Here is a 139,852-nt window from a genome sequence, read left to right as displayed (position 1 = left end):
AGCATCGATTCCAATTTTCTTTTTCATCCCTACATTCACACCACGAATAAGAAAACCATCTTCAACTCATAGTTTCACTCGTAGTCTTCAATGCAGTGTATTTAAACGTTACGCAAATGGTACAATCAGGGTTCGTACGGTTTTTTCAAGTATTCCAGCCTGAACGTAAGATTTTTTCATTAACCTTTCGGGAATATGACACCGCGATTGATGTAATTATTTTTACACGTTAATGCCAATACCTCCAACATTATCTAGTGTGTATCTTTCTGCCTGATTATCAATTTATAAACAACAGCCTGCGATTTTCCGTAAGAAAAAAACGAAAGAAAGTGTTATTATTATTATTATTATTATTATTATTATTATTATCAAGTAATATACACAGTACTTTGTCCAAGAACGAGTTTATATCATCGACAGAATAAAAATATCAGTTTTGTTTTCGAAATTCCCTGAGTTTTCCACTTTTTTCCTACGCGTACGAGCAAAAATAGCAAAAAAAAAAAAAAAAAGAATACGACCAGCAAGTAGGCGAAAACACAAAGTTCCGCTCTTCTTTTCAACAGTTAACAGTTTTCCTTTACCGTAGGTATAATTTCTCTGATATTCACACAGATAGACCGTTAATTCAACGTATATCAAAACGCTCGGCGCCTAGTTTGCAGGGTATTATAACGCGAACGCATTAGACAGCGAAACTAGGAGGGAACAGGAGGATAACTAGACGTAGGAGAACAATGCAGGAGTTCGCCGGAACACGAGGGTGGAGGTGGTGGTGGTGGTGGTGTTGGTGGTGAGTGAGTGACCGACCGGGCGTCGTAGGATCGGGAGCAATAGAGAAGGCGGTGTGGAGAACAGGCAGGAGGAGGAGGCAGGTTGTAACCGGAGTCGCGCAGCAGCACCGGCAGAAGCAGAGATCAATACGCATAATAGGGCCTATCTATATCGCGCACACACAACCTGTGCTCATTTACTTAATTGTGTTCCATATACCGGTGTGTGCATATATATATGTATTATACATATATATATATATATATATATATTAATGCATTATTCGACGTCGACGTGGAGGGTGGGTGTCGATGCGCAGGCGTTCGGCCACCGCTGCAGGGGTCAGGCCTCGAGGAATCGAATGCATGCTCGCATTTGGTGTCCTTCGACTGATAATCAGCGTGCCGGCAGGATGTCGAGGAAATCCGGAAGAACGGGAATTTGCACGGGTGTGAAAAAAGCGGGAGATGTTTGGGGTTTTTTTTTCATTCTCTTCCTCACTGCCCTCACAGAAAAAACCCTCAAATTGAGGGTGAATTCGTACCCTCAATTTTTTTCCTATCGGAATTTAGCATTAGATCTTCAATTAGTTTCTCAAAATTGGAGTGTTTGCTGGTTGTGTTCGGTAATTGAATTTTTCAGCAATATTGAACTGAAGGAAAAATTGGACTACTTTAACTTACGACGGAGACAACTGATGTCTAATTTTTAACTAATTTGTGTGAAACAAGTAAGTTTGTTAGTAACGTTAGGTTTAACTGAGTCGTGGAGAGTGTCTACTTTTGTCTGACAAATCGAAAAATGTCAGGAAATTTTATATGTCTTTGACGCTAGACACTCTAATGAATTACTATTCTTGCGAGTAAAGTGTCACTTTTTCTACAGTTGTGGCGAGCTGTAATTCGTTGTAAATTCGATTGCTGATGACAATAGAAACGCGGACGTCAAGAGAGGAAGTAGGCTGGACTGTGAGGGGAGATGTAATTACGCTGTTTAATTACAGTATATTTCCATCTTTGGTCAATATCGTACCACCATCACTACCACCACCGTCGGGACTCTCAACATCGATAGGCATGGAAAGAAGAATAAAGAAAGATAGATTAGGAGAAGACATCTACTGAATTCCAAAATCGAGATCTATCCACATATCTTTGAAAGAGAAATATAACCGAACGATACTCGAATTCTGGCCACTCGATGACACAAGTCGAGGAAAAAAAAAAAAAATTCGAGTTTCTGTTGAGATAAATAAATTTAGATTCTATACATCGAATAATAAGTAAGACCTTTATTTGTTACTTGTAAAGTTTGTCGAGACGAGTTTCTGGTTGATAGCTAATATGGGTGCCTGTACGGAAAAAAAGCGTTTTCACAAAGATGTAATGTGGACTTTATCGTTATTAAAGTTATCAAGGACGGTACGATGAGAAAATGATGGGAGGATTACGTTTGAGGTTTGATACGAGAAGTACGAAAAATATTCATTTTTATACTTTGTTTATCAACTTTTTTACGTTTCTAATTTATTATTAATTATTATTTTTGAGTGAACGTGATTTAAGTACGAAACTGAAGTTTGCTCAGTCGTTATTTACAATAAATGTTTGTGAAAATATGTAATTCTTCTTAAGATCCTAAACATCGTTCTGGTTTCTACAAAAACAAACTTCATCTAATAAAACTGTTTCTTCATTTGTTATTTACCTACGTAGATGTAATCGAAATTTTCACATCTCGAACCGAAACTGAAAATTCGTGTTGACCGATGTAATTTTCCACAACACGTTGAGAGTATGAAACCAGAATTAAAACAATACGACAAATTGTATTTACAAAAATCTACCGATCACGAATTCCGATCGGAGAATGTCAGTGCCGATGATTGTGGTTTCGGTTTGTACCGCGGTATAACAAGGCTCGCGTAAAAGATCGAAAGAATTCGTACGTGTAGATGGAAAGCGCGTAGGACAGGCACAGAGAGAAATGGCTTTCGGCCGCGAAACGGCAAAATGTCGACCGCAATTATGCCGTAATTAACTTGGGGGAACACACGTCGTTCCCGGAGCGCGTACAGGTGGTTGGGGATTTTTGTATTTAGCGGTCGACACCGCGGTGCTGTTGCTGCCGAAGCTGCTGCTGCTGATGCTGGTGTTGCCGGTGTTGCTGCGTGTCGATACAGCTGAGTTCACACGCGCGGCTCGGCTGCATTATGCATGTTTGCGGTGACAGAAGAGAATTTAAACCAAACTGGACCCCTCGCGTAGGTGTATACCGCCACCCGCAGGACGAAACTCGCACTTTCCCACTTTCCCTATCACCGCAGAGGGAGCGATGCATGCACGCCTAGGATCGGAAACGAGACGGAAATCCGTTGATGTGTGCGTATGTTATATAATTGATTGAATTAACGGAAGCCAACTGTGCGAAAGTTACCGCCACTGTTTAGGTTCCTTCTGCGGGGCGGGGTTGAAATTGCGATTTTCTTTGTGGCGAAACCTAAAGTAGAGTTATCGAACTTTGACAAAACACCAAAGATTCGAATGGTCCGAAATCCAACGTTCAAACTTCCGAAAAGACAAAATGCCGAAACGGCGCGACTCCGACGAGTTAAAGTTCCGAAAGTGTGAAGGTGAGAAAATTCAAAGATCCGAATGTTCGGTGATTTTCAGTTCCGTGAATTTTGGGTTCGGTGAAATTTCACCGCTTTGATCTTTCTTTGTTTTGGATTATCGATATTTTTACGTTCGGGTTTTCGGTGTTTCTGATTTTTTACACCCACTCGCCCAGTAAACTACGCGGCCTGATTATATTTTAACTTTCGAAATTTCACTCCATCGAAACCTTACTTTTCGAAACTTTGCTCTATCGTAACTTGAATTTTCGGAATCTTGCATTTCGAAACTTTGAGCCGTCGGCTTTCCGACCATTCGGAACTTTGTCGTTTCTTCAAAGTTTGATTTCCCTATTTCAAGTTTCGCCACCAAATAATTTGGAACTTTAACGGCGTCCCACTCCTTCACTCACACCAAGGGTGACAAGTCACTTTAATTCAAATCTGAGAAGTGATTTACGATCCACGACGACTATCCGCTCTGCCGGTGATGCATACAAAGAATGACCAGTTACTGAGGCTACTCGGTTACACTTTGAGTTGCGTTTCACGTAGACATTGATTGTGGAACGTGTGGAATAGAGCGATGCTCGACAACGCAGAAGGTAATCTAGTATCGAATCAAAATGCACAATCCTGTCGAATGATTTCGAATATTTGATAACGGGAGTGGAAAACGTCGTTAGCTCGGGCCGATGTTTGAAGGGTGCGGAGGTAGGTAGGTAGGTAGGTAGGTAGGTAGGTATACTACATAGCAGACGGCAAAACGACCGCATATTATATGCGTGTCCAGGACCATAACCTGAACGTGTATGCATAATACATCCATACACATTATACCCTACAGATTACAGAGACACGCATGTATCCCATTCCATTTCATCCCATCCCCGTGTACATACACAGGTATGTATAAACACACAACGTGCACAGTTACAGATGGCTGCTCACCGTCCACACCGGCAGAGTAGGCGTCCAGGGTACCGAATTATGATCATCGTCAGCGTAACGCGTTTACTACCGAATCACCACCGCGGCGCGGACGGAACCACCAACGGTTTTCAAATAAAATCGACCAATTTTCGAACGATATATATGAATACGCTTCCACCGGATGCCGATGCTCACCCAGTGCCAACCACCCACGGAAATCACGACGAACGCGCGTCACGGATAGTAGTTGACTTGGTCTCTTCAAGGTCCTCGCATGGTTCCCATTTTTGTTTTCTTTTTCAAATTTGCGTATGGTGTATAGTTTTTATACTACAGTCCGACAATGCAATCGCCATTTTTGTTCCTACGACAAATTCCTCATGCACAGACCTCGTCCCTTATCCGTTCGACTATCTACGAACCTTGGGATAGACCAGATAGCCGAATGGTCACGACTCCGGTTAATTTGGTCTCTTATACGTGGTCTCCAGAAAAGTTTCAGCATCGGGACGATGAAATAAGGAGGATCAGAATCCGTGCAGAGCGAACCGGCAACCCCTGCATTAATTTCCCGCGCGCGACTGGAAGTCAATGATATGGAAACAGTGGTTGGATTATTGTAGTGTGGTAGTCGAGAGTTAATGATTAGCGTATACCGCAACGTGGGTGCCATGCGAGCTGTGTGCAGGTACATCGTACACCTATCGGACCTTTGCACTCTGTTTTGCCCCCTGCCCCTCTTTGGCTTTCCTCCCTCCCTCTCTTTCTCCGCCTCTGTAAAGCTCTCTCTGGTTCTCTGTCGTGGCAGCCAATTGTGCATAGACCTACATACATCATCAGCAGCACCAGCAGCAGCAGCACCGCGAGATCAGGCGAGCGGAAATGAAAAAATACCGACATTAGCATATCAAACGATACGCTTGAATTCTTGAAAATAACGCAGACCTGCTGTACAAGGTACTATATCGTTATGTGTATAGTGATGCCTGTTTCTCCTCGCATATTATAGGTACCTTACACATAACCTATCCTCAAACATACGTATCCCCACGTATATTATAATATGTAACACACGTGCGTCGATAGTACAATATAGAGGTATAACTAGGATACGTAGGTAGGTTGGTATATGTAATATGTATAAACGACATTATACCTACCTACCTACCTACCTATCCTACCTACGTGATATTAGTTGAATTTTCCATTGTTAGTTGGGGTAATATAAACAATTGGCCTTGTCCATCTACCGGCTTCCGCCCGTCGCTCAAAACCTCCGACATTTTTATGGATCGCGGAGCACAGGCTTGCACCTACTCTCTCCTCTCCTCTTCTATACTCTCCGCTCCTCTCCTCCCCGACCAACTCGATTTAATTATTGTTTGTGGTCCGACTGGTTTAGCCGCGATTCCAGTTCTGCTACACAAGACTGTAATAAAAACCACCAGTTTTGCCTTCCTTTTCTGATTTTATTTGGTCTGGTCACTCGCACATCGCCGGCTGGGAGAAAAAAGATGACGTTTCACGACCGACATTATTTTCATAATTTTTAGTTGCCAACAAGCGCGAGAAACATGAATAACTACTTCAATTGTATGAAAAATGACTATTTAATTTTATTTTCTGTATCAATTAAATTCTTATTCTACTAATAATTCACACAATGGAATCGTTGGGATGCTGGTGTCATACGACATACGATTTGGGTCCTAAATTCGGTCCAGGATATCGTAGCAAATTAATTGACTCGATTTCTTTATATTATTATTCTTCATAACATTAGTCATACAACATTGTCTTTTTACCTACGTCGACATACATCAGGAATGACAAATATCTATACTTGGAAAATTATTATCCAAGCATGTGGCTGTAGGGGAGGTTGTAGGACGCAAGGCGCGTCTAACTAAAATATCATTCGTTAAATTTTCAGGAAATCGAACGGCCAAGAGAGAGTAGGTATAGGTACATATACATATACATATATACATATATATATATATATATGTATGTATGTATGTATGTATGTATGTATGTATATATATATGTATGTATATATAGGTTGGTTGCCAAGCCTCCCCCTCCCCTCCTCTTGCTTCTCCTCCTACACCTCATCCTCTGCCGTGCATCGCAAAGTAAAGCCTATACTATTACATGAACTATACTGTATGTACACATAAATGCACACGTATAAATATATATGTATACATATATATTATATATATATATATAATACATGTATAGGTATACGGTCGAGCAGCTACAAAGCAGCATCCATTAGATATTTATTAACTTTACGAATTTATGACCGCCCCCTGGGCGCGGGAAGCTCGCGAACAGAACGAACGCGCGCGCGTTGCGCACACCGAGTAGAAACGCTAGTATTAAAATGAATTATTTAATATTAAACTTTGTAATTTTTAACCATATTATACGTGAAATAATTCACAAACCACTCTGCCTCGTTCTCCTTCTTCTTTTCCTTCTCTCTATCTCTCTCTCTCCTTTTCTTTCCCACCTGGTTATATTTCTGCTCTGTTATGTTCTATATATATCTGTACTAGGGTGGTTCTTTTAATAGGGTTGTTTCTGAATTTTTTTACTCCCAGGGGCTTAAATGCGTACAAATTGATGGAAAAAAAAATCCCTAAAAATTTGAGCTCTCTATAAGAGATATAATTGTAGGATAGTCCGCTTTGTCATCGAAGTATCTTGTGGAAATAAAATGGGAAAAACTTGAGTCATTACGACGAATATACCGACTTTAATGGAAAATACATATTTCTGTAGACAATTGAACGCTCTGCAAAGAAGCTCGGATGCATTGAATTCGTAGATGAAAGAGTTCATACGTTAATTGACGTTCAAAGTTTAATTTATATAAAATTATCATTCTGTCAAGTATAGCTACGAAATGAACAATCGTGTTATAAAATATGTTGCATATTTCTTGTTGGTTACCAAATGCAATTACATTATTCCAAAACCTGATTGTACAATAAACAAAAATCAAAACTTATTTTCTACTAGTACTGATCGATAAGTAGATCTAAAAAAACATCTGAAAATTTGAATCTTGGTTGATATCCTGACCTGATTACAATTCTCTAAAAAAAAATATAATTTCCATTGTGAACGACGGATGAAAATTTCGAAGAACAAAAAAACGTTTGTCCCGTGTCATTTGATCACAAAGCGGACTGGACTATATCATTGTCAGAGTTGATATACATAGAGAGGTCAAATTTTCGGGGATTTTTTGTAATGCTTGTTATTTTATCAATTTGACAGCGTTTAATCCCCTGGGAGCATAAAAATTTCAAAACAACCCTATTAAGGACCACCCTAATCTCTCCATACGTATAATACATGTACCTATAGGTATAGTATAGGTATACTACATGCCACTGCCTCGAGTTACATCTTTTTCACACCGTGCCGTTACATACTATACAGGTTGTACAAGGGAGGCACAATGCTGACGAACGAGCATCAAGCCAGCATTAGCAAAAGAGCTCTGAGCGTGGAGAGTTCGCCTCACAGACATACGATACACGTGCATAGGCACCCTGACACACACGCGCGCGCACAATGACGCATATAAATATACTATCGACGCAAAAATTCGTGGGTGCCACCCCCCAACGTTTCGCGAATAACAAAAACGTTGACCGAGAGGGTTGAGGCTGATAATTCGTTCGGCAATGGGGGAAAATTTTGAAATGCACGGTTCGGTTAGGGGGAAAAAGGGGACCGAGGAACGAAGAGAGCGGACAAATCAATCGCAAACATACTCGTGTGGCGCGGGCCGTGACCCACCTGCGTAGGGTAGGATAGGGTAGGGTAGGGTAGGGTAGTCGGACAGACACACATCTCCGACGATTATAGGCGGGTTATACGAATCGACGTGCGTGTACAGTGGGTCACTATCTGCTGTAAGGGTGTGCAGGTTGGTTGGTTGGTTGGTTGGTTGGTTGGTTGGTTGGTCGGTTGTTTTCGGAGGATGCCAAATAATTCCCAACGTGCGTTAACACAACGGGGCGGAGGTTACGGGCACCGATATACCTACGTACGTGGACGCCTATAGGAACGAGGAGGCGGTGTGTCCCAGTGTTGTAAATCCGATGATACAGGCATATATGCTGACATTACAACGCTTTTAATTACGCCGACGTAAACCGCGTGTGGGCATCGGATCGGTATGTGCAGGCAAACGGGGTGAGGGAAAGGGAATCGAAAAGCCCGCCTACACAAGCAAAAAATCGAAGTATGATCGATGAATACCGAGTTTCCGCGATAGTCGACCATCATTTTTACCTGGGATGTTATCACTGGCAACAATTCATCCCGTTGCACGATACGGTACAAGAGAATATTGCCCACCTACCTGGAGGTATAAAGAGAGAGTGGAATCCTCGGCAACCTAGCGGCCTGAAACACTTTCCGGATGTATAATAACCGGGCAACAAAATTTTCATCTGTAATTTGAAGCGAGATAATAACAACGCCAATCGTACGCGGATAGGAGGAAGGAGAGCAGCGACGGCGTGGTTGTAGATAGACATGCAGACGCTATGTTCGAGTGATTAACCATTCAACGCAGCAATTCAAGTTGCAAATGTATTTATGAGATACATTTCGCGCGGTCTTTGTGTGCGTGGATTGCAACGCAACGTGGCGACGTTTGCTTGTGTGTAAAGGGTACCCGATAGTATAATGCGACAGCCAGTCACAATCGACTCGGAACAAGAGTTAGGTACACACCTACCATATCTGCGCAACACCCCGCATCGCATCTCAAAAACCATGAACCTGATTTCGATACCGCACTTCGTCAACTCCAGCGCACATCGTATCGATGATGAAATTTTCACACACCGTGATCGTTTGGAAATTTACACATGACCTTACAAGGCCAAAGAATGATTTACAAACGATCACGATCCTGGTTCGTAAATTTTGAAATTTTAAACCATGCCTAAAAGCGTTTTCTTTCTCTCAGATACACCGCTGCATGGTGGACAATTACTCCGTCACGAGATTTTCCGAACGAAGAGGAAAATTCGTCTGCGGGAAAGAGAGGAGTCGCCTGCGCGACGAGAATAAAATTCCGATCAAGTGGAACGAGGATTCCAAGTGGTATGTCCACGCGCACAAGCTTCAACTATGACGCTTCTTCTTCCGCTTGCCGAGTTAATGAAAACTACGTCAGAACACCGACCCGAGTCGATCCTGTGCAGCAATAACGTCCCACGATCACAATCGGAATACATATCCAACGTGACGTCATATGGGCGCCAAATTCAAACGTAAATAACAACTCACTCTTTGAAAATAGTTCTTTCTTTTTCATAAATCTCTGTTCAGGTTTGCACATAAGCTCGATCTAAAAGAGAACTGTACTAAAATAGTATTGAACGATTTTGACAACTTTTGACTAAACAAACTGGCATTTTCAGCGAACAGAATATACGAAACTAAATAAGTAACCTAAAGTAACCTATTCACGCGGTGTCAGCTGTCAGATACATGAGCGCCATGTTACATTTCCGTGACGTCACTTTGGACACGCGCTGCAGACTGAGCGATAATCGGTTTTCAGTTCAATTTTCTTACATCATGCTTGTATTAAGCAAAATTCGTCTAAATCTATATACGAATAGATAGTTGTACATAAGTGTATATCTAGGGTATCGATGACCCGTTATAGACTTTCTGTCATCCGGGACCTGCAAGCCACCCTCGGCATTGAGGTCGTCCAGTTTTGGCGTAACGGAAACACATATAACTCGTCGGTAGGTAGGTATATTTGCGAAAAGGGCCCCCCCTCGGCGTAGCAGCCCCGGACTATCTGGACGCGGGGGTTGCTGCAGGTTATATTGGTTGGCACCCCTGCGTCACCCGTGTGTCACCCCTCTAGTATTTTAATCCCACACGCGCGTCGGCGGTGGCCATGTTTTTTTATGCTCACCGAGCGTGTTTGCAGCCCGTCCCGATCGGTGCTCGAGCCGCTTTTGTCAAATGACAAATGGAATTGATTTTTTCGTTTTAGGTTCGCGTGTGTTTCATTTTTTCTTTTTTTTTTTTTTTTTGTTTTCTCTTTCAAATATGGTTGTTTTTTTTTTTCTTCTTTCCATTCATTTTTTTCCCTCCCCATACTCATCTGCATCTGCCCTTCAGATAACCGGACAACGTATCTCTGTACCCCTTGCGTTGATATGTGCATATATAATTGTGCACATTCAGTTTATTACGGTTTGATCAAAATATCATTTCACATTTTTCAGCGAAATAACTCTTCCCGTTGTTATTCTTCTTACTTTGATCGGGTCATAAAATTGATTTCAAGGTAAATTTGCGTATACCGTCATTTCGCATTGTGTAAAATACATATTAGACGACACTGACATTTGTTGTGGTTGTTGGTGGTGGTCGCTCATGAATGCGAAACCGTAATTTTTCCTGCATTATACCCAAACGCATAAATACCTACACATGTAAATGTATACATATCTATAACGCGGATTGTATACCAACAGCGAATTATGATGAAAATTATACAATACACGTATTATTATTAACCTCATCCCGCACGGTTGACTCCACCTTATCGTGAACCTGCACTTGCAGCAGTGACGCGATTCCGTATACGTTATACCATACGTTGAATAACCATTGCGTAGGTGTACGTTTGCCTGAAAAAAAAAAGACAAAAAGAACAAAGTCCACTGGACATGAATATCTTGCGATCCGGTTAAAAATCGGCACGGAATTGTTCGTCTATCGGAATATATAATATTCGTACACTAACGATTTACATTCTTAGAAAACCGTAACAAACTGTTGTTGAAGACCATGAAGAGTAGATATAAAGTTAACGATAATGTCTGGAAGAAAAACAGGAAACGCGAGTGAACAATGTACGTATACGTGGTGCGGCCTGCATAACATAGACGAACGAATGAATATGAAAGTATCTTTTAGCACAGAGCTAGAAAGAATTCATTGAATCAATAAAGCATACGGATTTCATAACTTCAGCAGAATCATTTGTATAATCAAGTATTCCGAAAGTCTAAATAATAAATTCTCTTCCTCTTCCATAATACAATACCGAGTTTCTCCTCTGTACTCTTATAGGAATATGGAAATATAACCTCAATTACTCTTTCACGAATTCGAGTTTTACTTATATCAGAATTCAGAGAATGTTTTTCACCGTTTCGGTTTCCAACTGGGGATAAAAAATATGTCCTAAAAGCCGCGGGTATAATTCGGATTTACATTGCAAGCGGAAATTCTACGTAAGAAATAAAGAAAAACAAAAAAAAAAAAAAACTGACAAAAAGAATCAGAAAACAAAGAAATTCGTTGAAATTGTCCGAACATTAAACCAGCGCAAGAGATTCTACTTTTCCATATACGTGATATAATATTTTGGTAAACACAGGATTTCCCGGCGACGAAACCAGACGATACATGCGATATAGAGTCGCAGTAGCGTAGAACTATAGTTCGTCCTTAGCAATAAAATGTACAATAAGTATATATTTTTATTGCATACAGGAACGAGAATGACATGGTATATTTTCCCGTAGACAATATCACAACGACATCTTACCGGGGTTATATTATGTGCATATATAAGGTATAAGGTATAAGGTATATGGTATACTACGATTCTCCGTCGGAATGAAATGAAATCGGCGAAGGATCTTTATCCATCACTGCATACGTATATACGTATGTATAAAGTAGGTATAGTTACATTATACGCATAGATTTGAATTGACACAACCCTCGTATATACATACATATATAAATGCATATATATTTATTTATACGTACGACCGACTCGCAATCGCGGTCTGCTTCTCCTCCTCCTCCACCTCCGTTTATTCTTTCCCCTCTTCGCCTCTTCCCCTATTCGTAGTCGCTGTGCAGTCGCAGCGTACGCTGTTATTATTTCCAACTTACATATTATATGCGCCCGACGACTGCATCAGCAAGTAATGCATTGGAATCATTCTAATGACGCGATCGTATACTATGCACAACGTCGAGTCCAAGGTTGGAATATAGTTCCTCATCGTCATCATCATCATCATCATCATCATCATCATCATCATCATCATCATCATCATCATCATCATCATCATCGTCATCATCACCACCGTTATTACATAAAGTTATGACTATCAAAATATGGTCCAAAGTTTACAGAAATTATGTTTTTTAGCCAATACCAAAAAAGTGACGAATACAATACCTATGCGTATTATACTTTGTTCTCGTACCTAGCGTTGACTTTCCATCAAAAGCTCTGCTATATTGTATACATATTTTCAATCGTCACATGTCCACGGGCTCAAATGATTACCACGGCATCGTTGTATGTACACACACAAGTTTATATATACGACATATATGAGGCATTCCGCGCCAACTCGGTAAACGGTTGACAATGTATTTTTTTAATTTCACCAAGGATTTTTCCTACGTTGGTACGATCCCTGAAAAACTTTGTGAAACCCTGAAAATTTATAATAGAATTTTGTAGAAAAAATCACGAGTGTATTTTAGAACCAGTGAACCAATAAAAAAAAAACATCAGTAATCAACTTGGAGATGCGGTATGTATTATAATAAATTTTTAACAGGTACGAAGATAGAAAAAACGATCAAAGTAGTAGAAAAAATTATTGAAAAAAAAAGATATAAAAAACGACGTCCCGCTCTGAATTTTACGTGAAATTTTTTTACTCAGGGAACCAAATGTTTTTTTCTCTTGTTTCACAAAAATCAGTTTGGATGTTTTGGAGACTGGTTTAAGAGATCATAGGGTAAAGAGTAGTGATTAATAAAAATTGAAAACTTTTTCGATAAGCTTTTCAGGAGTTATACTAACGTAGGAAAAATTCTTGGTGAAATAAAAAAATGTGATTGTCGACCGTTTACCGAATTTGCGCGGAATGCCCCATGTATAAAATCGTTAGTACTGTAGCGTGATATATTACACATAGATAGAGTGAATCGACGTACATCTAAATGCATACATATGTGCACGTATATACAGTATGGACAATGTATGATAGATAGGAAATATCAATAGGCAACGGTCGAGGTCGCGACCCCGTGGGAAAGACTGCCGTTGTATACGTTGTACACATGTTTTAAAAGGGAATGAAAGAGAAACAAAAAAAAAATAAAAAAAAAATAAAAGAAAAACTAACGTACATGTATAAATAATTATATATATGCAACATTAATATAATGTGTCGGTTTGTTTTGAACGCCAAGTAATTTCCATTCGTTTCCTTTCCTTTCCATTCCTTTCATTTCACTTCATTCCTCGTTTGGAATATTATTATACACGTAAGGTATATCGTGTGTTTGTACATACATATGTTCAGGGTAATATACCTAAATACCTAGACTACAAATGTAAAGAACGGCAGGTCCCTGCGTCTTCATTAATTAATAGCTATACCTGTACTGTAACCTGCACCTGCCCCCTATACGTATACCCTGTAAAGCTTCGCTGCTAACACCGCGTTACGCAAGACACAAGCGCTATACGGTGCACTGCTGCTGCTGCTACAACAAAGTATAATCGACAAAACGATTGAACGTTAAAAAAGTAACGTTATTATGATACTACCGAAGCCAATACCGTTCGACGAGCTATTGCGACGCGTTACTTTACAACTCGATATGTACTGTTAATAATCCACGTGAACCTGATCGAGAGTGCAGGTACAGGTTATACCATTGACGACGAATTCCTAAGTGTATCCGGTAATAGAAATTTTGCCCTAGTTGAAAATCGTTTCGGAAGTTTGCAACATACTGTACTTTGCTGGTAGATTGAGAACCACGGTGAAACTGTATAACTTGATCATTCTTTTTAAAGTACCTTACGGGGTATGGTATGGCTGTTAGACCTTGTGGCTTCTGTCTCCAACTGCATGTCGTCGACATCGCAACCTATTCATGAAGCGTTGATGTAATAAAAATCTGAAAGAATCAGCAGCAGGACTCGGATCGTATGTACCTACCATCCTCTCGGGGAAAAGAGAACGCGAGAAGACGGATAGTCATAGGAGGACCGTCGAGGACCACCCGCGCGGAGAACGTGATCGTCTGCACCGTTAACCCTTACTTCCAATTCTACCTTGCGATGTATAGACAGGGAAGGAGAGAGTGAGAAAGAGAGATGCGCGGATTCAGCTTCAACATCATCACCGTCGTCATGATCATTGGTCCCAGCAATGCACCTGCGACGTGGTAGTGGACGATCTTCTTCGTGTAACTCAAGTTGAAACGAACTCGTTCCAGGTAGATAGATGTAAGGTAGGTACAGTCTTACAACCGATCTCGTTCGAAAAATCAACAGTACAAGTGGTTTTGGAGAATGGAGAAGTCGGTGTCAAGTCATGGCCATAACTCGCAACTAATGGTAACATGCAGACTGGGTAGACGTTTCTGCAGGACGCAAGTGTAAGTATGTAAGGAGGAAAAAAACCACATACCTACGGTTAATGGTAACCAGAGCTGCGTAACTTTTCCGCTGGTGTGATTGTAGAACGGACTGTACCACCGTCGGGCGTACGAGCGAATCACGCATTATTATGATGGCCATTCGCTAAATGATTTTTTCAATTTCTCACCGCCCACCCACCCCGCACTCACCCCACGATGCAGAGATGCGTTATTCCTTCGTATTCCTTGGAGTCCGCACGTTGCGGATGAGAGTCGACAAGCGAACAATCTCCGTCTCTTTCTTATTCCCGTCTCCTGCACCTCCTCGTACCCCGCATTATTATTTCATTATACACATAAGGACGTAATGGGAATAATAAGGAGGAAGTTATCAGAGGCATAATTCAAGACTTGCGACGCTCGACGAAGAGAAGCCTTCTGCACTGCGGCGCAATGGGCAGTCTTTCTTTGCGTGCGGGTTACACAGGCCTGATGTTTCACTTTTACGATCTTCCGACGCAATTGGTTCTCGAGTCGAAATTTAGCGCCAACTTTAAAGGAGCTCCTACGTAGGACTTGAAGATAGTAAGGTAGGTTCTACTTCAATGCAATATCAGACCTTAATTTGACGATAAATATGTTCGAAATTTACTGATTTGCCAAGTTTAGGCTCAAAGTGGGGTATGTTTGGAACGTCCTTTCACCCTCCAGAGGTAGGATTAAACTTGCTCGTTTGAAACCCTCCTCCAACGCTCAAAATCCTAGCCCGATGATAAAGGTCCATCGATTCTGATTGATTATGATTGAAATACAAAAAATACGATTGAACCGTATGAAATCAAATTAAAATCCCAATAAATACGAATTGGTTTACACTTGCGTTTAATCGTATTTTCTGTATATTCAATCAGTTTAAAAGGTTTCTGTATTCGTAAGAACGTTGAATAAATACAGTTGAAATGCGATACTTAATTTCCAAATGTTATTGAAACTCGTCAAAATAATGTCGAAATAGCCCTTGGATTATTCATTGTTTACACTCGAATTTCGCTGTAATAATCTATGCATAGGGGAGGAGTTACAGCTCCAATGGAGGAGCCGTAGATTGAATAACGTCAAAATATCATTCAATCGTCTATTCAAAGCGTAAAATTAGGGTTTGATACTTTAATTTTAAGGAGTGAGAGATTCGATGTACGGTTTGTTCTTAATTTTTTTTGGATTTCAAGGGTCAACGTAGGATTTATAGGCCCAGTTTCCTTCAGATTAGGTTCATACGAGTCTTGGTATGGAGAAACGTAGGCGCTAAATTTCGATTCGGGTTGTATCGTGGATATGAATGGAATCACAGATCGAGTTGCACAGTTTCAAGATCAATTTCTAACCATGCAGTTAAAAACGTTAAGAGTACTTATCACACGATTCTAGTAGAAAATCCACGGTGACAAGATCCACACAAAAAAGGCCTAAGAATGCATCGGACTTCGAACGATGAAATCAGTGGTTAGAATAAATCGTAACGAGGTGTCAAAACGACCAACGATAAAAAGGACATGCGGCACAAACACGGAACAGCGAACTTCTCCACCTGTAAACACGAGAGCACGTCCATCGAGGGATAAAATGGGATAAAGGGGATAAAGGGGATGAAGAAGGAGATAAGAGGGGAGGCGCGGGGCGACCCGGACCCTGCTCAACCCGACCCGCCGGCACCTCGAGCCCCGAACCGAACGAACTCGTTGACTCGACCCTGAATTCTAGACACGCCGCATCAGCAGCACCAGCACCACCAGGAAAATCCGTGAAAACTGCCACTTGTTGCTGGTACTGGTTGTGCTATACGTGCAGAGTATGTCCGGAGGGTGAGATGGGAGGTCGGAGGAGCGCCACGCGACGTGGCAAACGCCTTCTTATTTCTTTTTCACTCTTTCACTTTTCTCTCTCATTCAGTCTCTACTTCCGTAACGGTACCGTAACGCTAAGAATGGTTGTTCGCAGGTTGTAACTCACATACCTATTCCTTCGAGCACGTTGATGACTTCTTAAGGGGTTCAAACGGATGTGTCTCGTCCAGATGGTGACGTGCGTGCAACGGAAACTGCAATTGCCTCCGATCTCTGTTTCTTTTTTTTTTTTTTTCTCTCTTTATTTCCCCTTTTCGTCCTGCAACAGTAATGATTAAAAATAATTTACATTAGAAGTGTAAGGTAGGTATGTTAAAATTGAAAATGACATTTTTCTCCATTGTTTGTTCTATTTTGTTTAGGCGATATGTGCAGAGTTAATGTTAATCTGACTTTCAAAATGAAAATTGTTCGCTCTGCATTCATGATGCGGGTAATGAATATCATGAAAAATAATTGCCCGGAAGGTAATCGAGACGAATCACCCTGTGTATAAAACATGTGATGAAGAGAACGAGAGAACGTTCGTTAAGATGGAATAAAAATATGGATTCCAGCTCTTCTCGCTGTGGAATTGAGCCGATCACTGCGACATCGTCACGTCAGTTCTGCGTCGGCTGTGAAAATAGTGAAAAAGAGTAACATTTTACTCGGTCGGTAAAGACTGACTACAGCATCCTATTAATGGACGTGAAAAAAGAGAAAGTATGTATAAGAATATATAATTGGAGATTTTCAATGCGTACATGAAATCATCGACGAGTATAGCCGGCGACGACGACGCGGGACAGACGCGATTTGCATGATCTGAATAAGGTGATAGCATACAATTTGGTATAAGATTTGGTCGAGTTCATCTTTTTTTTATTAACGTATATATACCTGTAAAAGAGTGAATTAAGACGATACGAGAGGGGAGAACGAAGAATTTTTGTAAAAATTCAAATCGCTGCTGCGTTCGAAGTACCCTGCACTTATGCGTCGGCTAGACTTGATAAATTCCCGATGCTTCGGAACGGAAGAGGCCCGCGGGCCCCTCGCGACGGCAGCAATCAACGAGTGGGTAATTCTCGTGCCTTCCGGGCCCTGATCCAACTGTCTGAAAGGACCGCCGAACCGCTCGCTCGGCTACCGGGTACCAGGCACACTGAAATTAGGAGGTAGCCCGGTGCCCCGGGTCCCCCAGGAACGGGTGCTCTCCACCCAATGGACACACACACCTCTACATCGTGCAAGCAAGATGCACTGAAGTGCGTGCGATTGAGCCGCGTCGGACGTTAATTGAACGGCAACACAAGTCAAGGAACATTAGGGGTGTCATGTCGTCAGAGTAGAAGTGAAATGTCAATGAGACACGTCTTCGTTTTGATCTCTGTACTAACGGGATGGCTGACTACCAGAGTCGAAATTTAGAGCCTACGTTTCACCGTACCAAGGTGCATATGAACCTACTTTGAAGGAAACTGAACATAGAAATCCTACATTGACCCTTGAACTCCAAGAAATTTGAGAACAAACCGTACATCGAACCTCCAATTCCTAAAAGTTAAAGTACCAAACCCTAACTTTTACGCTCTCAATAGACGATTGAACCTATTTTAACGCTGTTCAATTCACAACTCTCTCATTGGCACCTGCAACTTCTCTTCTGTAGATATGTTATTACAGCGAAATTCAAACATTCACAATGAATAATCCAAGGGCTATTTGGGCATAATTTTGACAAGATTTGATAACATTTTAAAATTAAGTATCGCATTTCAAATGTATTCATTCAACATTTTAACGAATAGAAAAATCCTTTCAACTGATTGAATATACGGAAAATACGAGTAAGCGCATGTGTACACCAATTCCATTTATTAGTATTTTAATTTGATTTCATACGTTTTAATCGTATTTTTTGTATTTCAATCATAATCAATCAGAATCGATGGATCTTTATCATCGGGCTAGGATTTTGAGCGTTGGAGGAGGGTTTCAAACGAGCAAGTTTAATCCTACCTCTGGAGGGTGAAAGGAGGTTCCAAACATACCCTACTTTGAGCCTAATCTCGGTAAATCGGTAAATTTTGTACATTTTTATCGTCAAAGTAGGATCTGATATTGGATTGAAATAGAACCTACTTTCCTATTTTTAAGCCCTACGTAGGAGCTCGTTTAAAGTAGGCGCTATACATATTTCGACTCGGGTAGCGTCCTCAGCCTGAGTCGATTCGAAGCAGACGAAATCGACACCAGCGCTTCAAAAGCCTCAATGTATATGTCGTTGGTTGAAGTGACAGAATCTGTTTCTGATAAGCTATCACTCACGTGACCCGTTAGTTCAACTTCATTGCAGCGTTAGTATCGGTCTTTGGGGGTTCTAATCGACACAAGCTGCCCCGTGTGCTGTAAACATCAGCGCGTCTTCGTGATCCAGTAGCCGCGGTTTTCGGTCACTTTATCGTGTTCATCGTCGATTTTCCCACGGTCGGTAAGGAGGATGAAGATGAGGAACATCCCACCACGCATTCCACATTAACACCCCATCGTCTTGGTTCGGTTTCGCAAGGAGGCGAATCGGAGAGACTCGATACTGGCGTACATAGCGCATATGGTTCGGGGATGATTGATCTTTTTGAGGTTAGGGTTGGGTGCGGGATTGATGTATGCAGCATGCGAGGTAAAGCACCGCAGCGCAATGCAGTGCAGTACACTGGGCGATCCCACCGGTTCGTTGGTTGGTTGGTTGGTTGGTTGGTTGGTTGAACCGTATGTTTATGCCATCTCGCGCGAACCACTTACACGTGATTTATTATAAGAAATTATCCGAATGCTAGAAATACCGTATGATTATCCTCCCGTGATCCCCGCCGCCGTTCGTTCCTCCGTTGCGCTGCAACGTGCGTCGAACGCAACATCCAGTATATCGAGAAACAAGAACCTGATATGCACTTCTTCGATTTCTCGAGTGAACGAGTATCACTTTTACACGTAGTTCAAGGAATCAATGAAGAGTACAAGAGTTGTCATGAAAAAGTTGAGAGTTTTCACCTTGATCCTCAAATCCAAATATCAGGTCCAAATTTCATCATTTACGATGTAGCCACTCCCGAGTCCAAGTCAGAAAACCATTTCAAAACCAACTACAACCCTGAACAATCCGTCAGTCCGGTCCTCCCAATTCCCGCTATATCCGGTAAAGTTTCGTCTCTTCTTTGATCAAAAGTCGAGTCAAACAAACTGTCAGCACTGGGTACACTCAATAAAGTTTGGCGTACTAACACACGATGTGCACAGCAGATTGCTTCATCCTCTTTCTTTTCTTCTGTCTAAAGGCCAAAGAATAGGAAAAATATAAAACGATTTTAAAAAGAGGCAATTTCGCGTCCGGAAGACGTTTGTCGGACCGACTAGATGTCCATGTACCTAACGATAAGAAACTGGTTACAGGTCCACAAGACAATCGAATATCTATTGTGATTCCTGTTTGTAGATTACTTCTACGAAGCAGCTGGACTTCAACATTTTACTCCATTTTTATTTTTCTTTTATTTGTCAATTTGAACAAGAAATTGGTGGGACTGTATAAAAATATTCTGGGTGCTTTGCTTTGAAGAAGAAAACTACGCGAGAGTAACCTTTCGTGAGGGAAAATGGATTTCCAGCTAACGTTTCCTGACAAGAAGATACCAAGGAGGCGTTCCTGTTTTCAACCCGGCATGCGACTTCATCTGACGACAAATCGAGACGAGCGCATTGGAGGTCCGAAGCATATTCGCGATGAGGATATAATATACTTACATACACAAACCTCGACGACGTGTTGTACGTACGTATACACACATACATATGTACATACGTACGTACAAAAACGTACATTATGCAGCGATAGCTTTCCGTGGCATTCAACTAATTCTAGGCTCGAAGCGTTCCATTAAAGATTCAGCATGTAATTGCAGATGACCGGCGTAAGCCCGTCTCCATCCGGACAGACGAACGAACCTGAAACAGACGACCGTCGGACGGACGGACGGAATCGCAAACCCTTGCACACTGACTCGCTCTCTCTCTCTGTCTCTCTCTCTCTCTCCCCCCCCTCACCCCGGCCGCTACGTGAGGCAATCAGACCACTGCGTACCGGAAAATCTATCTTAATCGCTCCTCTCATACCTTTGTGCACCGGTTGTGTACAAACCCATGTTCACGTACACTGGATAAAAGCTCCTCGAAGACAATTTCGCCGCTTGCCTGAATCCCACGATGATGGAGAACGAATGCCTACTATATGTATAGTCGACTCTCTCAACAAGACCGGTCAAAGGGATGTAGGGTAAGATATTTCTAAGAATTAGTAGAACCCCACCAACGAGCTCGACGTGCAATTATGGCACTTTGAACCAAGATTCTCGCAATAGGGCCGGCAAAAGTCCATAACAGCTACGCTTTTGTTTCCCAACATATCACTTTTGTTGCCGGCCATATTGCGAGGGTATTTGGAAAAATTGCTGCTACGCTTTGTTCAACCGAAGTTGCAGGGGAAGCTGCTGAGATCTTTTAAGGGGAAGCGACCCTGTTGAGAGAGTCGGCTGTATGAAAATTTGAACCTACGAAATAATCATGCTCGTTCCTTCTTCTTTCCACTTTTGATCACCTCTAGCGTCCAAAAGTCTTCAAGTCAACTTTAAATCGACTCTAATGGAATCAAGTTCAACGAACGTATGATCTACGGTGCGTCTGTCGTAGATCAAATCATTTTCGAGTATCGTATAGGTGTACTTTTCTTTCTTTCCTTTTCATCTATATACAGAGGAAACTTTACTTCCAACTTTGGAACACTACAGCGCACAGAAGACGACGTGATGATTAACCGTTGACGGCTGAAAAGTTTGAACGTGCCTTGAGATTTGAGAAGACCGTGTCATGTAGTCGCGAGCCGAGGAGAATCGTGATCAAGATATTGATCGGTGTTCGTGGATTCTTATGAACAAGAAGTTTAGTAACGGGGTATTGTGACGAACAATCGAAGAAGAGTAGGTAGAGAAAAAAGAAACAAGTTAATAAAAGAAGGAAAAACGTGTATCTAAATACATATCGCGCTGCTGCTGCTCATAACGTTCCGTCGTCGTTTTGTTCATTACATACCTATAATACCAATGGCAGCCTGCAGCGGCATGCGTGCGTGCAACCGGCGAAAGTAACCCGCACACGTATGGATATACATGTGTGTACATGCGTGTGTGTATAATCGTTACAATAGAATAGTTATTGTTTCGCGGGTGCGGGCATAAATACCCATTTGCTTCATACATGCGGCAGCATACCGTGTTGTACTTTATTCAAATGGCACCAATATGTGCGGGACGCGGTGTGTGTACGATATAAAGTTATGTACGCATGTACAATAGTCGCATTCCGATCCTCCGAATAATCAGCATTGAAGAATACCACATATAATAAAGAAAGAACGAATAAAGGAAAGGAGTATATACCTGAAAGGAATAAAGTGAAAAATGCACTGCACTGCAGGCACGACTGACGGAGTATCAGAGGTAGAGATTTTGGGGCGGAGTTGACGTTTCGAATTTGAAAGAGTTCCGGAAACGACTAATATTCCGAATTATTTGGTGGGGAAACTTGAAGTAAGGAAATCGATCGTTGGAGGACCGAGAAAGTTACGAATTGCCGGAAAGCCGACGAGTCAAAGTTCCGAAAATTCAAGTAACGATGGAGAAAAGTTCCGATGCACCAAAATTCCGATAAGTAAAGTTTCGATGGAGTAATATTTCAAAAAATAAAATATACTCAGACAGCGTAGTTTACTCGACGAGCAGATGTAAAAAATCAGAAGAACCGAAAATCAGAATGACCACGATTCCGAACGTAAAAATATCGAAAATCCAAAACAAAGTATAATCAAAGTCGTGAAATTTTACCAAGCCGGAAATTCACGGAACTAAAAATCTTCGTTCATTCGGATTTTAGATGTTTCAGATTTTTAATTTCTTCACTTTCGCACTTTCATAACTTTGTCTCATCGAGTCTCGGACCATTCAAAACTTTGCTGTTTCGTCAAAGTTTGATTTTTTCACTTCAAGTTTCGCTGCGAAAAAATTCCGAACTTGGCGCTCTCGGAACTTTTCAAATTCGGGCATTTCAACCTCAACCCGAGATTTTAGAGAAACTTTTTCCAAAAAAGAGAAGAACAAAACTCATGCCACAGAGTTTATTATGCTATGTACCATTTTAAACGCTACTACATGTATAATCTAGAACATTGAAGATATAATTTGTAACAACGTATATATTATAGGTAGATACCTATATATAGGACATGCAGCTGGTTGTTTTGTCTTTATTCGTCGCACGATCTTCCTTGGACCGCGCCTTTTCCTCTTCGTCTTGTTTCTGTTCCTCTTCTTCTTCTTCTGCTTCTCCTTGTTCTTCTCATGACATAAACAAAGTTATAACCACCAATTCCGAAGATGAAATATTATAAGTAATAACGTATAGTTCCTCTCCTCGGCCCGACTCGAGGAGCCAAGATAATAACACGATCGCTAAACTACAGCTGATATACAGGTATACGTATATATGTATATAATATAATACCTACGTGCGCGGGTATATATTGTACATACATATATATATATTATATACATACGTGCCTACATATAATTGTATAATTATTATTAATGATATCGGACCCTTGTGCCTGCCCTCCACTCCCCCCATCGAACAACTCGTCGCAAAGCGCAAAATCGTAGTTACAGACAGTAGATACATGTTCAGGGTGAGCACTAAATCTCCATCGCGAAATTCCCTGACTTTTCCAGGTTTTCCAAACAAAAAAATCTTATAATTTTCCCTGACAAATTCGAATAAATTAACAAAAATGTACGTATTTTCCGTATAATTTTCTTTTTTTTTATGAAAGTACGAACCGTAACTTAGGTCAGACTGTCCCATACAGCCGATGAGCATAATATTTAGGATCATTCAAAGTTTGAAGAGAACCTTCTGGCGATGGTATAAAAGTTTCTATCCTTAAGCTTGAAAAAATTGTGAGACGTACTTGTGTGAGAAAAAAAAATATAGCAAACGATTTCCCGACTTTCCGCGTAAACTCCTGACATTTCCCTGGCTATTAAAGAGTTTCGGAATTCCACGACATTTCCAGGTTTTCCAAAATTCCCGGATACTGTACGGGTATAAATTTACCATGTTGAAGTTAGTAACGTTATCGTAATTATTCGCGCCGAGGAAAAACCGTTATTTCGCAATTTTCGAACTGTTTGAAATTCATTGAATCATAATAAAGCAAAATATACATATATTTTTCAATCCTAGTTCCTTGGAAAAAATCATAGTAACAGTAAGAAAATAATGATTTTTTTCTATCAACGTTTCTTTACGACGACGTTACTAACTTCAACCTCGTATAAATTTTCTCTAAACATAAAACGCAAAACGTTCTCTCGTCGTCGCGCTTCTTATTCTCTATTCGTAATCCGAACAATATTCAAACAGTTTTTTTAACGATGCCTGTTTTACTAAATTTTGTTCAGTTACCGTAACAAATGAAATGTTTCTCGGTGTACGATTCGCAAACCTTCTTTCCGCGGTAATTCGTAGATTCGAGACCGCAGACAAACGCGTGCTTTTTACGTCCGATCGAGAGTGCGGGCGCAAAGTTATAACTTATAATGTTTCATACGCCGGCCTGCAGGCTGCAGTATACGCGGACCTGCACCGATTAAAAAATCAAATAACAATATTACATAAATCATAAATCCCCGCAGGTAGACAGGCAGGTGGGTCGATCACGCCTATCGTTATAACAACCACTAAACGGCGCAATGGATATAATTACGCACGTATGCAGAAGCGTACAACATGTATAATACATATGTCCATGTGTGTGCATGCATGAAACGTATGTAAACCGATGCCAAAACATTGGGCGGCGATAATACTGCTCTACGATGAAATAATAATAACCTTATCTTTGAAACTTCGCGAGCAAATTTATACACGTTGTTATACAGCGATTCAGTGCAGCTATATAAATGCAGATATAATTGTATACGAGTGATTTATGAGTGAAACATTAGAAGAGGGGAAGAAGGATAAGATTTTTGTATAGGAGAGATAATTGTTTGATTAAAATTCATACATTTTTGAAATCCAAGACAGCAAAAAGACTTAAACATACGTCTAATGTTTGAAAAAGCCGGACAAATGCGAGTAGGATTCACGTCCTGAGGGTTCCATACAAACTTGATCTTTTTTTTTTATTTGATATAGCTATAATTTAACTATTTTCGAACTTTTTCCTTCGCTTGTGCTGCGAGAACTTGCTCATCTCCAAATTTCATGCTTCTAGGTCAACGAGAAGTTCCCTACAGATTTCGACGAGCGAGTTTACGAGTGTAAAAATCGTGACACAAATGGGCGTATCTTTCGATCGCGTTGACTTATAAGCTTGAATTTTTTACACCTCCAAGGGACCGTGGACCTCGGTATTTGATATTAATTTCAACTCGATACATCTACTCGTTCCTGAGAAAAAGGGGACGGACAACGAAACGATCCTGATAAAGGTTCCGTTTTTTCCTTTCCAGGTAAGGAACCCTAAAAATTCCCGCAAACCTAAATCAGCAAAGTCTACGAACGAACATTCGTTGAATACGAATTGTTGTACGATGCGCAAAGTGAGAAATAGGAAGAATGACGGTGGAGGGTGGAAAATGGCGGGCACCCTTTACTTTCCATTTGCCAGCGCGTGTTGAATTTCCTGCATCTCATCAAATGTATCTCTGCAGCGTGATCAGATATCGAGGTTGAGCATATATAATAACGGTTCTACCGCGTGGTATTATATGCCCATACCATGCAGAGATAGAGAGAGAGATAGAGATAATACAAGGGGAGTAGTTATTCAGCGGGGCTGGCCAACCGATCAAAATGGTATAGGAACGAATAATAAAGTATAAAGGTAGTGTAAAGACTGGTAGCGATCGTCTCTCTTCGAATACGTCTCGCGGATCGTTCGAGGATCTCTGGGATCGCGGGAACGAAAACCCAGAATTATCCACCGATTTTACCATCACGAGCATCTCGCAAACAGCGCATTAGCACCGCGTTTCTTCGCTGCTGATGCCGATGCTGTTGCTGTTGTTGTTTTGAATTTGAAACGGTAAGGACGATGTGAAAAAAATCAAGTACCTAAAAGAGAGAAAAAAAATTTGCCAAGTTATAGAGTTAGGTATAATCTCTTCTCTTGCAAAAGCCAGACTCGATGGATAATTTCGTGTAATCGTTGCGGATCAATAAGACACCGCGATACAGGATTCAACGAATCTTACGGACCTCTGTGAACTTGACCTCTCATTTTCCAAAAATCCTCATTAAATGTTGCCCTCCGATCGAAATTGACAAAGTTACGAGAGGTTTTCGGCAATCATTCTCTGATTTTAGAAACTTTTTTTGTCAACTCGAGTTCCGGCAGTTCTGACGGAAGTTTTGGGTATACGTCCCTGAGTTCTGTCGACGATTCTAACAAAATTTCGTAACCCGATGAAAGTTGAGAAAGTTAGGAGTAGTATCTGGATTTCCAGATATTTTGTTTGTTCATTTTTTCGAATTTTCAAAACCTGCCAAAAATCGAAAAAAATTGCGTCGGTTTTCTAAAGTTGGCCCACGAGTGTTAGGTTCCATTTTCACTACCAAAATCGACAAAACTATTTTTCAAGCATCTAAAATAAGTCTAGAACTATTCGAATGGAACCTAGAATTCGAAAAAAGAATTCGATTTTCGAAAAATAAGGTAAGCCAAGTTCACGATACACATTCGCCTACAATCATTAAATCATCTTGAATATCTATTGACCGGTTAAAGTCATGGAAAATTCCGTCTCCGTACTTTTTTACATAGTGCGTGAAATTTCCTACAAGATTCTATATTGAGACAGTTTATAAATTACCCAATTTTTCTACACATGTCAATTAAATGAAAGATGGAAAAAAAAAATTAGGCACCTCTAAATATCAATATTGAGAGCTCATATGTGACTGAGATATTCTATTCGAGATGCTCCACCGAAATTTTGATGCGAGTTTGAGAAAAAAAAAAAATGAAATTTCTTTTGGCACGCCTAAATATACATATATACAAGACTGCGAAGGAAAAAGAAGTAGAATAATAATAATAATAAGAAGAAAAAGACGAAGAAACATCAGCATGAGCTCAAGATAGAAGCAGCAGCACGAATAGCTAATCAATAATTATTACCGTAATACACTCAATTCTTCCAACCGCCCCGCACTCTTTTCCTCCTCCTCCTCCACTGAAAACCCGCGTCGTCGGTTATTTGCATATTTATAAGCCAGTGCAGTGTGCGCGGTGTAATCGCAGGCTAGCCTTTCTGCTGTTTTCGAGCTTGCTTCGAATCCTGCTTCACCAGCACCACCACCACCAGCAGCAGAAGCAGAAGCAGAAGCAAAAGTAGTATGGTGCTTGCTTGCCCGCTTGCCGTGCACAAGTGGGCGGGTAAAAAATATCGATGAAGAATTATAAGGAAGAGGGGAAATAGAAAGAGAAGATATGAGAGAAAATAAGAAAAGAAAAAAAAAAAAAAAATTGGAAAGAAAAAACGGGCACGTAAGTACTAAAATGAGAAAAAGAAGAAGAAGAAGAAAATACACCAACCGAGCAAGCAAAAGAGAAAAGGAGGAATCACCGCAAAATGGCGTAAGATTCGCAACGGACACGCGATCTCGTTCGAAACGTAACGATCCCCTCCTTTCAACCCCAACCATCCCAACCAATGTTAGCCCGATTCTGCACAACGATATTATACCTCCGTATGATAAATATATATACACGTATTACATACATGCGTATATACGATGAGGGGCGTTTCTGATCGAATGCGGAAAGAACGAACCAACCTCCGAACCCAAGTTTTGCCGCTGCTGTAATGCAACGCGTTTCGTATTTTTCTTATCGAAAAAAAAAACCAAAATAAGCTTGTCAGTAAGTCGATAAGTGAAATATCGAGAAAATATTGTATGTTTTATACAGATGCGGTGTTGAAGTTCCGGGATCGGGTGGTAAAAAATGTGAAAAACCGTAAATCAGAATCACCGGAATTCCGAACGTAAAAATACCGAAAATCCAAAACAAAGAAAGATCAAAGTCGTGAAATTTCATTCAGAATTTCGATGTTTCGGATTTTTAAATTTTCTCATCGTCGAACCATTCGAAACTTTGCTGTTTCGTCAAAGTTCGATTTCTTAACTTCAAGTTCCGTCACAAAATAATTCGGAATTCACCGTTTTCGGAACTTTTCAAATTCCTATAATTTCAATCCCGCTCCAATCTCCCAACATTATATATTTCAAAATGAAAAAACCTCCCCAAAGCGACAGAGCGAGAGAGAGAGAGAGAGAGAGAGAGAAATACCTCCTACTTTCAATTAATAACAATTCTCTAAACGAGACTGAAGACCTCGCTAAACTCCGGAGGTTGTTTTACCGTATTCTAGATCAGGATGGAATTAGATGGCTCGGGTCACGAGGATCAGTGATACCATCACACCGCTCGCTCTTCTTCTCCCTACAGCATCTGATAGGTAAATCCTGCGATTATCCTTCCTACCCTCCGAACCTTACGCACGCACACACACAGATATATATAATACAATAATATATATATATATAATATACATATATACAACATGTATATAAATGTATAATGTACGGAAAGGGACGAATGTATTCGATATTCCGCGTTGTTAACAAGAAGGTGGGTACCTACAATTCCTACGGCACACGTGGATACTCGCCTGTATTGTATTACACGTATATTACACGCGTGTGTGTTACATACATACATATATATATATATGTTTGCAGGGGGCGAGGCAGGCAGCCGCTGCTGCTACTCGGCGGCCCCGATGCATGATTGCCGTTTAGATTTCCCCGGGCCCCGGGGCTACATACCCCTCCAATCAAACTTTTATTTCCGTTTCGCAAAAAGTGATTACAACCCGACGATTCTATACGGACAGCCGGGCTGCCGGGCGACTCTGCATAATGTAATACACGCATCGAAATCCTGCCAAAGAACGTCGCTGTTCGACCGTAATCGTTCTGCGGGTATAAAGTATACGAAGAGAAACAAAAAACAAAAAAAAAAACAGTTAAACATATATCAGACATAGAAGGCACGATTTGATTTTCAACTTCCCGTTTCGTTGCGTTCAGCGATAAAAAGAAGTTATCGAATTCACTCTGAAAGTGAAACGTTGAGTTTTCGCTAAATCTCAACGTTTTTAAGTTTAGAAAATCACTTACGATCATTTCAATGATTTTCGTCTCAATCGACGCGGCTTCTCCGGAATTGGAACTGATTAGATTTTGACTTTGGTCGGAACGGTGCTTTTCCAATGGTTTAAATAAAAAAATTCCAAAACATAAAATAGATTTGAATGAAAATTGATACGGTGAGGTTTTTTGGCTCGCTGATCGCGAATCTAAGGTCAGATTTACAAAAATTCAATTTCGCGTATTCGATAAAAACTGATGAAAAAAAAATTACAAAACATTTGGATTTTGATGAAAATTGGTACTCTTGGGTTTGTTGGGTGGCTGATGACGAATCTGAAATCGGATTGCGAAATCCGAAATGGTGATCCAATATGGTGGAAAAAGATCCAACAACGTTCCGATTTTGATAGAAATTGGTAGGAGGAAGTCTTCTGAATCACCGATAACGAACCCAAAATCAGACTCCCAAAATTTGTAACGACGGATCCATTATACTGGTTGAAAATAAAAACAACACGTCATATTTTCACGTAAAGTAGTATTAAAATCGTTAATCGCGAACCTGAATTTGTAGTTCAAAATTCGAATTGGATATCATTCTTTTTTTTTTCTCTCTCTCTGTAAACTTAGAATCTGCAGTGGGAGAACCGGAAGTTCGATGGCTGGCTCATGGCCAGTCTAAAACCGTTTGTTAATTTTACATTTAAAACGTAGAAAAATATCTCCGCTACTTTTACATACAATTGAAACACAAACAGTTGTACAAATATCATTAATTAATTTTCAAATGGATCCGAACTATCGAACACGTACCGATTGATTTTATAAAATTATTTCGAAAGAATATATACGACACGATCTACACCACGAGTTGCGTGAATTAATTTCATATTACGTATATAAATATCATGTACATAAATTAACTCTCTTCAATTCGACGTTGAATATACTTGGCAAGTGTTTATAATGAGCAATTTTTGGATTTTTTTTCTTTTTCTGCTCACGTCAAATATAAGACTAAATTATTGAGAAATACTTCTCTCGACGTTTAAATAGCTACCTACTTACATACGTATACATACATATATAAAAAGATGACATTAGATAATTAATACGGTGTATTTGTCAGTGTCAAATCAATGTCAAATATAGATACTTTTTTTTCAGCGAAATAACTATAAATTTTGATACATTTGTCTTGAACTCTCGAGTTTATAATATATACGTAAAGATTTTTGGTAAACCGTACGTGCGTGCATGTATGTAATATATGTACATGTAAGAACCTACGTATGTACGATGTAGAAAATTACCGTCATAAATCCTCGGGTATATGTATAAGATTAATTATTCTTTACGATTATAAAAAGACATCTGCAGCGATTTATTCCTAATTCTTGTATAAATTGCTATATATTTGTCTAAATGCCGAATGTGAACGTGCCGTTTATACACGATGTAACGCTATTTGATCGTAGAAATTTATTCTCGCGTAATAACAATAATGGCAATAATAAAATATAATTTACGCATCTGTTACACCAACGTCATTGGTGCCCGATGATGATTATGACGTATAATGAATTAAAATATGATTGAAAGAGAAATGATAATGAAAAAAATAACTGTCCGAACACGTCGTGTTGTTCAAAATCGGTGTAACGAAAAGAGAAAAAGAAAAAAGATACGTCGTGTATGTTCATTATGGGACCGTCCCTCGAAATATGACTTTTTTTTACTATCTAGAGGAATTCCAATTCGTATAGATTAGCTGGTACGATGATGTGTATTTTTTTCAGATAGTAGCACTGATGCCGACTAAAAAAACCACGCGGTTATAAATTTTTTTCAACATTATTACTCTTGCAATAAAATATATACTAAAAAAAAAGTTTCCCCCATGTTACTTCCACAAGCAACTTCGATCACAAAGCGGACTGATTAAGAGTTGAGGTAAAAATCTGATGATATCAGGCAATTGTTTTTGAAATATTGGCAGTTGATATTGGGGGTGGGACTTGAAAAATTCGTCAACACCCTAAATGAGGATGACTCTAGTGGCACTCTGTAGTATAGGAAAAGCCTCTGGACCTATTAATTATTACGATAAGTTCGCAATGCTTGATAATGACGGAAATGAAATGCATTATACGTGAGTATATATAATATATATATACATATATATATATAATTCGCGACGGGGTGCAGGAGACACGAATATAAGAGAAGAGAAGAGAAGAGAGGAGCGAGTGCATCAGAGATGAGATGATATAAAGGGAGCCGGTTAAAAACGTGATTACAATATCTATCCCCGATCTAATAACCAATAGGAAATTCAAATTTAAACATCGCGGGGGGGCTGCTTCAGGCACACCCGGGGATGATAGAAGAGCCCCCAATTTCCTCGAGGGCACTACTCGCCTCCCGTGCATCTGTCGAACAGCCATCGAAGAGAGAGAGAGAGAGAGAGAGGAGGGCGAGTCCCGCAGGGTTTGCCGAATCCCTATGGGGTCCCCTTTGCGGAGGGGTGAAAAATATTCCGTTTGATAAGGAGCGCGCGTTTCCAATAAATCGGCACACGCCTCGTTTCACATCGGCATCGTCACGTCTCGCGGTTTATGCTACGCGTACAACCGAGTGTGGATGCATTCACGGTATATAATATGCGGTTGGTTAGTTGGTTAGTTTCATCGAATTCAATTTATACGTCGGTTTTATGCCTTGTTGGGTCCCCGTGATCGTTCATCCGGCTGATGAGCGTACGGAGGATGAGGAGGCGGTTAAAGTCGGTAACCGTTAACGCAACGAATACCCGAGTCGGGAGATCAAATTTTTAAGGCATCGGGCAATTTTAAGATCACTTTTCACAATTAGTGTACGTGTTTTGTTTATGATGGTTTGCTAAATTTTGGAAAGTCGTAAAGATGCGAATTGGCAGTTTTTTTTTTTTTTTTTTCTAAACGTGCGTCGTTACGGTAACGTTACTAACTTCATCCTCGTCATAGAAGCTGATATTTCTGGATACGTATACGCACCTATATATATATATATATATATATATAAATTGCAAAATGCCAAAAATATATGAGATTATACCTTGGAAATTCGATAGTTCACTTAAATGTTCCTCTGTTTCTGCGCGCGTGTGTGTTTTTTTTCTTCTAAAGACCGACCCAAGTTTTAGTTTCGATTTCGGTTATGTTCGAAATTAATTTTGTACCTACATTGCATTCTACAAATAAATTTATTTCGTAACAAATAGAAGTCTTTTATTTAATGTAATCGAATAATCTGTTACAAATCTAGGAAAAACACTAGATTTCAGGGTATAATAAAGAATTTAGTTAAATTTTAACTCAACTAGACAAGTTTTGATTTCGTTTACGGTTTTGGCCGAAACTAAAAGAGAAGGAACCGAATATTCGATTATTGTTTTGATTTAGGTTTCAGTTAAAAATCGTGTATCGTTCGGATACTACTTTTTGTCAAATGTTCAGCGGTAGAAACTTTCCTAGGTTCCCGTTTTTTTTTATTTTTTTTTCTTTTAGTCGATGCTAACGAAGGTCCGTAAAAGTGACTTCGTCGGAATGCAACAAAGTGCGCATTTGCGAGAATAAGTGAGAGAGTGAGAGGGAACGAGACGAGAACTGAACGTGTTAAATTCTAATGTGTAAAGCTGACACAACCAGTTGGGCACAACTAATCGAAACTTGTAAAGGTATTCAGTGCTCGTTTGTAGCTAATCAGTCGCCGTAATCCCGATTTTGTTGCTCCACTCCGCTAGGCACAGATCGAGCTAGAATGAGCGCAAAAACGCGTGGACAAAATATTTTTACAAGCACGGTATATTTTGTCGCTTATCAATTGCCACTGACTAAATTTTCCGCTAATCAGGACTACCTAATATCATCGCAATCCCTATTTCCGAGGATCTGTACCAAGCGGGGTGGTGTTTTGTCGCAGAGGTTGGAGCAACAAATTCGGCGGACTCTTTTTTTCACAAGAATCAAAGTCGAAGCTTGATATTGAAATGGAATTTCGGCGTCATGCTCGGTACGATCATTCAAGGCACTCGGGGTGATTTTTTGCGATGACATCTCGCCGTCCTAATTAGCATAATTGAACAACAATTAATAAGCAGCAAAATACAGCATGCTTATCGGATATTTCCTCCAGCTTTATCCGTACCTATTCATCGTGACTGTTTGCTCGCGAACGGCTGGAGCAAAAAAATCGACGTTACGTCAACTAATTAGCAACAAAAAAAAAAAAAAGCGCTAAATACCTGCACAGGTATACTTCGACTGGTTGATACCCAAGTGGTTGTGTCAGCTTCATATGCGTCAAATTCCACCCACCTTTGTACATCGTAATACGGACGTTCAAGAGATATCCGATGCATATTCGCGTCATGCGCTACAGTATTATACGTGAAATACAGGCCGATACTCTACCACACTGTACAATACACCCTCATATTTGTACAATCAGGCGCAATCAGTGGCATTATATTAATATTTATACGTTCATCTGACACCACCGACGTGTTTCAGCCCTCGTGCGAAGCCTCACCTCCATCTCTATCTCTCTCTCTCTACATATATACATCTATCCATCTGTCTATCTCTCTTTCTCTATCTATCCATCTGCAGCAAGCCAATCAAAATCATTCGACTAGCATATCCCTTATGAGTAATGTCTGTAATACACCCGTTATACGCTGCAAGCATGGAATACGAAGGTCCTAAACTGTGTTAAAAATGATTGTTAATTTACTACACATTTGCCGTAGAATACGGTTTAAACTTACGAAATCAGGTTGCAAATTTACAAATTCGATGCAGCGATGTAAATTATTACGTATTTGTTTTAAATTTACGATAAAAATTTTTGACTTAGATAAAATTTGTAGGAAAAACAGAAAAAAAAAAAAAAACAAGTAATTTCAATTTGTTTAAAATTAAATAAACGGCAAATGTATGGTGAATTCACTGTTCCGTTTACGAATAAAACTTCCAATACAGTGTAGGAAATTTTATACAGAAATTTTTAACAGCGTACGTATACCCGTGTTGCCAACCGTAAAGATCCTTGTTCAGATCTAAAGAAATTAAATTCCGTTCAAAGAAAGAAAATTTGTTTTCTCATTAATAAATATTATCGTTTAGGTTTGAATCTAAAGAGAATCCGAATATCTCTGAACAAAATCTCAAAACCAGAAACGAAATCTCTACATATGGTCTGTGAAATCGAAACAATATAGACTATTAATAATCAACCAATTTTAAGATTCTTGAAAAAAGAAATGTGCACCAGTTACGTCGACGTCTGTTTTAAAATTATGTCACTGATACAACGGTTTTCAGATTACAATAAACCTCTCTTCCTACCTCTCTTATACATATAAAGAGCAGCTTAACTGTGCAAGTACGAAGGAAAAATATAATATAATAGGCATAAGATGCAATGTGTGCAGCTCCTACCTATAATAGAATTATAGGTATTATAAGAGAGAAGAATAAATAAATATAACACACAAAGCTCGCATTCGCATTCCAACCGAAATACCGCGCCGCTTTTTCTACATAATATAGGTTACAATATCTTTACCGCCGTTCTCCGTTTGTCAAAACAGTAAAAACTGTTTATCATCCCCCCCCTTCCCGCCTTTCTTCACCATCGGCGAATCGCCGATGAATTATCACCGGATTATAAGCTCGATGATGAAAACGGAGAGAGGCAGAAAAAAAAAAAACATAAAAAAAATTGTATAAATATCTACAGTTTACGTAACAACTACAACGTACAACCGAAGACGATCGAAACGCAAAATCACCCAACGAAGAAAAAAAATTGGATTACGTTTCGACACGATCGTTGAGCCAATCATCGCGTGATCGCAAAATTGTTAAGATACTGAAGTTAGCTACGTTAAAGTAACGAAACATCAGGGATAAATTCATTATTGCGCAATTTTTAATTCATTTCAGAATGACTCTCGATAAGTTGTCCTCGACAAAATACGAGTGCTTTTTGTTTATTAATTTTTTCACCAAATTTTAGACAGTCTAAAATTTGCGAAGTAAAGTACTAACTTTGACTTCGGAAATTATTTCACTTCTCAAACTTGGTCGCGATTTAACAAAAATCCTGAAATTTATTTCAGCTGTATACCGCTGGACTTTCAAAAGTTGTTTTAGATCTTTTGTTGACCTTAGACCTTAAATAACTTTTGAAAGAGTGGATTTATCGTAAAATCATAAAAGATCTTTTTTTTTAGAACGTTCGATTCTCTACAAAAGTACGTTACGGTTTTATCGGTAGACTAATAACGCTTTGACGAGTTATATAAAATTCCAAAGTTTAGAAAATAAAAACAAATTTTCCCGTGTTATTTGAATGGGAAATAGAAAACCGCGATTAGACACGTCTAAATATTAATATCAAGAGCTGAAACTTAGACACTATAAATTCGATTTCTCTTACACAGTCGAAGGTTTACCTACATATTATGCAACAGCAGGGATATAGCCAACGTGTTACAGTATAAGCTTCGTATTACATTTGTTGCTCGAGAGGGTCGCGTATCGATTATACCGCCCGGGTAATAACGGAACGTGACGTGAAAAAATAAGCAAGATTGAAAAAAAAAAAACCAAAAAAAAAAAAAAAAACTACAAAACATGAGTAATTTACTTAGTAAAATATAAAGCACGCCGGTGCAGAAGCGGGAGCAGAAGCGGCAGAAGCAAGCGAAAACGAAGAGAAGGCAAACACATTAAACATTCAAGGGGTATAATAACCTAACCTGCACCAAACGTGCGTTATGCACTATGCATGTGCGTCTACGCGTAAATTGCACGCACATAACTGTGTGACTGCATACTGTATACGTATACCAACTGAGCCCTGTTATTATACGTGTAAAAGTGTACATAAACTGAGCCTCCTCTGCTATAGAGGTTGGTTACTCCTTTTCTCTTTACCCGGCGCATCTCATCGTGCGTATGCAGGTACACCTCGTATATCTAGTCTGCGACAACGATTTGAGGACGATATTATTACGAGGATTGGTGCAGTCAACTCTGTTAGATGAATAATTATATAGAATGGCTTGGTATTAAATTGAAAGGCGAAAAATTGGCGAGGATGAAGTTTTCAAACATGCGAAAATCTAATTCGTAGAAGTAATCGAAATGCGAAGAGTCCTCGGGCTATGGAAAATTGAAGAGATGGAAAGTCGAAGTACAAATAGACGATGTATAGAAAGGTGAAGACACGGAACGTTAACTGATTAACTCAATTCCTCCGAAATGGTCTCTGAGAAGATACATAAGCCTGTAGGATGTCAAAATTTTATAGGTAATCGCTTTCTCATTATCCAATAAGTTTACCTTCGTTGTATTAATCTTTTATTAATTTTTCCAAATAACCGATGTAACATTGTTCATAACCTAAACATGTCGCGTAATCCAAAATAAATATTGTGATTAACATGATTCAATTAAAATTAAATTTTAAAAATTGTTTCTATCGTTCATCTAAATATATAGAAAATTGGGTAGCGAAAAATTTTTTTTCTCCAAAACGTTGTCACTAACAAAGGTAACAGTCAAAACTAACCTACCTCGACGAATTGGAAATTTTGTACATTATTTTATGATTCTATTCCTGTACTCCTCGATAATTTTGACACTTTACACATTTATTTCAACACAATGCAAATTTCTTCTATTCTTAAAAAATTTGATATTATAGCCTTTCTGTACTTCGATATCTTTAGTCTCTACTCTCTAGCCCGATTTGGAAGAAATCATCATGATATTTACAATACAACGCGATGTTATAGGATTTGGAGGAGCGTCGAGAACGACGACTTTGAACGATCAAGAGGCTAGAGAGCCACTCGTGGATCGGAACGGGAAAAGAGAGAGAGAGAGAGTTAAGGAGGCAAGAAGACAGGACTAAACAGGGGCGGTGTGGTGGATGTTGGGTGTGGAGGAGGACGCACACCGCCGCCCACGCCGTGAGGGGTGAACCGAACCAAGTAAAGCCAAGGAGAGGAGGGAGAGAGAGAGAAAAAGGGAAAAAAGAGAAAGAGAGAGAGAGGCAGGGTGCGCGTGAATAATATACGCGGCAGGAGGCATTAATTGACACGGAGTAAAAAGTATCGAGCGAAATTGTAATATCCGTGCCATGGGGCAGCGGCGGAGGCAGTTAGAGGAGGGTGTGTTGCATATACATGCCTGCAGAGCTGGGCGACTTGTATTGTACGTAGTGTCTGAATGTAGGTACAACAGCGAAAAGCCGCGGAGGAAATGTTTTACTAGCCTTAATTTCACTCCCTTCGTAGCCAATACGTCCGGGCAGTAAATTCAAAAGTTAGCCAGTCGAGGCGCCGCCACGCCCGCGGTCTGATGTTTCTGTTTTTAAACGCTCCGCGCGTCAACCACTCCGATCGCCTTGCTAATGTTTCGCGCCTACCGAGACGACCTTTGACCCCTGCCTTGCACCCTGCCAAGGAGCTCGATCTACAACCTTATCTGCACTTCTGTTAACCCTTTCGGTCGCAGAAGCCACTGCAGTGGCACTCTTTGTTTTTTGTGATTATTTTTATCATTTTCTTTGATATTCCACGCAAAATCCTGAATTTTTTTACATTTTCAGGTAACAAAAATACTCGAAATTTGGAATGATTGAGATTTTTTGTGAATCCATAATTGTTTATAATTGTTATAAGTAAACATACGGAAAAAAAAGGTATTTTCGTGAATTGTATGTATTCTAGTCGTTTTGGTGAATAGTATGAATCGCTTGGTCATCGGAAGTCGGATAATATCTGCATCAGGAATCAAAAACCAATCATCAGCTAAGAAAGGCGATCGATGTGATTACCGTCAAAATCGACTCACTTCAACCGGTCCCTTGATGTAAACAACAAAGTTTGAAAACTTCGTGAGTACGATGAAGAATTGCGATTTGAATGAATTGCATCTAATTTTTTAAACTTCTTCGACAAAGAAACTGAGAACTACACGGTTGATTCGACGTTTTATCTCTCACTTGACGAATTTCGCGTTCAAACGGCCTGTGGTTGTAGTTCGAAAGAAACCAGGAGATCGCGACATCTGTGAGGGACGACGAGAGTTAAGAATAGCCGGTAAGAAAGGGCGCGGATATGCGACAGGCTCGAACGATAAGTCGGCATCCTTAATTCGTTTGTTTATTTATATTGTTACAGAGATATCTAGAAGGGTTGCACGGTGACGGATAACGGCGTCGTTTTCAGTTGATAATAAACAAAAATTGGAAAAAAAACCGATCAGCTGAAACAGAGCGTGGACGAAGCCAGAACCGATAAATAAATAAACATACCTATAAACTGACATTGACAGACAAGAATATGAATAACGGTAGCGGGTAATATAATAGGTAGGGGGTTTTCAACTCACCAAAACGACGAAAGGGCCAAGCCGTGAAGAAACCGAATTCTTCCTAGATTTTTCTGGCGATAATTCTGCAATGAGAAATAAAGAAATGAACAAGCGTTCAAATAACGAAAGGACAAATAACAAACAAATAAAGAGGCGGAAAGAAATCTCAGCAGTGTCAATCGGCTCGACGCGGCGCGATAACATTACAAGGGGGGTCGGAGGGCGGGGGGCGAGAGGTTCGCACGCGACAACCACTTGTGGATTCGGATGGGGAGGGAGGCGTGATTTTACATCTAGTAGCGCCGGGTCAGAACAGAACGACGCCGAGGAGGCAGGCAGCATGTCGGAGGAGAGAAGAGAGAAAGCGAGAAAGAAAAAGAGAGAGAGCGAGAGAAAGAGAGACTGCCGTATAATAATGAAATAAACCGAGAAGCGGACGTGGGCGTGCTCGAGGACGGAAATTTCGCGTTTTCTTTTCTTTGCTTTTCACGGCGAAGAAGGGAGAGGGGCGAGAGAAAAATAAACAACATTGTCGCGGGCCGTGTCAACGCCATGTCAAATTTGTTTGGTCGTCGTCTCTGCGTGGGCGGGTTGGATGGATGCAGGTTGTATTGACCACCGCGAGATTATAGCGACACGGAGATTAGATCGCGACATCGAGTATACGTTATTTGAAAAATTATCCAGGATTTTTCAACTTACCGGCGAACTGCGCTCACCACGAAACGATCTTCGCACCCTTAGATCCTCCTGGACGTTTAACTCGCCGAATTAACTCACCACACGACACTCTCTCGTCATCTCACAAGTGAACGAAAACACCACGCAATCACAGATCGATATACAACAAATGCAATTTCACGCGAGAGAACAACCGCGAATCGCGATCAGTTTGCCCTTTGCGTCGCTGATGTAGACAACTGCATGTACAATTGTACACATACGAACCAGTGCTGCCGTCCCACCATCGCACGTTTCGTTAGCCAGCCTGACGATGCGGACGAATCCGGAACTAAACAGCGACGCGGCATTTTCAACAACCTCGCATCGATCTCTCGGACACGTGATCCCCATTGCGTACCGCTGGGATTTCAAATAGTCGGCTAGCCGAGACGACTTCAACGGTTGATTACACTCGGATCTTCTTCGTTCTCACGAGGAAACTCACGGAACTGATATGAAATGGCGGTAAACAGCCTTGAATAGCAGGAATCTCGTTACTTTACCGAAAACAAAGTCAAATGCTCAGCGACGAGTGCGCCGCGTTGTACGCGATGTCGGCACCCCCCATCCCCGAATTTCCACCTGGCCTTGGCTCGGTCTAGTGCCAGTCTGCAGTACGATTCGTTCGGCAGTCTTGCCTGGTTTGCTTCCCGCTGGTGCCCCGTAACAACGCGGTGTTGAAAGCCGGTGGTCCAGCATAGCTTGCACCTGTCGAAATGTCGGTTCGATCGGGAAAATCATCTACTATGTACTGAGTACGTCGACCGTTCTGCTTATACTCGTAGCACTGACCCTCCATTCACCAACTGCCCCAGTTACGAGTTATGTACTGCGGCTAGAACCAGACTCTAGGCACACCTCGGCCAATTTTCAAACGTATATTAATTACGTAACGAGCGTTCGACGTTAGTATCGCTGATAGTTAGCTTCTGTCTGACATAAGAGCGAGAGCTGTCCTTTCGAATAATGAACCTATAGCTTCGAGCGAAGCGGCGCGATTCTTTGGAGGTGGGACAGACAGCTAGCGATCAATACCGCGATGCAATTCGCGATCGCAGTACCTTCGAGGTGGTCGCCGCTACTCCGAGCGCTGAGAGAGTTGAACTCAATCTAATTCGGTTACCTACCTTACACGAGCCAATAATCTCTCCGCCCTCCTCTCCCCTCCTCCGTCCACCCGTCGTACGCTTGAATAACAGTGATTGCTAGTCGCGTGCGTATTTTCGGTGCGACACAGCGGTGATTGTCACGCATGTTTACGCATTCACGAATAAAAGTAAACAAAGCAGGATCACGCGTCCGTTGCGGCTCCGAGCCGATTAATTCATCCCCTAACAATAAGTGGCAACATCGGCGATCTTCTTTTGTCACTCAAACGTTAAAATACCCCTTTTATTGTTAGCCTGCAGCGTTCAGCTTCAGAGTTTCTTGCGAATGACGAGCCGGCGTCTGACTCACGGAAGGGGAAGCCACGAGTTACGACAGCTGTCATGGAAAACGTTAACCGGGATGCAGGTGCGTTTGACTGATTAGGTACACTGCTTTGGTTAACGTGTCGTGCTACAGTCACGGTTTCACGCTTCTTTTGTCCGTGTATATTCTTTTATTCCTATCTTGTATAATTGGTTTTATTCCAATCCCTGTACTTCCAGCGTTATCAAAGCTCCTCGCCTCCTTGGAAAAGAACAAGGCGGAACTGCCAAGCTGCACCGACGAAGAATTTGGCTTTCTGAGCGAACTGCTCAGATCAAAAGAGCTCAATGCGCTGGTCAATGTTCACAACAAGATAACCAGCAACTCAAAGGATGACAAATTTTTTCCTGTACTCTCTAATGCCATGGATGTCGACATCGATGTTTTGGATCTACTATCGACAAGGACACATGTATCCGAAGATTGCAAGGAACTCTTTCATCTATTGCAGAAGCCTCATATCCAGGTAGGATGTCATAACTACATTTGTAAGGTAGACAATTCGGAAATCAAATATCCATGTATACCCTTCCTTTCCAAATATCAAGGCTTCGTGCGCGAATAAATTCAAGATCGAGGGGTGCGAAATTGTTAAACCTGTCCACTTTCCTTCTCGGGATTTTTAGTTTCTTGGTATTTTCAAAAATATTCCATTTGCAGGGCTTGCTGTGCGCTCACGACTCCGTTGCTCAAAAGGACTACTACCCAAGGCCGCCAGAAATACACGCGGAAGTCGACGAAGATGAAGAGTACGTCAAACTTGTACAGCTTGTTAAATCCGACGAGCCTTTGGTACGTTCAATTACTTGATTTGCTGGGAATCGTTTAGTTTCAAAAGAATATAAAGAGGCGAGATTATAGTTAGGGTTCATTTATTGCGACTGCTTTTCTACTAAGAAGACGATGATACATTAGCTTTCTCTCTAAGAGAAACACAATTGTGATTGAAAAGCTAAATATATTAACAAATATCTTTTATCATTGACAAACTTGCGTTGAAGTGTGGTGCTGAAGTTGAACCATTTGTGGTAAGTTCTTCACTGTGCTTTGGAAATGTTATTCTCATTAATGAAAAAAAAAAAATATCTGAATCAAAATGTTTCAGAAATTTTGCTTTTCGTGTAGTTTTGTTTTACCAAAAATAAACTGGCCAATTTTTTTTTACCATTTGGCAACCTGATCGCATAAATATTTTACAGTACGTGCATTTTACAGTACGGTTTCAAAACCGTTGTGCTGCCAAGTTTATTACCCTTATAAACATAACATTTTACAGTCAATTTGAAAAATTCAAAGAATGCTTTGATAATATTGAACGATCGTTAAATTCTTGCGCTTCGAGAGACGAGTTGTGTTCTCTGATTTCACTCTAAGCTGCACAGTCAGCAGAAATAGTAACCGTCTGGTATGCCAGGCTCTTGTTCCAAGTGGAATGCTTGAATTTTAAAGCTGTTTCTCTTTTCGTTTATTCAATAGAATTCAATGCTTGGATGGAAAAATATAAAACAAATAACCATACTTGTGCAGCTTGATCAATCGCATATTATTTACTTGATTAAAGGCATCGCCTAACAAAATAACCCTATATATCAGATTCTATTTTTTTATAGGGGGCGACGATAAGAAACTGCGAAGAAACCGGCAAGATCATCTTTGTTCGGATAATGCTGGGAGGCGCAGCGGATAGATCCGGCGTTATTCACGCCGGCGACGAGATTTGCGAGGTGAATGGTATCAGCGTTGAAGGAAAGACACCGAGTTATGTGCTGGAAATTCTGGTGAGCACACTTTTTAAGATTTCGTGATATTTAATAAGTACACGTCTCTATTTTTGCAATGTTTTCTTTTTCTCTCATTTAGAAAAATACGAAAGGCACCATCTCGTTTGTGATTATTCCAGCGGATAGCAAGTCTGGCGTCAGGGAAAGCAAGGTAATGAGGTATATTCTCAAACGAAAGCTTGGAACGCCTTAAATTTCTGTTCTAATTTCAAACTATGTATATGTTGAGCCTAGAAGTAGTTCTTAAATACTCATTCGCAGGTTCGTGTTCGGGCACATTTCTCATACACCGCGGCTGATGATCCTTTCATACCTTGCAAGGAAGCAGGCTTGGATTTTGTCAAGGGAGATGTACTTCATATTGTTAGTCAGGACGATTCTCATTGGTTGGTATCGTCGTCAGGCGAGAAAGGCTGAAACAAAAAACTCTAATTTTAGGACATTACTTCAATTTCTAAGTCCTGAAAGCACGAATTAAAAAATGTCAGCAATTTCTCGAACTCCTCTATTCGCAAAATTGATAAAAACTCTACTGAATAATTATGATACAACATTGTATTTAAAGGTGGCAAGCACGACGTGAAGGCGATCGCAATATGCGAGCTGGTCTCATACCGAGCCGAGCCCTCCAGGAGCGAATCATCGTCTTACAGCGTCACATGAAGGAGCAGAATGACGAAACTGACAACATAAGTAAGTGGTACACGTTGCTGTCCTATTAATAGTTTGATTATTTAGATTTTGAAGATCTATAGGTATTTTTATTTATAGATGTATTTCAAAAAAAGACTCAGAACTTTGTAATAGTTTTATAAAACTGAGTGTATTCAAGTATGGATGTATATAATTTCATTGTCCCCTGGTTTATTCTAGTTCTAATAAAACTTCTTGTATGTATAAAATATCAGCTGCAGTAGGTTATTGATCGTTACCTTATTATAGTCGAATGTGAAGGACGTGCTGCTGAATTATTATAGTACCTTTGGTGTTGCTTAAAAAGTTTTACAATCAAAATAGTTTCACCCGAGTGTTATTTCATTCGATCATCACAATTTGGTAAAGTTAAAGATTTTGTATTTCATACATGTGTGTGCCCGAATTTGTTAGAGTTTGTTTGATCACTTTGACACGTTCGAAAAAGTCTTCCAAATATGTTTTGTTTCTATATAAGACATGAATTTTGGCTAACTAATATATTTTGCATTTCCCAGTTACAACGATGCTTGTTTGTGGATATAAATGCAGCAATCAATCCCCTGCTTCCTTGTTTCCTAACTCTATCGATGGAATTTATAATGAGAGGATAAAATAACGTTGAAGATATTTGAAAAAAAAAAAATAATTGGGAACTACTCTTAACAACAATTAATCACCTCAGATCCCTAACATTCGATTAGGTCTGTGTTCTGTTCCAGTGCCTTTGCCTGCCCTGTGCCCTCGTCCCCAGACCTCCTCGCACGTCGTGCCCACAAAGTGCAACTTGCAAGCTCTTAAGACTAAAAAGATCATGTATGACGTGGCAGAAAACGATGACTTTGACCGAGAGGAGATGCCAACTTACGAGGAAGTCGCCAAGCTCTATCCGAGGCCCGGGTCCTACAGGCCCATCGTTCTTGTTGGGCCTCCTGGAGTCGGCAGGAACGAACTGAAGCGCAGACTCATTGCTACTGATCCAGAAAAATACAGGACGCCAATCCCCTGTGAGTATATTGAAGAAAATAAATTTGATTACCATTCTGCAAGCATGCCTCTGCCAGAAAATCAATGAAATAAACAAGCCAGCTTCTGAAGGTCCTCGGATTTTCGAAATTACAGATAACCCTAATTACAATTTTATATCTCCCGTAAACAAACTGTCTCTACTGTGTAACAAGCACGTTTATCAGTTTGATCCTTGCAATAGCCCTCCCTGTATTGTATTTGTGAATTTTAAAATATAAACAAGTATTTTTTTTCCTTTTTCTGCTATCTTGTTGTGTTAATATTTTATTATTCTATCAAAACTTTTTTTTTCTTGTATCATTCGTGTATTAAGGGACTTCCCCTTTATTATGAATAAATAAGTAAATAAATAAATGACTCGAACAATTGTTTCCATCAAACAGACACTTCAAGACCACCCAGACTTGGCGAGGTGAACGGCAAAGAGTATTTCTTCGTGACGCGTGAAAGGATCACCGAAGACATAGCCTCTGGGAAGTTCGTAGAGTATGGAGAATATAAAGGAAATCTTTACGGCACAAGCAGGGAGAGTGTAGAATCCCTGGTGAATGCCGGATACGTTTGTGTGCTCAGCCCGCATTACCAGGCCGTCAAGATGCTGCGGAATCCGCAGCTCAAGCCGTTCGTTATCTTCATCAAACCACCTAAATTCGAGATCCTTAAAGAAACTAGGAACGAAGCAAGGGCAAGATCCACATTTGACGAGAAAAACTCACGGGGTTTTACGGTACGGAAATGAGTAATGACGGTCAACTCTACGATATTTTTCTCGCTTGTTTTAGCACATTATTCCTCTTAATCGACACTGTTTCAGGACGACGAGTTCCACGAAATGATTCACCGCAGTGAACGAATAGAATACCACTATTCTCATCATTTCGATGAAACTATCATCAATGCAGACCTGTCAATGGCTTTTGAGCAGCTCGTAAACGCAATTATAAGAGTAGAAACTGAACCCATGTGGGTTCCGGCCTCTTGGGTCCAGTGAGAAATTTTGGAACGAAGAAGCCCAAGTAGCAGAAGCAATCCGAAGAGTTTGATACTGAGACGCGAAATCGAGCCGTTGCCGCAGCCTAACTGAGGTATCGTTTGAAAACAGCAAAATTTGGTGGCAGTAGTGGTGGTGGTAGAGAATTAAGAATTACTAAAATTGAGGATGGAAACGGGTTGAGTCACATCTTGAGAATAGTTCAAAAGTTCGATCGTCAGTTTGGAAAATGATTCTTCTCTGTACAGAAATTGAATTCGCTTGAAAGATGAAAAAAGTGATATTTTCTGCGAAATTTCTAGGCTGCTGGCGTGCACGATTAATTGATCGGATTTATCATCGTATCCTGGATTTTTCTTACTATTTCGAGACATTTGCAAAAAGGGAAGAAAACGTAGTACACGTTTAACTAGACAAATACATATATATCGTATGGGAACATTCCATAACTTGAGGTTCGACAGAATCAGTGAAAGGGCGTTAAAATTAGAAACGTGCGAGATTAATTCTTTCAATTTACGAGATCGCCATTTGTTCGCGAGTTAACTAATTTTAAACGGATGCTGCGCTTAAAACATCGTTTTATAAATCAACGGTATGCTTAAAGTAATCCTAAGGTAACGTGTTGATATTACCAGCTGTGTTGAATCGTCTTGCAGTAAAAAGTTAACTAGTTGAGTAATTAACAAACTCATGCTAAACTCTTGTCGTTAGAATCCTCAATTATACCAATTGAATCATAACCCCATGAAAGAGTGTCAGGAAATTTTTGGGTACTTGATAATTTACCTATTTTCCCATCCAACTTTGCGTGTTAGAGCAGTTTGAACGGTAGCAAGACGTTCCCGCATTATACGTATAGGTATTGAAATACGGATTAGTTGAGTCCGATGATCGCTTGTAACACATTATAAGAGAGTAAGGGGAGAAATATGAAAAACATTTACGTCGCGGTGTGTTTAACCAAATGCGAGATAAATTCATATTGTATTACTATTACCATCAGTACTATTATTATAATATAAATAATAATTAACTGACTCCATTGTTGTTGACTGTTGCCAAATGGATAGACAAAGAATTAAAACAATAATAATGTTAATAATAATAATAATATCCTACATTGTATTTTCCACTTGAAGTATAATTAGCTAATCGATGTTCATACATGCATAATGTGTCGCAGTATCGCTATTTTCCATACCAAACAATTCAAGAGGAACAAAAACCGATATTGCACCTTAATTAACTTCAAGTTTCGTCGGTATGACGGAATTCGTTGACTGTGAAACTCATCAATATATGCACGTTATCAATTGAAATATACAATTACAATTTCAAATATCTGACGTGTCTCGATTTCTCACTCTTCGGTTCGTTCTTCTCTTTAACCCCCAATCCCAAGCAATCTGTTATCTTCAAAATGCGCTACCATTCTTATTGTTACTGCTGTTATAATTATTGTACTGATTGTGTTGTACCGCTCCACATTATAATTGAACCGATCGCATCTGTGACATATCGAGGGGGGGGGGGGGGGGGGATATAAGAAGGAGGCCTAATAATAGATGACCTAGACACAGTTGGCCCGTGGTTTACGGGCAAAGGCCTCCAACGACCCGTGACATGAAAAATTGAATAAACTTTCAAAATCGTTCAGCTGATACTCGTTGCATCTAAGCATGTGTCTCTTTGCACACATGTATCGACTATTCAAGCGCATAATTTGCATTACAAACACCGTAAGCTCTCAAGCTATTATAATTCATACTCGTGACACAATAGCGCGGCGGCCTTTCCCCTCGCGATCTTGAATAAAAATCAATAAAAAAAAAGCAAAGAAAATACCAACTTCGCAATGCACGCACTGGCCGCAAGTTAATCGATAATCGAGGCACGATACGGTCATTACAATGACAATTAGGTTTAAATTGAGCGCACGGCGAAAGAAGCGAAGTCCAATACGCGTTACGACTCTGATTGTGAGGCGTGTGTTTTCTTATCACCTCTATGTGAAGAATTTGAAAACTGTTACCCCTGGTAGCGATGGCCACTAAGCTAAAAGTGATCGATTAATCGGGTCCAAAAAAATATTCGTACGTGACTCGATTGAATCGGTAAAAATTAATCGATAATTTCGTATTTTTTTGAAATGGCGCGTACGATCCCAAAATTTTGTAAACAGCTTCTTTTATCGGCGGTAGCCATTTAACTCGAAATCCCATATAACACACAAAACCCCATTAGGATAAACGTCTTCAACAGTCTTCAGTCAACGTATTATACCATATCAATTCTTAAGTATAGATCAAGCATGCACGGAAGAGATTGTCGACTTGTGTAGAAAAGTGAATGATAAGTGTGTAAACGAGAGAAAAAAAATTTCACGGAGCAAAGGCTCGCGTTGTATAATTACGCACGATCACGAAATGCGGCTGCGGACTATTCATAAGTAACCCATAACAATAAACGTAAACACACCGATATAATATTTGTATAAATATGATAACGATACAGTAACGCAAACTAAAATTGTATTTACGTATGTTATTATTTTCGGCTCACAGTATAACGTACATAGGTACATACTTATACACGTATATTATATTAAGAAGAGAATGGGATGTACGGCAACATTATTTTTATCCAACATTCGTACTTGCATACGGTACGTGTAACGCGGATTGCGCAATTTGCGCATCTTAAAAGATGTTTATAAACTTGGAGCCGGGGGGCGGCGATTTGAACGCGCACCGTGATTCCCAGATGAAACCCACGTATGTACCTCAGTTCTCGATCCTAACCAATGCCAACTGTTGTGTATGGTTTACGAATCGAATAAGAACGTGTGCTTAACGTGCAGTTAAATTACACGCGCGTATGCTTACACGTACACATGGACGTGTAGGTATACTACTCGACTTTTGGCTGAAAATAAACCGAAACTAATTTTAAACCCGCATCCCGAGTTGTACGTAGGTACAACGTACGTGTATTTCCAACGTACGTCTGACGTACTTATGTGTGTACAGCTGTACACAGAAGAGGTTACGCATCGTCATCCGGAGAATCGAAACACTCAGGGATTGGCAGCAACAGTCTCGCATACTCGTGTACGCTTATTTTGGTTTCTCTTCTTTCTCCGATTTAGTAATAGGCCTCTGAGCGATCGCGTTAATCTACGCGATATAACCAGAGCTGCGTGAGAATTTATTATTATTATTATTATAAAAAAAAGACTAAACCCGGGAACTGTTGACTCTAAGATTATCTGTCTGAAGATATTCGATTAAGAATGATCAAGAATAATCGATTATTTTTCAAACTCGACTAATCGACGATTCGATTATTTTTTCTCACAATCGGTTTTTGTTTTCTTACTCCTATGAACGACGCTATGTGATTAGAGTCAATTATTATCATCGTTTTACATACTAATTGTAAGTACACTTATTTCATGTAACTAGTGAAAGATGAATGAATATTTTCACCTGAAATTGAATAATATTTCAAATGAAACTATAAATTATCAAAAGACTACGGGCTGAAGTTTGCGAAACTTTGGTACCATATGCACCGTTTGAAAATAAGAATACGAAATAATCGACTAATCGATTTCCTTTTACCGATTCAATCGAGTCGTGTTCGATTATTTCTTTGGACCCGATTAATCGAAGCATCGATTATTTTTAGCTTCTTATTAGTGGCGATCGCTATATTCGATAGAAGACAAAATAGACTAAAATATGATGAAAAAAAAAACGATGAAACAACCGTGAGAATACCTCTATTTTCTCACCAACGTGTATCACAAGCGTTATTTATGTACTCGCGATGCGATTTCTCCCTTTTTTTTCTCACCTCCTTTCTTCCTTCCAGCCTACGTATGTATAACTATACTAGCGTACAACACGCGGAGTTGTCACCGGTTATAAATTATTACGACTCCCTTCTGCATATATTTTGGCAAACAACACATCTAGGCGTGCGCGACTCCGGCCACGGTCGCGATTTGAATATAGGTACATGTATTCAGACACGAGACATACCTACGTAAACGCATGGACGGATAGGTTACAGGCATACCTAACGTATTATACCTACACCCCGGTATTTATCTGCCTAATTAATATTCCTTCGATACAACGCCTCTCCCCGTTTCGTCCCTGGAACTCCTTGGTCGCCCCCCAAGGTCGACCCCTGGAAAACTCTCGGGGTCACCGCGATCCTATAACTTCCGATCTAGCCTTGCGGATAGCCAGCGGGTGGCTAAAGCGGGAAGAAAACCAATGTCCCATGATTCGATCTGATTCAATGCAATTAATGTACGACAGGTGAAAAATCATCTCGATGATAATATAATCCTACGCACACGTGGCTTTGAATGATGACACAGGTCGATGAAAGAAAAATATTTTTTTGTGGAGTGTCTATTGAGATGATACATTTCTATTCTATACATCGAATAATAACCAAAATCATTACTTATTACTCGTAAAGTTTGATTCTGTCTTTTTTACGATGATAAATAAGTCTTGAAGAGTTTTTGGTTGATAGCTAATATGGGTGCCTGTTCGGAAGAAAAAGGAAAACGTTTTCACCAAGACGTGATGAACTTTGTCGTTATTAACGTTATCAGGAGCAGTATAATTAGAGCACGATGGAAGATTACGTTTGGGGTTTGATACGAAAATGTCCGCATGAAGAAGAATAGAAGAAGTACGAAAAACATTCATTTTTAAACTTTGTTTATCAATTCTTTTACATTCCTAGCTTATTATTAATTATTATTTTTGAATAAATGTGATTTAAACGCAAAATTGAAGTTAGCGCGGTTATTATTTACAATAAATATTTCAGAAAATAGGTAATTTTTCTTTAAGCAAACTTTTGTCTGATAAAACAATTTTTTCATTTATTATTTACGTAGAAGAAATTAAAATTTGACAACTAGAACCCAGACTCAAAATTCGTATTGAACGATGTAATTTTGATTTAGAATTGTTTTTTTTTTTTTCAAAAAATCATACAGCTACATGTATCACCGTAATTTCATGTTTTTCGCCATAGGTATACACATTTCCAAGTGATCAATATCGCGTCGTTGGCATTCTCTTGCGTAAACTCGACTCCACCTGCAGTTGCGGAAGAAGGAAAAGAAGAAGAAGAAAAAGATGAAGACGGGGGTGACGAAAGGAGAAGAAAAGAGGAAGGGGAGGAAGGAGAGGAAGGAAAATAACCATCCCAGATGTCTATTTCGGGAAAGGCGATATACGCACGTTGGAGTATAGGTACAATATACTTGCATACCTACGAACCCAGCGCATCACGCGTGTGCTTCGCGAGCTTTATTTTGCTACACGGGCTATCGTAAATACTTGATACGCAGATGTGCGCAGAGTGAACCTACAACGCGACGAGTGAAGATTTAAATTTAACACGGTCGGTACAATACTCCCGCATCCTCGTGATGGACACTCGCGTGACTCCGGGGTCGAAAAGTCTGCCTGAAAATAGAACCATTTAGTTCGGAAAATTATGTAACTCAAGCTGTTGATGAAAGGTTTTATACACGCGGTACCTGCAGGCGTTCCTCGAGTTTAAAGCGTTGTTACAACGTCTATATTGCAGCCGATCGGCGCTTCTTTTAATTCATGACTTACCTCGATTTCGAATGAAAATAACAAAAATATTTATCAAAACGCCGTCGTACATATTCGAACAATTTTCTCAGGTGCGGCGCGAGAATATCCGAGATTAATTAGAACCCGGCTTCGTGTTTTATCGATAATTTTACAATGGAGCGAATGTAGCTTGCCGCCTGGCTCGAGGCGAGGCACCTGTTCGCGGCAGGCACAATGGCAGCCCATTCAGGATTCTAATTATCCCAGCTAACGGTTGTTGGAAGTTAGAAATCGACTCTGGTTAAATGTGAGGACGTTAATTGTTGTAGAGAAACCGCGAAAGTGTGACGAAAGGAAGTCTACGAGGATGTAACACCTGTTATCTATGAAACGAATGTATAGACGAATTTTTTAAGCGTAAAGAATTCAAATTTCTGACTCTGTCCTTAACCCCTTAACAGTCAGGCGAAAATGAGATTTACGTGCCACTTTTGTGTTGCAAAAAAAAAAAAAAAAATGTGGATTTATCCTGTTATTCAGCGACCTAAAAAACTATGATTTACCAAATCGCAGTCAAATCGATGTAGTAAAAACATGTTTTTTGTTTCCAATGCCTACATATATGTCATGACACCAAAGTGGTACGACTTTTTTCTGCCCATATGTTTCTGACACTGACAGTCAAGGGCTTAAAAAGGATGCCTGTACTTATGCATATGCTTATGCCTGTAATTTTCAGATGAAATTAAAGAGCGTCATTGAAATATTGGTAAAACATTCGTCAAGGATTGAGCAACAAGTTTGACTACCCGAGAATTATTGTACAGAGATGTTATCACGAATCCCCGCGAATTAGGAACACATCCCTGGGTTGTCCGTTCTGTATTTTGTAATTAAGTGAAACATCATCCTTGAGGTTGGGATTTAGGACAAGCCGTGTAGCACACCGAGACCTACACGCGCCCGTAAAACGTGGGTAAAATGTAGCAACTAGTCGTGCATGGCGATTTAGTTATGCCGAGAATGGCAGGCGTGTGCCGGTAACAACCGTCTATAACAATCAGGCTCCTGTGTATATATGCAGTATGTATAAGCATGATTACCCAGCAGTCAGGGAGAAGTGGGTTGAGTGTAACTTTGCATATCTACACACCTATCCATCCATCCATCAATCTATCTATCTATCTATCGTGGCTTTATACCCTGCACGCCCATATTTACACGTGCTTGCGTGCCTACGTGCCTCGTGCGTGCGTGCGTGAGGAAACACGCGGCGGTGGTTGCGTAAAAAACGTCCGACACGCCATCGAAGAGGGTATATTACTCACGGTACGGAACGCCAAGCATCCCCCCCATGCACGGCACGCCATGTGTCAAAAGGTTCGAGGTATGCGACGGTTGGGTGTTGCACTGAAATCATAATTAAACGGGCCAAAATGAGGATAAACTTTCAAAGAACGAATAATAAATTGGACGTGATAAATTCATCCGCAGATGTCTGTACGACACCGAAACAAACTGGCGTTAACAGTCGGATGGTACGAGGAGCTAATCAGCTGTTACAATATTTTGGCACCGAGATCAAAAGAGGGCAGACGGCACAACTGTTCGTGATAAACCGCAGTTCGGACCCCGAGATGGGCGTGCGGTGCAACGTAGTTCGTGTTTAAACTTGGAGAAAGTCGATTGGGAAGTTTTATTCAGCAGGAACTAATGTGGATCCATCGGAGTCTCAAAAATCGGCACACCGTGTGCAGGAATTCTCGAATAGGAAACGTTTCATCAAGTTGTGACTAAAGTGCGAACCTTACGGATCATTTGGGTCACGGGGCTGATTAGAAATCACGAGTTCTTGACCTGTGAACCACGAGGGCCATGCTCCATAAGTCAAGGGCCTCGGGTCACCGGGTCGGGTTGAAGGACCATCGGGATCCTTGGAGAAATGCAAATCCTCGCAGGTTGAACAACGGTACAATAAACGTACATGCGGATAAATAAGAGTCATGGATTTTTTAACCCTGGATTGAAGTCGAATTCGAGGAAATTTGAACGCCATAGTTATTCGAGAGAATTGAATACTCGACTAAAATATGCCCCACACTCCTGAGTCATCTGCAGTTGTGTCACCGAACTTGGCAGCGGTTACAACGAAGTCACAGCTAATCAAGTGGATCCAGGTTTATCAAACTTGGAAACTCAAGGAAAGGAGAGTACATATCTGAGTCGAAATTTAGCGCCTACTTTAAACCCTACGTAGGGTTCATAAATTTTCATAAGAACGTTGAATGAATACAGTTGAAATGCGATACTTAATTTTCAAATGTTACTGAAACTTGTCAAAATGATGTCGGAATAGCCTTTGGATTATTCACTGTCAACACTTGAATGTCGCTGTAATAACATATCTATAAAGGAGGAGTGACTGGTTCATTGGAAGAGCTGTAGATTGAATGGCGTCAAAATATCATTCAATCGTTTACTGAGAGCGTTTAACTTTGAGGAGTTGGAGGTTCCATGTACGGTTCGTTCTCAAATTTCTAGAAAATAAAGGATCAATGTAGGATTTCTGGGTTCAGTTTCCTTCAAAGTAGATTTATATGACCCACGATAGAGTCAAATTTAGGCGCTAAATTTCGACTCTGTTATATTCAGTTTCCGGAAGGGTGCAGAAGAAATCGAGGAGCCTATTCCTTAACCGGGATTCGATGTTCTAACCCGATAGGTAATAATTCGTTTTCTCGAGAATCGATAATTTATGGTACTGGAAGTACAAGGCGGCGTCGTATCCGCACCCTTGTTGAAGGAAAGGCGATATGACGTGTGTGCGGAGAGAGGGTTGTTTAGAGAGAGGGTCTACATACAGGCGCAGCACCTTGGTGCTAATCGCGCGTGCGTGTCGCGTGCGGCGGGCGCGAATTCCACCCTCGTAGACCAAGGGTAGACACCTCCGTACTTCCAGAGCTGCGAACAACAATCCAAAGTATCGCCCCTCAGACGCGGAGTGCCGCAGAGTCGCTCACCCTCGTTGTCGGATTGAGGTTCCCTCGATTCCGTCTCTCGGAGTCTTCGGTTCTACGGTTACAGCACAGGTCTGCAAAATAATATTTTTTTTCAGCTGCATGGAATGTTTTCGGCAAATATTATGTTTTCGAATGTGGTGAATCCAAAAATTACTTACATTTCCCTCCGTCACGTGCAGTATTCTTGCTAAATACAAGGTGTTTGCATAAAAAAAAAAAGCGTAGCAATAATGAAAAACAAATTTAAACAAACAATTTCTTTACGAAATTTATTTAACAATCCGTGTTTATTCTTTTCGCCTATAACGAAACCTTTTCGTCTTCTCTTTTATACACCTCCGAACACGCTTACGCTTTCCATTTTTTCTTTCCCTGGTTGTATTTATTCTTTACATCTCACTCTAATACACATTAAATGGAAGTAAGATATCACTTTTGCACAGGACTTTTAGAACCAAGAATAAGACACTAGATTTCGAGTTAAACGAGAGCTTCACTCTAAATGAAACTATGAACGCGAGTTGAAGCAAAAACCTTACGCGATGTAACTTTTTGAATACTTTTCCCTGTTTCAGTGAGTGAAAATCAATAATAAACGGTATAAAAAAACCTGTGCACTTTTTTCGTTGCAGACCTGCGAGAGGGAAGACCTGAATCGTAACCGGCCTCCGTCGCGACTCTTCAACTCAATTACGCAATTGCCCTCGAAGCCTAACGCGATTACCATTCTCGTATTCAACGTCAACAATTTCGACGCGATGCGAAAGACAGTGGAAGGCTCCTTTCTCTACGATACCTCAAGTTTCGGATGTTCGTTCACGGGAATCACGGAGCTTTCCTGAGACAATCATACAACCAACGGAGTCGTTGAAAGTTTTCTCGTATAAAAATTGTCCGATCGAATTAAGCAGTGCGGAGCTTGATTTATCGTCTACTCGGGTTGATTCGCAGCGCGCAATAAAAGCCGTTCGCGATCCAACCTCTACGGATGTTTGCACCGCAACGGAAGAGTGTTTATTATTGCCTCGGAGGCGCGAGAACGGCTAATTAGAAACGGCCGAAGCCCCTCGGGCTCGAATTATCTCGAGGTATTTACTCGATCCAGACGCCGTGCGGGTCGACACCCATTGTACGCGCAGCTCTCAATCAATTGATCAAATTTGCTCAGCATTACGGTAAACCTGTTATAACGTAAACTTTTGGCGATTTCGATGCACGTGACGTAGGAGGTGAAACGCGTAATGTCACATCGACGCGCGCAGTGCGTCCTCCGAAGTATAACAGGTGCTGCATCGAGACGCGCTTCGCTTATTTAAAAGGTAGAGATGGTCGTCAGCGGAGGAAGAATGAAGGAGAGGAACAGGTTCCTGCCTCCCGAGGGCTTCAATGATCAATTGAAAAGGGTAAGTCGTTCAACAATCCTTGCGTAAAGATCCACGGAGAATCTAGTCGTCGTAAAACAAGCGTGACCATTCATTGCCATTGCCTGTCGTCTTGAAGGGTTTAACCTGGTCGCAGGAGGCCGAAATAAAGCGAGTTTTCGAGGATTTTTCAACACGTTGGGGTGACATTTAACTTCATTCTGATATTTTTTATTTGCGAAAATAATGATTTTTAAAGCTGATAGAGCCGATCTCCGGGAGCACATCTAAAAAGGCGTCTTGCGGTGATGAAGATATCTGTTGACCGGATCGTGTAAAATAAGAAAACAAAAACTATTTACTTAATGCGAGGTATTATCTGGTCTTTGATCGAAGGAATAAGAAAAATATTAATTTTTAACAAAACGGCGGGTTGGAAAAAAAAAATTTCGATTTTCCATAAAAATTTTCACCTCAATTTGCTTATAAAATGAAAAATATTTACCGGCTATAAAAAACCTTCGATCAAGGACTGAAAAATGTACCTATTCATAAAGCATGTGTAGAAATTTGTGACTGATCGGTTCAGCGGTTTCCGAAAAATCTTGCTCACCGACTTTGAAAACATAGTTTTGAGAAAAACGCGTTCTAAGTTTCAAAAACACTTTCAAGCACTCCCGGGTGTGTTTGCAAATGTGCGCGTAACTTTGAGAATATTTGTCGAATCGACATGAAATTTCCTGTGCATATACTCGAATGTATGTACATTAGGAAAATGAAAAAAAAAAAAACGTCGATTTGAAATCGACTGAAAACGGTAAAGATGCGTTGTTTCTCGAACTCGGACGTCATTCGCCCCACATTCAGGCTCTGGAATCAGTTTCCGTCACGTGAAGCTTAATAATTGGCGTGCGCACGAATATCGCCTGGTAGGTTCGTCCATAAAATAAGCTGTTTACACCCGATGTTGGTTCTCAAAAGAACCAGGGCTCGACCGAGAAGATGGTCCAGCGACGGAGCGCGACTGCGAGATTTCAGGAAAATTAAAATATCCAATTCCCAATAACAAACCTGGATCGATCCCGAGTCCAGGTCCCGAATCCTCTCCTATGATCGGCTGGAATCTTTCCTCAATCTTATCGGAAAGAAAACGGAGCCTGGACGCAGGTTCGAGTCCTTGAATCGTGACCTCTGACCCCGGTGGTTTAGTTCCCGCTGATCTTGGCACGGAAGAAATCCTCGTTTCTATTTCCAACTCCATCTACTTGGCACGAGAAGGATTTCCGATCGGAGCGTGCATGCTTTTGACTTTTTACTGCAGCCCGTCGCTCGTACGCTGAAAGTGAATTATCCCCGAAGCCGGGTCTCGGATTTTCCCCGGATGAACTTGGGGGAAAATTTATGGTGCAGGTTGCGGGTCGACGTGCGATTTTCGGGGAGGATGAACCCGGAGGAGGAATCGCTGGTGTCGCTTAGGCGCCGGGGAGAGGAGAAGAGAGGAGAGGAGAGACAGGCACGTGCTGAGCGTGACCACAGAAATAACGCGCACGTGTTCGCAGGCTTAATACTAAACCCGAACGTATTATACGAACAGAACTGGGCGCGACTCGCGATGCCAATGTGCAGCGTGGTAATTATAGGACATGTAGGCATGACGGTTTGTTTGCGAGGGATCCGGTGAAAAGGTGCGGTTTTGTTACTCGGATCGCTATCTTTCTCGGCAAGGGTATTTCAACCCGAAAATCCAATGGGGAATAGTAATTACATTTTTCTAATCAGTCGTGGACAAGCCCGTTAGGATGATTAATTTTTTAACTTTATGTTCCTTTTTTTCAAGATGCTACTTGAAAAATTTGTGACCAATATTGAGAAAAAAAAAATTGGCGTAAAACCTGGAGGAAGTAAGAAAATATCTAGAGGACCAATTATTGTAATATTTTGTATTTATTTTTACGTGCACACCTCACGGACTTGTGTATATATATATATATATATATATATATATATATATATATATATATATAGTTAATTTTTTCGTATCGTGTTCCAATTAATCATTATTCATAAAAATCATTACCGAAAACGAAACAAGGACATGATGGTGATGCGATAGTCCTATTTCGGTAACAAAAACTGTTATCCAAATTTCTACCAGACGATTAATCTTTCGGATGAAAGACGAGAACAGCCAACTGCGGAATTGTTAGACGTAGTTTGCCGTTGATTGGTGAACGATTAATTGGACCACGATGCAAAAAAAAATAAACTAACATATATATATAAGTCCGTAAAGTGAACACGTAAAAATAAATAAAAAATAGTACAGTAATTGGTAGCGACCTCTAAATATTTTCCTATCTCTTCCAGGTTTTACGACAATTTTTTTCTTTCAGTATTTGTTACAAATTTTTCGAGTGATTTTTGATTAAAAGAAAAGCTCAAAAATTAACCAATCTAATGCCCGTTCCAGATACTTTTGAAAATCTTTTCTTTCTTATATGCATCTATATCAGTTAAATCGGTGCCAAAGTTTTTTGTTTTCTTTCCACTTAACCGATAACTAATCTACCGTACTTCATACAGTCGGAAGTTTCCGTCGATTTGGTAAACTGATATGGAAGAACGAGAAAACCGTTTAAACACAGTTTTTATACGTAAATTTAGACCGATATCGATCAGAGAGACTGGGAGAAGACGCGAATTTCGAGATACCGATCCGATGCACGCTGATCTAGATAATAACAATCGTTTGCATCACGCGGTGCAAAAATGACGACGGTAGCGTATATTAACCGTCGTTTATTTTCGGATCCGTGTATGTAGTAGCATTAATCCGGCACGAGACCGCGGGGACGAAATCCGACAGGAAGAAAGGTGCCAAAAAATAAATGGGGGATCGGAAAACAAAACGAGAAGAGGAATAAAACAAAACAAAAAACAGACAATAAAAATAAAAATACAACACCAGAGAGCGTGATGTGAAAACGCTGCAAGACTAGGATATATTTAGTAACTAAAGGTAAACAAATAAAAATTAAAATCGCTCATAGCTACGGTATTAAACGCGTTCATGTTGCAGCGCAAATATTATACAATATCGGCACGTGTATGCATACGTGTGCGTTATATCCCGCGGTAATAACCTGTTGCAGATTGAAAAAATAAACGCCGCTACTCTTTGGCAATATAAAATCGCAGATTATAGCTGCGGATGTTGGAATTATACAAGATAGATATTTTGTTTGTATAAAATTCTTGTAAAAGCGGCGTAAGAATCAACTGACGTACGGATGCAGTTAAAGAATACAAGAAAAAAAATTTCCCCCAATACATCCACGATACCCAATATCACGTCGTATCCGAAACTGTTTTAGCGTATCAGGTCGAGCTGCGAGTTGACCGATTTTTTGACGCTGCTGGGGGGGACGCGACGGAGGTTGAAATTGCCAAGGTTTTCGCGGTCTTCACGGGGGTACGACTCCTTCTACCGCGGTCCCAAGAGCGGTGGAAAGGCCCTCGATTCTGGGACCAGATCGGGGTCCGACGGCACTGCTGAGCCAACAACGTACCAAGTAAGACGCCTCGATCCGTCTCGTTATAATTTACTTCCTCGCAAAAGTCATTGTTCGACGTTTGTAATATATACTTGGAGCGAGAAAACGACGCGTGCGCAAAAACCGAGGAGTTTCGAATTGCTTCTTTTTCATTCTTTGTTTTTTCTTTGCCGGCCCGCGATATTACACCGAGTTGCGCCTTGTGTAAATATAGCGCACGCTGAGAAGCGCTCGGCCAAAGAGAGAGAGAGAGAGAGAGAGAACCCACCACCGAAACTAACTACTACCTTCTCCACCTCTTCACCTCGTCTCGTCTCGAAGACGACGACGCGTGCAGAGTCGACCAGCACCCGGGGGACCGGAGTCAGATACTATCTGCAAAAGCGACGATACGCACGAAGTGCGCTCGCGTTTCGGTCCTGGTACCAATTTTTGTACCACTGTTCAAGTGCGTCCTGTGACACGGTACCAGTGCGATAACTTGCGGAGGCTGATTATTTTCTTCTCCTCCTAAGTCGTGTAGAAATTTGAGGAATTACGGGCGGCGCATCAAGCTCGAATATCCTAAACTTGCAGTTCGGTGTGTTGTAACTCTTCCGGTAAGTGTTCATTCGCTCAATGACACGAGTGCTCGTCGACTATTATTCGTTGGATGTGATTAACATCGTCCGAGTATTAAGTATGTTATAGACGGAATCTAAATGCGAGTGGGTGTAGAAATTGCGAATAATTCACAGTGCTAATCTCGTTGTAGGTACAGGAATTGTGGGTCGCACTGTTTGGTGATGAATTTAAGAGTGTTTTAAGGTATTTGACAGTGTCGCGAGTGTCAGCTGCGAGGAACAACACTGTTAATTAGCATTTTTCTCAATCTGTCACTTTCGCATTGACTAGCCGTTTTTTTTTTAATCGTCTTTGTTTTCAATCTAACGGATGCAGTAGGTACTTGTTCGAAAATGAGAATGCTGATGTTATGCTAATTCTTTTGTATTACAATGACATTAATAACGCGGTTTGAACTTGGGTCGTTAGTTCGTTGAGTGTAAAACTCGGTTTTGCCGCGTCTTATGACTGAGCGAGATTGATGAACGTAGGTGTTATACCTACGCGGTATTTAATTCCGACAATTTAGAGTCTCGACGTGAAGCTCATACGCGCACATATTCGCGGTAAGTACATTATACGGTGTCTCCGAACACGCCGGTGCTTTCTTCCGTCGTTCGGTATCTGCGAAAATTCGTGTCTTCGGCTCTGAATCACGGAAAACGCGTGAAATCGTAAAGAATTAAGTCGAGAAAAAAAATCAAATTTATCATAATAACCGCGTTTTTGGCACAGCCGCTGCTGGGAGTTTAATCGTCTAAGTTTGGCGGTAAACAGCTGGTGTTATTGTAGCGTAAACGTAATCACGGGTAAATTTTCATCGATCTTTGTACGTACACAGTTGCCTACGGATATCCGTCTACAGCTGCTCATAAATTCTGACATTTGCAATTCCCATCGAACAGGAATTCCAAATTCTAATTACTTACCGAATGCTTCCCAAGTTTCTATATCGGCTGAAATAAACCTACCGATGCCACGCCCGCGTGGGTTGCGGTGGTTATACATTACATACCCTATTCTTCGAATCGAGTCCCTCGAATTAACCGCGACACTCGTGTACGAGTCGGCGGTACAATTTTTTTTCCTGGTTTTATGATAAACTGTCTGGGATGGTCCTTTGAAAGGTCATTTTTTAATTTTGACACGCTCGTCCCTCAAATCGGCACCACATGATTCAAAAATAATTCCCTCTTTTCTTCAGATTTTTATCTCAACTCTAATCCGTGCCTCAAGAGGGTCGATTTCCCCTTCAAACTTTTTAGGGGCACGTCAAATCTACCGATTGGATTTAGATGAAATTTCGTGTAGCGGGGCTTTTTAGATCGCTGATTATGAATCTGAACTCATAATTTTTCAATTCAAAGTGGCGGATTCGATATGGTGGACCGACACCCCAAAAGTCACTAAATACTGTCATAATGGATCCACCATTTTGAATTTTTTAATTTCGAGTTCAGACTCGTAATCAGCCACTGCGAAAACCCCCGAGTACCGAGTTTTATCGAAATCAAATGACTTTGGATTTCGCTCTACCATATTGGATCTGTCATTTTGATTTCTCAAATTTTGAGCTCATAATCATCGTAATCAGCGACCCAAGAAACAAATATCCCGTGTCAAATTTCATCTAAATCCGTTCGGTATGTTTGCTGTACCCCTGAAAGGGTTGAATGGAATTAAAATAAAAATCTGAAAGAATCAGGGAATGATTTTTGAATTATGCGAAGCTGATTTGGGGGGCGAGCCGGTCAAAATTCAATGATGACCTTTTTAAGGTCCACCCTGAATTAAACAGAAGCCGTAATAGCCTATTTTCGATGATCCGAAGTGCCTCGGCCCATTTTCATCAGCTCACGATCCGCTCAATTTGCCAATTTTTTCGCCCAACTTTCACTTCGTCGTTTAAACGTTTGCAGAAGGTCCGCCGTATCATCGCCGAGCACAGCGAGCGGCAGAGTCGCTCATCCTCGCGACCTAAGGTTGGTCCTTCCTCGTCCTCGGGAGCGTCGAAGTCCAGGGAGTTGACCAACTACAGCATAGTTGCCTCGACTCGTTACGAAAACGCGCGGAACGGCCGCAACGGTTATACGGGCTTCTCCAGCTTCTCCGTCTGCGAAACAACAGCAGCGTCCTGCCAATCTCGTGCCGCTCTGAAAACCAGCGGCGGAACAGCCACCGGCCGAAGAAAGTCATCCAGGGTTAGAAATCACCAGGACATCGTTAACCTACCGAAAAAAAATTCCAACCTCCCTTTCGTCCCGGAACCGTCGAGAAGAACTCGTCAAGACAGCGTCAAGGTGACTCTGGTACGCGCCAAGGAGTCCAGGGACCTTCCCTGGGGACCGGTGTCCGTCGAGGACAGGAACGGTGAGTCTGAATTGATATCTGAAACGCAATTTTCATCTAGCCCTGGACTTTGGGAGGATATACGTTCCCTGTGCTGCTTCATAATTTTCAGGGTGTCCTATCGGGTACCAGAGAAGATTGCTCGACAAGGTTCCCCCGGGATACTTTCAGAGTAACGATATTAGGGAGCCGGCGGGAAGACCATCGTCTTCGAGAGGGAAAACGGCGCAGGTATTGCGGGAGAACGGAACCTCGACGGTTCTACCGGAGAGCTACAAAAATCGCGTGGAACTTCGCCGGTCGCCGAGCACAAGTCTGCCGAGTAGCTGGAAAAAGCCGACCCGTGTTGGCGTCAAGAAGTCCGTCTCCTTCAGCTCGGACACGAGCTTTCAGGAGAAGAAGTCCCTCTTCACTTCGAAGACTCACGCCCACGAGGCCAAAGTCTATCACAAAGGTGTTCTCCAAGGTAATCAACTTGGTCTACTCGAGTCGAAACTTAGCGCCTGCGTTTCACCCTACCAAGGTTCATGTAAACTTACTTTCAAAGAAACCGAACCTAGAAATCCTACATTGACCCTTGAACTCCAAGAAATTTAAGAACAAACCGTACATCGAACCTCCAACTTCTGAAAATTGAATTAAAGTACCAAACCCTACTCTGACGGTCTCGGTAGACGATTGAAACCTATTTCGACACTATTCGATCTACGGCTTCTTCATTGGATCTGCAACTCCTCCTTTACAGATGTGTTATTACAGCGACATTCAAGTGTTCACAGTGAATAATCCAAGGGCTATTTCGACATCACTTTGACAAGTTTCAATAACATTTGGAAATTAAGTGTCGCATTTCAACTGTATTTATTCAACGTTCGTACGAATACAAAAAGCCTTTAAACTGATTGAATATACAGAAAATGCGATTAAACGCGTGTGTAAACCAATTCTTATTTATTGCGATTTTAATTTGATTTCATACGTTTTAATCGTATTTTTTTTATTTCGATCATAATCAATCAGAATCGATTAGGATTTTGAACGTTGAAGGAGGGTTTCAAACGAACAGGTTTAACCCCACCTCTGGAGGGTGAAAGGAGGTTCCAAACATACCCTACTTTGAGCCTAAACTCGGTAAATCGGTAAATTTTGTACATTTTTGTCGTCAAAGTAGGATCTGATATTGGATTGAAATAGAACCTACTTTACTATCTTTAAGCCCTACGTAGGAGTTCGTTTAAAGTAAGCATTAAATTTCGACTCAGGTACTCTCCACTCGTTTAGTTTTTTGTTTCTACTCTTTATCTCTCATTTTTATTCCATCACTGATTCCCAATCTCGATCGGAGATCTATTCTCCTCGTGCACAAGTCAAACAGTCGATGAATTATTGCCCGTCGATAAACAAAGCCTCGAGGCTATTGACAGATCGTGTTAGAAAAAGACTGCCGGTCGAGACGTGTAATGATCAGTCTTGTCGAAGTCGACTCTTGATCGTTAAATTTCTTACGTCCGCAGATCGGGCATCGCCGATTTTCGAAAGCCTGCGAGACGCCGTGGCCACGTCGCCGTCGCCGACGGCCACGACGACGACGACGACGACCAGCACTACAACTGCAACAACGACGAACCTCGGAGGACCGTTGGCCCTTGTCAGGGCGGCCCGTGACGGTAGCAATTCGGCCCTCCGGCAGATGATGGCGAACGCAAGAACGCCGCAAGGCGGCCGGGAGATAAACATAAACGCGCTTGACGCCAGCGGCAGGGTGAGTGTGCGTTTTTTTTTTTAGCCCCCCGCCCCTCCTCCTCCTCCTCGTCATCCTCATCCCTTTGTTAAACGCGTCGCTATAAATACGGACCGATGAATAGCGGGTAAAACAGCGCTTTCGGAATCCCCAGCAATGCGAAACGCGGATTAATTCACATTAACCGAAGCCACGGGCCGTTTAAATATTCCGATCAAAGCGCTAAACGTGCTAAATGAACCGTGTAGCTAATTCGCGGGTGATCGTTGCAAAATCCCCACAGCATTAGTAGTCGTTGTAACGACTTTTGTCCAAGGATTACACGATTCGCAAACCGCATGCGGCCTCGTTAGGCGTATTATACCTATACACCATACGTGATTTTTCTATAATATGTACCTACTGTTGCTCATTTCTGCAGACCTTAATCGTCGTTCAATATATAAATACGCTCATTTCAATACCATGTTGGTCAAATTGTCGTACACCTTAATTATTATTCTGCAATTGCGCTCTGAGAGACCAAATTAATCTACTCATTGCTCTTTATACATACCTACCTTCTATTTACAATCTATGGTTCTTGACTCTGTGTAAAATTTTATCTTTTCAACTTATTCTGTTGCACACTTTGTATTCATTGTATTTTTGCCTTATGATCGTTAGAGGCCTTTGACAACTAAATAAACATTACATTGCATTAAATTTTTTTGCCCCGATTTTAGACTGCCCTGAGCTACATGGCTGGGGATGGAGCTGCGGCGATGCTTGAGGCTGCCCTCAGCTTTCCGGAAGTCGATGTCAACCTGCCGGACAACGAGGGTAACACACCACTGCATTTCGCCACTCAGGCCGGTGAGCGTCAGCGTTATTCAATAATCATTGAATTAGTAATCTACAGATTGGTTGTATAACTATTTTGCAAGACATTGCGAAGAAACGATGTAAATCTTGCTTGGTAGCTTGGCGCAGAAAATTTTTATTGTGAAAAAATCCAAGGATATGTGAAATAGAAATGGGCCATTAAGAAAAAAAAAAAGAAAAAAATCACAACAAAGAGAAAAGAAAAAAGAAGAAATCATGTCAACAAGAAAACTGTGCTAAATTCGTGATCTGTCAAATTATTCTTGGCCAGGTTTCAAAATATACCTACATAGATTGGCTGCCCCATTTACGAATGATTTTACACACCGATCGCGGTCGCCTTCTAATAATCAAAAAGCGGGTCCGCGAGTTAATTTGACATTTCGTGGACTCTCGGGGAGCCCTCCCTCCCAGGCTGCCAAATTTGATGAGGCCTTTTATCTCGACGATTTTATAGACAATTTTCTTTTTTTCTTCGATGAGACCTTATATTTTCTTCGCACATTTTGTTTCTGAAAAAATATTTATATTCTAATGCCCAGCTGGGAATCGTTGACGGTTCAAGAGTTCCGCGAAAGCTCGGTTATAAACCTCGGCGCGGAGCGTAAATCAATCAATTTAGAAGGTGTTATTAATGTTTCCATCCCTCCTGCCTCGAGCTCTCTCAACGCGGTTCCTGCATGTAGTCCAGGCTTTCACCTCCTCCAATCGAATTGCTTTGTCGGCTATTTTCAGCCCCCACCAATCACATCGCCACGCGACTATCACACTATGTCGAGCAAACATTTCCCTGCATCTGTGTGCGCCTGTACAATCTGCAGACGCTTACCAGCCTACCTTCATCCTTCGTTCTTTTTTCGGCGCCCCGATAGCTCTTCCAAAAACGAAACTATTCGGCCCTGAAAATGCTCCCACGCTTCCGTTTTTCCTAGGACGGAAGTCGTCGCCCTTATTACGCACATACTGAGAAAAAACCTATTTGCAACTACTCGGGTTTCAACGTTTCACCGATTATTCACAATGTTTAATCGATTTCAATTCTACCTGCGATTGCGCCAGCCTGTTTAACTTAACATGTAAATTGAGGACTAACGTCGACAGACAAATATCATTTTTACAATGTCAAGTCAAAGTGATGTAATAGGCGGTAAAAAACATTCTCGTAAACATAAACAATAGACATGCGTTCGAAACTTTCTTGGCTTGACCTGTCTACGATGATTCCTTTGTCTGAATTTTGTTTAAGCTGTTTTTAGATTGTGTACTAGCTAAAACAAAAAAAACTTTATTGAACACACTTTGCATGATTATTTCCCCAGGAAAGTAATTTTGGAGTGAAAATCCTGGTAATTTCCATAGTTTATTATGTAATCGCAGCCCTCCGACGGATTGTGCAGTTTCAATTTCTTGTCCCCTCCTCCGAGTACTTTCGAAGCATAACGGAACTTTACGATCTTATATTGTTCTCCAGGCCAATTAGAATGCGTGAGTATCCTTCTGCAAAGGTGTCCGGGGATAGAGGTTGACGCTCGAAACACTTTGGGATTCACGCCGTTGATGAAAGCCGCAATTCAGGGCAGAACAAAGTGCGCGAAGATCCTTTTATTCGCTGGTAAGTGGTACGGGTGCAATTAGATTATCTGAAAAAGAAAGAAGATCAAACGTACTCTTGCGCGCTGCGTATAAAGATATTTTCTTCAAATTTCTACACTCCAAATAAATTCCAGGTGCCAATCCAACCCTCAGAGACTACGGACGAGGCTTGCGAGCCGAGCAATGGGCAAGATTCTGCGGTAGATACGTTTGCGCCGAGGTAATCGAGCGGTTCGCGAGGCACCGACTCCTGGAGCGAACGACCTCGTGTAGATGGGGAAGCGAACCTGAGCTGGCGGCGAGAGTACTCCAGGGCAAGGTGAGTCCCTGGTGAAGAAGACGACGGGCTAGAAGAAAGACCTGACCCGCGACTTGACTGTTCACAGGTGACCCCGGTACCCACAAACCTGCCCCCACAACCCTCGACCCTCAAGTCGAAAATACGGAGGGTTTTCAGGACCAGCTCGGGTCCTGACAATCGCAGCTTTTCCCTCGTCTCTCAGCTGACCAGTGCTGCTCTTTGTGCAAGCAGCCCTGCGCTTCCGAGACCTGGTGAAGTGCCACCTGTTGTGAAGAGCCTGATCCGCCCTTTGAGCGTCCCTCAGCTGAGGTAGGACGATTTATTCAAATCAGGGTGACCACTGGTCAGGGAATTCTGGAAAACCTGGAAGTGTCATGGGATTCTGAAATTCTGGAATAGTTAGGGAAATGTCAGGGGTTTTTGTGGAAAGTCAAGGAATCGTTGACTAATTTTTTCTTCATACAAATGCATCCCACAATTATTTTAAGTATTAGATAATTTAGATGGAATAGAAATTTTTTTACCATCGCCGGAAGATTCTCTTCAAACTTTGAATATTCATAAATATTATATATGGAAAATACGTATATTTTTTTCAATTTTCTGTAAACAATTTATCCAAATTGGTCAGCGAAAATTATAAAATTTTTATCTGGAAAACCTGGAAAAGTCAGGGAATTTCGTGATGGAGATTTAGTGACCATCCTGTGGAAGCTGGTTTATTCATCTTACGATTTCGTTCTTCATGAGAGTCTCTCTAAACTTTTGATGTTTACAAGTTTGTCGCCAACAAGATCGATTTCTATCTATCTATGTCTCTCTCTTTCTTCATAACGTGTGTGATATTTACAGAATCACACTGGTGCCGTCGTCCGACGGCGCGCCGCTGGTGGGTTGTCGGGCGGGTGAAAAAATTCACACAAACTTTACGGAGAAGATTGTTTCCGAGAAGATTGAATCATCCGTGTCAAAGCCGCCCAGGTCGAAAAAAAAGAGCAAGTGAATCGCTAACGTTGCTTGTCTATCTTGCTGATTCTGGCGAGCAGCTCGGCCACCCAGGCATTACCACCTACCTATGTATAATACGGAGAGACAGCCAAACGGTATATGCCTAATTCACGATATATTACACCTAGTATAGGTTTACACTTTTATGTATTGTATTATAACTACTATTACTCTTATTGTTAGTCCCGTGCTCACTATGCAATATTGCTTATCAGTATCCAGCGAGCCCGAGCTACGTTGAGATAACGACTCGTATCGTGGTCCCATTATATGCATATATCTTATTGTATACCGGCTCGTTTTCAAATTGTAAACAACGAATGGCATACCTTTCGTGCCTTCAATTAGCCGTGGGTACAGCTTATACGTTTGAAACGATCAGTTATATGGTGCCATATATCAATTTACTCGTTATTTATTTTTCTGTCCTATCGATTTAATATTGTCGCAATGTTATATTACGCTATCTGTATATTGAAAATTTCGAGGTGACCTAAACACACCGTTATAAGAATTTGAAATAAGATTACCTCAAAGTTTCTCCAAGAGGTATTTTATAGTTGTACAAAATTGGATATTCTCTTAGGAAGTGAATGAATGAAGAGAAAATCGATCAGAAATTCACCCAATCGTAACGGATAAACATGAGTTCGCGTAGACACATCAAGTTGAAACACTGTCTTTGATCACAAAGACCCTTGATCTTCATTAAATGCGCTCTTGAAATGTGTATTCGCAATAAACTCCTCACAGCAGAATGTAGAGAGCTAAAATATAAAATAGTTTGCCTAAGCAAAAGTTACAGTATATACCTCAACGTTTTATCGTTTTGCGTAACTGAATAAACAGCAAGTATCTCGACATTGAATCCAAGACGTTCTTCAATTTGATTGAGATTGCCGTAAAATATCCGTTACAAAGGGTTAGTCATGGTGTAATAATGACTGCGTGATCTGAATGCGTAAATTTTACAGCGTACATCAGTTTTAAAACCGAGAAACGCAAAGGTATAAAAACGCGTGTGCGGTTGAGGGGAAAATCGAGAAAACGAAACAGGCACTCGTAGGGTAAACAAGAGAATTGCATTATTTTATAAACGGAGTCTATACGCGTGTGTAAATTGAACTTTTTATAAGAAAAAAAAGAATGGAAAATAAAAACAATTATGTTAAAATTAAAACACCGTGTTTTACAATACAGTTTAACAATACTTTATTATCCAACAACACGTCATCGTCATAAAAATAATTGTCGTTATTATAGGAATGTCGGATAGTGTATTGAGCGTTACGATTTTTTGCCGGCCTCCCCCTGCCGCAGTTGCATTCTTCGCAATTCTCAAGCAGGTTTTCGGTTCCGGCTCTGTCTCCGATTCTTTGCACTCGAGAGTATCTCGTAGGCCTGCTGTATTTCCATAAACTTCTCCTGCGCGACTCTCCTCTCATCCTCCGAACCCTTCACCTTGTCGGGGTGATTCTCCCGCGAGAGGCTTCTCCACTTGGCCGTCACCTCGCTCTGCGAAGCCGTTTGCGACAGACCCAAGACCTGGAAAGATTGGTTTTCCAAATATCAATCATCTATTAATCGGTGTCGAAGAAATCGATAACAATTATCGAAAATATCACAGAAGGTGGCGGAAATTTTCGGTTTCAAGTAGGGTGTGCCCACCTTGTACGCGTTTATCTCGCCCCTCGGATCGGTAAGGTCGACCAACTGTCTCCAAGTAGCCCAGAATCCGTGATGCTGGGCGTGTCTCCAAGTCTCATGCAAGCTGGCCTATATCAAATGCGAATAAAGAAGATGGTGAAAGAGTGGATCGAAAAAAGGAATGGAAAGAAAAATGCGGAAACTCACCTTGAGATCGAGCCAAATGGGGGACGTTAGGAAGTGCTTGACGGCTTCGGATATCTTGATCTCCTCGCCCTCGCTGTCAGTGAACCTGGCGTTAAATACGAAGTAGCTCCCCCACAGGGACGAGTAGAGGAGAGCCGCGAGACCGAGGATCGTCAGTCTGCGGACAAGGCCTCGCTTCTTCTTCGGTTTGAGTCGCCACCGCTTGCTCCAGGTGTCAAAGGAAAGCGCGGCGGTCAGGACCATCGCCGACATCCACGTGCTGTCGTCACCGAGGTAGGTCAGCGTCGGATAACAAACGTAAGCTGCGACCAAGGGCACCCAAATCGAACCCTCCTCGCGACCGACGTTACCGACCACCCATACCCCTGGATTTTGAGAGAAGATAATTGATAGTCTTTGTTTGATTGGAAAGACAAAACAAGAAAATCATCTTCGCGCAACTCGATTTACATGTACTCACCTAATGCGACGGCTGCTGGAATCAGGATCATCAGTGGCTTGAAGTTGATTCCGTATACCTCGTCCTCGGGGATTGCCATGTAGACCAGTTCGCCCCATAAGTAAGATATGACGACCCCGCCGATGAACCGACACGTCGAAAACGGTGGCTGGTTGCAAGAAAAAACGAGAATATCGCTGTACTGAATTTGAAAAATTTATCACTCAAATCTGTTATCGTATAAACGACCACTCTTTCTATCGGTCCGTATGAGACGGGGAGATACGCTTCGAAGGAAAACAAGCGCACATATTATTGCATGAGTATGTACGAGTATAACGGCGTCGCAATTTCTGGGGTGGATGAGCTCGCGAGCAAAATTCTTGTTGGATCGTATAGAGTTTACAGATAATCTACAGATTGAACGAGAGAATTTCGATTTGAAACGACACGAGTTATGCCTAACAATAAGTTACCATCGGATGCGGATACATTTATATATATGTATACGTCGAAAACAAACAGACGTTCAAGAACATCAATCACTCATTATAATCTCGTAATATCATTTTATATGTACAACTCTGTAACGTCAAGTTACGGAAATTAGCATTTTCGCATCTTGTTTTCCCGGGTATACCAAGTTTTTTACAAACTGAAAAAACATGCGTTGTCGATAACTGCGTATCCACAGACGGATATAGATATCATATGAATCGATCTATATCGATTGTTTTTTTGTGTCTTACCTACAAATACGATTCAGATGCAGTTGGAGGAATTATGATCGCGAATGAAACGTAACTTGGTCACTGTAAACTGTTCGAGTTTAAAAGAAATGAAAGTTCGTCTAGATTTCCAAAACGGATCCATCCGTTCAAGTTTCACGATCACCCAGTGAAAAAAAAAGTGTATTCTTTGACGTTGAATACAAGGACCACATAAAATGATGTATTATAAAACTTTAAGCGAGGACTACCTTATTGTTGGTTCGGACTTGATTTTTGAACCACTCGATGTACTCCGGTTCGTTATTTGCGTCCGAAACGTAGCCAGGTATTTTGAAAAGATCCCTCAGCCAGCCGGCCCCAAAGTATCCGCCTAACGAGCACCACCATAAAAACCCATGGTCGTCCCTGCCGAGATAAAAGTGGTGCGCCCCGAAAATTCCACCGAAAAGCCAGAGCACGTAGGCCCTAAACTTAGTCTTGGCGCCAAGATTACTAGCGTTTACCTGCCGTTTTACAACCCGAGTACCATTCGCTTCCCCCATTATTAGTCCGTGCAATTAGTGTGCCGTTTGTGCGTTCTGTTTAATAATCCCCCAGTGAATCAGACTTTTATTGTCAAATGTGAAACCCGCTGACCTGCAGATTATTGTACTATTCTGTACGCGGTATTCTGTGCAATGCTTTCACATGCGTTCAAATTTTCGTGGGAAATGACAAATTTCGATGAATACTTCTTTTCAATGCACTATTGTAGACGCGCTGACAATTAGATACTTGTCGGCAGTTCCGATTTCGTTCAACTGGAGCTACCTCATCCTTCGTTTCAATTTCGCACTCACCTGACACACTGCGCTAAATGTTGACCGGTAAATCAGTTTACCGTTATTACAACAACCGTTCGTCGGAGCTGTATGTCATGTAATTATCGTTACTTTGGTTAATCGGGGGTTTGCAGTTTTCGGATGGTCTTCGATGCACGAAAAACAGAAAAAGTGAACAGCCCCGCACTAAGTACAAGCTACCGTCCTCATCCCTCGCGCATAGCGAACCGCATTTTCTTGATATACGAAACACCGTGCTTTGCGACGCGTGGCACATTGACACATAAGTGGTTGCTGGTCATTTCATAGAATGCACGGAACGTGGGCCGATCGCACTGGCTCAGGTCTGCTGCCGTTCGTTCATCGCTCCCCTTATGCATAACGGTGCTTTTTGAACTCCCCGCGTGACTCCAGGTGGCAGCACTGGTCGTGGAGTGGCAAGACCAACTAGGTATTTTCGTTGACTGATGATTCAGTATCTAGCGCTCGTTCATGCTTGTTAGAAATGAAAGCTTTTGATATCGCGGCCCAGGCGTTTCTGATTTTTTAAAACTGTTACTAGTGAACGAATACGGTGTAAAAATCGTTCGAGTGAGACTGATTGTGAGTGAATTTAATTTACCGCGCGGTAATATGGCCGCCGTTACAAATCTAGCCCTCCATGCCAGTTGTGTAGTCTGCTAGATGAAACTGTCAAGCCGGAGAGATGTCTCGCGAGAATAATTGAATCAATTTGTACCGCCAGCCCCGTGTTGAAAACGACACAAGTTACTCACGATGCTGGATAATGGAACCAGCGATCGTCGAAAGGCTCAGTCATAAGACTTGGCGGCGCCAAGCGAAAAAGGAACGGCGCAGAAGAATCCGGACTAGCCAAGCTCGCGCTCGCGACGCTGACGCCGAACGGCTTGACGCTAAACTAAAGGAGACCTCCGAGTATTTAAACTGGCTAGAATTCCAGCGCGCCGAGGAGGAACGCAGAGACAAGGAGGAAGCCAGGGAACACGAGATTCGGGAACGAGAGTGGCTCGAGGAGGAGGTAAATCATCTATTTTACACTTTTTAATCAAACATCTACAGTTTTTTTGTTTTTCCTACACAAGTATTTACATTCTCAGCGTAGGGCCGAGTTTCATGAAGCTGAAGTTAGTAACGTTAACGTAATGAAAAATTGGGCAGAAAAATTACGATTTTGCAAGTTATAGTGACTTTGAAGGTTTGGCTAAGTTTTCAAAATTTGAATATACGTTATACCTCTTACGATTTACTGAATTTTAGACTTTCCCGCAAATGTGAAATAACGATTTTTCGAAACTTTCATCATTACCATAACGTTACTAACTTCAGCCACGTCGAGTTTTTTTTTGTATTGGCGCGTTCTGCGATCATTAAAAATTTTGAAGATCGGAATATTTGTTTCTCTTTTTTTCGCTACTAGATTTATGTTAACTGGCGAGTAAAAATCGTTGTGAAAATCGATGAATAGTTATGATGAAGCTATTGCCGAGTTTTTGCGTTTCATGTGGAGCCCAGTGAAATCTTCGTGTCAATTCGTTGATTAATCAGTATTTCAGTCTCCTGCAATGTTGCACACGTGGAAAGACTCCTCGGAGTTAACGAAGCTCGTAGAAATATTTGAATCTTGAGATTTGAAATATTACAATATAATTATAATCATGTGGACATCCGAACCCGAAAACTATTTTATTGTGAGTTGATCAATTCTACCCACACGAAGTTTAACGCGAGACGCAATCTAAGAAGTTTTATCCTCGCAATCAGTTGCGAAATATGCACCCTTTACACAACTTCGTATAACCTGAAAAAACAAACCAATGAAATTAGTCGGCCTTACAGAACCCTGAATGTAAAAATCAGATTATTAAATTTCATAGATTTTATTGCACTTCGAAAGAATTTTTTCCAAATGTCAGTGCAGTTTGAATTATTTTCCTGACGAGATTATTTCCATCGCTTCTGCGACATACCACGCTAATCGTACTCTAAAATTTACAAATTACAGCTTCGAGCGCAAAAAGAGTGGAGAATCCAGCAGGAGCGGAAGGCGAAAGCCCGTCAGGTGCAGCTGGACCAGGAGGCGCGAATCCGTAAAGAGTACGAGGCTAAGCAGGAGGTATTGCGCTTGAAGAAGGAGGAAGCGCGTCGTAAAGAGGAAGAGGAATCCGAGAGGTTGGAAGAGGTTCACCGCAATATCGAGGCATACATCGACGAAGGAAGATCTACGCCGGAAGTCCTTCGAGAAGTGACGAATTCGCAACCTGGAAAGGAACCCTGCCCGTTTTTCTCGAAGACTGGAGCCTGCCGGTACGGCGACACGTGTTCGCGGAACCACCAGCGACTCGCGCTCTCCAGGGTGCTCCTCATTCCTGGATTTTACTCGCATTTTTCGCTGGAGAAAAACTCAGCCGAGTACGACACGGACATCGCGCTCGAGTTCGGGGGCTCCGAAACGCGGCACCACTTCCGAGAATTCTACAACGACGTGGTGCCGGAGCTGGAGACCTTCGGCAGGATTAAGACCCTCAAGTGTTGTCGCAACACGGAGATCCATCTCCGAGGCAACATGTACGTCGAGTACTATGAAGAGCGGGACGCGGCCAGGGCGCTGCGCAGCCTAAAGGGCCGCTGGTACGCGGGCCGGCAGCTCAACTGCGAATTCGCGAATGTCCAGTCGTGGCGTAACGCGATTTGCGGCATGCCGAAGTGCCCCAAGGGTAGGTCCTGCAACTTTCTGCATACCTTCCGCAACCCCCGTGACGAATACGACGTCAAGAGCCCCCAGAGGTCCAGGACGAGGCGGGGATCCAGTCACCATGACCAGAGAACAGCCTCGGCCAGATCTTCGAGGCCTGATCAGGAATCGGCCAGAGGCTCGAGCTGGATGCGAGAAGAAAGCTCGCGGAACTGGCGGTGGTCCGATTCCTCCGACTCGGGGGGAGAGACGCCAACCAGAGCGTCGAGGGCGGAGGAGAAGCGATTGAGAAGCCCACGGAAGAGACCGAGGGATGAGAAGTCGCGGGTAAAGCAGAGTAAGAAGAAGAGGACGCGTGGAGACAGGACGGAAAAAGAATGCGAGAGGAATGGGAAGAGTCGCGATACCACCGAGAAACGTAAAGACCGCTCGAAAGAAAAGGACTCCGCGAAGAGAACTGAGAGGACCAAATGGGACGGTAAGAACTATGAGTCCATGGACACTGAGAGCGAATCGGGCTACTCCGATTCTGGAATTAGCAGACGAAGACGACGGAAAGTTTCCAGGCGTAGCCGAAGTCGATCCTGGAGTCAGGATCAGCCCACCGAAGTATCGGCCTCGGAGGGCAACGAAAGGAGCAGCAAAACGCCGCACAGATAGTCGTGCACCTTGATCAAGGAAGAAAAAGATACTGTAAGCTGTCCGCTATACTCTACAAATGAAAAGTTTGTATAGTTTCGTGTTGGTTTTATATCGATATAAAACGTACATACGAATGGCTTCGTATGCAAATGGTGCTCGGCCAAACTGTTAAAGGTGACGAAAGTGCCGCAGAATCGGCTGCGAGGACACGGTGAAATGCCAATTTTTTGACACTGTATCCTCATGCAAACTTGGAATAAAGAATTTTTTGATTACACGAATAACCAAGGCAATAAAGCTTTCTATATAACCCTTTAATATTAACACACAGAAGAAACTGGAATACACTAAAGCCGTTTCATTTACGCCGAAGAGTAATGGGTTTTTAGCGACTTGTTTTATCAGCATCCCCACTAGAAATTCGAGTCTGCGAGTCTAAGTGTAATTCGCTTGACTTCTTCCCCTCCTCTCAGCTTACCCCAAAAAAGTGCTATCAGATGTCTAGATATTGTATCGTGAAACGTTGGAGTTATCAGTAATTCTGTCACTCTAGTCGAGGTAAGTAATCGTTCGCCCTTCTTACTACTCCTTCCGCGGTTGTACAGGAACAGGTATGTAATTATCACTATCAATTGCAATCTCTAATACAAAACTTGATCTGTAAATATAGAGAAGGGTGGACACTCATTTTCCTAATCCTGCCAGACCAGTCAAGAAAATGAGACGCCCTTCGGTTTGGCTGCTCTCCGTGGCGACAGCTGCGCTGCTAATTAACTCTGGAGATGCCTTCGGGTCCCGCAGTTTCTGGTTCGAAGGACTGCCGGATCCTCCAGCTGCCAGATCCGCCGGGACGCCAAGCATTGCGTGGATAGAGCAGCCAGTCGACCACTTCAATCCCCGTGATAATCGAACGTGGTCCATGGTGATTACAGAATACTCTTTGCGTACTATCACAGAGGAAAGAGTTCAAAAATAGAATTGGGGACCTTCTGATACCCTGAGCGATGCAGTTCAACTGGAAAAGCCTTTTGGAAGCCGCTCATTTCTTATTAGAACCCTTTCCTTCACTACGATTGACTCTAAGCCGCGAATAATGAGGTTCTTTCGCAGAGATACTACGAGAATGATCAGTTCCTTTCCGAATCGAATGCCCCAATCCTCATAATGATCGGTGGAGAGTGGGAAATCACTCCAGGGTGGCTGCGATCCGGTCAGATGTACAACCTTGCTTCGACTTATGGTGCGATGATGTACTATACGGAGCATCGATACTATGGTGAAAGTTATCCAACCAAGTAGGTATAACGTCTGCTGAAGAGATTAGCTGGCTCAAGAGAACTTTTTGTGAACTTTGTTCCACTCATTGATCATTACCATACTTTTATCTGGCCTGAATTTCAGAGGGTAAATAAGCACCGTCTCTCTCTATCTTAATATCCCAGAAAAATAGCAGCATTATTATGAGGCAAGTTGACCTCGGTGTAATTGGTGTGTTGTTCATGTTCGACCATGAAATTGCTTCGCTGTCGCAGTTCCGTATTATTAGGCTATCATCAAGCTCGTGATTTAATTAATGTAATTTACAGAATCGCAATACGGATATGATTTGACTGTCATGTGCCGCACATGATCTGACACTTGATGCGATGAGCCGAAGCTGAGTTTGATTGATTAAAAAAAATTATACTACGGGTACCGACCCGCGTTATCTAATCGTGTCAATCTTGTTGCTTAACGTAGACAAGGCCCTTGCAAGAATGAGATCGTAATGATTTAACCCAGATTGTTTTATAGATACATATTGTATACTTGTATCATATGCAGTGATAGATGCGATACGAATCTGTATTTATCAATGAATTCTTAATGCCTAATGAAAATCACAATTTTGATCCAAATTATTTCAACCGCAATTGAAAATGGATATGCAATTAAAGTACTTTCCCGCAGTAACACGAGCTCCGAGAATCTGCAGTACCTAAACGTGGACCAGGCCCTAGCAGATCTGGCCTACTTCATCGAGATCGTGAAGAAACAGAGAAACCTTGAAAACAGTACGGTCGTGCTTTTCGGTGGTTCATACGCCGGAAACATGGCAGCTTGGGCTCGAATAAAATACCCTCATCTGATAAAGGTTGCTCTGCCTATAAAATTATCATCTTTACTTGACCGATAAATATTAACATCCCTTTGACATTGTTGACAGGGTGCTCTGGCCAGCAGCGCTCCCATTCTCGCGAAAGCTGACTTTTACGGTAAGCCCTCCAACTCGACCACTTCAGATCGTCTCAATCTACCTTACAATTGTTTCAGAATACTACGAGGTTGTCACGGTGGCTTTGTCCAGGTACAGTAGTCAGTGCTCTGTAGATGTAAACGACGCCTTCCTGGCCGTGGAAGAGCTACTGCAAACCAGCACCGGTCCCGAGACGCTGAAGAGATTTTTCAAGTAGGTGACAACCGAAGCCGTGCTCTTTATTTCCTTCCAATTCAAATATTACATCTTATTCCTCTTTCGAATTTGCAGCCTCTGCAACGACATCGATACGTCTTCCTGGCAAGATGTGGCTTCCCTGTTGAACACGCTTGCCGGGGTGAGTAGGTGGAAACAAATACAACGAGAGTTCTGGATACAGATTCCCATGCTGACATTTACCAACACTTAGTCAAGACACAAACCTTTTTCTAGAATCTTTCAGGGCGAGGGTTATTCGCACTCTGATGAATAAGGTCGGACAGCTAAATGATCGGAATTAAGATAAAATCAATTAGAGTGCAAATGCACCCCATCCTCGAACGTTTTAAAGAAAGGTTTGTATCTTGGCAAAGTGTTGATAAACGTCAGTATGGGAACATGTATCCAGAACACTCCTTGTATCCCTAATAAGATACCCGTAACATATGTGTTGCGCTCTCGTTTAAATTCGGCAGGTTTTCGCTGGAGTCGTTCAGTACGACGCGGTTGATTCCACGGGGCAGTCGAGCGTCGGAAGGATGTGCGACGTTATGACGGCGACGTATCTAGGCTCGCCTCTCCAGCGTTTGGCGTACTTGACGAGCTGGTCCACCTGCGTCGACACCAGCTACGCGAGCTTGGTTGAGGCCTACATCAACGAGGACTGGAACTCTTATGCAGCTACCAGTGCAAGTCAGTATATAATTACTGCAGTATGCTCAATGACGCGATAGCCTGAGTTAAACATGTCTTCAATTTCCAGTGCGGCCATGGTACTACCAAACATGTACCGAGTACGGCTACTACCAAACGGCAAACTCCGACAAGTCCGTCTTTGGCACCCTGTTTCAGATTGAATTCTTCACCGAACTCTGCAAAGACCTCTACGGTGACTAGTGAGTCGGACGACGTAACTCGATTGATTCTTATCTTGGAACCGAAAATGGCAGATCTCTTTAAACGTTTACCGTGTCGATTTTCAGCTACAACGAGTATCTCCTCGACTCCGCCGTCACCAGGACGAATATCGTATACGGTGGGCTTAGACCGGAGGTGACAAACGTTATATTTACCAACGGAGATCTCGACCCTTGGCACGCGCTCTCGGTCCTCGAGGATCTGAACGAGTCGTCACCAGCAATTCTGGTTATGGGTAAGAGCAAGCGTTCAGGTTCACGATCATGAGCGGGCTGCTGTTTCGCAATTGTATGTTTAAAAAACATTGTGCAATGTATGTACAAACGTGGCTGTTCATATCATTGCGCTACCTCGACCCGCAAAGTTAATTCTTAATCTGATCGAACAGGAACCTCTCACTGCCAAGATCTCTACAGCGACCTCTCAACGGACTCCGCAGAGATGACCGCAGCCAAGGCCAGAGTCCGTGAACTAGTTGGCCAATGGTTATCCTAAGCCCTTTCTTCCTTTTCTATCGGCACTCCCTGGCACGATTTTTCGGCTTATCGTTATACATCTTACAATTTGATTTTTCTGTTATACATTGCAAAAGAATGTAAAGTTTAATATACGTTGAAAGAAGTTGAAGAGTAATAAATTTCTGTTCGACTGAGTACAAAGAAGATCATCCTCTAGTGGTCGGAGAAGAAACACTGAATTAATGTGAAATAATATGTAATAAGTCATGATGATTAAGTAGGTGGGTCAAGAAAGTTTTAAAGACACACCGTTGGAAGAAAAAAATCTTTTATTAAATCTAAAAACATATGTAAAAACACATTAAGTCGTTGTATTAAATTCTAAGCCTAATTTTACCGCGCTTCACGGAGCGAGACTTCTGTACAAATGCTTGTCCGGTGTGCTGCGATAAGCATTAATTATAATTCCACGGTAGAACGATGATATCTAGAGCCAAAAGAACGTACGTAACACTACTGCTATCACGCCAACGTTATAAACATACCTGTAATTACTATCTTATAACACAACAGTGTCAAGTTCGTTCCCAATTTACCGACCGATCCAATGTTCCGACGATCTATTTGGCCCTTCCCTACTCGTGAATCCAACGAAAAAGTAACGATTTTACCCGCTAGTTCTTCGTCATGATGTATGAAAAATCAATTGTTAGCGTCTAAGATGTTACGGTGCTACAGCGTGCGTGTATCTTTTGATTTTATGAAAGCCGTGGCTTTCTTTTGCTTTCCTTTACGTCAGTGAGCGAAATCCTCCCGTACTATATATTTACTATTATGTGCAGCAATTTTTGGCGTCGACCCGACGCGGCGAAGCTAAGGCATGTCCTCCTATCTCATATAATGTTATAAGGTACAATACAAATGATATACAATTGTGATCCGTGAAAAACAACAAACTTAAAAAATATGATAATAACTCGTGTGATGTAAGTCTAACTACATTGTACTTTCCCTAGTCTACTTCAAGCTTACGGAACGACCCCGTTATCCCTTGTATCGAGTCGCCAGAACCAACTGCGGCACAACCGAAGCCCTGCTTCAGGGCCGACACTGCACCTTCCCTTGCCTTCTCGGAAAACATTTCCAGACGGACCCTCATCTTGTCGTGACTCAGGAGTGTGGGTCGAAGGGCAACGAGCTCCTTCCTCCATAGGTCTGAAATGTCATGAAATTATACAACTCTAGCAGAATCGAACGAACACTATGTTGAATTAAGATTGAAACTCTCGGGAGAAATTGGCCTCACCGATCATCTCCTTCATGGGCATGGTGCCACCGTACTCCTTCGGGAGGATACTCGTGTCCATCTTTTTGTTCGAAGCATCATTAAGGCTGGTGTAGATGTTGACACGCTTCTTGATCTTCTCCGATATCAGCGACATTCCAAAGTCCAGAGCGAACTTGACGGATGAATGGATGTTGATGGCATTTATCTCTTTGTGCCGCATCGGAATCGTACGCTGTGTTATCGGAAACAATTATTGAATCTTATAATCTTACACCTGGAGGTAGAGGAACGCAGAGAGAAGAGTCGGAACGAACAGTACCTCGCCGTTCTTAACTATGCGGACTGCTTCCTTGGGGGTGAACAGAGTCAAGTGTGGAAAACTGACCCCGGCACCATCGGCAAAATGCACAAAGCCTCGCACCTGGCTTTCCTCGTCCTCCATTAGCGCCTCGTAAGTTATCGCGTGGATGCGGCACATGTCAGCGTTGTTGTATTTATACGGGTCGAAAACCCCTGCGTCGGAAAATAAACGGCCAGCAGGATAAGACGATTTCTCGAACATGGTTAAACAGATTCAACAACAAACAAAAGAAGAGACTGATTCGTACCTGGTCTCGCGACGATCACTCGACGTCCCTTCCTGTCGCGACCGGGAACCGCAAAGAGGTACCTGCAGTGTGAATTAATTTTAATGTCTGGTCGGTAAATTAGCGGTTATTGCCAAGTATTAGCTAAAATTTCTATTCGTTTCCCTGTCTGAAAATGAACGTTTGGAAATATGGGAAAAGCTACTTCGGTACCAATTACGGAAGGAACTTTTGGAATTAAATTGCAGTGACGCTAATCGCGCAGACCACCTACCCAAGTGCCAAGAGATCCTCGAGGACTGGATCAATGATGTCCAGATTGTTGAAAGCCGGGTGGTAAACTTGTCTGAGCAACAGGTATCGTTCGATGGCCTCCTGGGCCATGGGAACGCTGTACTTTTTGCACCTCAGGAACTTCAAGAGAAACTGACTATCTGTAAAAGGGTAGATGCGAAGAGGGAATTGAATAACGTGATCGTTCAGATTATCGTAAAAATTCAGTAGGACAAAAATAAGCAAACGCAACAAACATTCCACAAGCTGTCTTACCAAGACGACAGTTCTCGATCCTGGGATTAAGCTTGATCCATTCTCTGATCTGCCTCAGTGCCTGGTCCCTGGAGTTCTTGTCTTCCCGAAGTTCCTGCTTCGCGACCTCCTGCGTTTCCCTAGACAGGGTGCAAACGTACTCATCCTCAGGGGTTACCCACTCGACGACCACCATTGTTCCGGAGTTTGACGGTGCTTTTGGAATATCGGCGCTTGGAGTTGGACGATTAGCTGTCAGGCTGAAAGTACAATGGAACATTGATATTAAGACTACTGTCTCATCGACCGCGAGCTGAGTCAATTTGTGCACGCCTACGGAAGTGGCATTTGCGATATAATGCAGAGGCACTGGCCCCAAAAGACCTACTTTGAAGCGGGCATCAGCTCCTGTTTTACCGCAGAACGAGTCGACTTTCTCTTTCCCGAAGGGAATGCCGCGGCATGTGCATGGCGAGTCTCGATGTGTATTAACAGAGTCCAGTTTACGACCCAAGGACAGGTACGAAAACACTTGGCGAAAAGTCCCGATAACGGGCCTGCTGACGCTTTTACTCTACCAGGGCTTGCCGATTTTTAATGACGTACGGAGCACGATTTACACGCGAATTACTAACTAGGAAATGAAAGTCCATCACCTATGCAAGAAGGTCTAGGCTGAGTATATTACTGAGCATCAGTCACAGTGATGTAACATCCCCTGAGCAATTCATGCATAATGTCCGCGAAGGTTATATGCAAAGGAAATTTCATGCCAAATGGCGCATGCAATACCATGAAAAAGGACAAGTGCCTCGGAAATTTCACTCCAGAATTTCTTCTCTCAATTTCTAACGCGGTAACGGATATGAATCTAAAATTACAATTCAACCAACAAAGGGGTCTCAAGTTCTCGTGCACGTCAAAATCGAATACTTATTTTGGTTTCATCAAGAAAAAGGAAATTGAAAACAGCAAGTCACATACGACCCAATTACACTTGCATACGTAATCTTTACAGGATAATTGCGCAATTCCGACAGTAAAATGCATCCTGCAACGACGCGTGGACTGTCAGCGAAGTACGAGAACAATGATAGCGTGTAAAAATTAACTGTTACGTGCTTCATTCATATGGTCTAGGGTACCTCGTGGTATTTTCGAAAGAAGACACGCTCAGCAGGCCTTAAACGCACGCACTATTCACGTAATATGCACTGCGGCGGGTAAAATATACCTACATATGAATAATCCCGTAACTGCTTGGGCTGATATAATATCTGTTGATTGTCGAATTGTGCAACAACTTTCTCCTGGATTATACAACCGCTTATGCTATAGACGTTCGTTCCACACGTCTCATATATACTCTAACGTGCGCGTCCGACGACAAATGCATAACCGCACCTACAGGTTTTGGCGTGTATTTTTTTTTTTATTTTTCTCTCTATCCTTCTTTCCCTTTCCGCATGATGAAACACTCGACTGGACCACGCAACACCTGACAAAGAAGGCACGCACCCGATCCCGTATGTAAATTTCTCGACGCTAACTTCGAAAATTATCATCTCAAAGCGGAGAGCGACTCTTGCCTTTTCGGCAACAATCCAATCGGCCGTCTCCTCAATCATGCAACAATACTGTCCCAGCTTTCGCCTGAATCTTCAACTATTTTCTATGCTATTGGTTTTTTTTCGTTTGTTCAAAAAATCAACTTTAACGTAACTTAATTACAATCCGAGCCATTAACTAAACCGCATTTTGCTACTCTCATCTTGTTGGACCACCACCCTAAGCTCACGGCGACGATGCCGTGTGGAATTACATCATTGTTACGCGTTAATCTATTCCGAAGCCCTAACTTGCGGTCTCTAATACTTTCTACGCGGAAGCAGGTAACATGCCCTACTTAAAAAATCGTGACCCACATTCTCCGGACAAGGATTGAGTTCATTGCAGCGTTTATAAAGAACGAATTAATTAAGCGCGATCATTAATCATGATTCAAGGAAGATACACCTCTGATGCGCTTTGTCACATCAATTAGGTACCTTGAAGGCGTAATGAAGGCCTTATTGGACAGAAAATCGGAAGGGATACTCTGGGATACTCTGTAAGTGTGATAAGACCGTGGTGGATTAGACGGAACGTCAACAATCGGTATCGTTATTCGATGCACACCGATTGACGCAGAATGTGGGCGCATTATGATGCAGGATACATCGTCTTAATTCAAATAGTCGCATTGTTTCGTGATTCGATTGCGAATTGATTTCGCCCTATGACGTTCATGCAGACATCGATTATTCGACAACGGTGAATAATTTATTAAACTGCCGTCAGGTACCAAAGGCTGTGATGTGCGATCAGCTCTACATTAATGGCTTCGAATCGTATGCTATTCATACGCATGGCTGGTATCGCTTCATGCATGTATTGCGGTACTTTAGTCACGATTCTGCAGACAGCCGGTCTCGATTACGCAACCCATTAAACGGCCCGTGGTTGAATTTGCATGTTTCCGTAATAGAAATCCACGAAGATGAAACTGGGCGAGTGTCTTTGAGTGTAGAGAAAGGATTTCTTTAAAAAAATAAAACGCAGTTACAGGCTTGTTTACATTCGACTAGTTTTTTCAAACAAACCCATCTCTCTTGATGTTAACAATGTTTCACATCAAGCGATTAAATTGCTTCGATGTATTAAATAGCTTTTGATCACACTCTTTTCGTACTTGAAACAAAAATCTTTTTTCGGATCAAACGAATCGACCTCTATTCTTGATCTATATGGTTGTGATGAAAATCGTTTGTATCGTTGGACAAAATCACGATTCTTAGTGAATAAAGGCAAAAGACCGTCTTGGGAAGGGTACCAAAATTTTCTTCGAAACACGTTTATATTTATAAAACAAATACTGACAATTAATTTTCTTCCTTTCGAAATTCTCATGTAGGACAAAACGTTTCATCTTCTACGTTCATAATCCGTCAGTAAAACATCACTGACCATAAAATGTCGACTACAGCGAATCACAGTGAAAAAGTGAAGCAAAAAAAGGCAGTTTTCCCACATCGTATATCACACACGAGATTTGAACTGTCATACGGTATCGTCACGTTGGCCGTACTACTTCTATGTACCAAATAACGATATCCCGAAGGTGGCGATAAAATATTAGCAAATACTGAAAAATCACACCCCCCTGTACCGTACATCACACTCACGGTTGTAAAAAATGAACCGATGAACAAGTAACGATTGTGGAAGATGATGCCGGAGGTGAAACTATGATATGCAAGACATGCCAGTATGGAACGTGCTTATCTATATTTTTCTCCCAGTGTTCACCTACCTCGTAACGCGCACTTTGACTTTGAAGGAACTTCGTAGCGAGTAGGAAGCGACTGCCTCTTTCGCGGGCACGCTGGACTCCTTTTATAATTTACCGGACTCGCCACCTTTCTTTCTTCCTACCCAGCTTTGGCAGAGCCTTCCTATCCGCGGTGCGGGGAGCAAATATGTAGTAATTCGCTCTTCCAACTGGAGACTTAGCCAACACAAGCTCAGCTCCGTCGTAATTTACGGACACTTGGCCATACCGATTACGTATTCTCCTTATTACCCGTCGTCCGTTACCCTCGCACGTAAACATTTACACTTGTGTTACCGGTTTATTACCTGCCTTTGCCTCCTAGGGCAGCATTGTGCTCACCGCGTTTCCACCAGTCGGTTTAAGCATACTAATACATACTTGTTATGAAAATCTTTGACATAAATTCTGACACGCTGACTCAACCGGTCGTCGAAGTTTTAGCTAAGCAAGCATTAATTATTATCGTTTCACGGAGATTTACACCTAAAATTCAATACTCAATGCAATTCCTGCAACGAAAATATAACCTTACGCCTAAGTAGCGGCAACTTGATTCGCGTCGATGTTAAACTGGTCCAAGCTCTGCGTCACTTCCGTTCTCCAATAAGGGGCTTCATCCGGGCACCTGATTCCGAGTTTTTAAACAAGGTAGTATACATTTCTTTTTACGGAGATACCGTATTTAGATTTCAACTGATACGAAATCAACGTTCGTGCATTATTTTTTTTCTAACTTACATTCGTTATTTTCACGTTCCGCAGCTTTGCTCTTGACATAACAATCGTACTGCAATGCGGAAGCGAGAATCGGTTTTACGTTTCCGTATTTTCTTGTAATAAATTTGGGAAAGCTGTAATGATTAGAGAATTGAAAAAAAAATAACAAAAAAAAATAGATCGCAGCAACGTCTGGTCCGAATAAAAACCTGTGGGAGAATCCACCCTCGTATCGAATGTCGCAAGAGCGGAAACAGGCTGAATGATTACGAGTTTGAGGAGCATAATCGTTGCATGCGTAATATACGCGTTAGGTCAGCCTGTCTGCCACGCACAATATGGACTTGCCCACGTATCTACGTTACGAATCTTACGAACATAGGATCCTCGGTTACGTGGATATTATAAACTCGTGCATGTGGATCATGGGTTTCTTTTTTATTACGCTAGCAATATTCTAGTCCGGGTTACCTAATCATTATAACACTGGAATGGACATATCATTTAAGTATGGAGGTACGGAGTAGCAGCGTCAAATGACGGTGAAAGTTGACCGATGCACCGTTAAAATCTCCCAACACATTTTACTCGACGCCAAGATCGGATGATCCTGGTTATAGTTAAATTAAACGCGATCAGAAGTTTTGGGAGTTCAAACCCGATACAGAAATCCATGAGGTGGCTTCGAAGCAGCCTTCAAGAGGATTTGAAATCACTCCGATCGCAAATTGTCCCTCCAAAATAAATCGAATGGAACAACCGACAACAGGGTGGTTTGTATATCAGATAAGAATTAGAAACTCAAAACGCCGTATACTGAATTATCTACGGTTATACAGATCGATTTTGATCTCATTGATAACCGGAGAGCGTATACGCAAAGACGTACGTTGAGAAAAGGCCTTATTGACACCTCGGTATAAATTCGATGGGTAATTATACTATGCGCGAATGGAATTCGCTCCTGCACAATGCGCGAGTAACCGAATAATCATTCTGCTACGTCTTTATATTCACGGTCAGGTTTTCTGCAGACTGCTGATCGTCGCGTTAGTTGTAACAATTAAGTAACATGCGTAGACAAGGCAGACGGGAGGGAAATTGGCATGCAAAACAAAGTCTGCACTCTTATGAATTAGTCAAATCGTTTCTCATTATCAAGTCCTGCTGCCCATTCCGATCTCGATATAAAATCATTCAGCAAGCTCAATTGGGCACGCAGATTTTGCTTTTGAAACGTGTACTCGAACCTTATAACCTTCAGTTTGTGTCTGTTATACAAAACGTCATTGATCATCATCAAGCATCAAGTAATCGATCACAGTTAAGTCACAAGCGAGGAACAGCTGCGATCGAAAGCCTTTTCAAATCTAAGGGTCGATTATTTGAAAATTACGTAATTCCGGGTCTTATGAAAGAAAATCTTAGATCCATGTGAACTGTACTTCCTAAAAGTGCCGTACTCGTTTACTTCTGCCACATGATATCGGTACATATATATGAACAGTTTGTTTTGCCATTCGTTTTCTTTCCGATGGTTTGAGAAGCTGGTTTGGACGAAGTGGTAAGTAAATATCAACTTGATTCACGCAACATAAATTTTGACCGCTTATTACCAAAATTAACTGTCTGGAGAAATTTCTCGGGCGACGTGGAGAAAAGGGTTGATCCTTATTATGGCGCAAAAAAGACCAAGTATAATTGAATTACCGCGATCGAGATTAGCATATCGGATGACAGTGACGTGAAATTAGGTGACTGGAGCCGCGGGCTTCTCTGGCGATCTGATATAACAGGCTATGGACAATTAGGATCTTGGTACATAGATAAATACTGGTCGAATTTCCGGGGTGGCTAAGCTGCGCGATTATGTTAGACCGTCTCTATCTATACCAATAGACCTTTACGCATGATATGACTGGGCGACGTTATTCAACTGATTGTGAGTAATAAAAATTACGTTACTCTAGCTCTCGAATCGCTAGAAGTGAAAGGTTCGCGAATATTATTCTAGGTATGCGTGTACCCGGTTCCTTCTTTCTCGGTCCTTGAAATATCCATTCGGATTTGAACCTCGTTATTTTTATACATACCGGCACGGTATCTGTGTCCAGATGAAAAATAAAAAATTGCAAAAAATAGAAATTGCAATATTTACGACTAACATAACACGCGCGTTGAATCTGAAGGCTCGTTAGCGTCTTAATTTCCGCCTTGCGAACTTCCAGTTTCTTTACGAGAGATTCTTTGTACATTGCATCAATCTTACGCGACTAAATTTTGAAGGAAATAGCGTTTATACTTGAGCTAGATAATGACGAGTAACTGTTGAGGTAACGAAGTAATGGGTACGGAACGCAATTATTGGTTTAAAAAAAGTGACGTTTTATTTATAAGAATCGATATTGTATTGTCGATAACAAACAACTTAGTTCACAGCTATACTTAAACTTTGCTTAGAAATGTCTTTTATCACTCTTTATGATGCGCACACGCAGTATCAGTATAATATCACCTAAATTCTATTTAGAAAATATACCCAAAAATATAATAATTGTACAATCTCTATGTTAATAAGACCACACATTCGCCATTTTTTTTAGTAGTAACTTCTTTCCAATTCGTCTCGTTCGGTTTCACACAAACATGAGGGGGATAAATTTCTCACAATCGCGTTAAATCAGGCAGGAATTCTTAACAAATTGTATACTTATATTAGTTATATTAAAATTCCAAGTCTTTGATAATTGAGCAACGTACTTTAATTTACTACTTACAATTAGTGCATATTGGATCGCGAATTGAAAGAAACTGATCAAGATATTTAAACGTTGTTGAGTACGTGGTGCTGAATAATAAAGGGTTATTACTAATTTCTATAATTATAATTAGACGGAAGCTCGAACACTTTTTGTGAAATCCTTGATACGCTTTGGCACAATGCTTTCTATGGATAAACTGATAATCTGGAAAAAAAACGCCGAAAAATATCTTAATAACGGACACAGAATTAAGAAGACCTACACGGCTCAAGTAACGAAAAATATTGTTCTTCAAAAGTTTGAAATGTATCTAAGAAAAAATTATGCGTACGTCTTAACTGCAACGTAGAACAACCCTGACTTGCCATTATAACAATTTATTATCAATTTATACGTACTTGATTCTAATCATTAATTATGTAGCATCGAATCTTTGGTCAAATAATTGAACCTTCGTGTAAGCTTCCTTGCACCTGTTGTCGACAATTTTTAGACCGTTCTTAATGTGGTCGATTTCACTGTCAGCAAGGATAAGATTCTGCGAGTATGTTCCCTGAACTCCACTACAAAAGGACCCTGATTTTTTTTTATCATATATATACTATATCTAGTCATTACCTAAGAGGCTATTCGATAATTTTTATCGGGTTACGAACGCCAAGATGCAGAATTTAAATTTCAGCGGAAATATTGCGTCAACGGCAGTTTTTTACGTTTCATGATTATAGGTTCTTTCATTCATATGCCACAATGTCGTCGATGTCACTCACAGATAATAATGAGCCAAGAGTCAAGGTTATTTGCTTATTTTATTACGGGATAGTCGCTCATTGAGCTTCCACCAAATTCACGAATTCGAAAATAAGATTTTCCTAAGAATTCAGGAAAAAATACTAACATTAAAATTGTATAAATTAAAGCCAAAATATCGACTTTTTCTTTCAAAGCAATTTAAAATGGTTCAAATCCTAATCGATTTCATTCCATCATGCCTAAATAAGCCACCGTGGAGTGCAAGACAAAGTATCCGCTAAAATTTTTTCCATTTCAAAGCGATTTGAAATGAAGAATCGATATCTAAGCTCGGTAGTTACAATTTCAGTATTTTTTTATCTTCAATTTTCAGGAAAATCGTCATTGCTCACGATTATATAAATTTGATAAATCATCAATGTCCGACTATCTCGTAATGAAATCAACGAAAAGGCAGTGACTTTCAATTCAGCACATCGTTCCATAAAATTTCAATCTGAGTCTATACGTCAAGAACCCCGACTAATTTCGGCTATATGTGAGGAAAAAAAAAAAATTGAGATATCTATTCATAAAAATCGTCAAACTGAAATCCCAGAAATTAAGAACTGGGCGATCCACACTGCGTAATAAATTTGTAAAAAAAAAAAAAAAAAAATGCAAGAAAGTGAAAAATAATATCTAAACATCGATTTTTTTGTCAAATAATTGAACCTTCGCGTAAGCCCCCTTGCACCCACTGCCGGCAATTTCCAAACCGAGCCTAACGCGGCGAATTTCGTCATCGGAAAGGGTGAGTTTCCGCTCTTTGGCGGCTTCGGCGATGCACCTGTCGACGTCATCACTGCTGAGTGGTTCGAACGTGACGACATTGACGTTCAAATTTTTGCTCTTATAATAGTCCTGAATCTCTTTGGTACTCCTCGCGAGATCAACGGTGTGCTTAAGGTCGTCGTGGATTTCGTCAACGTTAATCACTTGGAGAATCAGCAGGCAGTAATTGCCCTGCGCTACCCGAGATGCCAATCGCGCCGCGAAATCTGACGCATCCGCGATGTCTCTGTTGCTCAAGTTCTCGATTACAATTAAATTGCATCCGCAGTCGGAGAGCAGCTCCCAAGCGTACCTCTCCATCGGCTGTAGGCGGGGGATGTAGTGGAAAACGTTTCTTCGGGCGGGAAAATTCTCGCTGATAATATGAGCTGCGTACGATTTCCCGATCCCCGTTCCTCCGATCAAAACGACGATCTTGAACCGGCTTGATTCCAGGGTCGTCAGCTGGATCCCGAGCTCCTGAACGGCCTTGGCCTGGCCGAAGACGCGGTTTTCCAACTCCCTTATCGTCTCGGCGGGGTCGAAACGCTGGACGCAGTCAAGGTCGTAAGACTCGTCCCGCGATATCGTTACTCCGGCAACGATCAGGGCGATGGGAAAAAGAACGAAGAATGTCGTCTGCCAGAAATAGTAGAACCTGGTTTTCCTCCCTTGCGTTTCCGTCGCGGCGACTTCTTTCGAACGCACGAGAGACCGCAGCGTAGATTTCGTTCGTTGATAAGCGTCCGACCTCGTCAACCCCTCCGCCTCAGGTTCCTCGGCTTCCGCGACTTCCTCGACTTCCGCTGCTTCGCGTCCGGTCGACGGACCCTCCCGGATGTTGGACAGCTTCGATTCCCTGAGGATGATCTTCGGCCGAACGTTGGAAGGCTCAGTCTCCTCCTCGTCGAGCTTTTCAGTCTTGATAGCTGACGGATCGAGGATGACGACGGGAATCGATGGCTCCGTGTAGCTGATCTCCTCGATTTCCATCGGCTCCTGACTTTCGTCCAGCGGTTTGTTAATCCTCATCGTAGCCCGACTTGTTATGCTTTTTACGGTCCGGGGAAGCGGCAGGATCACCTGGAATACGGCGCCGAATTCTTCTCGGCTCCCGCTCGTCGCGAGGTGGGCAAACCTGAGAAAACTCTGATCGATTATGGGTGCGTAGCAGTAAGCTGCGAGGACGCAATTCTGCCCGCAGGAGCGTTGCTGCGTCAGGGCCGGGAGTTTTCGACGTTTCGACGAGTTCTTGGTGCTTTGATTTGTGTCGGCAGGCAGTCTTAGAGCCGCGAAATTACTCTCCATAACATCGAGGAGGATCTGAAAGGCCTCCTGCAACAAACGCGCAGGGTCGTCGTAACCGTTAACATAACCTCGTGCCGCTCAGAGCGCACATCATGTCAACCCTAGCCTAGCTCCCTCGGCTACTTCTTACTTCCGATATTCTGGGCCTGAAAACCCCGGCCTGCATTTCGTTTTCATACGTGGGATACTTATGGGTGTCCGCTTGCGAAAAACACTTTTACCTGGCTGCAAGCCGCCTGAGGCTACTCTCGGCAAAGTCTATTAACACGCTTGACTATTTTATCTACAATTTGTTATACCCACACGGCCTAAACTGATTCTACGAATTCATACCGCACCGGCAACAACACAACCGCGAATTATTAAATACGTGACATGTTTCAAAGTTTCGTCCCAGAACAAATAAGAATCATGACTGGAACTCAACGTAAAGCTGAGCTACAGTTCTTATCTTGGCCGCAGTTATCGCATCTATCATTACATGGTCGAAAGCACCGTTGTCCCTGTGAGTGTTTAGATTTTTCCAAATATAACATTGGCCATTTCCAATGAGAAAAATAACTGCTTATTCTTTTGCATTCGTATTTTTTAAAGATTTAAAGCTCCTTATTGCGATGGTCCCTTTGCGCCATGTTTTTTGGCTGCTTCGAAAGCGGATATGGAATCGTATAATTACGACTCTGGCCACTCGGATCAGCGCCAAGACGGCTAAAAGTGTCATGGCCTTTTCCGGTTCACGCTTGCCGCAACGAAGACGTGAATAAAGGTGAGGGTATTTCGGGTAAGAATAAATGCTAATCTGAGTTCCGTTTTCGATTCATCGGAAAGCCAAAGACCCGCGTTGTGCAAGCGTGTTAAAAAATGTTTCGCTGGATGTGCCATTTAATCGTCTAAATACCGACAGGCGCCGCATGATCTTACCCAGTGAATCGCTCGAACCATGTGGTGTTTTTGATTTTCGTTAAATGTCGCGTGAGGGGCTTATTCGATTTATACTTTGAAGTTCCGAGAGAGTGAATACGACTTAGATACTGAATTATACGCCCTGGCCTGCGCAAGCACGTGCACAAGATTTAAGAATAAAACTGATTTTTCTAACCTGTTTTCTAATTATTTATAAAGCGACGTTCTCGTTTTAGGTGAACCATGGCGGATATAGAAACGTTCGACGATGTCGTAGTAACGAATTTGGAGGCTCTGCCGGTCGCTCTGTCCGCTGAGTTGCCAGAGATCAAATTGTTCGGTCGGTGGAACTGCGATGACGTTCAGGTCAGCGACATGTCCCTTCAGGATTACATTGCGGTCAAAGAAAAGAACGCAAAGTACCTGCCACATTCTGCCGGTCGATACGCTGCCAAACGTTTTCGCAAGGCGCAATGCCCCATTGTTGAGCGGTTGACCAATTCTTTAATGATGCATGGTAGGAACAATGGAAAGAAACTCATGGCTGTCAGAATCGTCAAGCACGCCTTTGAGATCATCCATCTACTCACAGGCGAAAATCCTCTGCAGGTAATATTCATTTCACATTCATCATTCTAATTAATATGATTCAATAAATTGGAAAATCATTGGATGGGTAATTTTCTCAATCAAATATCAATATGGATAACTGACCCGCGATGCTGAAGCTGGCAGCAAAATGTTGTAATGTTATTCCGAATAAGGTAGCAAAGTTCGAAAATCAAAATTGAGTGAAATACCTTGAATCCCCGATACTATTATAGAATTATGCGATTAAAACCAACCTGCGGTTTTCTATTTTCCAAAAAACGTTCAACACATTTGCTTGCTAACTCTGGTTGCTAGATTCAGCTTCATAAATTATCGAATTAGCATTTTTCAAAGCTACAATTGGAGTTGACGCCGTTGGATTTGATCACATCAAAATCTGTAACTTGAAGCAAGTTGAAGCTGACCTTAAATCAAAGAATTATTGTTTCTTAATTTGAACTTGGTTTTTCAACACATATTCATGGGCTTGTGTTATTCCTATTGCTTTAAGTTGCATTGCTTAAACCTTAACTTTATAATTTTTTTCTTATTTTAAAAGTAGCACAAGTTTATGTCACACATTCCTGAATTATTTGACATGTAAACTGTGTACAACATATTTCTTAGTTGTCAATACATAACATTCAGAATTGAACATTCTCGGAGAAAATTAAATAATGATTGCTCAAACTAGTATGTATACAGTATTTCCAAATAGATGCTCAGCGAAGGATTTTCATTATATTAAATAATGTGGATTTAACGTTACTCTTGGACCAAAGATATCATTTCAACAATAATTTTGACAGCGCAGAGTCACTGCTGTAAAATAAAGAAACTATAATTTCAAGTGCAGCAAAGGCACATTAATTGTTTTTAAGTTTTATTTCATGCTTATCTATTAAACTTTAGGTTCTGGTGACTGCGATAATAAACTCTGGACCTCGTGAAGATTCAACCCGTATTGGTCGTGCGGGTACGGTGCGTCGTCAAGCGGTTGATGTGTCACCACTGCGACGTGTAAATCAGGCGATCTGGCTATTGTGCACGGGCGCGCGTGAAGCAGCTTTCCGAAACATCAAAACAATCGCGGAATGCTTAGCCGATGAGCTAATCAACGCAGCGAAGGGATCATCAAATTCATACGCCATCAAGAAGAAGGATGAACTTGAACGTGTCGCCAAATCCAACCGATAAAACGGCACTTACTTTATGCTGTTTGTGTCTATCAAATTTTTATTGAGTATCAGACACCTGCGGTTGTTTAATAAATAAATAAAAATCTCAAAAAATACAAGGTTCGATTATTTACATGAGTTACTATATCAATAAACGCTGTTCCCCAGCAATCGTAGACTAATCCAAACAATTAATAGCCAATACGTATAGAAGCTATTTGGATGATTCTTGGGAGTAAAAATCAAAACCCGTTATCAAGGATCAATTTTAAATTAAAACCGATTTTTCGGAATGTATGTACATTTGCTTGATTCGCGATCATTTCAAAAAAGGCCCCAGTTTTCGAAATTCTGCGACCGCTGAATATCGTGCGAATAGCTCACTTAGCTGGACGTAGTTAGTAAAAAAATCGCTTGTCGCTGATAGTCAAACAGATGCCCGGTCCCATATTTGCATAGAGTAGGCCATCTATGTGAGCACGTAGTCTCGGGACTAGATATAAAATCGACCCTGGGTCAGTTTCCCGCGAATTGGTATAAAAGTGGTTGTGGCTGGCGGCTTTGTTTTTGTCTAGTATTATTTCATCAGTATATGAAATAAAGTGTTATCCTTCTACTCTGTAACAGCACGATCTAAACTAGCTACTGATTTGTGGCGGTTCATTTGCTAGTGATTTAAAACTAACATCAACATCATGACCACGTTCAATCTAACCGAAATACAAGAACAGCTAAACAAAGCCAGTGAAAAAACTCCTGAAAGTGGTGTTTCGTTTAATGGAAAATCACTGAAATTAAACAGCGAAGCGGACGGTAAGTCGAACCCTCTTCATACTCAGCTTTAAACAAACCAATTATCGTTCACGTAAAAGTCCGCGTCATCCTCGATGCTCAACGTGCTGCTTCACATAACCAAACTTTTATCAGACGCCGGTTCTCTCAGCGAACTCTACCTACCCTTTTATCTACCCAAAATACCTCAATCACACCAAATTTGACCCATTTTTATTAAATAATCACATCTGCTCACTTTCTGTGTTTTTAAAGCTGAGGAAGTCGTCAAAGCAATTGAACAATGTCAGAAATTGGATTACCTCGACTTGGAAGGAAACACGCTTGGTCCCGATGCGGCCAAGGCAGTGGCAAAGGCTTTGGAAGCGAAGGGTTCTTCGCTCAAACGAGCCCTGTGGAAAGACATGTTCACAGGGCGGATGAAGACTGAGATTCCTCTTGCCCTGGAATATCTAGGTACAGGACTATGTGCAGCCCAAACTCGCCTTGTCGAGCTTGATCTCAGTGACAATGCGTTTGGCCCTGTCGGCGTTAAGGGGTTGGCCACGCTACTCAGCTCTAGCGCATGTTTCACTCTACGTGAACTCAAACTGAACAACAATGGACTTGGAATAACGGGAGGAAAAATGCTAGCCAAAGCTCTTCTAAATTGTCATGAAAATAGTTCTAAGGAAAACGGTAATAATGTTTGGCACTTCGGTGTTTTACATTTATATAAAAGTTGATTTAAAATTTATCTCACTTGCTTACAGTGAATTGTGATTTTTTTTGTTTGCTTAAGTAGGAACAGCACCATTGGCCTTGCGAGTCTTCATTGCTGGACGAAACAGACTAGAAAATGATGGAGCTGCAGCACTGGCTGAGGTGTTCACAAAGCTGACTACCCTGGAAGAGATATCGATGCCACAAAATGGGATTTACCACAAAGGGATAGCTGCTCTAGCACAAGCGCTCTCCGTCAATCCAAGATTGAAGATTTTAAACCTCAACGATAACACAGTTGGGCCAGAGGGAGCACGAGCTCTAGCAAAATCCTTACCGAACTTGCCAGACCTGGAAAAACTTAATCTTGGAGATTGTTTGCTCAAAACACGGGGAGCCTCAGTGCTGGCTGAAGCACTAGCCAACGAAGGCGCACACCGCAATCTGATGGAATTGAATTTGAGCTTTAACGAAATAGGCGCGGCTAGTATCGATGCAATAGTAGCGGCCGTTGCGGATAAGCAGGAATTGACGAGCTTAGTACTTGATGGCAACGTTTTTGGTAGCAAAGGAAGAGAAAACTTAGAAGGAGCACTTATTGCTTCGCAAAAACTATCGGTTCTTGGGAGTCTTGAGGAGAATGAATCTGAAAGCGAAGGCGATAGCGAAAGTGGAGAGGAAACTGAAAGTGAGGACAGCGACGATGAAAACAAGACTTCTGAAGTAGAAAAGGAAGACGATCAAGAGATATCAAAGATCGAAAAGGATAAACAGAACGTGACGGTTCAGGACTTTTTGAAAAATCCAACTGCTGAAAACCTTCTCCGACTTCAAGGCGACAAAATACAGTTGTTCTTGGAACACGCTAAGGTATGTGCATGCATCACATCCATATCACTATTTTTTCCATTTCTGTTCAGTTCTTCGCGATTTTTTTTTAAAACTTTAAAATCATTCTGTAAATTTTCAGAGTCAGTCTGTAAACGGACACGAATCTCAAAAAGAAACATATGCTGAAGTGCTTATTAGATCTATAATGAAGGTTTCTTCGTTGTGTGCTAGCGGCTATATGGATGCCAGAATAGAGGCAGAACGAGTGACAGACGGGCTTTACATGGAATTGTTTGCATATGCGACAAAAACTGACCAAGTTTCCCAACTAAACAATGTTTTTCTGATTAATTTGGGCTTGATTAAGGTATTTCATATAATATGTGATATAGCAGATATTTTTTGATGTAGAAGAGAAGAAAAATACTTGGTAAATGGATCCAAAATTTAATACAATAATTTAATTAAATTTCAGAGTGAGGATAAAACTGCTGGTAGAATTGATTGGAATCTCGAGGGATGCTTTAAAGCATTGGAGAAAATAAGCACCAAGGATTATTTTCTAACAGAGACTAGGAATGCCCTAAAAGTATTCATTGAACTACCAATAAAAACTGGAAAAGTCAGGGTAGACCCATTTCAGAACGTTAAGGCTTCTCTCAAGAAGGTTCTCGACCAAATATGATTGAATTAAATTAGTCTGATGGCGGAATGATTCATATATTTCCTGTACAAAACATTAAATATTTATTAATAATTCGTAAGAATTTATTTTTATACATTAGGCATTGTGGTTTTATGGTAATAGGCACGCGGTTGATTATCAGTGAACCAGTGGTGAGAGATGGTAGCGATAATACGCCGCGAAATCAATAATTAATTTATATAGCAATGTGCCCTAATGTACTGAATTTTGGCAGCAGATTTTTATGCTGAATGCGACGTCAAAAATACGTATGTTTTAATTTAACAATTTTAATTGTCATTCAATTTAAATTTAAAATACAAGCTTTCAGCCTCATTGCATGACTGTAACACTATTTTTTTAAACGGATATTAACGATTTTACAGATTAAAACATGTAAGAAACAAAGAAATTTTTCAATTGCTCAATTCGTCGTGATATCGGCATTTGTAACATGATACTACAACTTATTTGGGTAAAAAAAAGTGTTTTGGCTTATTGTTGAACTACGACATTTCCTACTATGTTAATTTATTCCGACTACAAGCTTTAAAATTCAAAAAGAATTATACTGCACAATATTCTTTTTTCTCAGAAAGTCCAAAAATGAACATGGATGAGGATTAATTAATTACATTTTGGTCATTTATCACTACTGAAATATATTTATATTATCTATATCTGAACACAGTGAAATCACATCACATTTTCTCATCGTACTCTATTGTATAAAAATAGTATGTGTAAATTTCTTTTCCTTAAAACTGAACATCTAATTGAGCTTGGATAGAATTAATATCAAAGGTAAACATGTATAAGATCATCGGCTAACTGCCTGCATAACGGACATCGTAATGGGTGGGATAATAGTTGGGTGCAATTGGTGCAAAGGCACAAATGTCGGCAAGGTAAAAGACACACAGATCTTGCTTTTCCAAAGCATACTATACATAGTTCAGTCTCTTGTAATTTATAGTTATCTTGTCCTTGGCGCCTCCTAGCGATTGTCATTCCTCTTTTGACTCTTCTCCATGTTGTTCCTGCCCATGTTAGGAAGCGTCTGTACATTCTAGTCTTAAACATGAAGTACCAGTAAACGAGCAACCTAATCCCATTCACCGCTATTATCATTAAACCACATCCCACAACAAGGCCGGTCAGTACTTCGAGTGTTTCAATGTCTCCTGCGTGTTCCGTCAATCTGTGCCCATAAATTATTCACCATTAAAAATTTTTAGATCAGCTCATTCTCCAAGTTAAAAACCATCCGAAGATCAACCTACCTTTCTCCGACGTGCAATGTGAAGGAACGAAGCACTTTGAATGCATGCAACACCGAGTCAGCAAGATAGAATAAAAATAGGGGTGGTAAGGAGAGCAAAAACAGGCAACTAGATCCTAGGAGGAGGAGTAGCTCACGTATCGAAGTCAGGACTGCTGCTATTAACGAAAATGGGGCCCAGACAACCCTTGCAGCAGCTGCGACGAGGAGAGACAACATGTGCACAGAGTAATCGGACGCAGTACGAATCGTCTCCTGCACGACGCAAAAATAATCGTAAATGTCTTTTAGCCAGAGCGTGGATCCCTCATAGAGTAGCACGCAGACGGCATTGAAGGCTTTGACAGCGTTCACCAGCATATCTACGAACGAAATGCCGGTGTAAACAATGAACTCGCCGGTCCTACTACTCCCAACTAGCCACCAGCGTAGGGCTACACCGATCGTCGAGAGATCCAGCATCCTCACGGTTATTTATTTTCCGATTCCACCCTGAAAGAGGGACGGCTTCCGCCCGTCGCGGGTCTTGCTATACTACGATGTATAGGGTGTACATTTGTTCGAAATTTGTAGGTTAGAAATTTGAAATCAACGGCCCGCCGCCCCGAAACCAAGAATTATACAACGTGACGAACACGATACATGGCAGGAAGTCTACAAGCTCTATAGACTAAAGGTTCGTTGGTAATTAATTGTACGATTTGCAATGATTATCGGGAAGGTTGTTAGTTGGTTACGCCGGCACTATAGATCACTTACTTATCTGCTGTAATATCAGGTGACGCTCTATCATGCGCTCTGTGGACCCTCCGTTACCACTCAATTTTTATACTTCACAATACTTCCACACAGCTGGCGCTCATTAATAGACCTAAAGTTTATGCTCAATGAATCCAATTTCGATCTATCGCAGTCTGGTCGAATTGTTCAAAACATTTGATTCTACTGATTGTAATTTCACATGTCGAAAAACGTACGCAAAGCTTGTCTCACCTGAGTTTAGTTGTCATTTACTTAAGAGTTCAAATTCATTTTGATAACGGAATAACCGCATAGTAATCCTTGGCCCATAGAACGATAATTGTGAGTATAAGTATCCAAAAATTCAATTTACAATTCGGGTTAACAAAGATAACCAACTTGGTTTTATCCTGCAGGAGTCAGCTGTACGGGAACAAAAGACTTTGGGCAGTTAGGAGGGGCAGCGGCGTCAAGGAGCCGCTTTATATTCTTTTGTGAGCTCTTGATTTGGTTACATGAGGTACATTGAGCAGCGAAACAAGATGGGCGATCTTACGATGATAAAATTTGAAATGCCTGAACCATTGGTGGCTGAAGTAAAGAGTGAACTTGACGCAGATTCCTGTAGCAGTCAAGAGTCAAAAGAAAGATTGCGAACTGCACTGGTATACTGTGAGCAGCTTCTTTTTAAAAATAATTATATTACTGCGCATCATTTGGCAGAAATAAAGGATGAGCATATCCAAATCGGAGAGAAAATTTACAGCAAAATTCTAGAGGTTCTGGATGAAAATTCACTCATTGATGAAGACGAGTTAATTAGTGTTGAAGAGTCAGATGAAAAAGGCTTGTTTCACGAGGTCAAAAGTTCCATATCTGGATCCGCATCGGACGATGAGTACGAGCCCGATGAGGAAAACACAAAACCGGATATTGATCACGTGCCACTAGAGTACAAGATAAAGATCGTTAATATGGCAAAATCGCACCCAAAATGGTCGCTGAAGACCCTCCAAAAAAAAGGAGGATCCCGCTTGAAAAGAATGAACCAACTAACAGTGTGGGAGAAACAGATTACCAGTGGTGGTACCACCAAAGATAAATACAAAATAATCGACTCTTGCACTTACAATCGTTTCATGAAAGCTCGACAATCGAACCAACCTGTTACAACAAGAAATTTGCAGCAATGGGGTCTCGCTGCTGCCAGCCAACTTCCGGAATTAAAATTCCAGGCTTCCGAGTCATGGGCGAAACGTTTCAAGCAACGGCACAAAATTCGACAACGAACAATGAAAAAGTATGTACCGAAGAGAGAAACTACTGACATCAAAGAAACTGGAAACGGGCATGGGCTTTGATACTGAATTAAGACAAGGATTTTGTCATTCACACTGACTAAACAGGTATTGAAATCATATTCATTACTACTATTCGTTGTTTGAATCATATTTTGTTTACAGAAATTGGGGAAAAGTTAGTATGCATAATCAGTATTTTGTATTATAGTTGGCTCATTTTCACTAGGTTGTCAGTACCAGTCAACTCTTAATTCAACCCCCGCCAAGCTAGAATCAAAGGTGGTGCTGATTAAATGAAGACACGAATAAGGTGATGCATTTGAATATGGTACAATATGCTGCCAGCCTATGCGGAAAACTGCTTTCAACCATTGTTCGTGTGTGCCAAAGACGACTTGCAAATTTAGGCCCAGGATGCAAAAATCAGCAGACGTGCATGCAAAAAAATATTCAAACGTTATGATATCAGGAGATGCTGTAATACGTGTAATATGCTGCCAAGTTATACAATGACAGAACATCGTTCATAAACATAAACCCAGTTTGCTTCATGATAGACGATTTGAAGAATCCACAGAAAAAAATCCAGAACAGTAATCTGAAGTAAATTGAATTTAATACATATAATTCAACAATATTATATATATATATATATATATATATCTTTAATATGTTTAAAAAAAAAAATGATATACAAATTTCTGTTCCAACGTTTTCGATTTTAATTTTTCCAAAACCGGTTAAGAACCACATTTTCCTGCCTGCACCTGTTACACCCCTAGTCATGGCCTACGCGTATACTCAAGATGGACCTACTCAGCGTTCCATGCAGGTTCATAGAGTTTCCTTGTGATGATGAAATTCACAGAAGCCTAAGGGTACAGGGCTAAAAGTAATTAGAGTAATTTTAATTAAAGTACGTGGTTCCAGAAAACTCATTGCAAAAACTGAGATAATTATAAGAATTCTGAAAATCATTTTTATTTATCAAGTACCTGTGACTTTCAGATTATCAAAGGGGTAATTTTACAATTGCATTAATTAAACTTTCAATAATGTTAACATACATCCTATAACATGTGTAGAAATATGATAAATCATATTCTTTGTGAAATGTAACACAATGTAAGATGGCGGCGGCGTCACCGGTGAACTGCGAATTAGCCGCGACTGTAGCAGTTAAAAGACGTACTGTGGTTGAAAGCAGTACCAAACAGGGAACCAGTCGGCCTATAGCAGATTTCAGGCTCTGTGCAAGGCAATCGAGGAATCAGTTGTAAACGCCAAACGCAATTTGAAATACCTAGAGAAATACAAAGTCATACGTCGTCGGAAAATCTGAAGAAGCTCCGTCGATAAAAAAGTGCTTGTGCAACCTCCCGCGGATTCTGATCCTTAAACCGGAAATACACGTTATATCTTGTTAGTCGTTCGGCGAGTAGTCGAAGCTTGTGCGGCCGAGGAGAACGGAAATGAAAATGGCGGTCTGTTGAGAGAGTAGCGTTACGTACGAGAATCGTTTTGCGGTTTAATAAGTGGGATTTTCTTTGTGATAGTTTGGAAAAGCCAAGATGGGGTGAGTTGGACATTTAATTCTAATCCTAATTTGGCTGGATGTACCGATTAGTTTTCATAATTGCCCTCGTATCGCTCGTAATACGCTCATGTGTTTATTTTGGCTGCCCCGAAACAAAATACATTCGTTAATTCATCGTAAACTTCTGAGAAAATCTAATCATTTTCATTGAGACTGTTGGCGCAGTTATTTCTCGTCTAACACCTCCGTTTTTTTGTACTCATACTTTAATATAATTTACCACAATTCGAACATACCTAATTATATCTGGACCAAACCTAAAACCTAGCAATCTGCGATCTTAAAGGTCAGTTTATGCTCCCCAATTCTTAATGTCAAACAAGGAAACCGAAGAGCAGACAACCTTATACTTTAGCTCAGATCTGATATATCGGATTCGGATTTTAATCCACACGTGCAAATGACTCTTCACTGCTGTTGTGAATCTTCTCAACTATGTATTAGGTAGTCAATATCTGTTATTTCTTAATTATTAATAAGCGGTAGCTTAGTTTGATTCCCTACTATAAATTCTGTGATCTGTTTTACATTGCTAGAAGTTCGGACTTGGAATGCATTGATCCAAAAACTGATTCGATGGATGAGTCTGATATAGCGGTATTAGGCGAAATGAAAAAAAAGAAGAAGAGGAAGCACAAACATCACAAGCACAAGAAGGACAAAACTGTGGAGAAAGAGGAAAGGATTGATCGGCAAGAAAGGTAAGACTATCAAGCATTTCTGTAATTTTAGTTCTGAAGATAAATAATAATGATTGTTATACCTGTAAACAAACCATACCTAAATTTTTAATAGTTTTTAAAAAGGGATTATTTGACACAATTATGATAACGCCAAGATATTGTTATGCCTGCATATGTCATTGTAGAGTATGTTTTTTAGAAAGAAACATAAAAAGCACAAACGTCCAAAAAAGAGCAGGGACAATGAAAATGGTTCTGTTGAAGAAAAGCCACTCCCAGTTGACGTCAAGTCATCCAACATCCATAAAAATACAAATGTTCCTAAAGGGACCAACATGAATGGCAAAGTGCAAGCTTCGCAACTTGAGGTAGTTTCCTCTGAGGAAAGTGAAGATGAAAAACTAATCGACTTGGATTCGGACGAAGTTGACTGTACTATTATCGAAGACGACATTGATCTCGAGGAATTAATGAAACAGAAGGTAAAATTAGTACATTTGTCCTTCTCTCAGTAATCATACTCATAACTCATGTAGGGTTATTATTGAAAAATACGAATCATGAGTGATAAAAAAAAAAGAATGATTATTGTTGTTTTCTTTACAGGAAAGACTTCAGGCATGTTTAGTGCAATATTTATCTGATGATTCTGAAAAAGAGGGTAAAACTCAACTGCAGGAAGGTGTAATGAAAGTGGCTGAAACACCTGATATAATTCTAGTCGAAGATGATAGCGAGGATAGCATATGCCGTAAGAAGCGTCCAAGGAGTAGATCAGAAAGTAGAGAGAGAAAACGAGTGCCCTCTTCAAAACTTGAGAGGCGTGTAGTTGTTGATATGTCCCGAGACAGACGGGGTCGCGAGGAGGCGAAGGACAAAAGACGAGATACTGACCGCAAACGAGATGACAAAGTTAGGGGTAGAGACGAACCAAGGCGGGAAGACAGGACATCGAGAAAGACAATTGAACGGGCTAAAGAGGATGCAAGACGTGAAGAATCACGCAGGAGACTGGATGACGAGAGGCGAAAAGAAATGCTCAAGAAGGAGGAAGAGCGCAAGAGAGATCATGAACGAAGGTAAATTAAGACCTCTGATGTTATTCAACTACCGATGTTTTCGTAATGAATATAGATTGATTTTTATTACAGGGAAGAAGAGCGCAAACGTGATTCTGATAGGCACGCTACAAGGCGAGAACCTTCACCTCGCAATGGATCCAAGGCCAGAGACATAAGGTCAGATTCGAGACACCGTACTATAAAATCAGATAATCACGATACCTCAGGTGGTAGGGACCGGTTCTCTGGTCGAGAGAAGAGGGATAGCCGAGAACGTCAGTTGAATCGTGACCATCAATTGAATCGGGAGAGACAAGGAAGTCGGGAAAGAAGAGACAGCAGAAATCACGATAGAATACGTGAAAGGTCAAAGAGTAACAGAAGGTCTAGAAGTCCCATGAGAAACAGGAATGACAGAAATGACAGAAATGAGAGAGCCGAGAGGAATGAGAGAAACGACAGAAATGACAGGAATGACAGGAATGATAGAACTGACAGAAACGACAGAGATCGTCTGGACCGTCATCGAAGGTCTAGATCTATCTCTAGAAGCCGTAGGGATAGAGATAGGCATGGACGCGATGGTGAGCGGGAGAGGGACAAGAATGGCAAACGAGACAAAAATGATAAGTACAAGGATTCCTTGTCAGAGGGTTTGAAGGTAGAACATTCGGAGAGTTCCAGCGAAGAGGACATCAAAGACATTGATATCGAAGAAGAGGAAGATGAGGAAGCAATTATCGAGCGGCGAAGGAAGCAGAGAGAAGAACTCCTGAAAGTAAGTATCCAGGTTCCACAATTTATCGATTTTTACGAGAAGAATTTATGTAGAATTTGGTCGTGCCAAAGCAATCGAGTAGGCATGCATCCACATTGTGTTACCCAGATTCTTATATTGTGTATTACAGAGGTTAGGAGGGCCAAGCGAAGATTCAAATCTCTCAATGGAGTTGAACACAGTAGTTAGTTCACCACCGTCAGACAATGTGTCAGTTGAGTCCCACAAATCAGTAGATATTATTTCAAACAATAATGAATCAAACTCAGAGAGCCACACTCCACCATTACCAGAAAAACCAAAATCACCTCAACAATCTATGAAAAAGCGAAAATCCAGATTTAACACTGTCGGTGGTGAAAATAAGGAGGAACAGGAGGAGATCAAACCTACAGAGAAGTCAAAATCTGATGAGAAACAAAATCCTAAAAAAAGTAACGAGTGGGACATGTTTGCGGAAGCCGACAATATTGGTGATTTTAACGTAAGCCTGACACTTTTTTGCATCCCATATATTTCATCTATCCTACTAATTGTTCTAGAACGTTTCGCATCACAATTTTTTTACTTTGTTATTTCAGAGTCCTACAGTAGAAGGCAAGAGGCCTGGTGGCCCAGATAATCCAAGTTTAACAGACAATTGGGACGATGCCGAAGGATATTACAGGTTTGTTCAATTTATTTTGCGTATTCGTAGTTTTTGTTATTCATCTTGATTATTTTTGTGCTAAAAATTGTAATATTTTTCAGAGTACGAGTTGGAGAAACACTGGATTCTCGCTATATAGTGTACGGTTATACCGGTCAAGGTGTGTTCAGTAACGTTGTCAGAGCGAGGGATTCTGCTAGAGGGAATCTGGATGTGGCTGTAAAAATAATCAGAAATAACGAAATAATGTGCGTTTTGAAGACACAATAAATACTATTTCGCATACCTTACATTATATCGTAACCAATGATACTTGTTATTGCAGGCATAAGACGGGTCTCAAGGAGTTGGAGATTCTCCGGAAGCTAAACGATGCAGATCCCGAGGATCGATTCCACTGCCTGCGTCTTTTCAGACATTTTTTCCACAAAAATCATTTGTGTATGGTATTTGAACCTCTGGCTATGAATTTGAGAGAGGTGAGCTATTTTCACGACATAAACTGAGATTCGCACATTTTTCAAATGTTCTCTGGTACAGTTTAATACATTGAAATAAATCTGGTTTTCAGGTATTGAAAAAATATGGAAAAGACGTTGGTCTTCATGTAAAAGCGGTGAGATCGTACACCCAACAGTTATTTTTAGCATTGAAACTCTTGAAGCGTGCTAATATATTACATGCTGATATCAAACCAGATAATATTCTAGTCAGTGAAAGTAAATTGGTGCTAAAACTTTGCGATTTTGGTTCAGCTTCGCACGCCCATGAAAATGAAATAACGCCTTACTTGGTGTCAAGGTTTTATCGTGCACCGGAAATAAGTAAGTATCTTTTATTATCGAACTAAGAACAATTGTAATCCACTTATAGTATATGCACAAATACTTGAGAAATGTACATCTTTGAATTGCAAAGCAGATGCCCTATTGAAATTGTATTGCAAAGTTACCGTCGTGGCTTATTGACAAGGTAAAATCTCGAGTAGTGACAAAAGTTTATAGTAAATTGCAACATGCTGTTGTCATAAGATTTTCATGAAATATTTTCGATTCCTTATTCAATTTGTTTGCTTCAAAGATAGATAGGGATACCTCGTTTCCCCCTTAAGACAAATTGATTGATGTAAATATTTTCTAGTTCTTGGTATACCGTATGATTTCGGGATTGATATGTGGTCCGTTGGTTGCACCATTTACGAACTCTATACCGGAAAAATAATGTTCTCGGGAAAAACGAATAATCAGATGTTGAAGTTTTTTATGGATCTGAAGGGAAAAATGCCCAACAAACTTATAAGAAAAGGTACCTTCAAGGATCAGCACTTCGACGCGAACTGCAACTTCCTTTATCACGAAGTGGACAAGGTTACGGAAAGGGTAATTATCCCCAATATTAATTATTTATTTGACAATCTAAATTGTCCATTCCTACGTGTTATTTATTTAATCATGAGCAATAATATTCAAAACCTTTTGCCCATGGTCTCACAGATTTGTTTCTTTCGTTTTTTTTTTTTTTTCAAACTTTTTTTCGTTTGTACATGTAACATTGCTATGAGCAGGGAAGGTGGTGCCGCTCCTCCTGATTAAACTGAACTGCAACTACTGATGCAACAAAAATAATAGCAGCAAGCGACTTCCAACAAGCTACTTGATGTTAACTGATAATGATAATACACATGTATATAATCAGAATAGATTTATCTGAGTATCGATCATCATTTCTTTTATGGAAACTGATTCGGTTCTATTTCAGGAAAAAGTTGTAATAATGTCGACACTTTCCGCCAGCCGTGATCTTGGCACCGAATTGGGAGGTAATTCCCTGCCACCTGAACAAAGTCGTAAAGTCGGCCAACTAAGGGACCTGTTGGAGCGTACCCTGATGCTGGATGCCGGAAAACGCATAACCGTGAACCATGCTTTGGCTCATCCTTTTATACAAGAGAAAATCTAGGTAACCCCACGTGTGGGGACCTTCCTCGACGGAGATTTAATTAAAACGTTGATTGAAAATCTTTATTATTCACTGCTACAACTGATAATCAGTACTAGGAGAAAAATCGTTGAATATCGATTACTCTACTTTATAGTAATGGCACTCGTTTTTAAAAATGTGGTAAATAATTATGTATTCCAATGTAAAATCATTCACATTTTTTTTTTTTCTTTGTGGAAATAGGTGGAACCGGACGTTGCTATTTTTAAACGGTTTTCGTAAAATTGTTCGCGGTGTTTTCACAATTTCAAAATAATGTACAATTATTATTTACCGTAAGTTACATGACGAGGGAGGTGATTAGGGATTCTATTCCCGTTAACATTTAACGATTACTATAATAAAGTAATTAACACTTGCATCCGTATAGCCAATTATTTTCACTTGGCCGTTTTTTCAATGACTAATAAGTCAACAGATTCACACGTTTGTACAAGATGTGGTTCACATATACATTTCTACGTTCAACTATCAAGTTCGAATATTGTTCTTTTCTGTTTAACATCAATTGCCGGCGAATCATTTTTTCCATTGGATACAAACACAATTATACCGTCATTGTCTAAACCCATTGATTGAGGTATAGAAATATTTTCGTATTCTGAAAGGACAAAGTACATGAATACCGGAACACTTTAGAAGTCCTATTCTCTAGATTAGACTGCAATTGTAAATGTACCATACTCTGGAATGAATATTTTCTTGAAGTTTGAGGGAACTTATAAAAGATGCGAAAAACGTCTACCTTATTAAACAGAGGGAAGGTAGTATAGTCCAGGCTTCCGCATGTAGACTCTAATGATAGTGCGCAGAGTATTGGGAAAGAAATTACATTTTTTTATATAAAATTGATCGAAATTTTGATCCATTTCCATGAAATGTTGAACATGGTACATAGTGTAATTTTTACATAGAAAATTGTTTTTTCAGATCGTAAAGTCTCGTGTAAGTTCCACCTAATAGTGTCTATATAAATCATGTACAATATACCTATAACTGAATAATATTTTCGTGCCGTTTACATACTTTATTTATTTAAAAGAATGTAGTGGAAAGAATGACGGACAAAGAAGTTAGAAAAATTCTCTGTCATACAATACAGAGGTTCTGCAATACGAGCCGCACATTTTTCAACGTTTACTTCATTTGAATTAATTTCATGATTTTTTTTTTTATACTTATTTTTTTAAACCATTGACTACAATATGTTTCTATTTCGAGCATTAGCGGTGAATTTTGGTGTACTAACAATACATTGTATAGTAAGTAGTACTGTAGTTGAAATAAAAAAGAAGAAAATAATTATATAATACATACATAAATACATACATATTTGAAACAGCAAAATATAATTAAGATCGTATTGACCTGCATTTTAATTTCAATAGAATGAAATTCTTCACTACTACCTTACTTTGTTAACTAAAGGATCTAAGAATTTTACTTTGTTCTATACTACTTAATTAATCGTTTACATATCTTTTCTTCAAAGAGAGAGGTTTGAAATTCATTTCGGAGCTTTTTAATAATAAGCTGTTATATCTGGTTTATACCTCTCAGTTAAAACGTTATCTGAAAAGTATTGATGATGGTTGATCAAATTGGATTATTGAATTTATTTATAATTGTACTAATTGTATGATCATAGATCTTATCAAATTGAGAAGAGCAAAACAGAAAGTAAATCAACATAATTGTATTTACTCTCAGTGCTGCTGTTACTTGCACGGAAGAGAAAAAAAGCATATATAAAAAAAAAAAAAAAAAAAATCGATCTCGGAAAGCACTTTAAACGTTGCAAAATTGTACGAAGCTGCTTATGTTTCAGATGAGTCTTCGATTCAAAATCAGCATTAAGTGTGGACGGACCTTTCAAGGGCCTTTAACGCTGTTCCCGTTGCAAGGTATTCATGGGGACTGCCTTATGGGATATTTATTATATCCATTTTCATATTTGCTGTCTACCTCAACAAAAAAAAATTATATAGATACGTACTACAACTAAAAAAACACCTCATTTCCAATAATGAATCATTTTGGATGCACGAAATTTTCCATTGCATCTATTATTTCGTTCAGGAAAAAACAGTAGTAATTACAATTTTTTACAAAAATGTTTTTAATTTTACAAGGAATGTTAATGGAGCTATCTCAATTTTTGAAATAGACTTGTATCCTGCATTCTAATCGCAAGAGTCTTATCTTCACATAAGACATGTAAATATTACTACTCAAACATACGAGTGTCGCTGGAAGATGTTTGAGAAACTCGTTGAATTACGGAATTATTTTCTCACATTCTCTTGTAAATTTATTGCATTTATTTTGCGACGTTAAGTAGTCAAAAAAAAAAAAAAAAACATCGATTTATCGAGAACCTGAATTGAGCTAGTAAAACAAACACCAACATGTATAACAGATCCCATGCCAATAAACTAAAATTAATAATTACTTGTGATAATCCGGCTCCTTCATAAATTTGATAAATTAAATGGCCACATGATTCTTTCAGTTGAAAAGAAATTATTTTTCAACATTCGCTTTCACGACTTTGAACAAATAATTTGTACACACGTAATACCACTAATATTTGCGTACATAAATTTGGATGGATTTGGTACAGAAGTAAAGATACCATGTCTTCCCAACTTGAACTTTTTTCTAATTTGCTATTTGGTAATGTTTCACTTATAGCCCTCCCTGAGCGGAGGGGAGGCAATGGAAGATGATGGAATCTGGTCAAATCTCCTGGCTGTCTTATCCCGGTTTGATGACAGCTTCGACGGCAGATAATGCATATCTACCAAGTTGAGATCGTCAGATGTATAACTTGAATGACTTTGATACAGGTTTTTCTGAGTCAGTGTAAGTCATTAGGAAACACGTGAGTATCCATCTGCATACAGGTGAGGTGTTAGCCGAAACAAAATGATCGTAAGACAGTATTCTTTCATTTACTTGAAGTTATGCCAAGTCGCGCATTTTTCGTGCCTTGTGAAAATTTCTAAATTATTACTCGAGCCTATTTAAAATACATCAATTCACTGACTGATTACATTTTTGATTTTCAGATGAAGGAGAGAACTACATTTTTCGTAATGAATGATGGAAGTTAGTTTCAAACGAATGAAACTAAAATTTCTAATTACCAACTAAGTCTGTCTTGACGAATAATGGTTGAACGCATCATAGGAAACTCCAAAAGCCAACTATTATGCACTCGTATGCATTATAGAATACACCAATCGACACTGTGTGTGCATTTTAGTACAATATAAGATCGGCAGATTTGCCTCACCTCAGTCATGACAGAGGTAAACTTGGTAGTCGCAGAGCAAAGAATGAATCTTTGTTATCGTAAGATTTATCATAATGTAAATACATTTAATAATGTAACATGTGGATTCAGATGATTATAATAATTTTTATCTAAATTTCGTACTATACTTTTTTCCCGACAATTAACCATTCGATTAGCTAAAGGCTTGATAACTACTGTAGATAGTAATTGCAAAACACTTTGGAGTGGGGGAAGTATTTGATTGATTGGTCAATGAAAAATGAAAGATTGTAATGATTGCTTCATACCAATAATCCATTTTTATTTCGAAGTACCAGTTACATTTTACTTATATGAGGTATAATGATAGTTATTGGAAGAATAATTTAAAATACATATATCTCTGGTAAAGTATGTGGTATCTTTGTTTCCTAATCTTAAACAGGGTATTGCCCTTCGTACTACCGCACTCGCACATTTTAATTGCCTAGTTTCAACTAGGAAAACATTCTCAGGTAGCAAGTAATTCACTTCTTTTTCTACTTATACAGGATTATGCAATCTATCTGAATCGGACATTACATCGTTTCTCCTAAGTCAAAGTTACAAAAATTAGGATACCAAACTGGGACTAACTACATTTCAGTAGTAGTGAACTATCGGTACTTGTGTGGTACCTAAATGCAATAAAAAAGTGACGCAAATTGCATCTCAGAATTGGAATATCAATTGGAATTTATTTGTTGTAATGTGGCTATTTTTGTGGTAACAAATATCATAGAACCAGTTTTGATTTGGTATCGAAATGTTACACCACTTTGTGACGAAAATAAATTACAGATCTATGAGAAAGACACGAATATTATCTAACTGAGCGATCGCTCAGTTTGTCGTTAATCTCGTTCCGGATAATACTGTACTAATACTTTAGTTACTTCATCGGCTAATTCTTGCGTCGATGCGCACAATACTCGTCTGCTCAGCACGTCGAATGGCCCTCCTAAATATCATCAAACAATATTAAAACCACAAACAATATGTGAACAATAGTTGTTTAAATCAGGATTAAATGATGCAAAATTGAGAAATTTGCGCCACTCTTACCACTCGGATCGATGCAAACACCTCCAGCCTCTCGGACAATAATATCACCAGCTGCGATATCCCAAGCATGAATTCCGTATTCAAAATTACAATCAGCACCACCGAGGGCTACCATGCACATGTTTAGCGCAGCAGAGCCCAAAGCTCGTGTTCTATAAAAATTCCATTCAAGTGTTCAGTAAACATAAATATATTCATCATTTGAGTCAAGTTTGCTGGTGCTTTGCAGTACATACCCATGAATGAGAGGTGCTAGAATAGCTAAATTTTCCATGACAATTTTCATTTTGGCTGGATCACGACTAGTACCCATTTCAAACATAAGAATGGCTTTTTTCATTTCTGAAACGTGTTTTGTGAAAAAAATTTAGTTGTTGATTCAAGCTGGGAAAGATAATTGTACAGTCAGCGATATTTTTTGGTAAGGCTTACCTTTCACATCGGACACATGAATTGGTTTGCCATTTAGAAATGCTCCTTTTCCTTTCCGTGCGGTAAAAAGTTGCTCCATGACTGGATTGTATACCATTCCAATTTGGGGAATCTTCTTGTCTACTAGTGCAATTGAGATACATGTGTGAGGAAATCCATGAACGAAGTTCATTGTTCCATCGACTGGATCTATGATCCATGTTGGAGAATCTGTCAGTTCTACTTTTACTCCAGATGCTGTTGTTTCTTCGCCAATGAATCTATGAGTATACTAAAGGTCTAAATACCACCTTGCAGCAATTCTTGATTATAAATTACAATATATATTGCAATTACCTGTGGTCGGGAAATTTGGAAGAAATACCATCCATCAACAACTTCTCAACTTGTTTGTCTGTTTCAGTTACTAAATCAACATCGCAAGACTTGACTTCAACATTTTTTGGTCGAGAGATGGTCTCTTTTACAAGCTGTAGAGGTAATGTTTGAACAAAAATGAAATTGTCAATGATATAATAATCCAAGATTGCAAATGTATTGCAACATTTCACAATTTCTTTTATATTTAATTAGACAGTACTATATGGGTAGGATCTTAGTGTCTTAGTCTATATTTCATATCAGTCATTCCATCACTTGTCCAGTCTAATCGATGTTTATACGTAAGTATTTCCTAAAGCTTATAATTAGATTACGTATTATGAACATTTGTTACTTACAGCACCTCCTTCTTTAACTAATTTAAGAACTAGATCGTAAATTTGGTCGTAATCAGCCATTGTTATATTCAGTACTTTTCTTCTTTTTTTGTCAGACCCTGCGAAAATTTGAGAAGCTGTAAAAAATTATGCCTGGTAATAGTCGTGAAATTTTCGTGTATATACGTACTGTACGTGTCCTACGCACGTACTGTCAATGGAAACTACCGGCTCTACTGTCCGCTCAAACTACGTGAATGGAAATAAATCCGATCTGCGCTGTGCAGTATGCAGTCAGTCTTATGAGTCTTATACAGCGCGTAGTAAGCTAGCGCCCTCTAAATTATTCTGACGGTTTGTACGATATACGAACCAATGAGCCATGCGTTATGGACGTTGACTGAAGATGTATAGACTTGAAAATTTTCAGTTTCAGAATCGATATCCTTGACCCTTTACAGACTAATTAGACCCGCAGAAACGGAGAAAAGACACGAAGAACGTGAGGATCAAAAGCAGAGAAATTAGGAAAGAAATCTTTCTTTTTTCGGCAGTAGCTCTTGACACGTTGCTCGTAGCGTTTTCGGACTGCACCCAATCGATTCCCCTCGCAAAATTACGTCGATATGGTGCATCAAAGAATTTATTCCAGCACTTTTCAAAATCGCGAAAATTTTCGCCAAAAATGCAAAGGGGTTAGCCTTGCTTATTTTTTAGCCGAAAAATTTTTGGTCCCAGATTCGATTTCAATGACCCTTTCCTGACCATTTGGACCCCCAGGAGCTCAGAAAACGCAGCGAAAACAGCGTGGGATCAACAGGAGAGAAGTTACGAAGGAAAATGCACCTGCTGAAAAATGTCGAAAACACAGGTTCTCGTTTTTCGGCTGTAACTTTTGATGCGTTGATCGCAGCGTATTGGGACTGCGCCCAATCGATTTCTCTCGCAAAATTACGTCGGAATGGTGCATGAAAGAATTTATTCCAGCACTTTTCAAAATTGCGAAAATTTTCGACAAAAATGCAAAGGGGGTAGCCTTGCTTTTTTTTTAGCCGAAAAATTTTTGGTCCCAGATTCGATTTCAATGACCCTTTCCTGACCATTTGGACCCCCAGAAACTCAGAAAACGCAGCGAAAACAGCGTGGGATCAACAGGAGAGAAGTTACGAAGGAAAATGCACCTGCTCAAAAATGTCGAAAACACAGGTTCTCGTTTTTCAGCTGTAACTTTTGATGCGTTGATCGCAGCGTATTGGGACTGCGCCCAATCGATTTCTCTCGCAAAATTACGTCGGAATGGTGCATGAAAGAATTTATTCCAGCACTTTTCAAAATCGCGAAAATTTTCGCCAAAAATGCAAAGGGGTTAGCCTTGCTTTTTTTTTAGCCGAAAAATTTTTGGTCCCAGATTCGATTTCAATGACACTTTCCTGACCATTTGGACCCCCAGAAACTCAGAAAACGCAGCGAAAACAGCGTGGGATCAACAGGAGAGAAGTTACGAAGGAAAAAGCACCTGCTGATAAATGTCCAAAAATACGTGTATCGTTATGGGCCGTAACTCTTGATCCGTTGCTCGCAACGTATTAGCACTAATTGTAAGATAGCACCACCTTCCTATTCATTCCTTGAATTTATCGAAACTCAAGGGTTTACTCTATTTAGCCTATCGAACAAACTGGTGAGATTTCATCTGTAACTTATCGAGATTACAAGTATGTGACATGCGATGCTGGGTGAACTGTGGTACTGGCATTTCCCATGAGCAATTAAGTATGAATTTTCAGTCGAGGATTGTTAGTGTCACCTTAGATGTGTTGAAATCAATCATATCAGGTGTTGTGACGCATTTATAATTCACCGCAATTCGGAAATGAAAAGACCGGACACGTATGTTAGTCACGTCAAAATACCCCATGTAGTCATCTTTCACTCGTGACATAAGTACGCGAAATAAATACCAGGTTAATTTTCATTACCGTTTCATCATTCTATTCCAATAAACAATTTTTATCAGAAGTGGGGAAAAAACAACCGCCTGACGCATCGCATTTCTGCAACCTGCGATACACGAATCATTCGGATCCTGCATACACCGACCTGATGATGGCGGACCCTGTTTCACTTGTTGTTCACAATTGCGAAGACCGTGCTACTCGGAACGTTGAGTGAAGAATATATCTTCAGGCAACGCTTGGAAGGTGAATGCAGCCAGCGTCATGTCGAAATCGGTAACTCTGATTTTCTGCGATAAGTTCTCAACTCTACCGTTGGAACATCTTAGGGAACGCAAGCGCACGACGATTTTCGGATGTCACACTAAAGCCCATTAGGGCAGCTGTTTTTAGATTCTCCAGTCAACGTCATAGCCAATGAGATGGCGATGTCGCTGCAATGAATAGCACCCAAACGATTGCTTGGGTTTGTTATTGCAACAGGGTTGACCATCTACACAACATCGCATGACACAAGATCGACTTATGAAAAGCTTATTTGCAAGTTATTATATTTTTTTCCCCCTCGGTAAAAATGTTTATCCACCTAGCGAACTAAAAATAACAAGTATGTATAGAAATAATAAATAAGTTATACCTTAGCACCGCGTGATAGCCTAACGCAATTGTTCGAAGTATCCCACTGCCTCAATTTGATGTCAATTAAATATATTTCGGTTTGTAACCTTCTTGGGTGGTTGAGTGTGTTTGACGTGTGCGAGAGCGTACGCAACTTTGATTCGTTTAATCAACTTTACGTGCGTACGTATCCACTTTATCAATAACGAATATAATTACGGCTGTAGTATTATTCAGTCGATTGTCCCGAACTTGAGCAGCCAAGATACGTGCCCAATAAGACATTGCACGGACGATAATTACATCCACTTTAATGTAATTTAAGATCAGAGTCATCCAAGAGCCTGCCATCCAAAAGCTTAATCTCTCTTTCCTGGAAATTTAATTATTGACGTAATTCATTGAATGGTAAATATTACCGTGATAAGATTGCTCATCTATTACCAGAGAATTCAACCAGCCCACGAAATGTCTAGGATTCTTTTATCGAACACTTATCACTGTCTGCTTACTATAGATACAGATACATTGCATCAAGATTACTCACGCTTGCTTTTTATTCCAGTTTACGTCACTTGCGTTTGCCATTTCTCACTGGTTGTATTTCAGAGTCAGGAATGAATGGATGTGGCTAGGCTACATCTAGGAGATAGACGAGAGGTGTAATGTGTCCTTTAAGCAGTGTCGCCTCATGGCTGACATGCGTTATACCTCTATGCCCCGCGATTTATCCAACGACTCCGTTGCTGCTCTGCGAATCTCCGAGGCAAGTAAATCCAATTATTTGAAGAACCGTACTCATTTATTAACTGTAATAATCGTACGTTTTATTTGATCAGCCATTGAATGGGTCAGAAAGAGCTGCAGGAAAATTGGTGCACCTTGATTTGTTGTTTTCTATATTCGTATGTGTTCTCACTTATTTTGTTGAATTTTGTAACTTGTACGGAAACATTTTGCTTCTAACGTAATATGATTTGACAATGTGTGTGCGTTGGCTAATAACACCTCTTTTTTGAATTTCTTACTTGTCTGAAGTGCGGGCCTTTGGATTGTCAGGATAAATCATTTATCGGGGATACAAGTTCTCCTAGTGGTCCTCTTTTGCCTTGTGACGAGGACCAAAGAGACAAAGTACACAAGGATCGTAAGGAGCATCGAGAAAAGCCCAAGCCGTACAGAAAGTATTCAGAGCTGACTCCACCTACAGTACAAAGTTGCTACGATAATTATGGGTTTGTTCACTGTTCATTGTAACTTAGGTAAAATATAAAGTTTAAATCATTTTTGCGGCTTGGATTTTCGTACATTAACAGACTGGTTTTTCCCACTTATGTCGTTTCCATATTTTTATTCCACTTGCACTATTCTTACTCTGCCTGCCTAAATGATTGCTTTGACTGATCTGCCTCGAAAACATCCGAGCGTTACAACCATTGTTGTTATATAGACAAAATGTTTTTAGAAGTTCAGTGGCATGTAAATCTAATTCTCTACCTGGACGATGCAACAGCAACTCACCTGTGGCCAACGTTACAGTTGCGACGAATGTACAACCGGAGGATTTGGCTACTCAGCTGACGCTTTTAGACTTGAGTGCGTTCAGATCGATTCGACCAGAAGAGTTGTCGAGTTGCTCATGGAACAAGAAGAACAAACTAATCGTAGCACCGAATGTAGTTGGCTTCACCCGAAGATTCAATCATGTAGGTCATTGCTAATTCCATTATTCAATCGAATTTGTTGAATTTGGATATCTTGCGCTCAGTGCAGTTTAAAAATTAGTTTCTATTGCATTAAGTATTACAATACAATTACATTTTCAACAGGTCAGTTTTTGGACTGTCCAAGAGATTTTGAACGCACCCACGCCTAAGCAACGTTCTGAAATTTTAGTACATTTTATACGTGTTGCTAAAAAGTTGTACGACCTAAACAACCTTCATTCTCTATTCGCTGTCATCTCCGGATTGCAAAGTGCTTCCATATACAGGTGAGCCTTAAAAATAATAACAGATATATGAAATTGATGCCTATTATCATTATAAAAATAAAATAATTTCGTGAATTGTAAAAAGTCTGGCAATAATTTGTTGATTATCGAAAGCTATAAGATAATACGAATACTGTTAGCCCTTGTCATTTGTGTGTTTTTCGATAATTCTGGTGAGTTTTTAGCATAATTTTATCAAATTTTAGATTAAGTAAAACTTGGGCCTGCCTATCAAAAAGAGACAAAACGACATTTGACAAACTGGCCGAAGTCTTCAGCGATAAAAATAATTGGACGAATCTCAGAGAGCACATAGATTCTCTTAAACTACCATGCATTCCTTACCTGGGCTTATTCCTGACCGACCTCGTTTACATCGATATGGCTCATCCCGCATCAAAGGTAACAATGAATTCACGTTACTTTTTAACAAATCTCTTCAAGCATCACGCGTAAATCTGTCTTGATTTTCAGAATAATGACAATCATCAAAGAACACTGAAAATGAACAACGTGCTAAGTAGAGTAGAAACATTTCAAGCAAGTGAATATCCAGGCATTGCAGTCTTGCCAGAGGTCCAGCGATACTTGAACAGCGTTCGTTACATTGAAGAATTGCAGAAATTTCTTGAAGACGATCATTACAAGTAAGTTCGGCCATACAATCCTTTCTACTCCACTTGCTTTGCTTCGCTGCATAATATCTCTCATTATCACAGATTGTCTATGAAACTCGAGCCAAATTCACCAGCGCCATCGTCTAGCAGTAGCAAAGAATCCGTTGGTGATGTTGCCGCCGCTGTTGCAGCGCTTTCTTTATCACCAGCCAGAGGATGCGCAGGATCCTTAAGACTACATGCAGCTTCAGCTGCAAATAAATTTGTCCCTGGTCATAGGAAGTGTAGGAGTCTTGGTACAAAGTGAGTATTACCCCAAAGTACGAACCTGTTGTACGAATATAATCACACCCACATATTCGGTGTGTGAATTATACATTGTGTGTTGAAAGTTTTTATAATATTTCTAAAACTCGTCATGGGGTATCGTTCTAGCATAAGCATCCAATTTGGTAATTTGCAATTTAGCCAATAATCGAATCACCTCGCTCAAAGTCGCTATGAGGTTTTTTTTACGTTTTACATGTTTCACCATTACATCTGAATCGCATTCTATCAACTCACCGCACTCATTAATAAAGACGATTTATATAATTTATCAATGTACAGTTCCGTTACACACCAGGATGCTGATTCTGTTATTCGTTGTCTTACTTGATAGGAATAAGTCTCGGAATAACAATATGTATTAGCTCTTGTATATCAATGTAATTGATTGAATAGATTCCGTAGCACGAGTCTTCCACGCAACTTCCACAAACAAGGAGGACGAATGGGGCCTAGCTTGGTATCCGCTGGGTGAGTCCCAGTGCCTTGCATAGGATCTGCGTATAATGTGAACTGTGCGAACATTACAACTTAAGCTTATCACATGTTTGCTTTTCGTTTTTTACTTTTCTTCTATCACTTACTTAATGGCTATGTTCGTTTTGTATTCTTTCGTCTTATTTATTTAGCTTTGCATGTGATGTACATTATGTTATGACTCGTTCGGTTGTTCTGTGTAGGAATTCTGTGTCTGAAAAATTTCAACTTGAATTAAACTATGACACCATTTAAATTTACGCGTGAAAATGATAATGATTAGCGCAGTTGCCGATGGATTGTCCTCGTAATTACTGTATAGTCCGAAGTGTGTGTAGACGATGTTCATTAATAAAAGTTGAATTTCATGAGGAAATTCAACACTCGAGAAACAGTTGAAGAAATCTTACTCAGAGACATTTTGAGCAAAATAAACCTCATTGGAGGACAATGACAACCAATGTTAAAGGATGGATTGGAAAAAAAATTTTTGTAAATTAAAAGAACTAATCTCTGAATAAGGATTCTTCTCTCTCTAAATTCAATGATAGATGGTACTAAAGGAAATGATGCAAGAGAAAAAAATGTACTGTTTTGAAATGTATAAACACAATGCAATGGATTAGTTTTACACTTGAATGTCAAAGGTGCATGTTCGTGTCATTAAACAAAAATATATCTGCGATAAAAATTTAAAGATTATAATTCATGGAAATGTTACAGTATTTTCGGAAAGAGTTCAGCGGTGCCATTAGAACCAAGTCAATTAACCGTGAGACATCTCCTCGACGATTCTGTACTAGAGGAGCCAAATTTGCATCCGCAAGTGGTAGATTTAGAAGAAAGCTCACCGAGTTCACCGGCAGATGCTTTGGATGATGACTGTAGTTTACTTTCAAGAACAAGGTACTGACATTAATTCAATGAACTAATGTTTCAACATTTCCAATGATGTCCGGATACGTCATTCAAAATCTACGTTAATTGTTTTGAATAAAATTACAGTTCATTGGCTTTATCACCGCACGAGTTGAGCGGGTCCAAAGAACCTCGTTGTGGTCTGCAGGGCTCACTACGACGTAAAGTTATTTTGCGAGATGGTCGTAAGCCTGCTGTTACAACGTGGCAAAAATATTGGGTACAAGTATGGGCATCGTCCATCGTCTACTTTTCGCCAAAGTGTTTCAAAGGGTCAGCATTACCTCGGTCTCTGTTGTTCCAATGCTTTCGGAACCTAGAGCCCTAACTTGATAATGAAAAGAAGCAAATTATTGCTGATTAAATAGTACTCTAATGAATTCATTCATTTCAGAAGCGACAGGTCTGATTTTAAGCGTGAACCATACAAAATGGTGTCGATTTTGGGATGGATAGTCGAACCATTGGATAGTTCCTTACATACGGATGCATTTATACTAACAGACCCTAACAAAGGTGAGAATAATTCGAAAGTTTGTGCGCTGAAGCAATATGTACATTTATTCGACCAAATTCATATTCATGGATTGGCTCAATCATTTAGGTAACGTCTACAAATTCCGCGCAGGGTCAACCGAGGCGGCCGAGCAATGGCTGAGAGAATTACGAGCCACAGCGCGTGGCGCGACTGATAGAAAACCAATACCCGCCAATCTCATGTCGTTCGAATGAAGTCTTTATTTTTCTTTAGTTCATTTACGCAAGATGTTTTATATCGGTGGAAACTCAACGCCGCAGTTTTTTGATGCTCACGAATTACATGAAACTTGCGGAATTTTACTCGATAAATTTTCGTCCCACTATACTTCCGACATAACTCATATCGACGATATTGTTTAGTCACATACACAATACGTATATTTTCCGATTTTATAACAACATAGATAAAATCTATTATACTACATAGATAATACCACTGGATAGAAAACTTCATTAAAAGTCGCCAATAGCTATTTTTGTCACAATATAAAGCTTTGTGCCCGTTCAGAGGGAGAGAGAGAGAGAGAGAGCTGGATGGGGAAATAATTACCGAATTGCATTATTCGCAAATTTTTAAACGTATCCTACGGACTAAAAACAATTATCAATATTTTACTAATCATTGGTTTCGTTATTAATAATTTACCGTCGGTTCTACACATACAAATGTACGCGTATAGGGATGATGAGCTGAAAGCAATATTGTGTACAGTGTTATATTCCTAATATTATAATAGATATTATAGGGAAGAATGATACTCGTCGACATATCCGATGGTACGTATGAAGATCTGCACGAATCGTACATGTTGAAAGCGTATGTTTTGACTGTTGCTGTTAAGATTAAATTAATTTTACGTGTAAATTAGATGTTAGTGCAGTTAGTTGCAGCTTTAGTATATTGCCAAGTTGTATAGGAGAAATTTATTGTGTTTGTTGATTTCACTTTGTTTTTTCTACTTTGCTTCCTGTGCAACCGTACTCTGTACACTTTGCGTTGTGAGAAATATATCGTAAACGTGATAATCATTTTTAAATCCGCTGACCTGCTGCGATATTCTTACATTATATAAAAATAAATCGATACACAACTATTTTCAAAATAATCGTAAAAGCCCGCTAGCTGCAAACCAAGTTGCCAAAGTGTTTTAACTTTTACTAGTCCGTAAAAATAAAAAAAAAAAATTGAATTGCCATTACCGTGGAATGCGAAACTGTTGTCCGCTTTATTGTGGAAATTTTTATCGCATAAATGGTAACTGCACTGTATATTCTTCGAGCAGCTTTTTGATTGATAAAATGAGAAATTTACTGTATCAAACGCTGATAGCTTGACTCATATTTTTCACCATAATTAAATTCAAGCAATTAGTGGAGATTTGAATCACATTCGTAATACGCTATTTCATGTCAGATAAAATATTTTATTAACTAAATAAAGAATAGCTCACGCCTATTTTCGTTTCAGTATGAGATTGTCGCAGTGTGACCAATCGGCAGCTCTGGCATTGTTTTTCAAAACGTTAGATAAATAATCATCAATGCGTATATTTAACAATCTGTAATTTTTATGATAACTTTTTAAATATGACTCTTGAACTGCAAAATTGTCTTTTAAGAAAATTGAGTACAAGGTAAAAGATACACAATACATTATAATGAACAAAAAAGAAAAATATATATATATACATCTTCAAGCTTGAAACACTGCGACTGCAATGTTCTATGCGATTGTTACATATACATGCAAATTTAGGCGTACACGTTATAAATGCGGTGTTACTACTCCACAGCTTCTACTTCACTATTAATCTATATTGTATATTGATTTGTATTATACGTATATATGTTATACAATATAGGTATTTTAGCAATAATGTACAGCCTGATGACAAATGTTGCAGGTGACCTTGCCCAAAAAAAAAAAAACTAACATGACACATAGGTTTATCGTTTATTGGTACTACATAATTATTACTATTATTATTATTATTATTATTATTATTATTATTATTATTATTATTATTGTTACTATTATTATATTATGAAAAGTTTTGCGATTTTATTCACTTTATCATTGTAAGTTGCGCACCTATTCTATCATGACGTGCGTATATTCAATGTTGTTCCATTTATGTATATTTGTAAATGCTTACTGTGTAAAACGGAATATGAGGAAGAAAATGAATCAAATTGAAAACGGAAACGAATGGGGGGGAAATAAAACATATCTGTTAGCGGATTGAAAAGTTTAAAAGTTAGATGAGGCCGATTAGTGTCTTGAGACTGTCTTTGATACAAATCACTGTGTGTGCTACATATCACGTTACGTTATCACATAATCCTTAACATTTATTGCTATGATTAATTGTTTGTTGTAGTTGTTTATATGTATACATACTATATATATTATTTTCAATGAACAGTTCACATGCGTACATACGTAAATACGAACCACGTAGTATATAATTGACATTGTTGAAGACTGATTCAATAAACGACTAGGAAACCGATGGGATAATATTTTAGCGCAAATATAGATACAATGTTTCCTGTACATCAAAAAGCAAAAGAATTGTGAATGGCGAATGGTGAAGGAACTTAAAAAACAGGCAACCGTATTGCCTTCGTTTTTTTTCCAGATCTATTATCATTTTAATTTATCCCGGTCGCGTAATACGGAAAAGTATATATTTATAAAACGAGGTATGTATACGTATAAATATAATATCGTTTATTGTTCAGATGATTAATTTAATTTTCATTAAAGGCATTTAATTCCAGTACAAGCGTAAACTCTAGCTCATAAATCATTCTTATACTGTGAAATAATTTCATCTTAAATTATACATAATAATATATTTGATCAATTTTACGAACTAAGTATTGGGATCCAACATATGAGAATATGACATCTGATAGCAGCACATATATTGTTGTGAAAAAATCTTATTCAATGATAAAATTAGAGATGTTCTTTGGATTTTCTACCTTGTATTAACTTGATTTGACAGAATACGATCAAGACATTTGATCATGAAAATATAATATCGTCACCTATTTATTATTGCCGTATGTTGGTCAGGCACGCCGGCATGTTGGATCCCATTAGAAGCGTCGTTTTTGCGGTGGAATGCATTGATCCAACGAGAAAACGTAATCATATATATATAATAAGTACTCTATGTATTATAAGTAGTCACGGAGGTTCTAAAGAAAACTTCGTACAACGACTTCAAGGATCAGGATTAATCAAAATCAAAATGGACAACACAACGAACCTATGTCGTCGAGATCGATGCATACCCCGTTCACCAAACACACACTACGGGACAGAATCAAAGTACGGATGCTCGGCTCGTCAAGATTGAACTCCGTTTTAACCAGGTCGTACAAATTTTCCGTGAAATTTTGCGGCACCTCCAGAGCCTGAAATATGATTGAAGGTAGAGTTGATTATGAAGCAGAACCTTGTACTTGCTTGCTGTGCACGAGATGAAAATATTCAACTTGATACAAATTGTTATTTGAAAAAAAAAAAAGAACTCACTGCGGGTTGAATAAATAATAAATAAGAAAAAAAAAAAAACATACAAGTTTAAAAGAAAACAAAATATTTGTTTTCAATAAAAAAAAATCCCTCTACACCTGATTTTGTTGATTTTATTCCAAGATAGATATAATTATAGGTACACGTATGTAGTTGTGTGTACGGATTGTATGATTTGTCTTTCTCGTTTACGGCAAAGATTATTCTTAATGAAATATAATACACAATAATTAAGCTGTCTGATCACGTCTTATCTCGACTTTTATCCGCGACACGAAAGATTCGTTAGGCTTTAGTCCCGTGATACTAATTTGGATTGGCACACATGACGACGATGTGCAACGTTAGGAGGATGTCTGTTCGATGAGGAAGTTGTGGTACTTTTATATCACAAGTTGATTCCCATTGCTGGGATTATACGACTGACCAAGCTATGCAATTTACAATTTTATACTGTACGGGTGAAGAGAATCAATGAATCCACCTGCTATAAATTATCCAAAAAAGTCAACTAGTCAACGTTTGATCAACAAATCGCATTGATGTACAGTTTTGTATACGTGCAGCAAGCTGCGGATACATTAAATATACTCCAACACGGGTATGAATAATTCTTTTAAACTTTCTACAAAGTCTTGCAAGATATTCACGCGCATAAATGATTTTAGATGAATGTTTAATTGTTAATCATTCACCGCAGGATACTTACATCCGAATAGTATATATATATAAATTACCTCAAACTTTTGTACTAGTCCATCCGGAATGCCGAGGTCGTCCGGAAAGTTTATCACCAATTCCTCATCGCGGAATAACATGTTTCCTTTCTTTTCCATAAATTTTTCCGTGTATCCGCGGCTTAGTTCAAAAGTTAGAAAGTCCGGTTGTTCTGCACGTGACGGATGATATTATGTTACACCTTTCAACGACCCGCGTGGCCGTCACTTACTTAACAAAATAACAAATTTTCTTTATTTCATTACGTTTGCTCGGCGACTTACCATCTTCAGGTAGCCCCTTGAAAAATTCACGCCCAGGTAATACGACAGATACATCTCTGAGGGAGGCTGCGATCGCGGCTGCCACCCACACCGCCATCCATATTGCTCCAAGGGTCGCTTTTGCCATCTGCCGTCGCTTCGTTTTTAAACAAAAATCACTGCAAAAGGCAAGAGACGAGGTATAATATTAGTATGGAATACCCGAGTAGAAATTTAGACCCTCGTGTACGCCTGGAAATCCTACGTTTCGTAGGACGTAGTAAAACCTGTGAAGGATTAACTTTGTTTTAAAAAGAGAAGCTATTCTAGACATAAACTTGGCCGATATTTCCGTTTCTTCGACGTTCAGGTGCAAAGTAGGACATCTTTAAAACCTCTACGGGTCCTCCGTATCCTCTAAATCCTCAAGACGTCTACGGGTCCTTTACCACAGACTGTACAATTTCAGTCATTGAATATTAAGATCAATGCTTCCGTAAATTCGATGAAAAAAATACTCATTACCTTGATGATGAGTAACGCGATTTAAATTCATTTTTCATACTCTGACAATTCTCAATTGCGTTATTTAATTCTTAGGGTGAGTAAAATCTTAGGTTTGGGGCATTATTTGTTATTTTGGCAACAGATGACGCGTTAATATTTGAATTATTACACTTTGGCAACCTTGGTCCCTTATCGCATCTAATTATTCCGAGTGAGTAGAATAATACAATCACCAATCCAGACGCTATTGCTGTACTTTTTGAGGACCTCAAGACATTAAACAGGCTCTCATATCAGACGAGCATCGCACGTAGTACCGGAATAGATTATAATAGGACGTTAAGGTCCGCAAGGGGTCCAACGGTGAAAAATATAGCTCACTAAAGGTTCTGAATAGGGCGTGAGGACCAAAAAGTATTCTAAATGGTATCTGCAGGCTTACGGTAGGGTTTAAATTTCGACTCGAGTAGGTACGAGACAGATATAAAGTGAGCAAAATTGATCAGATCGCACAAGCCTGCGATGGTTTCCCCCTGACAAAACTGACAATAAGTAGTAATATCGGTAGATATTAGGTACGAATCTATGAAAAAAATAGTGAAAAAATTCGATCACGCAAATTTGCTGCAAAATTTCTTTTTCTGTTTTCTTAATACAACTCGAGTATTGACATTTAAATATTCATCTATCCTCAGTGCAGTTGTATTTTGTGGTGATTTTAGGTACATTTAGAACAATACGTAAGTGCAAGTAGAAAAAGATTGAACAGGAGTTTTGAAAAAAGTAGAAAAAGATGTCGCAAGTCTTTTCGATTTATCTAGTCTCGTAAGTCTTGTTTAAAACCAACGCCGTTCATTTTACAACTAAACATTCAGTTTAAAAAAAAAATAAATCTGTTAATATGCATAGTTTGCGTAAAAATAAATCTCTATGTGCTGTAAAAAAACTAGCGCTGTATTTTAATTCATGGTACCTGAATACCTATAAAAAAAAAAGCATTATCATTTTAAGGGGAAATTAAAAGTTACGATTCGCAGGCCTGTGTTATCTTCGTCAGTTCATCGGTAAATTATTAAACTGCACCGAATTCCGTGTAACATTGGTAGGTGTGAAGTAGGTATACTTGAAAAGTTTGAAATTGCCCACTGCAGTTATACCAGTTATATGGCCCTGAATAATTCACTCACCTTCTTGATATCGGCGCTGCACAACGTGCGGAATCAATAGACCAGCGTCTGCCGTAAGATTCAGAATATAAAGACCGCGGATGCACAAAGCCAGGATATTGACTCGGTCATAACGAAATCGTACATATCGTCGCGTATCAGGTTGAGGTGCGACAAACGGCGACTGTCTACTTTGCTTCCTTAATCCCGCGTCGTGACATCTCGATACATGTGTGATTGATTGGGCCTTAGGTGCCCATCCGGTGTACGGGCGTAGGTGCGACATGTTTGGTCATTGGAAATCTGTGCAGTGTCATCGCAATACGAAACGAGATACTGGCTGCAACAAATTGTCGGGCGGATTGGCAATACGGAATGAAATTAAGGGGAATAGCGATTTTTTTTCCGACCCGCGTACAATCGACGCCGGATAAAGAAGTTATTACAAGGCAGAAACGTACGTGGCCGCCGCTTAAAAGTTGTTATCATGAATCTCTCTAAAAGTCCTGGGCTAATCTGCCATTGGTATCCTGCGGCCTTACACGCCAAGTTTCATACGTATAACCACGCGGAAGCGAAAGAATAATACATGAAGGTTTAAAGCCACGTCACCCGGCTAACTTTTTTCCCTCATGATCGTCGATTTTCACGTATGAAACTCACCGGTATAAAAGCCTGCAGAGCTTGCAGACTCCTGCCAAACTGTAGGTGTATAAATCCATTTAACTAAGATTTTAGTCGAGTCTTTTACGAAAAAGTGCCGTTGGGCTACACCTGATGCCGCTTCGTAGTTCTGGAATCAAGTGGTATACGTCTTGTTGCGAGTATAATAGAACTGACCCTTGCAGTTCGGTTCACCAGTGTTTCTATACTTTTGTAGTATCGTACAGCCACTTTTCTCGGCTATTATAGATCGCATAGGTCTCCACCCAAAAAACCTGCACAGGTTTATTTTATACTGTTTCTTACAGATTTTTACTCACTCAAACCGGGAAATATACTCAAAAAGTTACATCGCCTCAGGTTTTTTCTTCAACTCGTGTTTGTAGTTTCGTTTATAGTTGAATTCCCGATTTTTATTCGAAATCTGGTATCCTAATCTTGGTTTGAAAAATCCTATGCAAAGGTGATTTCTTACTTCCATTTAATATCTATTAGAGAGAGACTCAAGAATAAACACAAACAGGGAAAGCGAAAATGGAAAGTAGAAGCGTCTTCGGAGGCGTATCAAAGAAACGAAGAAAAGGTTTCGTAGGCGAAACGAACGAACACGGAATGTTAAATACATTTCGTAAAGAAATCGTTCGTTTAATTTTATAAGAAATATTGTTTAGTTCGTTGTAATGAAATGATGGTGTTTTTCATTACTGTTATGCTTTTTTTTTTTTTTTATGCAAACACCTTGTATTTAGCAAAATTAGTGTACGTGACGGAGGAAAATGGAAGTAATTGTTGGATTCGGCACACTCGAAAAAATAATATTTATCAAAAACATCCCGTGCGGCTAAAAAAAAAAAATATTTTTCTTCATACCTGTGTTACAACAGTGATTAACCACCGCAGCGTGGATTTTCAAATTAATGTTTACCGCATTGAAAAAATATTTAAAAAAATGCATTCACTCCGAGGGCACATTGAATAATCACTGTGATCCCTGACTTGGTAAAATGGTTGAAGGCGAATGCACGTGTTACACACTTACACCTATCGTCGAATAATTATTTTCAGTTTGATGAATAATAGAAAAGGTATAGGTAGCATGGGGCGGGTGTGGATGACCGAGAATGGAGGTAGCGTGGTCCACCGCAACGGTTCGTTGGATATTAAACCGGGCGCTTGAAACCGCCATGAACCAGTATGAGATATCGCAGGTTCCTGGCGCTGTTCATCCGGCCATTCGCGCTAATTCTTGCTTCATCCACAACCCTGCAGTTCATCCGGCACACAGGCCAAGAACAATATCGTATTTCTTTGGTCAGAGGTTTGGGAGTCTGTAGGTGCAGGAACTGCTTGTCTCCCTTGGTCCTGTAGCTCCGATATTAAGTGCGAAAAAGTTCTCGGAGACCCGGAGATGGTTAGAGAAAAAAACGTGGTCACATTGCGTTACGATCGTCTGGTTATATGGAAGCCCCGACGAAACCGAGCCGAGTAGGTACGAGACACAATCGCATGCATGCATGAGGAGTTTTTTCGACTGCGAGAAAGCCGATGGTTTCGGCTGGATGGCCTGGGGTAGCAAACTCGCCTCGTGCAAAGTACCGGCGCGTCGGGTCGAAAACCCGCCGTCAAGTGACCCACGGGGAAATCAAACCAAGGAATCTTCCGCTCATTTGTACGCGCCGGATCTTCTTATATCAGCAGGAGAAGAAGCTGAAAAAAGAAAAAAAGAGAGTGAGAGAGAGAGAGAATGAGAGTTAGTGTGCCACGTTCAGCAGCGCCGCAACGTGTTCTTACGCTTGCTTCTTCTTTTTCATACGTGTAACGTATATTTTCGTAGAATCAAGATGAGGATGAAGTTAGTCTCGTTACCGTAACAAAGCATGTTTGGAAAAAATGGCTAAATCGCATCTTTATGACTTTCCGAAATTTATTAACCCATCGCAGGTAGCACACTGTTGGCTATTAGTTGACTTAATATCGACAAAAATTCTGAGACAACTATTTCAAGTCAACTGGGAATAGGCATATTATCAGCCCATATTTCACCGTACGCTGGCTAAGACTGCGCGAGTATTCTCCGAAACGTCATGGTAAAGGCAACGTCCGACGTCAACTATTATTAGGTTTGCAGTTGGCTGTGAGCAGTCGACACAAAAAGGCGATAATTTGCAAGTTGGCTAATTACGTGGATTAATGGTCAGCTGGCGTCGAATATCAGGTAGCGATTAGTCAGTCTGACTGCCACCAGACGTTGACGTTCGTTCGGCACATGAATGCGATCGAATAAGCAATCGTTTGTCTGAAAAACGTCGAAAAGTTTTCACCTGACTTTCCAGTGGGAAGTGGAATAAGGTGACAACGGGTTGTCCGGTCGAATTGCCTTATGTACGTGACATTTCAGAGGACATTCGTAAACGTGAAGTATACCGCATGTCAACTGCAAGTCCAGTTTTTTGACGGTCTATAGCCATTGTGGCCATTAAAAAATAGCCGACCTTTTGTCAATCTTTTGCCAGCAATGCGTCGACATTGTTTTAATTCGACAAAACGTCGACTTTTTTCAATCGAATGATTGAGAAAATGATCATTCTGAAAAGCCAACTCTTTCAAAGTCATCCTAAAATTGCTGAACAACAATTTTTTCTCCCGATGTATCGTTGCGTTTACGTCACTAACTTCGGCCTAATGAATCGATCTCGATGATAACGTCGCAACCAATTTCTACACGGCTATTTACGAAGCACCTGAAAGAACCAGGAGCACGTTTCGATAGCGTCAAAGTTTACAGGAAAATCCCCGTAGGTACGGGTATTAACCGTAAATCGAGCCTACTTCAGTTTATACCTTGGCTTAAGCCCTAAATCGCATCAACTTCTCTGCTCACGTTCACATTCGTTTTCGTTTTCGTTCTTTGTGGTCCGTCACCATGGATACCTACACCATTAACTCTGCGCGTTGACCTTCAATCCTTCCTTCAATCTTCATTTTACAGGCAATTCAATCGCTGCAAACCAAGTCACTAGATGAATTTACGCCAACGGCCACTGACCGCGGAGTTTTATTCTCCCTGTACCCAGCTCTGGGTCTACCCTCTCTCTCTCTCTCTCTCTCTCTCTCTCTCTCTCTCTCTCTCTCTCTCTATTGCGCACTTCAAGAGATCTCGTTTCGACCATATCCATCGAGTTCAGTAGAGTATCCCAGGTAGCACACTTATCCAGAGGCTGACTATCATTCGATTAAAAAAAGTCGACGTTTTGTCGAATTAAAACAATGTCGACGCATTGCTGGCAAAAGATTGACAAAAGGTCGGCTATTTTTTAATGGCCACAATGGCTATAGACCGTCAAAAAACTGGACTTGCAGTTGACATGCGGTATACTTCACGTTTACGAATGTCCTCTGAAATGTCACGTACATAAGGCAATTCGACCGGACAACCCGTTGTCACCTTATTCCACTTCCCACTGGAAAGTCAGGTGAAAACTTTTCGACGTTTTTCAGACAAACGATTGCTTATTCGATCGCATTCATGTGCCGAACGAACGTCAACGTCTGGTGGCAGTCAGACTGACTAATCGCTACCTGATATTCGACGCCAGCTGACCATTAATCCACGTAATTAGCCAACTTGCAAATTATCGCCTTTTTGTGTCGACTGCTCACAGCCAACTGCAAACCTAATAATAGTTGACGTCGGACGTTGCCTTTACCATGACGTTTCGGAGAATACTCGTGCAGTCTTAGCCAGCGTACGGTGAAGTATGGGCTGATAATATGCCTATTCCCAGTTGACTTGAAATAGTTGTCTCAGAATTTTTGTCGATATTAAGACAACTAATAGCCAACAGTGTGCTACTTGAGTATGGCAATCGGTATCGGTATTGGTCTCGATAATGGTATTAGCTCTAGGTTGGTTTAATCGCGGACCTTTGTTCCATCACCGCCACAAGTGAATTCTTAATTCATATTTCTGATTTTGTTCACTTCTTACTAGTCTATCTTATTCTTATTTTTCTATACTTCATTTCATTCCGTTGTATATAATTTTTAATCATTTTACGTTACTTTATCTTCAACCCGCACTTACGATATGCAAGCATCTCTCTGCTATCTACTCATTCGTAATTCTGGACCTAAGTGTAAGCTAATTTTTGAAAATAGATTTTCTCTTCTCCTCAGTCTCATTGTTTATACCTTTGGGTTCACTGCCCTAGTACAATAAAAATATCTCTCTCTCTCTCTCTCTCTCTCTCTCTCTCCGCTCTGCGAGCTCACCCCTGCAACACCGGACGTATTACCCTCGTCTGCATACGCGGTGAGCCTAGACAGGCACCTGTATACGTACAATGCAACACGTATCGTGTACGAGTGTAAACTGTGGGTGAAACGTTGGAGGTGTAGGTGCGGGGCAGAGTGGCTAGCCCGGCGTAAACTCGTAAATCAATGCGTCCGCCTTCTGGTAGAAGTTATGGATACAGGTGTCTGTATATCACTTCGGGACCATTTATACCTTGTGGAACAAAAACCAGGGGGCATATACCGGCTACGTTGGCTCACGGCCGGGCGGCGTAAGAAAAGAGAAGCGATAAAAAGACAAAGAGCAGAAAACATGGGAGAGGAAAAAAAGGAAGAATGAAAGATACGAAGAAACGGATGTACGTATACAGGTATAGAAACGCGGAGCGGGAATCGTTACCGATTCACGAATCAATACCATATTCGTTTATTTTTCCGAGATTCCAAGCAATCCAAGCCGTCGTATAGAGATACAGAAAAATAACAGCCTAGATTCCGCTGATGTATCGTATACAGCATAGTCATATATATTTTCAGCTTTATCCTCGAGTCGATTACTCTCTTTTTCGCGCGCGATACAATTTTCCGGGAAAATAGTATGGGGCGCACGTCGCAGTGCAGCTTGATATATTTTTCATCTTACCGAACGGAAGCGAATCGGTAAATGATCTGGTTTACTGTTCCGGAATACAGCTTGAAATGTAATTAAAATTCGCGTAGATACGCGAGAACATTGTTATCCATAGTTGATGACTGCGCGACCATTTTATGAACATTGTTATAGTTGTATCTTGTAATTTTGCCCTTCAAGTTTGTTTAATCACGATTGTACAAATCGACTCTAGCCATACTCTAGTCGCTGCTAATAACTGCAAATATAATTACTGCGTATTTACGCCAGACCGTCGCAGCAAAGTCGTACGAAACTCTGACGTGGCATATACCTATCAAGCACGTAAAAGATCCGCATTGGTGAGTGTGAATCGTATTTACACAAACGTAGGTACAAACTACGTACGTAAACGTACAGGGAGTGTGGCAAGCGAAGAAATGGCGACAACTGATTAATCATCAGTTTAATTTCACGGCTCGTCGCCTCCCAGAAAAACAATGTCATTCGCGTATTAATATGATCGATTGCGTACTGCGCGTGTGGCTCAGACTAATTACTTATACGTATAAAGGAAACAATCGTACCGGGCATGACGCGTTGCTCTTTTCGCGGCTAATGCCCTGACTCTTAATAATCCCATGCAGGCGCTAAACGCATATCGATTAGTGACGTGACGGACGTACATTTTTAAATATCCCGCCATTTCTCTATGGCAAAGAGCTTTGCGGATTGACGTTTTCTTTTCTTATTAAATATTATTTTCACAATTTTTACAAGCAAAATGCGAATATTCTTAACTAATCGCTGATATCGATATTCGCGGCAGGCTGGGAAAAACGCACGGCAAGGTTCTCCGGGCACTTTTGTATTATTAGGCAAGGTCCCGCGATAACGAGATGACTATTCGGCGGCACCGTGGAGGGCAGGCAGACTTACTTTACTTCCCTGGGACCCGGGGGCCTGTCGAGGGACGGTGACCCAGGGGTGGCCTAGGGGCGGTTACCCTCTCGCCGCGTATCGACGTTTGATGGGGTTCTACGGGGCATCGAGATACGTCGACGGGGTGCCTTACACAAGCGATACCTCGTACGTACTTCTCCGAGTCTCGGTGTGTACGTGGTGGCTGCACCGGGATCAGCGGCGACAATGCATCGCATATGCTCACCGTATCATAGCGGAGCGCAACAAGCATGTTTATTCCCCATAGGCACCGGGATCCCCCCCCCCCCCCCCCCTCTACCCTCTCAGATATTCATAATCCCCGTTCAATGCGCTTTGCGTGCTTTTAAGATTTTAGATCCGGGGCGCGCGGTGTCTGGTCCTGAAACAGGTTTACGCCACTCGCACACACGCGGGAGCGTGCATTTAATACACTCGCATCGTGGATCACGGACGATGCGTGCGAGGCGTTGGTCCGAGGCTGAGTGCGCGAGATGGACAGCTGCGGATCAGCGGCCGTGTCTTTCTTCCCTTTGTTTCCGATTCTGCAAAGAGCGCGCCTCGATCATCAAAGCGTCACTTCGGAGCGTCGGTCCGACTTGAAAAATTATTGTTGCAAAACTGAGGAACGGTGCGCGCATGATATACAGGGATATAGGTGTACGTACGGTAAGCGTAGTTGCCCGAACGTTATAGCCGGCTTACGCGTATAGCGTAGAAAGAGTCAACGGCGTTACGTGGTGCAAAATTGTGTCGCCGAGGGAGCGACTCCTCGTACGGGACGCGTAAATCCTAATATTTCGGTTTCAAGTGTGATTTTATACGCACTTTGTGCGTTCCTTACGGTGTTTTGCAAATGTATCGCAACCCTACGCCCTGGGTCGTAAATATTACGGGGGTCGATATATTCGCCAGGGATTTCCCGATCCCCGGAGGCTGCCGCCCGTTTCCGTTTTCTACTCCTCCCACCCTCCCTCCCTCCCTCCCTCCTTCCTCCATGCCTCGTTCTCCTCTCTATCACCCCTTCGGCCCCTGTTCGCCCCTGCCACTCACCCTCTCCTTTATTATCTTCCCTGTCCTCCTCTGTCTCTCGCTCACTCTTCCGCTCACGCACTCCGAATACATTCTTACGCAAACGAGTATCCGTGCGTATCCAACGCATCGACGCTCGAGCGTTCCCGAGAGCAAACGGCGCCCGTATACGTGCCTACAAATTTGCGTTGATTCGCGAACACGTCGATTCGCAAGACTGGGTATGACAGATACCTGGATCGAGTTTCCTCTGCGAGAGCGCCCGCGAATTCTCGTAAGGTATAAGCGTACCGGTTATTGACACGATTGAACCAAATTGTTGACCCTCTTATTTTACGTGATTGTAACATGTTGTAATTTGAAACAAATCAATTGCTTACGGAGTAAGTGTGACATTTTCACGATATCGGCAAGAGTGTATAATTAGTCGAATAAAGGATCTGGTGATTTATAGTTCGAGGTACGTTGAAGAAAAAGTCAAAAAAAAAAAAACAAAAAAGAAAAGAAAATGCCGACTCTATTTAACCCGTGCATATAATATGGTTTGTCGGAAATTATTAATCCAACCGCAAGAAGCTCGGGGCACTTCGCTAAGCTCGCACACGTAATATTTTTCCGAAACGTGAAAATCGTTTCTCCCCACGGGCTTACGGTTAAGATGATTACGAAGTCAACGGTAACAGGATCCAGTCCATAAGATCTCGGACCGACTCCTGGCCATCGTCAATTCTCCGAGAGTGCTTCTTCCTCTCTCGCTTTCTTCCTTATTCCCTGCTCTTATACCTATCCCACACATGCCAAGAACTGAACAACTCTCACCCTTATATATACGCTTACGGTGGATCTTCTAGCGGATAGACCATATATGCAGTGTATTGGCCTAATCTCTCTCTGTAACTGGATTCGCGAAACGCAGAGTTGAGTAATTATGCGAATTACACAATAAGCATGAATTACCCAATACACATATTACAATAGAATATACAATAGAAATTTATTGGGCCAACGAGAGAGAGAGAGAGAGAGGCTAACTATAAAGATAGACTTGAGACATTATAGACTAAGTTGACTCTCTAGACAATCGCTTATTGTACGGTCGTCTTGCAACTAGATGCCGTCAAGCCGAGATAGACGCTGTATGCTAAATATTGCATAAAGTTTTTTTGTTTCTTTTTTGTTATATTGTAATAAATATATTTTAAAGGTTACAAAGTGTACCACGAAACAAAATCCTGTCCCACAATCATCTTTTCAACATACCTACACATACCCTTAAGAAGCATTGCAGCCATGATTGGTGCGACAGCTTCGTGGAATAAATATCATCTGGAACGGAAAATACGAACTAGTTTTAAATTCAGCGAGTGATCAACGATGGTATAAAATAGGTATTCGTCAAGTAGGTGGTAAGATCGTCGAACCATAATCCCAGCGGTCAATTCAAGTAAGGTTAACATTTCCATGATACTCCTATGGTTTCTCATACGCTTTCACCCTACTTGTATTTGACCGCTCGTAGCTCTTTTCGCTGGGTATTAATTCGACGCTGCGGCAGGCTCGATCCCCTGTTATTACTCGGTGTATAAATACAAATGATTTTAATACGCGTCGTACGCGGACAATACGCGTGTTTCGTAATGTTTACGCGTATACGATCGGAGATAGTTCCGCACGCTGACGACGGAGTGGTACTAGGCAAAACGAGCATTTGAGCAGCTTTTGGGTGACGGGTCCGATACCTACTCCGGTGGGACCGAGAGCCGTAGTCGGTACGGTATGGATTCGGGGCCCCTTGGGTCTTCCCCGGGGCTTGTTTGCCCCAACAAAAGCGCATCTGTGCGATCCGATTCGTGACGGTCGGGGCAACCTGTTCGCAGATTGTAGGTCAGCCGGCCGGTGTTGCGTGTCGGAAATTCATTATCCGACTAATATAAACATATTGCTGGGTGTACATCGATCTGCCCAAGTTATGTAGGTATCTGCACCCTGCACATGCGTTATGAGACATGTGAATAACGGCCGTGATATATCCGATTCGCGGCGCATCGCATATCGGTAAAATGCATTCGTATTTCAACACATATTTCCATTCGCATGTTCGAATCTGTGAAATGATTACATCGAAACTTTATTGTTCCACGGACATATGAAATTATGGTATTTAAGGTGCGGAAATGTTACGGTATCATAGCCGGAGCGAAGCTACGTGATTAGACGAAAGTACATCACAGGCTCCATACATTTTATGCCGAGCAAACGACCTCAAGGAATTTTTAGCAGAATCCACGATTAAGAGGCTCGACGCTCTCCTTGTTGAGGGAGAGTTGAAAATGTAAAAAGTTTCGTCGAAGCGCGATAGCGTCACGAATTGTTTTTATTTAGTCGGAATAGAAATGATCGCAGTGATCCCTGCAGTTTTCAATTGCGTACTTCACTTTACCGTGGGCAGGCGGCGTTCCGTTCTCGCAAGTAAATCACACTTACCTTCGCAGCGTACCGCGATACCGAAAGAAATGAAATTAATCACCGAAACTCATAGAGTATTGCAAGACTAGTCGAGACGGTCATTTTCATTATTACCAACCAAACAAACGGCTGTACGTTAATTCGTTTTGTTGCGGAAAGTTTCAGACTTCCAACTTAAATTAGATATGGTTCGGAAAGATGACGATAAAAAAAAAAATAAAAAAAAAATAAATCTACAAACCTGCTATGAGTGCAGTACCTATACAGCCGATGAATTCACGCAGTGCTCATACAAGTTGAGTGTGAGCGGGCGGTTATCGTGCCAACCGTAGGTATAATATATATATATACATATACACACGTATACCTAAAGGCGCGATCAGGATGCTGCGTTCCTTGAATCCTCCATTTTGTCTTGACGCGGTGCGCGCGGTTGCCAGGCAACAGCCCTTACGCTCCTCTCATTTATAATTCAACAGCCAATGCGGGCCACGCAGTCGTCCGCCGCCCTCCACCCGCGCCGCTTCGACAGAGAGCCGAGCCTCGGCAGCTCTCAAACACCGGAACGCCGAGACGCCGAGACGTCGCGACGCCACGCGCACTGCATGCACATCCACTCGCTCCAAGGGTTGCCCGCAAGCTCGCTTTTCACTTGCTCCCAGCTCCCCCCCCTTTACACTCAAAACCCGACCGATTCTCTCAGAATGAATTTTCCACCTCCCGGATACGCATGCATAGGTCATCCCTCGGGTTATTCTCACTCAATTATCCGTCACGAATGAGCCCGTTCCAATTAATGTTGCTCGAAACGACGGTATAATTGAACGAAAAAATCGTGGCGTCAACTCTTAAAAAATATCATTCATGATTAGAATAAGATGTATCCGTCTCGTAAGCTTAGTTTCCAGTTGCGATGAACGATAAAAGCGCAAAGACCGATCTGATGAACTATAACGAGAAAAAAATAAATAAATAATGTGGTTTGGACTTTTACAGAATACTTTTTAGTGTCAATTTAACGGTATTTGATATCAATCGGACACTATCCGACGTTCAAGTTCTGAATTGAGCATAAAAAATTATCCTGCGGTAGTCATAATTTTATACAGTGTACCAATTCGTATATAAAAAAGGAAGTAGCCTACACCTTATTTATACCTTCAAAGAAGGGAGTCACGATTCCGCGATCGGCCGATCCGCTCACTGTATGTATAACGTTTGAAATCTTCAGGATACCCACACTGTCAAAAAATTCACAGTGTCAATAAAAATAAAATTCCACACCGATTAGCGCCCCTGTAAAACTATAAACATCATCGGTGTAAATCGTTCGATTCTTGACACGAAGTGGTCTTAAAATCGCCACCAAAATGTTGTGGACCTCTGATAGAACATTTTCGATTTTACATTTAACGCCGGATTTCCAACGTTCTACCTTGCAACGTGTGAAAAAAAATTGAGTGATATAACAAACAAAAGCCCGGAAGACGGTAAGGGTTATCCTCGATCCGGGCAGCCTCGCGTACCCAACAACGGTCACTGCAGTCGCATTAGTTAGGGCTAACAACGGTGGCGAACAATCAAAAGCTGATGGGCCATGATTCGCTATGATAATGAATGATGAATATGTCATGAGGCGAGTGGGATGGCATCTCTCCCCCGCCTCCGCCTCCGCCATACGTCCATCTATCTCTCTCTCTCTAGCTCTCTAGCTCTCTCTATCTCTCTCCATCTCTTTCTCCGGCGCCCTTCCTGAACCACCCGCTGCAGGATACTCCCGCGGATCTCCACCGCCGGGATGGAGGGAACAAATGAGCGTCCCGGGGGCGGGGGGCGGAGAACCGACTCTCTGCTATCGTGCCCCGTGTAATATGCCTTCGCACTTGAAGCTCGGCTTAAACTCCTTCGCTCACACACACACACACACACACACACCTCGACGCATTGAAAACACATGTGCGATTGTTTACTGCGTGTACGTGCGGTCTGCAGGTATACCTATACAATATATGCAGGTATACGCACACTCGTGTGTGTTATACGTTCTACGCCGCGGGGTTCTCTCTGACTCGACCGAATCTCGCCTCCCGTTGACGACGATTATCGTTGCAACATTTGCAACGGTTGCAACGATCATCCGTGAACAGGTTTGTTTTGAGCAACGATGCGTCGCACAGCCTGCCTCACCATGATCGAAAAAATTGTGCCAAACCGAAGACAATATTGACTGGCGTAGGTGGAACTCTCTGATCCGATCGCTCTCTGATCTCCTGTACATAGGTGCCTATGTATACATATACATATGCATATATATATATATATACACACCTATATACGTACCTAGCGCCGCGCATTTACTCTGCAGATTAGCAATGCTCTGTGTAGGTACGCCGGAGTGCGGCGAGCCGATCGTCCGTCATGATCCGTCGATCCGAAATCCGAGTGGCCGAACTCCTGACGCGTCGGTGCACATGCATCGAAATGTACACATTTGCAGCCTAGGATGCAACGTGTGTGATGGAGGAAAAAGTGATCGCGACGCGGGTGTAATGCGCAATACTTACAAACATCGTGGAGCGATCCGTTATACCGTAGAGTGGTTTTTCTGCATCTATCTATCTATGCTCGATCCTATTACCGCAGGATTCTATCGAACACTGCGCATCGTTATCAATGATAGAAGCAAAATCTGCTTACCGACTCAAAGGGAATCTTTCCGTCAGACCGTTACATTATGCTCATATTGAATATCTCGCTCGCTTTAACGCTCTTCGCTTTGTGATGTATTCCGTTGTTCGCATCCACCGCGTACTATAATCACAATGCATTTGCGAAGGGACTTCGCTTATATCCGTGCATGCAACTAATAGTAATCCGAGGGCGGCATTACGGTTTTAACTACATACAGAGAGAGAGATAGAGAGAGAGAGAGAGAGAGAGAGAGAGTGAGAGTACAGGTTGTAATACCTGCCTACCCGCAGTTGCAGCACGGCTCGCGTTAATGCGAAACCCATTAAACCCGGAGTCTGATAATTTTCATACCGAAGAAATTTTTCCCTGAAAACTGCGGACCGGCAGCAAAGACCGTTTCCCAAAAATTGTCGGTAAAACTGCTTTCCAAACCCAGTTTCCGACCACATACGTGACCTTTAATTTGGACAAAAATGACCTCGTTGCCAGTACGTTACACCTGCTCCTTTTCCAACGGAGATGCCCGGATCGAGCTTCTGCGGGTTCACAGTCGAGGCAGAATCCGCAGATTGGCAGGAAGGCAGAGGGCTGATCGGAGGATCGACCTGTGCAGTCAGACGACAATCCAGTGCAGTGGCAGGTGCCGGTATGTTGCGAGGTGCATAATTGATATCGTCAAAGCTGAACCGCAAGCCGTACTCTCGGCTTGATGTTCGACTGGCTGACCGGCAGCCTGCTGCAGTCGGGGAAAAACAGCTGATTGCCATTAGAAGCACACTGATCCGCAGTAACCTGCATAATTACGCGAGGTGCAGAATTCACGCGAAACGTGTTCCAGGACTCGCGAATTGACACTAGAGATATTGTTCCGGACGATTATAAATACCAGGCTGGTCCTTATTTAAGGTGTCGACGAATTTTTTCAGGAAGTATATCTGTTTTCAGGTAGCGTCACTATTGCCGACTAAAACCTCGCGGTTACAGATTATTTGGGACGTTATTACTCTTACGATAAAATATACGCTGCGAAAAAAAAGTTTCCTCTGTGTCGATTTCCAGAAACTTCGATCGCAATGCGGATATCATCTTAGAGTTGATCTAAAAATATTATTTAACGTTGACTCGGGGGGTGGGACGGTAAAAATTCTTCAACACCCCGAGTAAGGACGATCCTGATACAAACGTACGTACATTGAATTGGAATAAGAAGAACCGGAGGAAATTACGGTACCCTGAGAGATATCCCGCAACGCAGCCAGTTTATACGGTCGGTGTACAGTTTCGGATGAAAATTTCCAGTTCCCAGTTATTTTCCACAAGTCACCCGACGCGTGTCATCCGCAATTTCTACGCTATCGGTATCGACGTCCCCTGTTTTTCGACGATACGTGCCCCGCTAGAACCGGGACACCACGTACGAGCAGCCGTTGCGGGTGTTGATGCTCGCTGTGGTGTTGGTAGGCACTGATGCTGTGATATAAATTATAATTAGCCAAGCCTGTAATGCCCTCTGAATAAGTAACGAACAAGCAACAACAGCGGCAACCACCCCCGCCCGTTTAAGTCAGTGGCTCACAACCCGTTCCCTCCCCTCTTCTTTTTCACTCTCGCTCTCTTTCCCCGCGTGTAATAAAGTCACGTACACACGCGCGCACTCTTCCGCTCCTGCATCGTTGTCACTTTTTACCCGGAAAGCTTCCTTCCGCTTCAAGCTTGCGTACCCTCAGGCACGCGGCTCGTCGTTCCGGAAAATTTCACTCCGTTGTACGAAATTTGTCCGAACGCACGTCGATTCGGATTCGGTGAGACCAGTTCTCCGATAATAACTCTCCCTACACCGCGCGTAACGATGCGATTTCTTTTCAGCTGCAATCGGTAATCAGGCGCGAGG

General features: G+C 40.9%; 15 protein-coding genes and 1 long non-coding RNA gene across 47 annotated transcripts; 9 read left to right on the top strand and 7 right to left on the bottom strand.

Annotated features, from left to right (window-relative positions):
* Positions 1–39,801: 39,801 nt before the first annotated feature.
* Positions 39,802–46,493, top strand: LOC107216965 (MAGUK p55 subfamily member 7). 7 transcript variants are annotated; one of them, XM_046730173.1, is made up of 12 exons: positions 39,802–39,937; positions 40,585–40,697; positions 40,835–41,121; positions 41,316–41,447; positions 41,657–41,683; positions 42,266–42,433; positions 42,516–42,587; positions 42,698–42,822; positions 43,002–43,129; positions 43,960–44,136; positions 44,542–44,885; positions 44,973–46,493. In XM_046730173.1, the coding sequence occupies exons 2-12, from the start codon at positions 40,673–40,675 to the stop codon at positions 45,147–45,149; spliced, it is 1,662 nt and encodes a 553-aa protein (XP_046586129.1). In that variant the 5' UTR covers positions 39,802–39,937; positions 40,585–40,672; the 3' UTR covers positions 45,150–46,493. The 7 variants fall into 7 exon arrangements, with proteins under 7 accessions (XP_046586129.1, XP_046586127.1, XP_046586125.1 ...); XM_046730171.1 differs by having other exon boundaries at positions 43,852–44,136; XM_046730169.1 differs by having other exon boundaries at positions 43,834–44,136.
* Positions 41,511–59,075, bottom strand: LOC124292701. 4 transcript variants are annotated; one of them, XR_006902573.1, is made up of 6 exons: positions 58,996–59,075; positions 53,952–53,980; positions 53,635–53,864; positions 52,102–52,183; positions 43,998–44,134; positions 41,511–42,849 (listed from the first exon to the last, which is right to left on the bottom strand). It is a non-coding gene; the product is annotated as an uncharacterized LOC124292701 (long non-coding RNA). The 4 variants fall into 4 exon arrangements; XR_006902575.1 differs by lacking the exon at positions 58,996–59,075 and adding an exon at positions 56,226–56,376; XR_006902576.1 differs by lacking the exon at positions 58,996–59,075 and adding an exon at positions 54,590–54,725.
* On the top strand, positions 54,874–68,347 carry LOC107216973 (serine-rich adhesin for platelets). Of its 2 annotated transcripts, XM_046730168.1 has the most exons (10): positions 54,874–55,196; positions 58,529–58,726; positions 61,231–61,681; positions 61,773–62,126; positions 63,175–63,422; positions 64,127–64,256; positions 65,737–65,877; positions 65,993–66,177; positions 66,245–66,468; positions 67,012–68,347. In XM_046730168.1, exons 1-10 carry the CDS (start codon positions 55,119–55,121, stop codon positions 67,160–67,162), a joined length of 2,160 nt encoding a protein of 719 aa, XP_046586124.1. In that variant the 5' UTR covers positions 54,874–55,118; the 3' UTR covers positions 67,163–68,347. The 2 variants fall into 2 exon arrangements, with proteins under 2 accessions (XP_046586124.1, XP_015509805.1); XM_015654319.2 differs by lacking the exon at positions 58,529–58,726 and having other exon boundaries at positions 67,012–68,035.
* Positions 68,348–68,354: 7 nt separating this feature from the next.
* LOC107216972 (dnaJ homolog subfamily C member 22) lies at positions 68,355–71,448 on the bottom strand. The gene is made up of 5 exons (XM_015654318.2): positions 70,440–71,448; positions 69,482–69,629; positions 69,022–69,386; positions 68,836–68,943; positions 68,355–68,712 (listed from the first exon to the last, which is right to left on the bottom strand). The coding sequence occupies exons 1-5, from the start codon at positions 70,731–70,733 to the stop codon at positions 68,506–68,508; spliced, it is 1,122 nt and encodes a 373-aa protein (XP_015509804.1). The 5' UTR covers positions 70,734–71,448; the 3' UTR covers positions 68,355–68,505.
* Positions 71,449–71,470: 22 nt separating this feature from the next.
* On the top strand, positions 71,471–74,644 carry LOC107216971 (U2 small nuclear ribonucleoprotein auxiliary factor 35 kDa subunit-related protein 2). The gene is made up of 2 exons (XM_015654317.2): positions 71,471–72,051; positions 73,036–74,644. Exons 1-2 carry the CDS (start codon positions 71,800–71,802, stop codon positions 74,383–74,385), a joined length of 1,602 nt encoding a protein of 533 aa, XP_015509803.1. The 5' UTR covers positions 71,471–71,799; the 3' UTR covers positions 74,386–74,644.
* Positions 74,645–74,889: 245 nt separating this feature from the next.
* Positions 74,890–78,840, top strand: LOC107216967 (thymus-specific serine protease). 2 transcript variants are annotated; one of them, XM_015654308.2, is made up of 11 exons: positions 74,890–74,925; positions 75,038–75,289; positions 75,478–75,662; positions 76,318–76,501; positions 76,574–76,622; positions 76,681–76,816; positions 76,895–76,961; positions 77,299–77,515; positions 77,586–77,718; positions 77,806–77,975; positions 78,129–78,840. In XM_015654308.2, the coding sequence occupies exons 2-11, from the start codon at positions 75,086–75,088 to the stop codon at positions 78,233–78,235; spliced, it is 1,452 nt and encodes a 483-aa protein (XP_015509794.1). In that variant the 5' UTR covers positions 74,890–74,925; positions 75,038–75,085; the 3' UTR covers positions 78,236–78,840. The 2 variants fall into 2 exon arrangements, with proteins under 2 accessions (XP_015509794.1, XP_046588517.1); XM_046732561.1 differs by lacking the exon at positions 74,890–74,925 and adding an exon at positions 74,969–74,978.
* On the bottom strand, positions 78,510–84,075 carry LOC107216968 (alpha-tocopherol transfer protein-like). Its single transcript, XM_015654309.2, has 7 exons — positions 83,954–84,075; positions 80,623–80,861; positions 80,348–80,507; positions 80,095–80,156; positions 79,806–79,999; positions 79,505–79,718; positions 78,510–79,413 (listed from the first exon to the last, which is right to left on the bottom strand). The coding sequence occupies exons 2-7, from the start codon at positions 80,795–80,797 to the stop codon at positions 79,211–79,213; spliced, it is 1,008 nt and encodes a 335-aa protein (XP_015509795.1). The 5' UTR covers positions 80,798–80,861; positions 83,954–84,075; the 3' UTR covers positions 78,510–79,210.
* On the top strand, positions 83,318–93,115 carry LOC107216963 (40S ribosomal protein S5). Of its 3 annotated transcripts, XM_046732564.1 has the most exons (4): positions 83,318–83,328; positions 90,766–90,770; positions 91,450–91,839; positions 92,734–93,115. In XM_046732564.1, the coding sequence occupies exons 3-4, from the start codon at positions 91,474–91,476 to the stop codon at positions 93,016–93,018; spliced, it is 651 nt and encodes a 216-aa protein (XP_046588520.1). In that variant the 5' UTR covers positions 83,318–83,328; positions 90,766–90,770; positions 91,450–91,473; the 3' UTR covers positions 93,019–93,115. The 3 variants fall into 3 exon arrangements, with proteins under 3 accessions (XP_046588520.1, XP_015509788.1, XP_015509789.1); XM_015654302.2 differs by lacking the exons at positions 83,318–83,328; positions 90,766–90,770 and adding an exon at positions 90,987–91,093 and having other exon boundaries at positions 91,467–91,839; XM_015654303.2 differs by lacking the exons at positions 83,318–83,328; positions 90,766–90,770 and adding an exon at positions 91,016–91,108 and having other exon boundaries at positions 91,467–91,839.
* On the bottom strand, positions 87,056–90,739 carry LOC107216950. 2 transcript variants are annotated; one of them, XM_046732559.1, is made up of 2 exons: positions 90,458–90,739; positions 87,056–90,354 (listed from the first exon to the last, which is right to left on the bottom strand). In XM_046732559.1, exons 1-2 carry the CDS (start codon positions 90,491–90,493, stop codon positions 88,888–88,890), a joined length of 1,503 nt encoding a protein of 500 aa, XP_046588515.1. In that variant the 5' UTR covers positions 90,494–90,739; the 3' UTR covers positions 87,056–88,887. The 2 variants fall into 2 exon arrangements, with proteins under 2 accessions (XP_046588515.1, XP_046588516.1); XM_046732560.1 differs by having other exon boundaries at positions 90,549–90,739.
* Positions 93,116–93,516: 401 nt separating the features above from the next.
* LOC107216953 (ran GTPase-activating protein 1) lies at positions 93,517–96,088 on the top strand. 4 transcript variants are annotated; one of them, XR_006903018.1, is made up of 5 exons: positions 93,517–93,812; positions 94,047–94,469; positions 94,573–95,363; positions 95,556–95,691; positions 95,800–95,940. XR_006903018.1 is itself a non-coding variant. In XM_015654291.2 (5 exons), exons 1-5 carry the CDS (start codon positions 93,695–93,697, stop codon positions 96,007–96,009), a joined length of 1,767 nt encoding a protein of 588 aa, XP_015509777.1. In that variant the 5' UTR covers positions 93,517–93,694; the 3' UTR covers positions 96,010–96,088. The 4 variants fall into 4 exon arrangements, 3 of the variants coding, with proteins under 3 accessions (XP_015509777.1, XP_015509776.1, XP_046588514.1); XM_015654291.2 differs by having other exon boundaries at positions 94,576–95,363; positions 95,464–95,691; positions 95,800–96,088; XM_015654290.2 differs by having other exon boundaries at positions 95,464–95,691; positions 95,800–96,088.
* Positions 96,048–98,054, bottom strand: LOC107216960. Its single transcript, XM_015654298.2, has 2 exons — positions 97,293–98,054; positions 96,048–97,210 (listed from the first exon to the last, which is right to left on the bottom strand). Exons 1-2 carry the CDS (start codon positions 97,751–97,753, stop codon positions 96,808–96,810), a joined length of 864 nt encoding a protein of 287 aa, XP_015509784.1. The 5' UTR covers positions 97,754–98,054; the 3' UTR covers positions 96,048–96,807.
* Positions 98,055–98,175: 121 nt separating this feature from the next.
* Positions 98,176–99,989, top strand: LOC124293103. Of its 2 annotated transcripts, none has more exons than XM_046732563.1 (3): positions 98,176–98,374; positions 98,449–99,438; positions 99,542–99,989. In XM_046732563.1, exon 2 carries the CDS (start codon positions 98,548–98,550, stop codon positions 99,391–99,393), a length of 846 nt encoding a protein of 281 aa, XP_046588519.1. In that variant the 5' UTR covers positions 98,176–98,374; positions 98,449–98,547; the 3' UTR covers positions 99,394–99,438; positions 99,542–99,989. The 2 variants fall into 2 exon arrangements, with proteins under 2 accessions (XP_046588519.1, XP_046588518.1); XM_046732562.1 differs by having other exon boundaries at positions 98,179–98,374; positions 99,560–99,984.
* A 779-nt stretch (positions 99,990–100,768) lies between these two features.
* Positions 100,769–109,979, top strand: LOC107216962 (serine/threonine-protein kinase PRP4 homolog). 7 transcript variants are annotated; one of them, XM_046732554.1, is made up of 16 exons: positions 100,787–100,909; positions 101,254–101,374; positions 101,467–101,631; positions 101,813–102,095; positions 102,220–102,692; positions 102,765–103,452; positions 103,583–103,936; positions 104,034–104,119; positions 104,203–104,349; positions 104,427–104,580; positions 104,673–104,925; positions 105,242–105,480; positions 105,860–106,060; positions 107,931–108,006; positions 108,797–108,967; positions 109,174–109,979. In XM_046732554.1, the coding sequence occupies exons 2-13, from the start codon at positions 101,331–101,333 to the stop codon at positions 106,058–106,060; spliced, it is 3,087 nt and encodes a 1,028-aa protein (XP_046588510.1). In that variant the 5' UTR covers positions 100,787–100,909; positions 101,254–101,330; the 3' UTR covers positions 107,931–108,006; positions 108,797–108,967; positions 109,174–109,979. The 7 variants fall into 7 exon arrangements, with proteins under 7 accessions (XP_046588512.1, XP_046588513.1, XP_046588510.1 ...); XM_046732553.1 differs by having other exon boundaries at positions 108,797–108,986; XM_046732549.1 differs by having other exon boundaries at positions 108,797–109,979.
* LOC107216952 (inositol monophosphatase 1) lies at positions 109,680–111,963 on the bottom strand. Its single transcript, XM_015654289.2, has 7 exons — positions 111,807–111,963; positions 111,638–111,735; positions 111,255–111,388; positions 110,919–111,178; positions 110,723–110,828; positions 110,487–110,638; positions 109,680–110,382 (listed from the first exon to the last, which is right to left on the bottom strand). The coding sequence occupies exons 2-7, from the start codon at positions 111,695–111,697 to the stop codon at positions 110,276–110,278; spliced, it is 819 nt and encodes a 272-aa protein (XP_015509775.1). The 5' UTR covers positions 111,698–111,735; positions 111,807–111,963; the 3' UTR covers positions 109,680–110,275.
* A 2,097-nt stretch (positions 111,964–114,060) lies between these two features.
* On the top strand, positions 114,061–122,633 carry LOC107216969 (ras-specific guanine nucleotide-releasing factor RalGPS2). 8 transcript variants are annotated; one of them, XM_015654310.2, is made up of 13 exons: positions 114,061–114,178; positions 114,799–114,955; positions 115,228–115,424; positions 115,655–115,895; positions 116,019–116,182; positions 116,389–116,584; positions 116,657–116,829; positions 116,902–117,102; positions 117,523–117,597; positions 118,327–118,509; positions 118,609–118,794; positions 118,916–119,037; positions 119,126–122,633. In XM_015654310.2, exons 2-13 carry the CDS (start codon positions 114,881–114,883, stop codon positions 119,251–119,253), a joined length of 1,941 nt encoding a protein of 646 aa, XP_015509796.1. In that variant the 5' UTR covers positions 114,061–114,178; positions 114,799–114,880; the 3' UTR covers positions 119,254–122,633. The 8 variants fall into 8 exon arrangements, with proteins under 8 accessions (XP_015509796.1, XP_046586858.1, XP_046586859.1 ...); XM_046730902.1 differs by having other exon boundaries at positions 114,078–114,178; positions 114,755–114,955; XM_046730903.1 differs by lacking the exon at positions 114,061–114,178 and adding an exon at positions 114,215–114,372 and having other exon boundaries at positions 115,658–115,895.
* Positions 121,709–125,438, bottom strand: LOC107216951. The gene is made up of 4 exons (XM_015654287.2): positions 125,286–125,438; positions 123,613–123,770; positions 123,349–123,500; positions 121,709–122,490 (listed from the first exon to the last, which is right to left on the bottom strand). The coding sequence occupies exons 2-4, from the start codon at positions 123,737–123,739 to the stop codon at positions 122,320–122,322; spliced, it is 450 nt and encodes a 149-aa protein (XP_015509773.1). The 5' UTR covers positions 123,740–123,770; positions 125,286–125,438; the 3' UTR covers positions 121,709–122,319.
* Positions 125,439–139,852: the final 14,414 nt, after the last annotated feature.

The sequence above is a fragment of the Neodiprion lecontei genome, chromosome 2, assembly GCF_021901455.1.
Source record: "Neodiprion lecontei isolate iyNeoLeco1 chromosome 2, iyNeoLeco1.1, whole genome shotgun sequence".
NCBI lineage: Eukaryota > Metazoa > Arthropoda > Insecta > Hymenoptera > Diprionidae > Neodiprion > Neodiprion lecontei.
Note: the sequence above shows the minus strand (reverse complement) of the source record. Positions and strands in the feature narration are given on the sequence as shown.

Bases quoted from the DNA above. Each gene is read 5' to 3' on its own strand.
- LOC107216965 (XM_046730169.1), top strand. From the start codon at position 40,673: ATGGAAAACGTTAACCGGGATGCAG. The intron at 40,698-40,834 runs GTGCGTTTGACT...CTGTACTTCCAG, and splicing joins AAACGTTAACCGGGATGCAG to CGTTATCAAAGCTCCTCGCC. The intron at 42,588-42,697 runs GTAATGAGGTAT...ACTCATTCGCAG, and splicing joins CTGGCGTCAGGGAAAGCAAG to GTTCGTGTTCGGGCACATTT.
- LOC107216973 (XM_046730168.1), top strand. From the start codon at position 55,119: ATGGTCGTCAGCGGAGGAAGAATGAAGGAGAGGAACAGGTTCCTGCCT. The intron at 55,197-58,528 runs GTAAGTCGTTCA...AAACTGTTTTAG, and splicing joins TCAATGATCAATTGAAAAGG to CGTATCAGGTCGAGCTGCGA. The intron at 65,878-65,992 runs GTAAGTGGTACG...AATAAATTCCAG, and splicing joins GAAGATCCTTTTATTCGCTG to GTGCCAATCCAACCCTCAGA.
- LOC107216972 (XM_015654318.2), bottom strand. From the start codon at position 70,733: ATGGGGGAAGCGAATGGTACTCGGGTTGTAAAACGGCAGGTAAACGCT. The intron at 69,630-70,439 runs GTAGTCCTCGCT...TCTTGCAACCAG, and splicing joins AAGTCCGAACCAACAATAAG to CCACCGTTTTCGACGTGTCG. The intron at 68,944-69,021 runs GTGAGTTTCCGC...CATTTGATATAG, and splicing joins CCATTTGGCTCGATCTCAAG to GCCAGCTTGCATGAGACTTG.
- LOC107216971 (XM_015654317.2), top strand. From the start codon at position 71,800: ATGGAACCAGCGATCGTCGAAAGGCTCAGTCATAAGACTTGGCGGCGC. The intron at 72,052-73,035 runs GTAAATCATCTA...TACAAATTACAG, and splicing joins GAGAGTGGCTCGAGGAGGAG to CTTCGAGCGCAAAAAGAGTG.
- LOC107216967 (XM_015654308.2), top strand. From the start codon at position 75,086: ATGAGACGCCCTTCGGTTTGGCTGCTCTCCGTGGCGACAGCTGCGCTG. The intron at 75,290-75,477 runs GTGATTACAGAA...GTTCTTTCGCAG, and splicing joins ATAATCGAACGTGGTCCATG to AGATACTACGAGAATGATCA. The intron at 77,719-77,805 runs GTGAGTCGGACG...GTCGATTTTCAG, and splicing joins AAAGACCTCTACGGTGACTA to CTACAACGAGTATCTCCTCG.
- LOC107216968 (XM_015654309.2), bottom strand. From the start codon at position 80,797: ATGGTGGTCGTCGAGTGGGTAACCCCTGAGGATGAGTACGTTTGCACC. The intron at 79,719-79,805 runs GTACTGTTCGTT...CCGATAACACAG, and splicing joins GCATAGTTAAGAACGGCGAG to CGTACGATTCCGATGCGGCA. The intron at 79,414-79,504 runs GTGAGGCCAATT...ATGACATTTCAG, and splicing joins GCCCATGAAGGAGATGATCG to ACCTATGGAGGAAGGAGCTC.
- LOC107216950 (XM_046732559.1), bottom strand. From the start codon at position 90,493: ATGCAGGCCGGGGTTTTCAGGCCCAGAATATCGGAA. The intron at 90,355-90,457 runs GTAAGAAGTAGC...CGTTTGTTGCAG, and splicing joins TCAGGCCCAGAATATCGGAA to GAGGCCTTTCAGATCCTCCT.
- LOC107216963 (XM_046732564.1), top strand. From the start codon at position 91,474: ATGGCGGATATAGAAACGTTCGACGATGTCGTAGTAACGAATTTGGAG. The intron at 91,840-92,733 runs GTAATATTCATT...ATTAAACTTTAG, and splicing joins CAGGCGAAAATCCTCTGCAG to GTTCTGGTGACTGCGATAAT.
- LOC107216953 (XM_015654290.2), top strand. From the start codon at position 93,695: ATGACCACGTTCAATCTAACCGAAATACAAGAACAGCTAAACAAAGCC. The intron at 94,470-94,572 runs GTAATAATGTTT...TGTTTGCTTAAG, and splicing joins AAATAGTTCTAAGGAAAACG to TAGGAACAGCACCATTGGCC. The intron at 95,692-95,799 runs GTATTTCATATA...ATTAAATTTCAG, and splicing joins TTAATTTGGGCTTGATTAAG to AGTGAGGATAAAACTGCTGG.
- LOC107216960 (XM_015654298.2), bottom strand. From the start codon at position 97,753: ATGCTGGATCTCTCGACGATCGGTGTAGCCCTACGCTGGTGGCTAGTT. The intron at 97,211-97,292 runs GTAGGTTGATCT...TTATGGGCACAG, and splicing joins ACATTGCACGTCGGAGAAAG to ATTGACGGAACACGCAGGAG.
- LOC124293103 (XM_046732563.1), top strand. From the start codon at position 98,548: ATGAGGTACATTGAGCAGCGAAACAAGATGGGCGATCTTACGATGATA.
- LOC107216962 (XM_046732554.1), top strand. From the start codon at position 101,331: ATGACTCTTCACTGCTGTTGTGAATCTTCTCAACTATGTATTAG. The intron at 102,096-102,219 runs GTAAAATTAGTA...TTTTCTTTACAG, and splicing joins AGGAATTAATGAAACAGAAG to GAAAGACTTCAGGCATGTTT. The intron at 105,481-105,859 runs GTAATTATCCCC...GTTCTATTTCAG, and splicing joins TGGACAAGGTTACGGAAAGG to GAAAAAGTTGTAATAATGTC.
- LOC107216952 (XM_015654289.2), bottom strand. From the start codon at position 111,697: ATGGCTGATTACGACCAAATTTACGATCTAGTTCTTAAATTAGTTAAA. The intron at 110,829-110,918 runs GTAAGCCTTACC...AACACGTTTCAG, and splicing joins TCATGTGTCCGATGTGAAAG to AAATGAAAAAAGCCATTCTT. The intron at 110,383-110,486 runs GTAAGAGTGGCG...GATGATATTTAG, and splicing joins TGTTTGCATCGATCCGAGTG to GAGGGCCATTCGACGTGCTG.
- LOC107216969 (XM_015654310.2), top strand. From the start codon at position 114,881: ATGGCTGACATGCGTTATACCTCTATGCCCCGCGATTTATCCAACGAC. The intron at 117,103-117,522 runs GTGAGTATTACC...TTGATTGAATAG, and splicing joins TGTAGGAGTCTTGGTACAAA to ATTCCGTAGCACGAGTCTTC. The intron at 118,795-118,915 runs GTCAGCATTACC...CATTCATTTCAG, and splicing joins TCGCCAAAGTGTTTCAAAGG to AAGCGACAGGTCTGATTTTA.
- LOC107216951 (XM_015654287.2), bottom strand. From the start codon at position 123,739: ATGGCAAAAGCGACCCTTGGAGCAATATGGATGGCGGTGTGGGTGGCA. The intron at 123,501-123,612 runs GTAAGTCGCCGA...CGTCACGTGCAG, and splicing joins CAAGGGGCTACCTGAAGATG to AACAACCGGACTTTCTAACT. The intron at 122,491-123,348 runs GTAATTTATATA...ATCATATTTCAG, and splicing joins GACTAGTACAAAAGTTTGAG to GCTCTGGAGGTGCCGCAAAA.